Genomic DNA, 143281 nt, shown 5'->3' on the forward strand with positions numbered 1-143281 from the left:
GTTACAGACAAGCAACTGGTCAGGTTTGTTTTTCCTCCAGGAAGAGAAGAATGAACTGTTTATACCCAAACCAAGCAAAACAATCTCATGTGATCTGACCTAAATATTGACTCACACACACATGATCATTAAGTCATCCACATGTCTATGCCAGGGACTCAGCCAGGATCAGTCCCGGCTATGAATGCACCCCACAAAACACATTGTTTTATCAGAAAGGCAACATAGCAGCTGCAGCATTGTGGACTGTGGATAATCTGGCAGCAAGAGCCATCGTGGATTTGTGCTTGTGAGCTTTCCTGCTGTGTGGATGAGTGTGAAGAGCAGGGTGCATTAGAGGATCACCGCTGTAATGGTGTAATTCAGGATTTCTGTTTAACGGGATGTATGTTTATTTTAAAGAGTGGGTGGGCATGAGTGGTTCCTTTACTGGAGTGACCATTAACACAGGAAGATGCACAGGGATTACCCATGAAGGGAGGAATTAGGAAAGAGATGGAGGGAAAAGGCAAGAGCTTGAAGAGGAATTAAGAAGAGAGTTTAAAAGACAGAGTAAGGGGGGAGGAAATGAAATAAAAGAACTTCTAAGGCAAACACAAACCTTTTACAAGCTAGTTTAAGATTGCAAATATTGTTTAAAACGTATTCTGTGCATTTTTATTTAAAGGAATTATTCAAAATTTGAAAAAAGTTTAAAAAAAATACACCTGTTGACACCTCTAAAGCTCAATAATTAACATAACACATAATACCTCATTTGTTTAATCTATACATAATCCGAAACGTTACGATCTTAGGAAGTTGTAGTTCAACAGGAAATTATACGCTATATTTCATTAATCTGGATAAAGTGTGACCCCATGATCAACCCCACCTACCCTTTTGCAACATCTGTTTTTGAGAAAAAGACTTTTGGAGGATAGAAAACATTCTAGCATTTGACCTTTCGGGAGCATTTCCCCAAGACATCAAGCCAAGGAGAAGAGAGTGCTCATCTACTGGAGCAATTTCTAGTAGATGAAAGATGAGAACAGCTCATCTGTGAGAGCACTAATTTCTTAGTATTTTAAACATTTCTCTACACTTTTACTGATGATTAATTCATCAGTACGCCACCCATAAAACATAAAACCTAGATTACAAAAAGCTCATAATGCAGCAGTCTGTAGAAGACCTTGTTTCACTGGTAACTGGTATAGAGGAACCGCAGGCAGGCGCAGCAACTTCTTGTAAGTCAGGAAATTCTTAAGGTGTGTTCAGAAGCAGAAGCTAATTTTAACCTTGTAGCATTCATGCAAATTGGAGCACTCGTAGCTTTAAGCTACCTAGCAATGAACACAGCCACTTCACATGTAGGAGCGTGCCTGATTATGTGTGACAACTCAACCCCAGTTGAGTTTTTTCCCTCATGTTTCTCTAGTTGTACTCCTTTCCTATCAGTTCTGTGATTCACTTTATTAAATATATGAATAATGCCACAGGATTAGCGAAAGGTTTCAAAAGAAAATCCACATTGAGTCACACCACCTGCAAAATCTGCCTTGTTTCTGTCCAACTCTAAACTGGGGATGTGATAAGTAGTAACTACCAAACCCGAAGATGACACCCACTCAATACAGTGAAATTGCTCTCCTGGGAAGTGAGCCAAAAAAAAGTTTTCCTTCACACCACTACATATGCACATTTCCTTCCCCTCCTGGCCCAGCTGTGGGTTCATGCTCAGCTCAAAGAGTTTTATATTTTACAGAAATACAGCTGATTATTGTAAGCTCTGTGGAGGTTATACAAATGTGATTAAAGCTTCATAATAGAGGGGAAAAAACAACCTTGTTTAGAAATCTCTAGCTGTTTTTTATCATCCTGGTGTGTGGAAAAATAGTTTTTTGGCCATCAGGGAAATTTTGTGGTTGTTGTTGACCACTGTGAAAAACTGGCAGCAAAGACGAGTGGCAGCTGCTTATATTGCCAAATAGATGATAATTTTAACCTCTCCACAATGTTCAAACAGCGGTGCTAAAATTCCCATAATGTTTAAAAACTGATTTATTTATTTATTTATTTCTGTTTTGTAACACTCTGTAGCTGTTGATAGGACATGCTCTGTTTCATTAGAGGATAGCAAATCCTTCACCTGTATTTTTTACAGCCCATTATAACAAAAAAAAAAAAACATTATGAGCCAGCAGCAGTATTGAAACTGACTGCATAATTTCAGATTTCCTTAAAAAATAATTAATTTCTCTCAATAAATGTGTTTTCTGCAATTGCATAATTCCTCTGGAATCCCCCAGAACAATATTTTAACGTTTCACTTTCTTAAATATTGCATTTGAATCACATACATCAATAGTCTCCTGACAGATATATATAGAAAATTACATTTTTATAGTAGTTTAATTTTAATGAAGAGAGACAGAATATGAACCAACAATCCAGAAAAAAATGAGTGAAATAAGTATTTGATTTCGAAGCAAAACAAGCCTTAGTATTTGGTGGAGAAACTCTTGTTGGCAACTAGACATTTCTACAAACTCAGAAGGGATTTTGGCCCATTCATCATTACAGAAACTTTCTAAATCCTTTAGGTTTCTTGGCTGCTGCTTAGCAGCTCGAAGTTTCAGCTCCCTACACAGACTTTCTAGGCCTGAGCTGGATACTGGCTAGGCCACTCCATGACCTCAATGTGCTTCTTCTTTAGCCTCTCCTTGGTTGCCTTGGTGGTATGTTTTGGGATATTGTCATGTTGTAATAACCATCCATGACCCATCTTCAGTGTTCTGGCTGAGGGAAAAAGCTCTCAAGATTTTATAGCCTCATCCATTCTGTCATTCTGTACCCTTAACAGAAAAACTGCCCCAAAGCATAGTGTTTCCACCTCTGTGCTTGACTGTGGGGATGGTGTTCTTTGGGTCAAATTCAGTGTTTCTGTTCTTCCAAATACAGTGGGTTGAGCTGATGCCGTAGAGCTCAATTTTGGCTTCATCTGACCATAGCACTTTCTGACAAACCTTCTCTGAATCATATACTGGCAAACTTACATGTGCTTCCTTCGGGGGAGGGGGGGGGGGGGGGGCTGCAGGTGCCACAAAATTTCAATTCATTACTGTGTGGTGTCTTACCTATGGTGTTCTTGGTGACTGTGGCTCCAACAGCCTTCAGATCATTAACAAGCTCCTCACATGTAGTTCTGGGCTGATCCAACACCTTTCATATTTTTTCCATTACTGAATAATCACACCAACAGTTTTCACCTTCTCACAAAGCTTCTTGCTGATGGTCTTGTAGACCATTCCAACCCCGTGCAGGTCTACAGGCTTGTCCCTGATGTATGCCAAGACTTGACAGCTCTTTGGTCTTTCCCATTGTGGTGGAGAGTTGAATGGAAGAAATCAGATCAGAAAGTAGATCAGCAGTTTCTGAAATACCCAGACCAGTTGGCTTGGCACCACCAACCATGCCACACCCAAAGTCACTTAAATCACCTTTCTTCCCAATTCTGATGCTCACTTTAAGCTGTCTGGACCGTGTCTATGTGCCTAAATGCCCTGAGTTGCCACCATGTGATTGGCTGATTAGAGTTTTTAACAGCTGAACAGATGTACATGATAATGTTTCCTATGGGTGTATTTATGTCACAAGTTCTTACCAAAAAAAAATACAAAATTTTAAATGTCCTGAATCTGGTAATGTCTTTATCTTAGAGTCTTAGAGTATAGGTACAAAGGTGCATAAAATTTTTCCAAATCTTTCAGATGTCTAGTTTTAGCCATGATTGCTGGTTATTTAGAACCCATGCTTAATCTCAAAACCAGTAGAATGTCATCACAATGTCCATTTGGGCTGAGTGACAGTTCCATTTTTAGAGCAGGATATCATGGGATTTTTGTGCCTTATGTTATGTTTGAATATTGTGTGGTTTCATAGAAATTTGTCCCCGTTTCACATTATTACATTGATGTCATTGGCATTAAGTGGTCTGCTTAGTGAAGAGACCAGGAATTCAAAAGGGATTAAATTCATTCATCCTCCGATCCACACAGATGAATGGGTATGCACGACCAAGATGCTTGTTTTTTGAGTGCAGTTTGGTGCCAGTGACTACAGCGTGAAAGGCACAGGGGTGGTCAACCTGGGTATGGGTTCATGATATGACATCAACCGGCAGATTGGAGGTGCATGTTGAGTGGAAAGCAGCTCTCTTAGTGGCCTCCAGAGGGCAGAGCGGCCTCTCTGCCCCTGGGCGATTCTGCCCTGTGCTCTGGGCTTAGCTGCTCGTTACATTAAAACAGGGGCTTCTGTGACAGAGTCAGCATTATGAAAGCTAAGAGGATTAGCTGATGGACATTTCTGGCGTTGCCGGTCAATTATCAAAATGAAAAGCAGTGACTGGGCAAGGCCTGGCATGCTCTATGGCACAGAAGAGCTCCTCTCTCTCTCCTTCTCATCTCCACTCTAGCTCTCCATCTCCCACTCAGCTTCTGTCTGTCACAGGTTACTGAGGTTTAGGCAGGGAGGCGGAGAAATAAATAAAGGCGTCATTGATGCCTTTCTGAACATGACATGGTTATCTGTGTGAGCCACGGATTAAAAAAGAGCATTTAAAATTTAATGTTTCTAAAGTGCAAAACTGTATGTTATGCAACTGTGTAAAAACAGGCCTGCATGTCAGCCAGCCATCCATGCTCCTCCAACCATGTGCATGATCATCCATCCCCACATACACTCCCTCACACTGCGTGCTTCGCTACTGTGTATGTGTGGGCATGTGTGTGACTGTGTAGCCCCCTGTGATTGTTTAGCACGCTATGATAATAGGAGGAGTCTCCACCACTGTGATGTCACGCTGCCAACACGTGTGATGCTGGAGTGTTGGGGGTGATTTGTGGGGAGGCAGGATGGGGAGAAGGTTTGTTTTGGTATATCCAGAAAAGTGACATTCCACAGCTGCCCGTGTTAAGGATCTACCCCGGGGATTCACACAACACTGCGAATGTAATCAGCCGAGTCAGTGTGCCACCACGGCTGCAGCGGACACATCACGCCGGCAGTGACACCGTGCCTCCCCTTCCATCCTCAGCACTCGCTTTTATCGCCCAGCTTTAATACAAGCAGTCACACCTCACTGGGGCACGGCAGAGGTGAGGCTGTATATCCACGTGTGCCAGAAAAAGATAAGAAAGCAAACTGATCAAGTGTTTCTCTTATTATTATTTTAAAGCCAGGAAGGCAACATTTATATTTACTTCTATAACTGTGAGACAGTTACTTAACATATAAAAAGAGCAGTAATCCTGGCTTACTACAAGCAGGCTGAATTATATTCAATCCCAATTATCACTTGCGGGGACAATGTCATCTCGGCGCTGTATTACAAATGGTCCTGCTGCATGGGCAGATTTGATATGGGTATTCAGAGGCTGCTTACATACAGCTGAAAAATGTCTCCATCTGGTGTCACTACACAACTAGCTAAACTAATAGGTAGCAAAGTATTTGTAGTGATAGACCGATCAGCATATGTGACACATCATATGCTTATTTTTTTGTGTTATCAGTCTGCAGTTAGTTTTGCTTATTGGCTTATTTTCATTTTTGCACTAGTTAGGTTTATCATTGTCTGGATTTCTGTTTGGTTGTGTGTTTATTCCTCAATATCAGTTGATCTGAATTCATCTCAAAGTGTAGATTCTGAGAGAACTAATATGAAGCTCTGGAGCTTTGTCAAGCCCAAACTGCTGGAACCCTGTTCTCTTTCCTTGCCAGTGTGCCTCTGCCGTGCGCAGTGAAAACATACAGAGGTGGAAGAGAAGATTATCGAATTAAATCGGCCACATTTTGGATTCGAATCTCCAGGTAGGCCGGGGCCTTTCTGTGTGGAGTTTGCGTGCTCTCCCTGTGCCTGTGTGGGCTTCCTCTGGCTTCCTCCCACAGCCCAAAGAAGTGCAGTGGTGAATCTAAAGTGGCCGTAGGTGTGAATGGAAGGTAGATAAAGAGCTTAAGTGCACAGCATAAAGTCCTGTATGAGTATATGTGAAATACGAATGTGGGCTTGTAGTATAAAGTGCTCTGAGTGGTCAATAACACTGAAAAAGCACAATATACATGCCAGCCCAGTAAGGATTCTGAGAAGTTTTCGATTTTACCTTATATAAGCAGTAATGAATGCGTGAATAGGCAAGTAACGCAACATAACTGTAGGACTGAATAGCCAGCATTTGAAGTTATGGACATTTAAGACAAACAGAAATACATCTTGGAAAAAAAAGATTTTTAATGACAGATCTGGAGGCCCAAAACATTTACTTGGATGTGATTGTAAAGAGGGAGGACTTCAGAATCTGTTCACACAAAGATGTCAGTCCATGGAAGCATCTGCCTTTGCCATTATTGAGGTAAACTACCAATAAAAAAAAATTACCTGGAAAAGAAATTATAAAAGGTACAGGAAAAGGAAAATGTTCAACACGGTTTGCAGTGAAACAGTCGGAACTGCTCATCGGGAAGAGGTACACGCATCTTCTCTGGGTAAAGTCCTTGTAAAGGCTTGTCTCTGTATTTCCATGGTGTGCTCTGCTGCAGCTATACAACAGCGTACTGCTGATACAGGAGCTCCCGGATCTTATAGTAGTCGTCACACAGGCAGCCTTCCAGGCCAATGCGTCCGGCCTCCGTCTGGACAAAGAGAGCGCAAACATGCACAGGTCATCCACCAGGTCCTCACACAGCAAGCCTTCACCAGCCTTGTACATCACACCAGACCTTAAAAACAAGTGTGTTCCCCATTCCTTCCTACAAACTTGGATGAAAGCGTCTAATGAATCTGCATCAAGATTTTACAGTTAAACACCGCACTCCTTTACGAGTCTCGGCTCTCTTTGATTTCCTTTTCTGGGTTGCATCTATTTTAAGTTCTTGTCAATTATGCAGGTTGTTGTTAGTATCCTGGCTCACTCCTACTTTCTCTGTAGCTCTGAAGCTTTGCCTGTGTTTCTTATTTGCATCTTTTGGCTGAGGTGAGATGTTTTAATTTGCTGCTGGGGCTTTGGTAGCCTACTTACGCACGCTGTATTTGTTTCTCTTTGTGTGTAAACTACCATTTGGGGTATTTGTGCTTAAGTAAAGAAACGTTAAAGTACTCAATTTTTCAAGTCTGTCTTAGAAAAACAGTCAGGTACCTACAGAGTATCAACATTAAAACCAGTTTTCTTCCTCCTGTTCATGCAAATACACTTTAAGAGAAAACAGGAAGCAGATTTACAGCCTATTGCTTCCACCTGTTTTTCTCTACACCCCAGACTTTCCCATGACATATGAAATGACGTGCTCAGTGCACCGTAAGGAACTGCTCGGGATCCACAATCTATAATCAAACAAATGGACAAGCACAGTTTGTTGTCATTTTTTGTTAGTGTGTCTCATGCGATTAATTTTCAACTGTGCATCGCTGCATCCGATGGCTCAGAGTCTCATGTCACTATAGCCAAGAGTGTAAAGAGAAACGGTCTTTCAAACAGCATTTAAAACACAATTATTTGAAACACTGGCAGGTTTAATATGACTAATTGACTGGTTTTCTATCTATCTAGTATTCTTTCATGGGAAGGAAGGACACTTACTCTGCGGACGGCCACCATGTTGTTGCATACCAGCACTCCTCCCACAAACTCGGCCTGGATGCCCTCTCTCAGCAAGACTTGCTTGAAGTCAGACAGACGAGGTTCGTTGATAAACACAGACTGATGCCCTGAAATCTGAAGAGAGAGTGAAACAGGGTCAAACTTTTCCTACAAAGACTCCTTATTCACTCTTTTGGACGCAGACTATCACAATCACATTACGAGCCTTGGGAAAAGTTTTCTTTCAGGGATCATTTCTGCATCGTACGTTGGTCAAATGACATTAAAATGCCAAAATAAGTTTTATGCACTAATTGTAGCAGCTATTTGGGCCTAAAAGTCACATGCTGCTCATGTTGTTTCATTTGCCAAAACAATTTGCATTACTGCAAGGAAATGAGGCTACCTGTCAAAATGAGCAGCAGCAAAAACAAGCCTTACGATCACATATTCTCTCTGAGCTGAATCGAAACAAAGCGCCCTATTTAGCATTCGTTCCACCCTCTTTAGCTTTCTTCGCACTCAGAGGTGGGACCACTCACTCGTACAACATCACTGACCCATCTAAATGTTTGGGGCACACTGGGAAAAACAGACTGTGTTTGATCTCTCATTCAAAAATATCTAACAACTCTACAGCAGCAAAATAAACTTGAAAGTGAATATTTGAAAGTCCTCCACTCAAACACGTGTTTAGAACATGTGCAGAGCCTGACACTGGGAGACGAAGAGAAAAAGTTTAGAGCTGGAAGATATAAGCAGAATTTTGTGAGCTCACAATTAGGAGACTATCTCAGAGCAGCTAAAGATGGTTCATGAGAGTTGGCTGTAGCCCCTAGGCTTGAAAAGTAAAGTCAATGAAAACATGCCTTAAATGGCTATTGATCGACAGGGGGTTGAGAACTCTGTGTGAAAATTTGTCCACTCTTTTCTTTGATTTATGAGATCATAAATGTTTTTCTACTTGTTTATATGTTGTAAATTTCAAGTGTTCTTCAATAGAATGCGACAGTATTGCGACAGTTATTTTGCAGGCCAAAAAGTTCAGCATATTGGTGCGGCCGTGCATAGTCCTGATTTTTATGTGGCCCCTTGGGGGAAACCCCCTTCCAAAAAAACGATGAATAGATTAGAGTAGGGCTACTCTATGAGTCACATGTAACAATCAGTCTTAATCTAAGTATAATTTCTGTACAGCAAAACAGCTGTACAGAAATTTGCTGTTTTGCACAAGCCAAAATTAACATCTCATTTCACATCACTAGAAAACACAATAGCACATTGCTAACCAAGCTAGCTTGTGATATCTTGTCCAAATATGGGCATGGTTGGAGATGGAAAGAAAGTCAAACTTAAAGTTTTAAAAAGAAAAGTTAGAAATACATGGAAGATTGTCCAGCTTTTAAATACAGTGTGTGGATGCATTATGCAACATAAACCATCAAAAAGAACTGCAAAATCATTCAAGACAGCAAGATTTCTGCTCCCCACCTCGTTTGGTGGCAGTGGTTCCAGCGTGGGAATGACATCACTCTCTTCGGAAAACTCCTTCTCATCCTCTCCGAACAAGTTCTTCATGGCTCGCTGTGCCGTGACTGCTATGTTGATGGGGTCAATGTCAAGATCGGGGGCGATGTCCATAGCCAGCTCGCTTTCTTCCGCCTCGTCTTTCACACCCTCCTCCAGTATCACGCCGGTATCCACCTTCACTACACGCATGTCCAGCACACCGTCAATCCACGCTAGCTCCGTGTCTTTGGCCTTGCAGAACTGCAGAGAGCTCACCAAGGAGTCTTTTAACCGCACCTTTACCAGGACAGAAAACAAGATAGTATGAAGACCCTGACGAGTCTTGGAAGGATTGCAACACAATACTTCATATATAAGGTCATAAAACACATTTAAGCTATAAGATCAAATGCACCCATTACTAAATTTTGGGGGAAAAAGACAAATAAACACACTTTATTAAAAATATAATTACACAGGCCTTAAATGAAGCTAACCTGGTAGATGTGGGTTTCACTAGTGGCATCCACAGTTTCCTGCAGTTTAGGCGTGTAGACTTTGATGTCCTTGCTAAAAGCCTTGCAGGACTCTGCCAGGTCCAGACTGGCTTCTGGTGGCCCACGAACAATCACCAGCTGTCTGGGCTTCATCTGATTGATAATCTTCTTTATGGAGTCCCCGTCAGAGCGACCCTCGTAGTCTATGTACATGACCCTTGCTCTGTGAAGAAACAGAGATGAGGTCAAGCCTTTCAACACTACCCTTGCTAGGACAAGAACTGCGCCAGAGACACCAGAGACTTGTTGACTACACATAACAATTTTCAGCATCATACAGGTTGATATTCAATCACGTGGAGGTGGATTCTACTGTACTGTTTGCCAATGGCCAGTTAAAATGGCTGAGAAAACACAGCCAAATTATCACAATGATCACTGACCTTATTTCAAGACTTTCTATGCTTGAGATGCATTTTGTGGGGACTACAGACAGATCCTGGTCCATAGGTTCATCTCCATTGGTCAAACCAGATTCTAATTTGCTCTTCTCCTCCTCTGTGGTTTGCAATTCAGGAACCAGAAACTCCTCTAGCCTTTAAAAGGTAACATTGGTTTTTATTATTATATTATCATTGATAAAAGTCAGAGTTTCACATTAGTGGCCTCCTGCATTCATCAGTCATCTGATGTTTTTGTGCATTAGTATCGAGTACCTGATGATTTCTCCATACTCGTCCCATTTGATTCTCTCCTCGTGTGTGGGGAACATTGGATATGACTTTTTGGCCTGTTTGAAGAAACTGCCTTTACGGCTGCCCTCGCCCTTCATCATCAAATCGTGGTGTTTGGTTTTTACTACAGCCGACTGATCCAGATCATCATCCATATCGCTCTCATCGCTGGAGTCCACATCCACCCTGCAAACCCATAAAATAAATATTAATTCTATACTTAAAAGTTTAATTTATCTAAGAGCAGACAACGTATTTTTGCTCGGTAGTAGAATATAAATGTTTGTCATAAACGTGTTATGACTCATCTCGCAGTTACAGATTTCCTTTTAAACAGCATGTTTGAGATTTGCAGTCTAGACCACAGTTTGCATTTGTGATGGCATTTTTTCCAAACCTAATTTGCTGTCGTACTCGTGAACTGACTGATGAAACGTTTTGTAACACCAAAAGCGTCACAGAGAAAATACATGCAACCCTTAAGCTACGAGTCATCTCATGTCTTTTTCTGTAGAAACTTACTCTTTTGCTTGTTCAAGTTTTTTAGCAGTTTCTTTCTTAAGTTTCTCCTTTTCCAGGTATTCTTCCAGCTCCTTGCCTTCGAGTTTTACTCTCTTCTTGACCTGTTGTAACAAGAAAAAGTGGCAAATGGATACGGTGTAAATGACAAACTGACACGTTTTGTTTCTTCCTAAGCCGGGTCTGCATATTAGCATCAGGAGCTTCCCATGGGGCAGATATCAACCCTCTGGTACAGCAAATCAACATTATGACTGCAGGCCTCACCTCCAGATCCAGCATCATTTCTCCAGGGTTGTCGATGAGGTAGCGAGCTAAGGTTCCAGGTGTGGTGCGGTACGTCAGGATGATGGAATTTTTTGCATTTTGACACCACTGGATAAAAAGTTCTCGAGAAAACCCTGACTCAAGGTCCGGTTGGCTGCAGAGCACCACCTTGGGGCTGGGTACTCGGGCCAGGTCTGCCAGACTGTGGCACAGGGTCAAATGTCGGAATTGGAACGGGTTGTTCCTCTTGTCCTCAAAACACCTCATGAGCTTGTCACTCATCCACTCCACCTAGAAAGGATCAGTGATTAATGAATTCAAGAATTATAACAAATATGTATTATTTGCTGTGCTCTCTCTGTAACAAAATGAAAGTTTTGACTGGAAAAATCTGAATATTTCAATAGTTTCGCCGATGTGAAAAAAAACAAACAGTTAACAGTACCTGGGACTTTGAGAACTCCACTACATTGTAGCTAACATTGTTAAGCAGAGCGAGTGGGTAAGCTCCGAGCCCAGCATCCTTTGTCCTCCAAATCTGGTCCAGGAGCTGAGCCAGTTCCAGCACACGCCCAGCTGTATCTACGGCAATAAGGACATTGCCATCACCACGCAAGGTCTCCATCACATTGGCTGTGGAAGAACGGAAAAAGAGAATTACAAATGTACATAATAAAATCTGTAACCGTTAGAATATGGCAGTATGAACTCGCATATTATTGATGTAATAGTGTTAGTGTTAAAGCGCCCAGTGGCTATTAATACGTACTAAGTAGCTGCTCATCTCTTTGCTTACGACGTGGTTGTACATACGCCGCATTGAAGGAGTCTGTAATAAGTAAGGATGGACGGCTGAGGCTCTCCAGTGAGCAGCCATTGAGGTGGCTGGAGTACACAGAGAAAAAGAATGCATTAACAATGAGCCAAACTAAAGCAATAAAATTTCATTTCACATTAACGTTTTCTTTGCTTACATTTCTCTCTTGTGGTTAAAGTCCACGGCGTAAACAATCTCCTCCTCCCCATCCTTCACAATTTTCCAAATAGTGCCTCCAATCATGTGACCGGCTGGAAGAGGAGTAATGGAAAGACCGTGCCCTTTTCCTGTCAGGTAAAAAAAAAATACATAAACAATCACATTGTTATATGTGGTGCATAAACAGGGAATAACACCTATTCTGCAAATAAAACACACCTTTCAAATTGACAATCTGAGAGTATTTCAGCTGCTGGATCTTATCAAAAGCAGCATCCACATCATCAAGTGTGAACAGTGTAAAATCTTCACTGTTGTTTCGGGACTACATGGAAAGAAAGAGAGAATTTAATAAAGTAATGGTAATCAAGCCAAAAAGAACCTCTGTTAATTAAATCATGCATTACCCATATCCCCTTCTTACCTGATACAGATCGTACATAAACATTTGCCCCATCTTGTAGACAGGAATTGTGGCATAGATAGTACAGTTCAGCCCCAGTTTGCCCACAGCGTATGGCAGGGCTCCCAAGTGTATGGGGTCGGGATGGGAGAGCAGCACAGCGTCGACCTGATGAACATGTCTGGAGAGGGGGAAAAAGAGCATTGCAGCAGGTTCAAGTCCCAGAAAAGTGGAGTGGTTTAATTCAAATCTTTATTCAATCGCACAGTCTCGTCTCACAAGATCAAAATTTCTTCTTTAAAGGAGAACAATACGCATTCACAAGGAGTTCAAACAGATAATAAAGCTTTACATTTTACAAGGGAAATATAGGCTTCTAGTGGCCTCTACTTTGAGGACAGTTTGCGATTCATTCAAGATTAGAAGGTGCACAGTTCCAGAAACAAAGCCAACTAACATGTGCACATGGGAAATATTTAAAGTTGTGTTTAATGCTTTCCCCCTCAACAAAGATGACATTTCATGAACTGCCCTGTACCCTTAATGATGAGTTTTGATACCTCAATACATATCAATAAAGACGTGACAACCACTGAAATAGTTTTGGGGTTTTTTCCAAGGGTAACTGAATAGGCAGAGACCACCCTCACCAATTTCTGATACAAACCCAGTCATTTTGCTCTATAAGCAAGAGCTTCAAGGGTTACTTCTGATACTCCTGGTGTTAAGATAGCTATTGTGTAAAAATCAATTTAGAGGTTTCCTGAGTTTGCACTAAAATAAGACTTTAAAAAACATTTTTTCTCTGCAAGTTACAATTCAACCACTGTCTCTGTAGCTGTTGTTATTAGATGTGAGAAGAGAGGAGAGTTTAGGTAGTTTGGAAGCCTCAAGAGTAGAGCTGTGCCTTTTATTTTTGACTCTATAGATGTTCATCCAACCGATACAGTTAGAAATGAGTATGAAATTCCTCATTGGTGATAAAGCACTATAATACACAGGGTTTTACAACTGGAGTGCTGATAGGGCAGTATGACTGTGTGTGTGTGTGTGTGTGTATATATATATATATATATATATACACACACACACACACACATACACACACATACATACATACACACGCATTTTGTCTCCAAACTGTTCAACTGGAACTGTCCTTCTAATCTAATTCTTTCGCCCAGTGAAAATCTTAACGTCTACAAAATTGCCATTAGAGTATTAATTAGATAATTCATGTTGTATATATGTATAGGAAACAGCAATAGAGCAAGAATTAGAAGACATACATTTATCCATGCTAATGAAAGCATAAACAAGCAAAGGACTAAATTTGGAAATCTCTCCATATATGTTAAACCATCTCCTTGTGCCTGATATTCTTCTACTACAAGATGAGACAGAAGAAGTACAAATTCAACATACATGTAAGTGAGGTACATTGGGTTTTTGATGTTAAGATTTCTTCGCAGATGACTTTCAGACTCAAACAAAACCTACATCCATCGTCTAATATGTGGTATGACAGAAACCAACAAACAGAACCATATAATCTGTGGACTAGAAGCTTTTTACTATAGTATTATAAATGATGGGCTACACCTGGACCCATCTAGAAAGAATGGCCAGGACAGAAATCTCTGGAGATCTACCTTTGGCAGCCCATACCCTGGGAGGGGTGACGGGCAGTAGTAGTATTATAAACTTTTTTTTATGTCAGTAAAAAAGTCGGCACAAGCTTTCTTTCCCCTACTTCACGGTGGGGAGGTCAGTCATCAATAAACCAGACTGCTGTGGGTGTACTGTTTAGTGAGTTCATAAAGGCACATTTACTTTTTGCTAAGAGTTTAAAAAAAATAGAAACATCAACTGTTTTTGAAAGACTGGCGGTATACCGACCTCTTCATAGCATCTATGATTTCCGTGGAGAAGTTCTCATCCCACCCGCAGTCCAAGAGGAAGCGGAATTCATCCACCTGCAGCAGGTAACAAAGGGCAGACTCCTCCAGAACCCCTGACACGGCTGTCAGCTTGATAATGGACGTCATGGTTCTTCAGTTGTCGAGCTGAAATATAAGATTTGTGCTTGCATGTTATCCTCACCACGAAACCTTTCCTACTAACTCTAAGGCCCGTGGCTCTTTATGTGTGAGTGCGACTCTGCGAAAAGTCATTCAATTTAATCAACAAAGAAAACAAACACAACCATGGTTGGAGTTTGCCATTAAAATCTGTGTGAGGCTAATAGCGTAATGTTGCACAATTTTAACCAGTGATGTATGCAGCTTACAGGCTGTAAGTAAATATAATGTAAACATAGTTTTGTCGCTAGCCACAGCTAGCTTAGAGTTGTTAGCAGATTGCCCAGCAAAGTGTATTTACAGTGCTAGCTAATGAGTGTAAATGAACTAACAAAGGAGCGTGCACCATACCATTAATTGTAAAATAATGGATTAGTCTTCTGGAATAAAAAACAACTTTTTTTCTGTTATTCCCAAATTAAACCATTTTGGCTCGCGTTTTTGATAGCGGCAGACATACTTGCCGCTGCATCATGTGTGAGAGGGCAAAGGAGCATACCACAAATGGTGGTGTCGTTACTAAATAATTCTAAATCTCTTCTAAAACACTACATTTAGATTTTTTTCGAAAGGTATCTGAACACATCACCTTTAACATCATAGTTTCAGTGTTGGATCGTATCTAATATTCCACTACTTGTGCTTTGACATTAAAATGTATTATTTAAAAATATGAAACCACCTCGTCGTAAGTTTACAGTTGGTAGAATCCGATGTCCTTCGCTTGCTGAATGAGGAACTGAAGGCCGCGGCTGGTGTAAACAGAAGGTATTATTTTAGATATTAATATTACATTCATTATTCTTTTTTGGTCGAGCCAGTGCGTTTTAATGTGTTTGTTGTACTGACAATACAGTAACCAGTGCATCTTAGAAATAATCCTTATCTACATCTTAAAACATATTGCTAAGGCTAACTAGCTGACAGGCTAGCTAGCCAAGTGCCTCTCTCTAGGATACCAAAAGTTTGTGATGAACGATCTGCAGACTTACCGGATATTTAGTATTCAGCTTCATATATATATATATATATATATATATATATATATATATATATAAGCTGTAATGTAATGTAATGCATGGCTACCATATGATAACTGAAGTGACCGTGGTCTGATGTGCATTTAATGAGGTTTGCCTGTCAAACCTCATTGAAGTGCATAAAGAAGTGTTGTAAATCATTGTCAAGGTGTACACATTCTTAGAATCTAAAGTAGGCGTTTAAAGACACTCGGTTGTTGTGCTTATTGTGCAAGAAAATGTCTGTCATTTTTAGTTGACAACATTAGCTAATTTTGTTTTCTAGAAGTTTTTTGCAGGTCCTCTAAATCTATGAACATGGGCTACCCCCAGAATACTACATGTTGCTAAACATTACAACGTCTCTTTTAATGGTTGGGACTCGCAGCATGATCAAAATAATGATGGTGGCACAATATAAAAAGCATTCTCCCTTTCCTGATCTTAGTTTAAAAAAAAAAAAATTTGTTTCACTGAAATGTTTGAGATCAAACAAATTTTAACATTAGACAAAGATAACCCGAGTACATGCAAAATCTAAATCTGTGTAACTAAATGGAAAGAAATGGAATTAAAAGCAGAAAGCTGTCGTTGCGTTCATTATTACTTTTAATAAGTCACTTCAGTTGTAAGTGATCTGATTTCCTACACTTTTAACAGTATTTCCCTTAATTTTATTTTAGTTAACTTTTACCCTTATTCATTTGAGAGCCTCATTTAAAATCATGATTTAATAACTGATTTGTTTATTTAACAGGGGTATCTATGTGGTGCCAGTGTATCAATGGTGTATCTTAAAAGAAAGCAATAAGATATTGCTATATTAGTATTTAGCCTTTCAAATAGCTTAAACAGAGATTAGGCTGTTCAGCAATAGTGGTAAATGTTCTTGTATCATTTATGCTTGTGCTTTCCTGTATCCATTCTTCTTATTATACAAATATGAATGCACAACTGCAATCATAAGTTTAATTTGGGAGTATAAAACCCATGCTCTTTTTCTTTTTAGGTAGGAACCATGGTGAACTTGGCAGCCTTTGCCCGCCAGTACTGGGCGCACATATTTGTCCCCACAGGCTTTGTCATTGGATGGTACCTTGACAAGCAACAGGACCAGAAGTTGACAGCTTTCAGAAACAAGAGTGCTTTGTACGGAAGGTAAGAACGAGTGACTGTTCACCAAATAAAAACAAAACAAACCCCTCAGGTTATTCTTGAATTTAAAGACAAGCTACTATGTTGACTTCATGGTGATGTTTGTCACTGTGTACACAATAGCCCATGGCCTGGAGTTATTAGTTTAGTGCATGGATATTTTCAATTGGGCAAAGTTATAAATACATGAAATCTGCAATTTCATAAAAAATCCACCTGTAAATTTTCCTAAAAAGCTAGTGCTATAAATCCTTAAGGTTACTTTGACTCCTATCTCCTTTTTTTTTCCTAAAAAAGGCTCAATTAATAACCAACTGCCTTCTATATCTATGCAAATCCACTTTAATAGATTACCATATAACACTTTTTGTTTCTACACTTTTCCACTTTCAGCCGATAACTCCAGTAGTGATCTTCTGGTGTAAAACTGTACTCATCCATCATTCTGTTCTGCGAAAGCCAAACATCTTACAAAACTTCAAATTTTTCTTCTTTTTATAGGGAACTGAAGCCTGGAGAGGAGGTGACCTGGAGGTAGACTGCTCTCTACTTGAAAGCCTGTGTGGTGTGAACGAATGGGTGTCCTCAAATCACAATATTTAAGAAGACTCCTGTACCTCTGTTTTTGAGTTGTATCAACCAATAATAAAGACGCCATTAATTGAAATCATTTGGTACTTGTTAATGATTCTGGTTGTACAAGACAAAAACGATATAAAAATTTTTATTTTTAGTTGAACAGCAAAATCACAAATGCATTATCCATTTCCAGTCGAGCTAATGAAGGCTACTTGGAGCAGACATGGTCTCCACTGAAGATCTTATTTTGTATAAAGTGATTTGATCTCTTCATGCAGTCACCATGATGGAAGAATCTAGTGCTACAGTGGTTCTGCAGTGTGGATAATCCCCTTCTCAAAAAGTAGTTCAGCCAAAGCAATCTGGGAAAAAGTAAAGGGAAAAACATGAGGATCAACCACTAATGAGAAACACAGGACTAAATAAGTGATTTCACTGTGCAGAAACCCCGTTTATACAGGTACCCATCTAAAACACTGAAGATAAGCCGCCACATACGAGACACCTTCTGCCAAAAACAAAACTAAACATAACAGAGTGTGTGAAGGTAATAATTACCCTGTCCTGCGCAGATTCACATGGGAGGCTTCCTACTGTCACAAAGCCGGGATATGAATGGATCAAAAACTCGACAGTATCTGTGTACTAAGAGGAAAAACAAGTCAACCCCATCATTAGCACAGTTTACGAGACCTGACATTTGATGACAAACACATCTACCAATCTTTACCTCTGGTTTTATTTCAAAACTCTTGAGCTGCTCTTTGTGGTAAACTCTGGAGTTGTCAGTGGTGTAGTAAAGATGAACCGCATCTCCGTCATTGCATAACCTGGCGATAAAGATTTACAAGACAAATGACAATGACACTTTTCTGCTTTAATTGGTAGCCTTAACATATAGTCAAAAAAATCTGTGTTACCGGGCACACTGAGCACGTAGAATTCTGATTTGAGTCTGGGTAGTGATGTGTACACCCACATCCTTTACTTGTCCACCTTCCCACCTTGTAGGTGCTCCTTTCACACTGGTGACCAGTTCATCTGTGGGTGATGGTATGAATTAGAATTAAAAGCAATATCGTGACATGCATCTCATTAAAAAAAAAAAACTATTGCAACAATTACAGCTCTCTCCATCACATACCTGGAGTGAGAGTGGGAGGAAGGCAGTCATGAATGAAATCTTTAGCCTTCTGATCAACAGCAGCATCCAGTGGTGCGTAATTTGTTAGCCTCTTCATCAGATTATCGATACGAGAGAAGAACTTTGCCCTGCGCGGGTCTTCCTACACAAGGATAAGTTTTGTCTTTAGCTAGTAATTGGGAGTAAATGAGGACAACACCTGAAAAGTTGGTAAAAATCACTTCATTTAAATACCTTGTCGGAGTTCTGTACTCCCATGTACGTCAGGTAGTCCAGAGGTAAACCCCGTCTAAACTCCACGTCCTCCTCCATTGCTACTTCCAATGCTGCTGGGACCAGCTGAAAAAAAAAGAGCAGTAAATTATGAATACCCCTTTGTAAGTATAACTGTCTTAGGCAATCCTTAGGTTAAGAAAGACAGGTGATGTATGAACCGTCAGCGAAATACTCTCCACCAGAAATCATTAGTATCATCTGTCAGCAGGAAAGACTGCTTTGATTATTACTCTTCACCTGCAATGCAAAACCACTTCATGCTGGATGCAAGATTTATACCCTTTTGCTCACTACTGGCACTGGTACTGGTTTCAGAGTCCGGCCGTTGTCTTCATCTGCATGCATCACAGGGGGAAACAGGGAGGTTTTTTTTTACCTTTTGCAGCAGATCTCCCCAGCTGTTCTTCTGGTAAGAGGAGATGGTGATGTGCAGAGAGTGTGCATCTGGTAGGCAGTTGCCTTGATGGATAAAACCTCGAGGGAAGTAGATGAGATCTCCGGCTTCTACCACCACATCTAGGATCGGCTTACCAATGTCTGCCTGGTCGAAGTTTGCTGAAGAGAAATCACAAAGCAGACACCCCTGAGCATTAATTATATTTATTTATAATTCTGTTTTCCAAGCAAGAGAGACCATTTTATTTCCACAAATCAGTAATTTATCAATCAATCAATCAAGCTTTATTTGTCACAAGCAGGTTGCCCTGCAGTGAAAATGGGACCCCCCCCCCCCCCGACCTTACACACATAACACAGACATCACATGGGGTTACAAGTTGAGTGATGAGTTGAGGGATGAGTGAGTGCTTATCAGTGTAAGTGTATGTGTGTGCGTGTCCATAGTTCAGCTGAGACAGTGTCCTTTGCCCTATCAGGCTAAGTAAACAGTCCTCCAGCCAATCCAGGTGGCCTTGCATGGGATGGGAAGAATAGTCATCACACAGTCGTTATCAGGGAGTGATTATTCGGGTCCAGCCTTGGGCCTGCAGCTGGCACCATGGTGGTGTCTGCATTACTATGTTGATTTTGTTGATTTTCCATGCGAGCAGCCCAGGATAATTTCAAGCTGTTCTTTAACACTCCGACACTGGTCTCTCAATCTCCTGTTGGAGAGCCGCGAGCCTCCCCATGATGGTATCAAACTTCGGTTAGGTGGTGTTGTCATTCTTTTGATTCTGAGACCCCACAACTGCAGTGATCCGTTCCGCAATGTGTTCCAACTGTCGCTCAAGGGTCTCATTTTGAGCAGGCCTCTCTCTGATGTATCCCCCCCATACGCTCAGTGGTGTTGTTTTGAGCCTTCACAGCAGCTGTAAGCGTCTCCAAGGTGTTAACCATGCTGCGTTCGTTGTGAGAGGTCGCGCCTCGTCCCATCGCTTCAATTCCAGCGGGCAGCCTTGGGGGGGTTTGAACAGCCGGTTCCGCTCTCTTATTTCTCCGATAAACCAGGGCCAAGCCAGCTCCGATCAGCAAGAACCCTGTTATCATGGTTCCGAATAGGTAGATATCTTCAGCGTCCTCGATTGACAGTCCCGCCAGGCACATGACCCTCCAGTTCTGCCACCCGTCCATCGTGTATCCGGCAGGGAAAGTCCCTCCAGGGCACTCGGGCTCTCCCGAGCCCAGACTTTTCGTTGAGAAAAGGGTGTCAATAGCATTCAGAGACCATTTGATCAAATCCATAATTCTCTTTTAGGTTTTAGAGAACGACAGTGAGAGACTGTTCCAGGGAAAGTAATGCACACAAGACAAGACAAGGACATAGAGGCTAAGCAGGGAAGATAAGGGGAAGGAGGAAGGAGGAGAGGAGGAAAAGTGCGACCGCCTTCGCTGAGAGCCAAAGTCTGTTTCAGGGCTAGCAAATCTTTACATATTCATGCATTTTCTCCATGTATAATAATGTTTACATATTATGATTAGAAACTGTTTGTAATTTTTTTAAATTTATTTGTAAGTGACACCACAAGACATGAAATATTTCTTTTTCTGCCCTCCTTTATCAAACCCACTCCACCATCATTCTCTTACTTTTAATTACAAGTGCTTTTTACAAAGTACCCATTCCCCTGCTGCCCCAGGATCCCATGAGGTTCAGACCCAAAGGCATCAAATAATTATGCTAATAAAACGCAACCGTTAAAAACTACTAAGACGATTAGTTTTGTTTTTACTCACGACTCGAAAGCACGGGCAAGACCTCATCGTCTGATCTAAAAAAAAAAAAAAAGACAAAAATGAAAGAGTTAAAATTTTATATATATATATATATATATATATATATATATATATATATAATAAACAAATTAAAAACCACATATGCAAACTGACTTAATTTATTATTGTTTTAATTGGTCTGAAGGTTCAATAAACACCCCAGTTTCACAAAAATGAGAATTTTCTGCCAATTATTTTATGGTTCAGGCTTTGCTGGGTTCAATCAACACTGATTTGGATGCTTAAGTAGTTTTGTATAAAACTTTAGTCCATCATGACCCACATACTATAAATAAGTCTGTTATGCAAGTTTGCTGATTTAAAACATTTGCAGAGGTTTACTAATGTAATGACATCACATAATGTGCACTTTAAAATTGTGGTGCTCTTTTTTGAAAGTTTCCCTGCCGTTTTTCACCTTGGGCTGTACACTCGCCAGTGTTTCTTCCCCTCCAGCTGAACCACAAAGGCTTCAATGTCATCATAATGTGGAGCAAATCCTTGTGTGCCAGGTGGTGTCAGGTATCTGGTTGAAGAAAAGGCATACACAGATCAAGACCAAAACAAATGGAGTATTCCCCAATGTGACCGATTTTTGCCCCAAATACTTACATATTGGCTCCCGCCATGCTGCCAAACTGCTCTTGGAGGATGGACAGCACGTTCCACACCGTGGAGGAGAAAGCCTGAGGATTCAGCATGCGGAGGGAGCAGCCACTCTGGGAATTGAGACACCAAGATGACTACTAATCTGCAGCACAGAGCAGATGGCGCACTGATGCAGCTAATGGAATGACTTCTATCATGCGGCAATGAAAAATATTCAAATTAAAATATTACTTAGTACATAAATATACATCTGATTTTTCTCTTAATGAAGGTGGTCCCAGAAAATATGAAAATGAGGATAAGCTTTAATGATCCCCACAGAGAAAGTGAATGCAGCTAATTTGCATCAAAGGGCCCAATTATTAGGAAAGTAATCAGGACATTAAAAATGCAGAAATCACTGAAATCTTGCTTTAGACATAATCATAAATCAGCAGCCTGCAGCACTGTGTCCCCACCTCATAGAAGTCCCACGCAGTGTATGGGAGCACTCTCCCTGGAGGATTGTGAGTCTCTCTCTTGCCATTAGTGTAACTTGTGACATCCAGGTTCACTCCATACTGAACATCTTCCTTAAATATTAAAAAAGTCAACAAATATTCAGGACCTTTATTCCTTATTTATACTAACAAATATGACCAAACTGCTCTGGACGATTATTAGTCTGCACAATTAGAGCAGGGTTGTCTCTAATTTTACATGGCGGCTACATACAGTCGACCAGTGAAACGCCCCTTTCTATCAGTGTAAAGAAGTTTAACTAGACACTTAATCCCTGAGATATCTTAATTACTTTGGTAATGTGAATGGCTGTGGCGGAGGTCTTCATCAATAGGAAAAGCTGTAAAACTTCAGAAAAATACAGTTAAAAGCCCAAAATTTATGTCCGACTTCACGTGTTCCAAAACTGTCCAGTGGGCCAGATTTGCCTTTGACGGGCCAAATTGACATCCCCGAATTAGAGGTTTAAAAAAGGTGCCAGTTTGGTTAAAACATTTGTGAGACTTCCAGTAACAGATTACAATCCTTAAAAGTGCCAATAAAGCCTGCCATCCATCATGTCCCCTGATAAACACAGATGGGGAGATTATGTCTTCTGTTTATCCACCCATTCTCCAAACATTTCAAGTACTTGGTTCCACTTGCACCTTCCCTTGACTCACCTGGTGCTAATTCAATGTTTTGAAAAAGAAAAAGCGCAGTATCCATTTTTAACTAAGTTTAAGACTTAGTTTCAGGTTTCTTACCTCTCTGAAAATGCGATCGAGCTCTGCTGTGGAGAACAGTCCCTTGTAGTAATCAGGATTCTTACGTTGGACAAAGATGGGCTTTTTTTCCCATATTTCCCTGAGGAAAGAGGGAAATGTATCAATACCCAAGACCTGTACTAAGGAGCATGATTTAAGTTAGTTGGTTAACCCTGGGGTTTGAGTATTGCTGCAGCAGTTCATTTCTCAGACAGGTCACTTATGCTGCAGACCTAACCTGCTCCAGAGCAGTTTATGTTCAAGATTAAAGATCAACATGTATAAAAATCACTGGCTAATGGCCAATCAGGTCTCTGGAAAATGATATCACCACTCCCAGAAGATCCCCCAGACTACTGAGCATGAATAATAACGTTTTAACAGTGTCTAAAGTCTTTGGACTTTCCCTGATGAGCATCAGAAAGAAATAGATTCTCAGGCACAGCTTTCCTCCTTTCCTCCCCTATTAGCTTCAAACTGTTTTATTGTTTTGTGAGCATTAATACATGGTCCTAAAACAAGGCCCCTGTTTGTGCTTGTGGACCTTATCACATGTAAATGACGTAAATGAAAAGTGAGGTAAAGTAACTGAAGGAGCAGAATATTAAAGTGTGTACTAAAAGAGAGAGAGAGAGAGAGAGAGAGAGAGAGAGAGAGAGAGAGAGAGAGAGAGAGAGAGAGAGAGAGAGAGAGAGATAGATAGATAGATAGATAGATAGATAGATAGATAGATAGATAGATAGATAGATAGATAGATAGAGCTTCGAAATAAGGAGTGCCAGCTGTTTGTACCTGAAAAACATCTTGTCAGGAATGGGGGTGATGAGCCACTGGAACAGCTTGCTCGCTCTCTCCCTGCTGTTGTTGACTTTTGCCAGGTCTGCCAGCAGAGTCTCGAGAGGCTCAGCGCTCACACACTCCACCGTCACCTGATTCTGACAAACACACACTCTATTAGGCCTTACACGTTTTTGAAATTCAGAAGACATTAAACCTCTATATTTACACTAGCAGGTAAACACACTCACGTGCGGAACTTCCTTCTGATTCTCCTCTTTTTGTGACGGCTTGTGAAGCTTCTTTCGCATCTTCTTCCTCTCAGCTTTTGCTTGAACTTTGACTTTGAGCTTAAAGGCTGCATTGTCCTTTTTCTTTTTCTTCTTAACTTCCGCCTATAAAAACAGAGAGGTTAAAACAATGCCCAGAAGACAGACGTGTGGAGATAAAGAGGAGAGGGCTGGAGTCAGTGCTGCTCCTCGTGCAGCAGTCAGACACTCAGTCTTTGGTTTTACGTGTGTGTACCTGCATTGGAGGCTTCTTAGCCGGAGGAGGCTGGTCCGGTTTTACATTTTGATACAAGGCAAAAGCTGACATGTGTTTGCTCTCCATTTCACACCCGATGTACCACCAACCCACGACTTCTACACATGCTCCTGCGCGCCACTCCTTCTTCTACGAATGTTGTGTCGATTTGTTCTCTAATGGACTCTTTACCGCCACCTACAGACGTGTGCTTGATTTGACCTGATTCAATTTATTTCAATTTCTCCTCTTCTCCTTGTTCTTCGTCTTCTCAAGTAAACCAGTGTGAATTTAAAAATAATTAAAACTGTTTATTGTAAAAAAAAATTTGTTGTACAGCAATATGATGGCAGGAAAATAATCAAAAAAATTACCAAAAACAAAAAGGTTTTTCCCAAAAGATAATGAAGCAACAGAGAAAGGCTAATGTTTTTTCTTTATTTTTTATTTTTTATAACGTTCTACATTGTTGATAGATACTGAAGACATCAAATATATGAAGCAAAATATATGGAATTATGCAGCAAATACAAAATAGATTAGTAACTCAAATATGTCTTATATTTTTGACTCCTCAAAGTAGCCATCCTTTGCTTTGTTGCCTTGGTCTTCTCTCATTGAGCTTCATGATGTAGTCACCTAAAATGGTTTTCACTTCATAGGTGGGCCTTTTCACCCACTTTGGATGTTATCATTCTATTCAGTGGGCGTTATTAGGAAAAATCAGTCCCATAGATATGGGCCAGTAGGGGCCTTCTACACCTGCTAGTTTGTTCAGAAGTGTTCTCAGGGTTCATTTGTGGAATTTCTTGCCTTTTTAATGGGGTTGGGACCATCAGTTCTGTTGTGCAGAAGTCAGATTGGTACACAGCTGACAGTCCTTATTTGACTTTATGATACCTAAATAGACCCACATTGAAGGCTCAATAGGTAATGGACAAAGTCACATACAACAGTGATAAAATAGCTTAATAAAAAAATTAAACAAGAAAAAGAATGAAGGCAAATAATTGCTAATTAATGAACTCGTCAGTTGAACAATTAATTAACTATAGGCCAACTATAGCCAACTATAAGCCACTTCACCGTTCACCTGTTAGAAGACATCTGTTTTTTATGGTCCATAATGCCGGCACCAGGTGGCGCAGTTTCACTGCATTTCCAGCGTTTGACGGCACCGTAGCATCGACACAGTTTCCCATAATGCTTTGCTGCGTGCGGTCGGCGCTGTTTGTCCAGCCGTCGTTCCAACAGTGCAGCTTTTAATGGTGCTGGAAGCGGTGCGAGATGAAAATGCTGCAACACCGCAGGCTTGTCTTGAGACTGTAGACCTGCAGATTCAGCACACGGAGATTTCTGCGGTGTGTCAGATATTCCTGGCGCCTTTCACTCAGTTTTTTAGGACATCTTGGACTCCTCTATCCCGGTGAGTTGTAGCCGCTGAAGCTAACATCAGTCTGCCAGTGTAGTACAGAGCAAATGCGTTTTGTTGTGACCACTGCTGGCTAGCACGCTAGCTAGTTGGAGAGATGAGATTTGTAGCCCCTTGTGTGGTTCCCTGCAATCCCCTGGCCATCTTTAATATGTCCTCCCGTCCTCGTTGGTTCCTAGATGTGAATTTTCAAAGTCCCGAAAGGTAGTTGAGTGGATTTCTGTAGCCCCTGCTAGTCGTGAGTATGTTTTGCTTTGATCTCGGCACACAGCCGGTGTATTCGAGGCTTTGCTGTAATGTTGTCTGAATATGACCCACCTGGGCTGCCCCGAAAAAATTTCGATCTTTAATATTTGAATCCCCGTTTTTTTTTTTTTATTGTCACCTGCAAAACCTGCGCCACTTTTATGGCGTGTAGATTGTCACAAATGTCGCTGTCAGTTCAACATCGAGCTGCTTGTCAGTCGTGATAATTTATATTCATGTTTCATGTTAATATACTGACGACAGTTTCAGCATCTCACCGGTCATCGTTTACACACCAATAATAAATAATAATTTGCTTTTATAATAGGCAGTCAATTATAATGACATTTTTTAGTTTTAACACAACGATTGGAAAAGTTTAAAAATGGCTTTAAGTCATGGACTGCATCTTAACCACTTAATCAGTTGGCTTTTTTCTCCTTTTTAGATATTATTTTCAGTGACTTTATCTCCTGGCTGTTCCACCCCATTAACTAGTATTGATTCCCATAATATGAGTAAATTCAAATTCTAATTCAAATTTTATTTGTCACGTACACAGTCATACACAGTACGATATGTAGTGAAATGCTTGGACAACTGCTCGTGACCTAAAGAAAACAAAAAAGGAAAAGGCTATGAATAAGATAGGAAATAAATATGAAAAATTAATGTGCTGCCTAAACTCAGCATTCGTTACTCAGTTGCCATCTATCATCTCGTTTATATAAACGAGGGTAGACCGAAAATTACGTAAACTCGCCAGATAACCACAAAATTAAACTGAGCTCAAACAAAAAACTGGACTTGATTGTTTAAGACTGAGTGCATGAAACTTTTTAAAAGCAGTGAGGGAGTTTTCCAGAGTATTGTCTTACACTCAGTGGCATCTTCTTTTGTTACACCTTTCTAGTACCAGGTTGGACCCGCCTTTGCTTTCTGAACGATTAATTCTTTGTGGCATGGATTTAACAAGATGAGGAAAACATTCGGGAGTAATTTCGGTCCTTATTGAAGTAATAGCATCACACAGTTACTGCAGATTTGTCGACTGCACATGTGGGGGTTATTTGAGTACAGTAAATTCATTGTTGTGTTTAAGCACTTTGATGATTTGATCTATGTAGGAAGACTGTTATCCTGCCGGAGGGCAGGGATGGACACTGTGAGCAACAATACTCTGGTACACTGTGGCATGTAAACGATGATCTGTTGGTACTAAGGCAACCAGAGTGTGACAGTGTTCCATTATACAACCAGCAGCATCAACCATTGATAAAAGGCAGAAAAGATCCAAGCTTTCATGTTGTTTACTCCAAATTTTGTCTCTATCACCTGAAAATCACAGCAGAAATGGAGACCAGGACCAGGTAATGTTTTCCCAGTCAGAGAATTGCAAAAAAAGTGAAGTTATTTACATGCTTGGTTTGACCTTCAGCGTGCCTAAATGTCTGAATGCAACGAGGTGCTGTCATGTAATTAACTAATTAGATATTTGCATTTATGAGTGGTTGTACCTAACGAAGTGGCCAGTGAGTGTAAGCCCACTCTGAGTGAGCTCTTTGCAGATGTGGAATATAAAGCCCTGTAGCTGATATTAAGGCAAGGCTTGGCATGTTTTTGGGAAGCCTTAGGTTTCTGCCTGGGGCAGTGCTTTTAAAGCATGTTTCTATAACCAGCGAACCAGTTTTCACTCACATGTCTTTGCCCAAGGTCTCCACTTAATAGCTGCTGTATCAGAGTTGTAGAGCTGTAGCTGTGAGGTTAATTCATTTGTGCCTTTAATGAATTGCATTATCAGATTATACCTTTTGTTTACTTTTACGTTTAAGTCAGTAGATCATATTTAAAAGACAAATGAGTTTGAGTACATGTCATATTTGTCCTTGACGCTTGGTGAAAGCTGCTGAATACACTCTGATTCTGAAAGAAGAGTGCAGGGAAATTGGCTTCTGTGAACACTGCACCTGGAGCTTATGTACTTTCCCCTATCTTAAAACCAATATTGATAATCGTGTCTGTATTTGTCATGTGTTATTAGAGTTCTGTCTGAGACTGGGCAGCAGTTTCTTCCTATCCGGTTAGTGCCGGTGTCTTATGTTATCACAGGAAGTGTTTTTATTTGAAGGAATTCTTCCATCTCTTGATGTTTTTCTTGCTGTGCTGAGATATGAACAAGAGCAGGTTGTTAAAGTGTTTGCATCATGATAATAAACAAAAGAGACATGTGTTTTTGTGATGATGCAGCACAAAATCTATCATAGAGAATGCCAATAAAGATCTCTCCAAAAGCTGAAATCTCACCAAACAGCTGTTTGTGTGGTTAGAAATTTCCACACTTACACGGTTAGATTGGACTACAGTGTGGATGAATATGGGCATTACAGGGCAGCGTGTGTTCTTCTGTGGATAAGGATATTTATCTAGTTTTTGGAGGTGTCACTGCCACGTGTTGTTTTTATTTATTTTTTGAGGGGTTGGGTGATTTCTTATTCTTGTGGTCACACACAGTAGCAATCAACATCTTTCACAAGACACACCAGTGTTAAAACTAGCATTTCCCAAAAGGTACAATATGCTTGCTAATATCCTTTGCTTGTTAAACACATACCTGAGGTGCACATTATTAAATTTGATCATGTCTAGTGGCCATTCAAGTGAAAAATTAGCTGTGTTACATCAGTATATTATATGCTATAGGATTAATAGTTATATAGGAGCTTCAGGGAAGTACTTGCTGCTTATGAACGGTGGGAGTCACCTTGTAGATGAAAATATGAGGCTCTGGATTTGAAGTCAGTTTTTTTTTTTTGGCATGGGATCCTGTTTGGGTTAGAAGTGAATATGCTTGATTTAAACCAAATGCATCTGGCAGAATCCTACTGTATGAGAACCAGTATAACCAGGTTCCAGACTGGTCAGTAGTGAAATATTGATAAGCACCTGAACAACCACAGTCGTTATCGGTGTTTATGCTAATGCTGGTCAGCTAGTCATAATGAAGCTGTTTACATTCTGTGCACTCTATTCAGGGCTGGCAGGGCAAAATATTCATTAATGTTATATTACTTCACATTTTAATGAAAGTACACCTGAGTGCAATACACTGTGTGCAAATAGGTAGTCGTATGTAGGCAGGGTAACTCCAGCAACCTCAGGAAACGCACATGTGGCCTTCCTTAAAGCAGTGCAGTGTGTTTGGTTGCTCTAAAAGCAGCAAAGTGGTTGCACTACCAGAGTGAGGTTTCCTGGCCCTGATGCTGATGGGATTTTCCAAACTAACAATGTAACACTTGTTATTTTTTTAAAATAAGTCTGTAGTTACTCACTTGGGACATAGTGTTTGTAATTATTAGTACTTAGATGCGCAGCAGCCTCGGCTTTGTCACTGGAAGAGGTCAGACACCCAAATTGGGCAGCAAGGTGCTGCATTGGTTTGCAGTCATTTCACAGCAAGGAGGCCCATGGCTCAAATCATCTGATCTCGATAGAGTTTGCAGGTTCTCCCTGTGGCTGCATGGGTTTTGTCCAGATACTCATGCTTCCATCCATATCCAAAGATATTGATGTTAAATTAATTTTGTACTGGCCAAGGATGTGAGGTAGATGAAGGGCTTAAGTACAAAGAGTAAAGTGCTGTATGACTGTAGACTGATATGTGGTCAGTAAGACTAGAAAGCACTGTATGAATGAGCATCCAACCCATTCTCCACTGGCCTGTCTCCAAGTTTGTTGTAAAAGCCTGAAGTTCATTTTGGTACAGTATCCTCTTCCTGGTGGGAGCTGCACTGACAGTGAGGAGTAACTCGTTTTGGTTTGCTCATGAATGTTCAGATGTTTATTATTATGATGCCGCCTGTGTAGGCAGCTGGACTTATTTTATAAGTTCAATACTCCCCATCAGCTGTTAGAACTGAAGAAGCTTATTGGATGAGAGGTGAAACATCTTCAGGAATAAAAAAAAAAAAAAGGAATCCATTTGCCTTCAGCTCAGCCACTTGAGACCACCCCCATGTTAGACAGCTAATTAAATCACATGAATAATTCTTGAATTCTGTTTAGGTGTCTCTGTTTCTCAGCTTCAGACTGCTAGGTATGTCCTTGCCAGCTCACTGAGATTCTGACACCTGTGCTTTTCTGATTGCTATCGCAGGCCAAAATATCTAAATATCTGCTGTGAAATGGCCCAGTTGTTATTTTCTCACTGACTGTGATGAAGAGAAAAGTGGTCAGAATTTGGCTTGATTGCTCGCGATGATAATTATACCGTGGAAGGAGATGGAGGTGCTTCTTTATGGCAGTCCTGATTTGTTTTTTACCACACTAGAGTGAGAGGGTTCGGCTGTGGTTTTCAAACACTGAAGACATTAATTGCCTTGTATTTTGTGATGAGGGCCTGGATGAATCATCAAATAGAGCTTGTGCCTCTTGACTTGGATTCTATCAAACTATTCTGCTCTTGTCAGAGAAAATGCAGAGGTTTAGAGCTACTTGAATAGCTGACTGGTCACACTATGGAGGAGTGAGCTCTGCTACTCTGCATCATCCTCTAAATCTTCTTTAAACGGCAGGAAAAGTTAGGCAACATAAACCATGGACAGCTTGTTCCATTTGTTTATTGAAACACAGAAGAATGGTTTCTTTGCACTAGAAGACAGAAGTAAATGTTTTGAGTGAAGCTTCTGACAAAAACAGATGCAGCGGCTCAGAAAATGAGAAAAGAGCAGAATGACAGTCCTGCTTTTACTTAGCAAACAGCAGCTCTTCATGCACTGCCTGCAAGCAGTAGGATTTCTCGGCTCACTCATCTCCAATAATACTACAGTCACACTAGGGAAAACAGTAGTTTGGGACTTTGACATGATTAAAATTACTGCAACAAATAAAGCACAATAAACTTGTGATCCTTTTGCCTTTTAAATGGTTGTTTTGAAGACGGGTAGGGTAAGGCTGTGACTACTTGCAGTCAGTTCCCGTCCTTAGAGCGACTATGAGGCTTCAGGATGGAGATTAAACTGAGTCGGTGTGTTGGAGAGGATTCGTAGCAGCTTTTGGAAATTGGAAATAGTTTTATAGAAACGAGTTATAATTGAATTTGAACAAATATAAATGTTTAAAATATTATTTAAATTTGTTTAGATCTGTGTTATACTGATTGTCATTTTCTTTTCATGTTGTCTGTCCAAACATGGATGGAATGAGTTCTGTTGACGTTATATTGACCATGTTTCAAGACACTAATTAGGAGAGTTTTGTATGATAATTGATTTAAGTATTTTATCGCCCTGCTCCATAAAAATCGTTATTTCAAACATTTATATAAACTTATAAAATCCCCAATTAGGATCATTAATGATGTAGGATTTAGAGACCACACGATATTTTGTTTTCAGGTAAAAAATTGTGAAGGTCATGGATTTCAAAAAATGTAAAACTGCACAAGTTTTGTATAAAGTCAGATATAATCTGCAACTAGGAAATGTACAGAGGATTTTTATTTATTTATTTATTTATTTATTTATTTTGACAGAGAGGGAGACTATAACCCGAAGGCTAAGCTAAACTTCAAGACACCTAATGCACAAACAATAGTGAAAACCTCTTTTTCATTTGTGGAGAGAATAGTTTCCCATCTGTTTCTGTCTATGTCTCTGTCTATCTATCTACTGAATATAAATTTTGAGGTGAAGTCGAGGTGACGATTGTAAGTTGCTAGACTGTGGCGCATTGGGTAAGGATTATGAAGTGATTTATAAGCGTGCATAATTGAATGGGTCAGGTTTGCAATTACATGCAATTAGGGCTGCCACGATTAGTCGACTAGTCACGATTATGTCGACTATTAAAATCGTCGACGACTAATTTAATAGTCGACGCATCGTTTGAAGCTTTGTAAGATCACAAAGGACGCAGGAATGCGTAGTAGGATTTAAGAGTGTAATAACGGACTGAAACAGAAGATGGCAGCACTGCATGTACAAGGATGCCAGCTGCCGTTAAACCCCGAAGAAGAAGAAGCTGTGTCCCAGAATTCATAGCGCAGCTGTCAACAATGGCGGCAGCTAGTTAGTTTTAACTTTACTCTTATTATTCTTTCTGGGTCACAAAATAAACGTTTAACATATTTTCAGGCAGGAATGTAGCTGTGTAAACCTCAAATATCTGCTCAGTTTATCAAGACACCACATATTTTCAAAAGCGCTCCGACGTTTTCGGAGACGTCTGTTACCCACTAGCTTGTTAGCTAGGCGGGGGCAAGGCTAACTAGAGCCGTGAGAACACCGGACTCCCGGCAAATCGTTTTCAAACCCACCGCCGTCTTTCGCTAGTCAGGTTAAACATGATATATGAGTCACTTAGATAACTTAAAAATGTTATTGTTTGGCTTTCTTTAGTATTTTATTTGTTCCTGAGTAAATCGGTTTGGCTGAGATTAAAGTTATAGTTTTTACACAGCTAAATAAACTTCAAGCAGACAGCTGATTATCAGAAGTGTGAGATGCTCCAGAATTTACTCCGGTGTCCTGTTATATTTTAGATAGCAAGGAGTTTATTAAACTTCACCGAAACAATCTGCAAATTTCATTAAAAATTAATAAACTATCATCTTGTCTTTATTTTTAGTTAGCACAGACCTTAAACACTTAAAGCTGTAAGCTAATGATAGTTATATAAGAGCAGATGCTGCTGGTGCAATAAGCTGTACGTCCAATGGATGATGATCTGATTAGTCGACTAATCGCAAAAATAATGGGTGACTAATCGACTATCAAAATAATCGTTTGTGGCAGCCCTACATGCAATCTCTTTGTGGTAATACGATGATAATTTGAAAATGGTTCCTATCTGCATACACAGAAATTCACACGAACTACTTGCCTTTAGAGTTCAGGCAGATCCTCATAGATTTGAAACAGAAATGATGAAATTCTGCCACACATGGTTACAAAGTTGCTGCAAGATTGCGAATTACCTGCAAATTCACCTTGCCAGTTGGCAACTAGCGATCTGAGTCCTCTATTGTAAAGTGTTGTGGTGTTGATGAGTTGATTGCCAACACGTTGCAATCAGTCTGTCTGTTTAGAAATTAAATGGTAGTTATTTGCAAACCTTCACCGAGAGTGTTTGAGAGTGATTGTTGTTGCTCCAAGTTATTCTCTACAAGATATGCAGAGATGTCACCAAACTGGAGCTCTGGGAGAGATGTCACCACTTTCAGGGATTAAATGAAGCTGCCAGGGCAAACTGTGGATCACAAGTCCCCAAAATTCCTAGTTTCAGTGAGCGTTTGGTTGCTGCAACTATTGTCAGTTGGTTGGCAAATGTGAAAAATTTCATTGTGCGAATCCGTTGTCCAAGTTGCTTGGAGGTTGCCTTGCTATATTGTACTTTAGCTTGACGGAGCAATAAGCAACGTATTTTAAATGGGAAAAACAGTTTTGTGCACACCTAGTGGACCTTAGTCATTTCATTGTTACCCTTAAGGTACTGTAAGAGCCACTCGTGACTGAAGCAGTTGAAAATAACTGCTTTATTGCAAAAGTTGATTGTCAGTCTGGAAGACATTTCCTTCACTTTTTAATACACGTGGTAAGATTTTTCCTTTTTTTGATCAGTGTAGCTTTAGAGTTCAGCCCATTGTGAGGCTGAGTAGTCATTAACAGCATGACTTAAAGTAGTGTGAAAGCTCTACATTGACGCTCAGGTGCAGTCTCTTTTGGGGTGGTACACTGCAATAATTTAGCCTTGTCAAGGGGCTAATCACCCTGGCTCCCCTCCCACAATCCATCAGTGTCTGGAGGATGAGGCTTGCGGGCTTCTGGCAGCTGTTGTCAGGCTGAGTCAATCTGTTATGGTCTACGCCAGCCTGCACGGGAAGGGGGAGAGAAAGAGCTCTCGGGAGGACACGGCAAGCCACTGCTATGGCAAGATAACAGGAGGAGTTATATGTTGAGAGGGCAGGATTTTACTATTTGTGTGCTAAATTTTGCTGTGTTATCTGCTGACTGTTCTGTCTGGAAAGTATTCATAGGGGGGGAGTCAGGTTTGAGCATGTATGACTTCGTGAGGACCTGCCTTGACATTAGGTTTAGCTGTTTGTATGTATAGCCCTTTATTGCTGGGGTTGTGTTTTAACTGTTGACCTTCAGTTCAGACATGTCTTTGATTAAACACTTAATTGATAATTAATGATATAATAGTAAAAACTAGAGATGGCACGATACCACTTTTTTATGTCCGATACCGATACCGATATCATAAATTTGGATATCTGCCGATACCGATATGAATCCGATATAGTGTTTTTTAATCAACAAAACTGTTTTTTAAATATCTTGCTGCATTTTGTATAAGTTCATACTCAAGTTTAAAACAACAACTACACTAAAGCTATTCTGTTATACCTGTATGCAAAAAAAAATATTTCATATTTCAGCAATACTGATCAATCTAATAAACTTAAACCTACACCATCCTCCCTATTCTGGTATTTTAAAGAGTACTTAGCATAAATATTAAGCAACCTAACTAATAGGGTTCCAACTCCCAGCAACAACAAAAATAAATAAATAAAAAATAGGGAACCACCCCTCACGCTCCACCTCATGATGCTTAATCGCCGTAATCAACCTTAATTTGATGCAGTGTGAAAAAAAATGCACAGAAATCAATTATTTTTCAAGAAATATTAAATAGATTCAACATCTTTCTTCAACAGAATTGCAGACTGCACAGATGGTACCTTCCCAAAGGAAAAAGTACTATAGCTTACTAGGGTATATATATTAGACTTAATAGTTACTATATACAGTAATGGACTTCTATTCATTTTGCATCAAATTAAAACTTTGGGTGTCAGATAATTATTTATTAAAAGCTAGACATTTTAAATGAGAATAAGAAAGAAAAGTATGTCTTTGTGCCCCCTTTTCCCTGTTAATGCCCTATCGGCCCCCCTGGCTAAACTTTGCTAGATCCGCCCCTGCACAGTTACCAGCGTCAGCTACGTAGATAAAGATCCTGGTGTAGAAAGTAATATTAAATACATTCTAACAACAGCTGATCAAGCTTAAACGTGCTGCTGTTGTTCAGCCGCTGGTTTCCTCTTTCTGGTGCAAAGTGGGCCAAAAGCAAACCAGAGAGACGGACTCGCGACAGAAAAGCTGATCAGCTGATCGTTAAGCAGTTTCATGATTGAAGTAGCAGCAAGAAGAGGCAGTCGTTTGTTAAGCTTAACGCAGGAATGCTTTACAAACATTCAGAGATGGACTTACACACTTGCTTTACTTCTCTCGGGATAACTTTGTCGGAGATGAAATGCCGGGTTGCTAGCGAAGCTCCAAATGCTATCCAGACCACCGACAGGTCCGGCATGCCACAGCCACTCTATCACGTGATGCATACTGCTCCGAGTGCTAACGTTCTGAGGTGAGTTACGGCGTGTTGCAAGTTTTGTGAGCTGCTTTCGTGATATTTAATGGATCGGATTACATTTTTTATTTTTCTCCGATATCCGATCCAGTAATTTAGGTCAGTATCGGACCGATACCGATACGTAATATCGGATCGGCCCATCTCTAGTAAAAACGGTTGGTAGCTGGTGCCTGTGTTATGTAAGTGCATCTGTCCCTGGTTCGTTGCAATGTTAAGCTATTCTGCTGGTGTGAAATTTATCAGTTGAAAAATAATATACTTCTTGTAACTTTAGCATAGTGCATCACAAAAAGACAGCACCAGTCTCTGTTTAAGAACAAAGAACATCCCTAATTTACAGTCTGACAGTGCCAATAATTTCCAGGGTTTAACTCAAAGCTGCAGCTGTTTTGACATAAACAGCTTCTATGTCTTAAAATGAATTGTCAGTGGCGTAATATATTTACGCCAACACTGTCAAAGAGAAATGTGCTGAAATTGGTTATATTCATGGAGCAAAGACAGTGCTCAGTGGATTTAAATCACTTTTGAGTTCCAGCCAGACATAGGCTATTTTTCTATGTGATTATTGAGGCTTACAAACTAGTCCTATTTATGGCTTTAGCCCAATTGTTGATATTGCAGCCCTGGCAAAGAGTGGTGTTGATGCTGGGAGAGAGAACTGGCAGAGACCTCACAATAAGACTCAGTCGTCAAGCAAATATTTGGAGGCATACTTCCATTTGTAGTCTGTTCAGAGTGGATGGCTGTCCGCAACTTTGCGAGGGCAGACTGAGAGGGAGAAATCTTTCAAATCGTGTTGGTGGATGTAACACTACATTTATAAAATAGCCAAAGGTCACAATCAAATGATGCAGCAGGGGCTTGCAGGCATCAATGAAAACTAAATGAGGGTTAAAGAATGGCCTTCTTTAAGGTAGATGTTAAAGAAGCAGAGGTGTGATTACTACTGCAGTAATGATTTTGTTTTATCTATGTTTGCCACAAACCAGGACGCCTGCATAGATTTTTGTTAGTGCATGATAAATTCTAATTTTGCAGTGAAAAAGATTTAAAAAAAATATCTGATTATGGCAGAACTTTAAACGCATGTAGCACGTGATAATGTAAGAGCAACTTTTGGTCAAAGGAATAACAGATGATCTGCAGATCCTCTGCTGACAGCTGTCCATCGCCACATGGAGATCCCTCAGATTAAGTCGATGATATTGATCTCTCTCTGTGACTTAGTCACTATGCAGCTTAAAAAATATTGTCACAACATTTTTGCTCATTTTGATCAGTATTGATAATTTTTACTGGGAATGCACCCATTGGATATTTGTACAGGATATTGGCCTGATGCTGACAACGTGCTGATCTGTTCAATTCAGTTCTATTTTTTTTTTTTTTCCATTTAATTTATTTGTGCCTGATTGTTTTCTCAGTTCTCCAGCCTGTAGCTCAGAAATCAATCTCAGAATGCTATGTTCCCTAAAGGGCATAACGAGGCGCGGCACACATGGCAAACCACGGCAGGAGAAGGACTCATCAAATAACTATTCCAATTATTTAGGATGATACATTTTTTTGCCCTTAACTGTTTCTGTGATCATTATAATTTTTTTTTTAAATGATAATGTTTTATCTGATTATGCCATATTGTGTTGTATAATGAAAAGTCTTCCTAAGTATAAAACATGATATTAGTACAGTTAAATCTGAGATCATAAAATACAGCTGTAGTTGCAGCTATAACAAAGTTATTTATGATGCACTTGGGTTGTTCTAAAGTGACTGCTCCAAGGAGAGGATATATTATTTAGTTAAGTGCATGTTGCCTCGACCCCTCTCTCCTTGTGTCTCTACCACGCCTCCTCCACTTGCATCTCTGGTGGGAGGTGCTAAGGCGAGAAGAGGAATTGAGGATGGGCGGTTTGGGAAATTGAAGCGGGTGGTTTATTGTTCTGTGTTTACTTTGCCGCATGACAGCAGCAGCTAGCAGGACAGCTAATGTAGCATGAAGGAAGCTAATGGCAAAGACGCAGCAACTGGGGAGTTATTCAGTGATTGAAGGACTTCAACGAGATGATGCTTTAGCTTCTCTCTCTCTCTCTTGCGCTAAGAGTAACATAAAGGTTTATTAGTCAGTGCAATCTCTTACCGTGTTTGTGTGAGAGAGAAGGTGCAGAAAAAGGAGAAACCTGCATCTGCAAAAAACAATAGTAAGCATAAACCTATGGACTCTCCTTGATTTAAGAATTTGAGAGAATTAGTCCAAAAAATTAGGCATATTAAGTAAATTTGTCAAAAATGTGTAATATTTTATATTACTTAAACTTAAAGGATGGATTTCAAGTGTATTAGTTGAATACTGTTATCAGATTTGTGCTCGATATCAGTAGTAATCAAAGCGTCTGTGTTGGTTTGGAAATGGAAAAACTTGGATTGGTGCAGCAATTATAATTACTGCTTGCATTTGTTACTATGAATGATGCAGGAGCTGCGCTGATAATAATGTAAACATAATGTGTTTGTGTGGTGTCAGCTCACAACGGTGTTGTTGACTTCTGTAAGCTTAACAGAGAATTGGATGGTATTCTGCTTGGGTTTATAAAGATATCTATCTGTTGTTTGACGTTAGCATTGCAAAAGCCTAATATTAACTCATTCACTGCCAGCCATTGGCAGTGAATGAGTTAAACCCATTGACTCACTCCATGATTTTAAATATCAATGTAACAACTACAAACCTGCTACAATTGGCATCAGTTTGGGTTTACGTTTATTGGACAAATTAACTGAAAGGAAGTTCAAGCAATATCATCTCCCCTTCTTCACCTACTTTCTCTACTTGTTAACAGGATAAAAGTAGGTCTGCTGTATCTGTGTTGAGACAAACTAATTAAAAAGTAACAAAGTTGAAGCCAACTGTGAATAATTGCATTCGGTTATATATACATAACCACAAAGTCTTAAAAGATGCAAGGCTATGGAAAAGGAATACCAAATGGAATGCTATAATTTAATAAGGAAAGTAATTTTTAAGGTTGTCAGACATCTCTCCTTAAGGTTAGCATAAAGACCCCACCTCCTAGACACAATCAGTCATTCACGTCAGCAGCCGAACTTTTCACCAGTCGGTGCCAGACTTGTCTAAATGTAAAAATAAAATAAAATAAGCTAGCTCCCAGCATTAATTAACTCATTCAGCCGCATTTGTTGCTTCATGTTTAATCCGCTGACATTAATGGTGTCGGTCTTATAAGTCAGTTTAACTTCAGTAAGAAAGAAAGCATAATCCACAAAATGCTTCTTTTTTTTTTTTGTCCTATAATATATTCAGCATACATAGAGAAAATCGGGATTTGGAACTCCCTGTGCTTTGGTGTATGTTACACAGCTTTACTTTAGATGTTGCTTCTTTGAGGAAAAAGAGGGTTTTTTGACACACCAGAGCCTCTGCGGCAGTGAACTTGACATGTGTTCAATCAGAGAAGCAGTTTCCACTCTGGAATACAGAAAAACTCTTTCATTTTCTCTGCCCTCATTCTTCTTCCTGCCTCGGACGAACCGTTGTAACACAGAGAGACTGAACTTTGTGTAGTTGTGACGGCTGGATTCACTTTGCTCCAGATAAAGTGTGATAAGAGCCAAAGCGACTAATTGGGGTCGACCATGCCTTTTTCAAAATTGTGACATCTGGGCTTGTGAAATGTTCTAAGATGGTGATTAATGAGATGAATACTTATTTTATTATAAATCTGCGTGGCTTTAACAGGAAATGGATAATGAAGCACCTGGACCCCCCAAAAAACCCACAAACTGAGAGATTCTGTACTATTTTGGCTGAAGATAAGAGTATAAATGTGAAGTGAACAGTATAAATACAAAGGTGAGAAATATACAGAGGCCACATATAATGAGTTAAAGTTATTTTTAGTAGTTTCCATTTAGGGTGAGATTTTACTAGATTCTGCCAGGAGGAAGAGTGCATGAGAGGCTTGTTTGTGGCCTCAGACTCTTCTGTCCTATTTCATCTCTGACTAAAGTAATTATGCAGACTCAAATGTTTAAATGAGTACCATGTGGCAGCCTGTAATTAGATTTTTGGTAATGAATGGGTGAAATACCAGTTGCAGGCATTCAAGCACAGAACTTCCCTGTAAAGACGAGGTTTGACAGTGTAGCTTGACAAGGGACAGGGATGTGTCATTTAGACGCGTCGTTACTTAGAGGATGAAAAGACGGTTTGAACTTTGGTTTCCCGAAAGTTTCTTTTCTTAGAACCGACTTTGCTCATCACTCGAGAGACTGACAGAAGTTCTCATTATTCTGGGTCTAACAAAAAAATTATTGATGAATCAGCGCTACTCATTTGTAATATTACAGAAGTGAATTTTAAAAGAAAATACCAGTGAGAGTCCTCCACATTTTTTGTGCGCAAAGAAGAAAATTCAACACACCTAGGTAGGGCTGCCACAAACGATTATTTTGATAGTCGACTAGTCACCGATTATGTTTGCGATTAGTCGACTAATCAGATCATGCATCCATTGGACGTAAAACGTACAGCTTATTGCACCAGCAGCATCTGCTCTTATATAACTATCATTAGCTTACAGCTTTAAGTGTTTAAGGTATGTGCTAACTAAAAATAAAGACAAGATCATAGTTTATTAAATTTTAATGAAATTTGCAGATTGTTTCGGTGAAGTTTAATAAACTCCTTGCTATCTAAAATATGACGGGACACCGGAGTGTATTCTCGAGCATCTCACACTTCTGATAATCAGCTGTCTTCTTGATGTTTATTCAGCTGTGTAAAAACTATAACTTTAATCTCAGCCAAACCAATTTACTCAGGAACAAATAAAACACTAAAAAAAGACAATAACATTTTGAAGTTATCTAAGTGACTTATATATATTTAACCTGGTGGTTTTGAAAACGATTTGCAGGGAGTCCGGTGTTCTCAGCGGCTCTAGTGAGCCTTGCCCCCGGCTAGCTATCGAGCTAGTGGGTAACAGAAAACGAAAACGTCGGAGCGCTTTTGAAAATATGTGGTGTCTTGATAAACTGAGCAGATATTTGAGGTTTACACAGCTACATTCTCGCCTGAAAATATGTTAAACGTTTATTTTGTGACCCAGAAAGAATAATAAGAGTAATATTAAAACTAACTAGCTGCCGCCATTGTTGACAACTGCGCTGGGCTGCGCTATGAATTCTGGGACACAGCTTCTTCTTCTTCGGGGTTTAATGGCAGCTGGCATCCTTATACATGCAGTGCTGCCATCTTCTGTTTCAGTCCGTTATTACACTCTTAAATCCTACTACTTATTCCTGCGTCTTTTGTGATCTTACAAAGCTTCAAACGACACGTCGACTATTAAATCAGTCGTCGACGATTTTGATAGTCGACGTAATCGTGACTAGTCGACTAATCGTGGCAGCCCTACACCTAGGGTATCTTCTCGTTATCTAGATTTACGTCCCTTACTAATGTCATCAGCATACGCAGTCACGCGAAGCTGGTTATCAACTCATTAAGTTAACCTAGAGTTTCTTCTGTGCATTCACATGCAAGGGATGGCATTGTCATCCTCTGACCAATCACAAACATGGATATATGTAAGGCAGTAATGCGGCTGGTTTTCCAAAGGAAGTTAAAATTATACAGCAGCTGCTGCTGCAGTCAAAGCACAAGCAGGAGTGCGTGTATGAGTGGAAGAGCAGTGTGGATAATATAGTATTTAAAGTGTGCGTTTTAAGTGCTTTGGTCAGTAAGACTGAAAAAGAGCTACTATTGAGGTATTGGTTATGATTAAGGTTTTATTAAATTCATGTTTAAAGGATAGTTTTAGTTTTTATTCTTTCTGCTGCAGCCTCTGTGAGTGTAAAGATAAAAGAAAAACTAAATTCAGTTCAAATGTAGGCTTAGTCTATGTGCAATATAGGTGCAGGGACATGCAAAGACATTGGAAAATATTCAAAAACATTAAATCCTCATACCATCTGCGTACAGATTGTTTAAGGTATTCCCAGAATGCTAAGGCTGTTTTCCAGAGCATTGATTGGTCAGTAGGTGGTGATTTCATTCTTGTTGATCTTAAATCTGGAGTCTAGCCTGCTCCAGAGCAAATTGTATTTGCATGATATGTTATCATGGTGATGTACCCTGGTAAGAAAGGAATCACCTTCACAGTAAAGAAAACCAAGCGTTAAGCCTGAAGTTACTTAGATAAGCTCAAATCCTGCTTTGTTGTTCAGACCTCTGGCAGCACTAGAAGCTCAAAAAACATTGATTAATCCATGCAACCAGTAAGCCCCAGTAAGGCTGTACAGTGGCAAAAGTCATAATCACAATTCCTGCTTATTTAAGTCACACACAGCTAGAGACTGGTTGTAGACCACCTGAGAACCACTGGTCTTAAGAAAAAAAAAAGTGGATTCCTCGATTGGTTGACGAACAGTTGTAGCATTTGGTCACAAAGACGTATACAATTCCTTTGGTTGTAAGCAGATTACACTGGTTACCAGCTTGTCTGCAAACACTTGCAAACCATTCACCAAGTCATAGTGAACCTATGAAAAGTGCAACACAAACCAGAAACAAGAGCATAATAATAATAATGGATTGGATTTATATAGCGCTTTTCTAGGCACCCAAAGCATGTTTGCCTTCAAAGTAAAACTTGTGCCAAATGTGCAATTTCACTTGTATTTTTATTTTTATTTTTTATTCCTATTTATTCTATTTATCCCCTTTGTATATTTTATTTATATATGTCTCTTTATTTATATATGTGTGTGTATATATAATATTCTGTAACTCTGTAACTTCTGTCGGTGCTGTGCTTTTTTGGAAACCGAATTTCCCAGAGGAACCCACCCGAGGGATTAATAAAGTTTTATCTTATCTTATCTGAAGCGTGTTGGTTGTAGCAGTATGGCACAGTTTTTACTTTAAAGGCAAAAATTCTCTGTTGTCGGTGTATGTCACAATTTTCATAATTCAAATGCCGCTCAGAGAGTAAATTACAAGTGTTTGAAAACAAATATGTGACTTCCATGCAAACTACAGGTGACCGTGCAACCAATTTCATCCAGCAGCAGCCAACAACCTCCAGCAACCACTCTCCAGACCGTTTCAAAATATATATTTTTCCATAGAGATCGCAGGTTGCCAGATCTGACATGATTACTCTTCAAAGTCTTTTTAAAAGTTTTATAAATACATGGGCTTGGCATGAGCTTCAAATGCATTTCCAATGGAAAAACAAAGAAGTGCAATTAAAGACTCGCAGGTGGTTGCGGACAAAAGTTTGTCGTTTTGGGATTTGAGCCCAGACCGGCTTGTGATTTTTGGACAATGGAGCCTGTCTGGCACAGGCAACAAACTGACACCTCCATCACGCTGCTGAAAGCCGACCGGGTGAGAGACCTTTGGCAATCCGGAGGCAACTGACAGCAAATTATAGTTTATCTTTTATCTCTGTAGATGTAATTTTCTCCCTTAGCTTGTCTCCTCTCTGTCACAGTCAGATATTGTCTGCACTGTGGATAAAGCAATAACTGTGAAAAACCCAGTCAATTCTGTATGTCACAGTCAGTCTAAGCTTTTAGTTTCACAACAATTCTCGATACAAAACAATATCTGGGAAACTCTTTGTGCAAAGAGACCGCAGAAGGACGCTGGAGTATGTGAACCAATAGATGCTCTAGATAACACTCAGCTCCTAAGTAAATACAATTTTAACATAAAAAGCATGACCGTGCTGTTGGGGAAGAGGAAATGCCAAAGGAAAATTGTCAAATACTGCTTTTCATACCACTTCAAGAAGAATTAGTTGCGCATCTCGCCTGAATTTTGCTCAGCAGGCACCTCATCTCATGCATCTGTTTGAATGTGGATTCAGTGTAACTTGAGCGCATTCACTTCTCCTTCCTGTCCTCTGTAGCAAACTCTAATTCTTTGTTGTATTTTTAAAATCTTTTTCTCTACATTAAATTGGACGTTATTTTGTCTGAGTTTGTGTACAAAGAGAGTCTGTCCAGCATCATGAATACGTGTTTTCAAAAAGCAATAAAACTGGAACCTTAATTAAAGGAAAGCGACAAAAACCAGCTTCATGTTTTTCTGCCAACTCTGCCCTTTGTTTTCAGGAAGGAGCAAAGTAACAAAGCTAACTAACCAGTTTTGGGAAACCGAAGAATACATGATTATATTTTTGCCTACTGTGCGAATTTCTGGCAGGAAAAAAAAGGCCAAATAAAAATTAAAGATGTCAGAGGATCTCTTTGGAGGCTTTTTGGAAGCTGAAACTCATTAGACAAAAAATGTGTGAGCTATTGTGTGGTGAAAAATGGAGGAGTCCTCTGTGTCTCTATGTCTGCTTTGACTTTAATTGGCTCTCACATTCGCAATTCTCACCACCACGGCGAGAGACTCTCCGTGCCTCACCCCTGCGGGGCAGCTCGTGCCACAGCAGTTAAACAGCAGAGGCTTCACTGACAGATTAGCACCTCCTGCAAAGGCAGAACGATTCATTTTGTTTATCGCTCTCCGAGCGCTAGGTCACCGAAGATGTTCGCAGATGTTGGTCTACATTACCGGTGTAGGGTCTTTCGATCATGTGGGTGATATTTGCATCTGTGCATGCATTTTATGTGAGATTTACTCTAGGTTGTCTCTTAAATGATAAATATGTGCACTCCAGAAAGGACACAGGACTTTTATTTATTTATTTATTTATTTATTTTTAAGGCTCGTGTGTAATCGTTGTCATACTGCAGGAGCTTTGGAGGTTGGAAGTTACCCAGGCCCATCTGTCATGAACTCATTCCTCCTCTCCCGCCCCTTCCCCGGTCATCACTCTCTGTCTCTTTCTGTTTATCTGCATCTCTGTCTGTGTCTGTCTGCGCAAAATGGTATTCAGCAGAGTTATAAATACTCATGATTAGACCTAGTGATATTCGCTTGCAAACAAGAGGGCAGTTTAGTGTGGATTTTCTGTCTGCCTCTGTTTGTCTCCGTCTCTTTTAATGCACACACGGATATATAAAGGTCATCGCACCCATACATTATGTACGGAGTAGGAGGTGATCCACACGGAGGGCGAAATTAATTGGTCCTTCTCTGGGCGATCATCGCACCGATACCCCTCATAGTGATAACGGCCTCATTGTCATTTCCTCAGCATTATTTGATAATGAAAGAGGGAAGAAATGAGCATCCACTGAACCGTTTTCAGTTCATAGAGCAGTGTGGAAAAGTATTTCATCCTTAAGTTGGTGTACAGTCAGAAATGTTTCTGCATGGTTTTTGGTGTGGAAGAGGTGCATATTCCAAAAAATAGCTTCTCTGTTTATGATATGTATGTTAAACACACTCAGTAACTGGTGGGGGTTTTTGTTTTGTTTTGTGTTTTTGATGAGAATACCTTGGTAAAATCACTGCAGTCTCTCTGCAACACAAACTGAAGATTGTAAAACTCATAAAGTAAGGATTTATTGCAGGAATCCTGCCAGTGAGAGGCAATTTTTTTTCAACTGTAAGATCATCTTGGAGGGTGTCGCTTGTGGTGGTGTTGAACTGCGTTGCATAATTTAGCAGTGTTTAGCCTACCCCTACAGTGCTTTTCAACAGATTTAGATTGATTTGTGACAGTTGCGGTTGGTAAGAAATGTGTCCATGAGTGTGGCTCTCTTAAATGAAATATTAAGCAGAAATATTTTTGTTTCTCATCTTCAGATATTTTATTTGTCAAGTACTCTATGACAAACAAACAACAATATAATCAGTTCCAGATGAACTTCAGCTCCATTGTCTTGGATGAAGTTGATGGCTAGCATTCTTGTCCTTGATCTGCAGCATCTGGGCTTTCATTGTGCTTAGTGTGATCCTCTGCTAGCAACAGACCTGTCTAAAACTGAGATAAAGTACATCTGACTACCGTATGAAATCAAACACAATGAATTAGGGGAAGCATCAGGGCTCACTTTGGGGTGAAAAAAGAATGTGAGGATTGTTTACTAGATTGTAGATGACAGGATAATAAGAATGATGATGATGATGATGATGATAATAATAAAATATGTTAGACATTTGGCAAATATACCCCGGAATTTCACCCAAACCATTTGTGGAAAGACACTACTAATATAAAAGAGAAAAGTCTGATCATTTTTCATTTGCATGCACAGTATATGAGTAATGCCTTATGATATGCATTTGGAACATGAAGAAGTCATTAATAGGCTTTCATATATATATTATATAGTCTGGTATGTAAGATTGCTCAGGTTAAGCAGTTTGGAAACAAAGCCAAAGAAGAGAGGCTGAGATGGTTTGGACATGTGCAGAGGAGGGATGGTGGCATTATTAGGAAAGGATGCTGAATGTGAAACTGCCAGGCAAGAGGAGAAAAGGACAACCACAGAGACAAGTCATGGATGTAGTAAAGGAGACATGCAGAGGGTTGGTGGGACAGAGGTGATAGGGTGAGATGGAGGCAGATGATCCATTGTGGTGTCCCCTAAAGGGAAAAGCTGAAAGAAGAAGACGAAGATAATAGTCAGAGGTAGGTGGAGTATGAACTAGTTTGGGATCGGTGTGATTTTTATAATTGTTAAACCACATAAAGTTGCAACATCATTCACTGTTATGTGCTTATTCTGGAAGCATATTTACAACCACAAAATGAAACAGCAAACATCACAAATGAAATAAAATGAAATATTTCAAGCAAGGTTTAATGCTACTCATCAAGTAGCTTCAGCAATTTAAATAGGACCATCAATTGCTAGCTTTAATCAAGTACTCTTGTCTTGTCATAACTCCTATGAGTGCCTTACAGTTATTTCTGTAACATGCTAGTGATAAAAGTCCTTGAGATGCCTCTGTCAGCTGTCTGCAGATGAGCTGTGATCCATGGCTACAACAGCTGCTCCCCTCACACAGCCCTACCACTGTGCCTTTCCTGCAGCTGCCTCCACCTCCCCACCACCCCATCACCTCCACAGGGAATGCCATGCTTCGAACTCCTCGATGAAATTACAATTAATTATGGGAAAGGTAGTATGCAAGCACAATGAGCCCAAAGCCCCTTAAGGAGAGAGTAATGCATCAGGGTAACCTGGAGTCCCAGCAGGCATTAAGCTTTTCTCAAGTGCAGAAGTGTGTTCTTCGAAGACCTGTTCTTACTGGCCCAGTAAGCTAGAACTGCGTACATTTAAATTAAGGTTTCGGTTTTGCCTAGTATTTAACTACAGTGGTATGTTAGCGATGCATTAAAGTGACAAGAAACACTGTTTGACCTTTTACATATTCTCCCCAGCTAGGAAAATAACAAGTAGTAAAATGAAATGCAAATATGATAAACTCGATTCCCCCCTCAGAGCTCTACTGTAAGGTAAGGTGTTTAGATAATTTTTACAATAAGTGGTCCCGGTCCTACAGTGCATATAAGCTTCACACTGTGCTAAGTGGCTGAAACTAGAGAGATACTGTAGCCTACTGTATTGTGTGATGCATTGCAACTTTGTCCTTGAGCGGTGTTATTTTTGAACATTGTCTTTTAAGTATACTGCAAGCTGTGGAAACAACAGGCTCAGCTATTTCACGTCATTGACAGTGGTGTAACCGGGCGTTTTTCTACAGGAGTGACCAGGTTTATTACTTATTCCTTTAATATAAGGATTCATAATGGAATAATAAGTAATTCATTGGATTTATACTTTTTTCATGAACTAGATTTGATTTTTAACATTTAACTGAATAAAAATCCCACATTGGAACATTTACTTGTGCAAAACTTGTGCAACATAACTGCTAAACAACTTGTTTTCTTTAGATTTGAAAAAATAATCCAAACTCCTTTTGCAAGAGAATACAGGCAGTTAAATATTTCCTTCTGCCCTTGAATCTATGACTTCTTCTCGCTGTCTGTCAGACTCGTCATCTGCTGGCAGAAAAAAAAACCCTCGCTCTCGACTTTGTTGCAGGATATGTCATTCCTCAGAAACTTCAGCTTTTACTCATTCACCAGCTGCTCCAGCAGCAGCCTTCCTCCGTGTCACCCCCCCCACTCATGAGATGTGGTCCTTGAGTCGGACCGATTGTAGCCAAGTAAAAACCTGTTATAGCCGAATGTCACTGCTGTCTGTGTTCTGTGTTTCTTAAAGGAATTTCCGGACCGTCTCAAAAAGCACTGCCAGGTTGCAGAGACTGTTCAAACATTTATACAAGCTCTTGCCCTCAAATGCCAGCAGCACCCCCACTTCTTCATTCAGGCTCTGAGCCGAGCACCTGCTGCTGTCATTCTTTTCACCTCACATGAATACGTTTGTTAATTCCACACGATGAATTGCAGAATGTTTGCAAGCATCACAACATAGATTCTGTCCCACTTTTTTTTTTTTTTTAAGGTTTTGTTTCCTGATTTGTCTCAAGCTGTGAAATTGATCTGGATTAATATAAAAACCAGTCCTGCATCAAACCAGTTTTTATTCCTCTAAATCAAATTAACTCTCCTGGACTCCCACATTCTGTGTTATTCATAGGACTGACCAGCAATTTGCTGACTGAGTCGTTGGTTGCTCATTGCACACCATGTTGAGCAAGAGTGTTTTTTTTTTTATCTGGGTCATCAGCTGTGCTTGAGCTTCTCCTTTCCCTTGAGAAGACTACAGAACTCCTGGTTTAACTGCATCAGAGGATTTCATCCTCTGAAAAATGAATGGATTGCATATCAAATGCATATTGATTTTCTACTTGAGTAATGTTATATTTGTACTATAATATACAGTGATTAGCCATCATAATGGAAAATCAATGTGAATAATTATGACATTTGCTGCCTGCGGCCATTCAGTTAGAGTTGCAAAGTGGCTTTGTGTAACATTGTAAGTGCGCACCGTGATGTATAAGGTGAAGGCAAGGACAGGCATGCCGCTATCGCTGCGTCTCAGTGTTTTATGTGGCGCACTGTTACATCTCTTCTGCAAAAACCCACAAATGGAAATGGCTACAATAACAGCTCTTTAGGTGCTTCACACCAAACCAGCTTGCAGCTCAGCTGTAGGTAATGATGGCATTATCATTGATCCCCCACAAAGTAAGTCCACAGTGATCAATGCTCTCCCATGTGTTTTCCATGCAGACAGCAGTGAGATTAAGCCGCCTGTAGCAGGAGGCCAGACAGTCTGCAGATTAGAAAGTTACAACTGAAGGGACTGAGATTTGGTTTTATCTATGTGTGTGTTGCTCTGTCTCCCAGAAGCAGCTATAGGAAGAGTTTTAGGCCAGCATGTTTTTGGCTTTGGATTAGACCCGGCAGTAGTGTTTGCCAACATCTGCCGGCCATTACCCGGGTGACACTGGCAGTCATGCAGTGATTAATCGGACTGTTGTGATAGTTCCCGTTCGGTCACTCTGCACCTCAGGCACATCACTTAGCAGCAGGATGGGGGTCAGCGTTCACAGGGTCATATGTCCTGGGAGCTTTCTGTGTGTACCTTCCTAACTAAAGCAGAATGCAGGCCTTTAGTTACTGTGCAGGACTATCTCATATTAACCTGTCATGCTCTGCATTCCTGTGTGCAGTTCCACATTTGTAGCCTGCAATGTATCTATTGCACACTGATACCCCGAGACTAAAACGTGTAGAAAATTAAAATCAGTTACAGATGGTAAAGTTATTTTAATCGTGTAAGTATGTGTGTTGCTGTATTACAGCTCTGATTTGCACTAGTTAATGAATGCTTTTGGCAATCTACGTTTGGTTATTAAATTATTGTTTTTAAATAACTATAAATATCTTTGACAAACGAAGCGATTAATGGTTCATAAAAACAAACAAAACATCACTGCTTGCTTTTATGTATTTAGTGTTTATCTGGTCGTTTCAGTGGTTTTTCAAGCAGAACTTTTTGAGATTTCACTCCTGGTGATGTGAAGATTTTCCCATTTGGGGTGGCTGTAGCTCAGAAGGTAAAACAGGTCATCCACTAATTGGAAGGTTGGTGGTTTGATCGCTGGCTGCTGCAGTCTGCATGCCAAAGTATCCTTGGGCAAAATACTTTCTTCAAGTTTCTCTCTGATACATCCTTTGGAGTGTGAGTAAAGAAAAGAGATGAAGCGCTGCCATGTTTTTACAAATATTCTAAACAGGTGCTCATCAGTAGGGTGAAATGACTAAAAAACTTGCTGAGATTTAAAAATATCTAATAAAAAACTAGAAGCAAGGAAATGCACGACCTACGCGTATCGACTAAAAAGTCTTCATCAGGGAAAGATAGAAAGCACTTAGAAAATTGCTTGTATGAATGGGTGAATGAGGCATGTTGTATAGAGGTGGTTTGAGTGCTCAAGTAGAGTAGAAAAGCGCTCCAAAAGAACCAGTTAACTAAAACGTTGCAGACAAAATGGTTAGTTTATTCAAAATTGTTGGCAAAAAAACCTCGTTACTTTCCTGTGTTGTAAACCTATTTTTGAGGGATCAAAAGGAAAAAAAACCCAAAACATTTACACAAAGCTGCACACAAGTTATGAAGAAAAGATGTCTTGTCATCACAAAAACAAATCTTTTACAGATTTCCCTTATTGATATTATGCAACGTTTTCAGACTTGCGGCTTTCAAATTTGCAGATCTATGGCGGTCATTCTAGGCAAGACGGGATCACATGCCTGTTGTGTGATTGGCCGGCCCTTTTTCCTCATTCCTCTCCTTGACAGGCACGCTCACAGACAGATGCACAGCAGCTGTATTGCAGGATGCAGTTTTTCAGGGCGCAGTAATCTCTAAACATCAGAAATGCCAGCCACATGGATGCAGCAAGGCGACGTGATCACTTGAAGCAGACAGAATGAAAAATGGCTTTTCCCTCAGTTTGTTTTAAGATCTTATCTGCGTGCGCTGTGATCAAACCAGGCTGCAATGAAAGCGTTACATCCACAGATGTTTGAATCTACCAGTAGCCCGGGGAATAACATCCTTATCAAGAGGAGCTGTTATGTTGGAAAAAGGTAAACATCACCTGCATTCATCTGGTCTCTGCGACTGTGTCAGTCGGACCCGCTTTATCGAGGCTCGCTCTCAGTGTTGTGGGTTTGGTAACGTATTTGATAAGGTCTGTTTGGCGCTTGGCCTCTCGCTCGACATCCTCAGGGCTTGTGGTGTGATGGATTTGTGGCATGCTGCTTCTAGAAGGAAACAGTCTGTAGTGAAATTTAGATTATGCTTATGATGTAAGAGTCTTTAAGAGACATTCAGGGCTGTGGAAGAAGAGGTGCTGTGACTTTCAGTATTGCTGGTTTTGCCCTAGAGCTATCTTTTCCCAACATCTGCACACTGAAAATGCAGCTCCTGGGGTCTTTTTTCCCCCCCTCTACTTTCTTTTTATTTTTTAACCAGTTCTGAGCTGTAAGGTACGCAAGGTTATTCTTGCACATACCTCCACTGGCCTCAGGAACTGAAATAAAACCAGCAACCCTACAGCTGGTGTCCTTTGTGTGTGCCTGAGCCTTTTTCTTTCCTGAGCTAGTGGAGATAATTCAGCATCACTCTCTGGGATAAACTGTTATCAAGGATGCTGAGTAATTTGAGGCAGTGATGAGGCTGGGATGCAGGCGGAGGCCTTTAATGAGATTTGCTCGAGGTACTCTTGGTGTTGGCTCGCTGTACGTTTGTAGTTTCGCAGTGATGGCTCTCCCTGGTTTTCTGCTCTTTCTGTGTGACTTTAAAAAGAAAGAAAAAGATACCTACCCCCTGGTATTTTGCAGCATACGGATGTTTTTTTTTCTCCAGGCAGTCATGCACAGAATGCAGCAAAAAAAACAAAACAAAAAAACCAACTGGATAAGCTGCAGAGTCTTGCTCTATACAGAAATATTTATTGTGGATGTGGAAAGCTTAGCTGTAAATATTCCATATACACAGTTATTAACTGTATTTATATTTCTGGGCTTTTTACCTCTTGCATATCTAAGTAAACAAACTAGGCCGCCCTTATTAATGGGAAAGTGACAAGTGACCAATCCTGCTGTGGCTAATGAGTTTGCTTTACTAACTGCACCCAGCCTTCATCAAACAGAATTATACATCTAGCTCAGCTTTAAGTTTTGAGGTGCATAAAAAAAGTAAATATTTTGCCATATTAAAGCTTAATGCCAAACAGCTTTTCTTGCAGTTAAACAGAAATTCTTTTTTTTTTTTTCTTGCTGCAGATAATTAGTGTCATTCATTAGTTCTTTTTCCTGCTATTCTCCCTCTCAGGTTTCTGAATCAAGGAGGAGGAGGAAGAGTGGATTTCTGAGGCACAGTCTCTGGAGATATTTCTCATGAGGGGTGGATGAAAGATGGATGGAAGCGGCCCCTCTCAGCTGTCACACTCTGACCTCTGAGTAGCTATGTATTCCCTGCACCCAACGAGGAGGAACCCCTCCCCAGATGTGGGGCTGTCTTCTCACCCAGAGTTGGATTAATAGCCAGAGCTCACAAAAACAGAATGGCATTAGCTTGTGCAGACTATGACTCATCAGAGTTCATATCAGAGTACAGGTGAGACTGAGTCTCTAGCCGATACCTGCAGGACTCTTAAGGAGAAGTAATCAGCCTTGGATGACCTTCACAGAAGGATAGAGTTATACCCCAGGTTTGATGAATTAGTGTCTATTCCACTGCCTTGTTGACAAGGTCGGCCATGGCTGCTGCTGATCGCCAGAGCAATGGTTCCCTGAAGGGACGAAGAACAGACTGAGAGAGTCAACAATGCAGCGTAACGGTGGCGGCGTGGGCGTCGGAGGCCAGCCGTGGATGTTTCGCCGCGTGCGTCTCACGTGGCTCAGTTTCATGCTCTTCTTCATCCTGGTCTTCTTCCCGCTTATTGCCCACTACTACCTCACTACCATTGATGAAGCTGGGGATCGCGACAAGCACATCTTTGGGCCCCGGCCTGGTGGCGAGCTGTGCGAGGCCAAACATGTGCAGGACTTGTGCCGTATCCGCGAGTCGGTCAGTGAGGAGCTGTTGCAGCTGGAGGCAAAGAGGCAGGAGCTCAATGGGGAGATCGCCCGACTTAACCTGCGCATCGAGGCTTGCAAGCGCAGCATCGACAGTGCCAAGCAAGATCTACTACAGCTGAAAAATGTTATCAGCCAAACGGAGCATTCTTATAAAGAACTGATGGCCCAGAACCAGCCCAAGCTGTCGTTGCCCGTCAGGTTACTTCCCGACAAGGAGGATCCGGGGCTGCCACCACCCAAGTCTCCACGCTCCTGCCGCCTGCGCTCCTGCTTCGACTATGCGCGCTGTCCCCTTACATCTGGGTTCCCTGTATATGTCTATGACACAGACTCCTACCTATGGGGGAGCTATATTGACCCTCTGGTAAAGCAGGCTTTTGTTGCATCAGTTAAGAGCAACATTTATGTAACTAATAACCCCAACATTGCCTGTCTGTATTTGGTTCTGGTAGGAGAGCTGCAGGAGTCCCCTTCCTTCCCACTGCCATCTCCTTCAGAGCTGGAAAAGCAACTGAAAGCTCTTCCTTACTGGAGGTCTGATGGACACAACCATGTACTGGTGCATCTCTCTAGAAAGTCTATGACACAGAACTTCCTGTATAATGTGAGCACAGGGCGAGCAGCAGTTGCTCAGTCCACTTTCCTAGAGCAGCAGTACCGTGAGGGTTTTGACCTAGTTGTGTCCCCGCTAGTTCATGCCCTCTCTGAACCCAACTTTTTAGAAGTCCCACCTCAAGTTCCCGTGAAGAGGAAATACCTTTTCACATTCCAGGGGGAGAGGGTGGAGTCCCTGAGGAGCAGCTTACAGGAGGCACCGCCCCAGTCTTTCGAGGAGGAAATGGAAGGAGATCCACCAGCCGATTATGACGATCGCATAATCGGCACCTTAAAGGCAGTGCAGGACAGCCACTTGGATCAGGTCCTGGTGGAATTCACCTGCAAGAACCCGAGGCCAAGTTTGCCAACAGAGTGGGCTCTTTGTGGAGAGAGAGAAGACAGACTGGAGGTCCTCAAGGTTTCTACCTTTGCCCTGGTGATTGCTGCAGGAGATGGACAACTTGTAGCATCAGCAGGCTTTGGGATGAGGCTGTTTGAGGCTTTAGAAGTGGGGGCTATCCCTGTTGTTCTGGGGGACCACTCCCGACTGCCTTACCACCAGTTTATTCGCTGGAGTGAAGCTGCCATTTTGGTCCCCAAGCCCCGTGTAACAGAGCTACATTTCCTCTTGAGGAGCCTGTCAGACAATGACATGTTGGCTATGAGGCGACAGGGCCGCTTTCTGTGGGAAACGTACTTCTCAACCTCAGAAAATGTTCTCAACACCATTCTGGCCAGTATCAGAACCAGCATCCAAGTTCCTGCTGCACCCATCAAAGAAGAGCCAGTTCATGAGATTCCTCACAAAGCCGGGAAGTTGGCTGGGACAGATGCCAACCTGGCTGACAATGGTGATCTGGATTTGGGTCCCGTCGAGACGGAGCCTCCTTATGCCTCTCCACGCTTTCTCCGCAACTTCACATATACAGCTGCAGACACTTACAGATCATGGAACCGGGCCCCGGGGCCCTTCCACCTGTTTCCTCACACTCCTCTTGACCCGGTACTGCCCTCTGAAGCCAAATTCCTTGGCTCAGGTACTGGTTTCAGGCCTATTGGAGGAGGTACAGGAGGCTCTGGAAAGGAGTTCCAGGCTGCTCTGGGTGGGAATGTTCCCCGAGAGCAGTTCACTGTAGTCATGCTGACTTATGAGAGGGAGGAGGTCCTGATGAACTCTCTCGAGAGGCTGAATGGACTGCCATACCTTAACAAGGTAGTGGTAGTGTGGAATTCTCCCAAGCCTCCTTCAGATGACCTGCTGTGGCCAGACATCGGCCTGCCCATTGTGGTGAGTGTAGAAAGATTGATCTTTTTTACGTGCAACAATTTATCTAAATACCGTTGTTATAGTAAGTTTTTTTTAAGTAAGGAAATCATCTCGTGCTCATCCTTTCTCTCTGAAATGCAAAAAGGTAACCTGCGATGTTTGATGTGTCAGATGAAAAGTTTCTTTGAGTACATCAGGATCAGTCTCTTTGAAAATCTGTTGGAGTCCATACAAATTACCAGCAGCTTTACTAAAAGGATTGAAGAAGCTTGACACCCATGAATAATAAAATCTGTGCCTTTGAACTAAGGATGAAAAATCAAATATTCATGTGGTTCACATCCACACCATTAGGTTGTCACACTGACTTTCTTCACATGTGGTGAGCTGATGGGGAGGTACTAAAGAATTTGGTGGTGCCAGACTGAAACTGAACACAATCTTTGTCAGTGAATTATTTATATTATTCATTTGGTTAAATTCATCAACTAAATTAACCGATTAATGTGAGTCTTGATAGCAAAAAACAAGTTACATCCTTGTAACAAGCATTTTTTCCTTACAAATCGTAGATGACGATTAAGCATCATGCCCTCATGCTCCCATCACTCTGAAGTAATGGAAAAAGGTCCTGTGGTCTAATGAGTCCTCTATTACAGAGTCCAGTCTTTATGCTCCTTGGCAAATTGAACTTTTTTTCCCTTAGCCACTTAATCCCTTGAGTTGTCTTTGCTTTGTGCACGTGAGAATCCTTTTACTTTAACTGTTTAACACAGTTGTGACGTCTACTTTCAATTTAAGATTTGATTTCACTACATTTTAAGCCATTTGCAGTTAAGGTTTCAGTTCACCACTATCCCTATTGCAAGTCGAAACACATTAATCGCAGCACTAATTATCCAATTATTCGTTCTTACCTATTTACTTGGTTAAATGCAGATGGGAATGTCTCTTTCCTCTCAGCAGGGCAGAGCTTTTATAAATGCAGAGTGTTACTGTTAGCTGCCCCCTTATTCACCGGGGATCACCACAACAGGTAGCTCCACATGTTTGATTCGACAGTGTTTTTGTACCCAGTGCCCTTCCTGATGTAACCCCGAATGGATTTCTCTCTTCCTGGGATTGCACCAGGGATCTGTTGGTTGGAAGAATGTGTTAATGACTACACTGCAGAGCTGCTGTGTTAGAGCTGCATTAAAAAGGAAGAATGACGTTTAACGTGAAGACTCCACACCTCAGCTAAGACGTTACCGTGTTGTATGTGCTACATACAGTTCTGAGATTGTAATGGAGACACAGCCCTGTGTTGATCAATCTATTTGATCAACACATTATTTCTGCATTACATTCCTGAAAAGGTTTTCACATGATGCACCAAACACAGATACCAATATGCATCTGTCATCAGCATCATTACAGGCTGACTGATATGGACTTGGGCTCTAACTGGTCTCTAAAATGCAAATTTTTGGCACCGTTTTAGAATAAAGTGCACTTAAAGCACTTCAGCTTAACAGCTTGCATCTAACAGCGATTTGCAGTAAGATACAGGAAACAGCGTTTTTAGAAGCAGTCACTACATAAGCAGGTACTACTAGATCTCATCTAGACTACTACTACTTCTCTAAAACGTGCCTTTTATTAAAGCTCTTGCTGCCTCTCCTCTCCTGCCTGCAGGTGGTCCGCACAGAAAAGAACAGCCTCAACAATCGCTTCCTACCCTGGGATGCCGTGGAAACCGAGGCAATCCTGTCTATCGACGACGACGCTCACCTTCGCCACGATGAGATCATGTTTGGTTTCAGGTGAAGAAAAATGTTTTTGCTATCGCCTGGTGCACACTTGTCATTTCATTTGGTGTTTCGGCGTGCTTATTAAAAGCGTATTAACCCACCGTGGAAATTTTGCTGCAACATTGAAGATGAAAAGTTGATTTAATTAGAATTTTGCGACAAAGATCAACAGAAAAAAAGTCCCTCCTAATTCTAATGTGATAGCGGAGCTCTAAAAAGGGAGCTAATTACAACTGCTAAGCACAGTACTTGTTTAATTATTTTCATTTTTATTGGTGTTGTTTTGTCTTGCAAGTCATTAACTGGAACAACAATTCATAGATAAATTAAAGATGATACGTTGTGAGCGGTGCTTTTCTCAAGAAAAGTGCTTCTGAAGAAAACTGAACGTAAACATTGAGCTAAATAAAAAGGAAGGAAGGGAAAATGCTCAAAATAATGTCGAAACATCACGTTCCTAAAAAACACTGGATCCGACAGAGAGACTGAACCTCCTGCTAGAGACCAAAGTATAGAAAATAAAAGGGAAATGTGCTGTCAGCGTCTTGCCCATACAGCACTCAGATGAGCTGAATATGAAGGCCGTGCTTAAACCAATTAAATGATCAAGCGCGCCGTTAAGTTATTTTGGTTTACAACCTCTCCCCTCTGTCAGACTTGTCTACGACTCGGTGCTGCAGCAGCTTGTCGAGGCAGGCAAAAACTCACTTGCCGAGCACGAGTACGGCGGGGTCATTTGTCACGAATTATCTCAAACTCCCCCAGAATTACACAGGAATGTTTCCCAATCTCCGCTCTCGCCAAAGAGGAGAAGCCATTCGGCAGCCGAGTGCGTTAGACATTTTAAGTGGTCTCACATGAACTCATTCGAGACTTTAATTTGCGCTTTGAGATTTCTTAGCTCTGTGAGTCCGAAGTAGGAATTTCAAGCATCCAATTTGAGGTATCGAAACACTTTTTGTGCACATTCCTGCAGTGAATCATAAGAAAAAAAAGGCTATATACTAATGGAAAAGAAAATAATTAATGCTTGACAGGAAAATGGACACATTGCTTACTTGGCTAACAAGTTGAAACAGATGGATTTGAAAGGACAGCATATGCACAGACTCTTGAAATCCAAACACAGAAATTTGTTTTTAACTCTAAAATAAAAGGGAACCATCACACAGTGTCTACATGTTGCTTAAGAAGTCTTCAAATATGTCAAATGCTTATTTATGAATAAAAGCCATTAAATTATTTAATAAAATTCAGTTTCTCTTTGGTCACAAATTTCAAGCGCGCAGTGCTGCTGTTCTTGCATATTTTGTGCATCTAGGTCACTCAGTGCAACTGCATAGTTGAGGCCAAGCTTTAGAGTTTACTGACTGGGAGTGCAATGACCAAATATTATTATTGGCTGGCGTTTTCCCCGTTATCTGATTTTAAGCAAATCAAACGGCATTTATTGGTGTTTGATAGCTGAATTTTGCAAAATGTTACAAAATTGCATAAGAGATGAAAAGGTAACAGGTAAAGAGGTAAAAATTATGTCAATAAAGATACATTAGCTGTCTTACCTGTTGTAGCTTATACCTATAAACCTCCCTAATGCAAAAATCTTCTATCCGCAGGCCCGGTGTTTACTTCTGAAAAAGTGTGTCGCTTTTGATTTGTACACTGCTCAAAGAAATTAAGCGAACACTCGATCATCACAGTGGAACACAAAACCAGTTAAACTTCAGGGATAACAATCTGTCCCGTTACGAAGCATAAACCAGAACTGGCAGGTCAGCCACTGGCACCCGCTGTCTTGACAAACGTAGCTGGATCACACCGAGCACATGTGACAGGCGCGATGGAGTCTGGAGACACTGACAAATATTATGCCTGGAACATGATGTTTGAAGAGATTGGGCACAAGTGGCTGACCTGGCGCTTGTGGTTTTCTCTGGCAGTGGAACTACGTGATGCTGGTCTGTGAGCACAGGTCCCACAAAAGGATGTCAGGCTGTCATGCCGCCCTCACAGAGTCTGATCGGTCAGTCAGAAAACTGAGTAGCCTAATGGAGGTCATTTCAGCTTTTCCTCATGCAAGGGATGTTTTAAGTTATGGTCCTGCTGCTGTAGCTGTGTCCAGCTCTCCTTGTATGGTCATCCATCTTCTGGCAAAACCTACTCATGCACAAGCACATATGGATGTTCCAGCCTGGAGGAGCTGGACTATCTGTGCAGTCTGAATGGACCAGTAGTGACGATAACAATAACAAAAATTAAAACTAGAGAAATATCACTTAGTAGGAAAAGGAGAGAGCAATGGCCTGTGGGCCACCATCTGCAAAACCACTCCGCTTTTGGTTGGGTTGTCTTGTTTTTGCCACAGTGCACATCCATCCATCCATCCATTCGCTTCCACTTATCCTTTTCAGGGTCGCGGGGGGCGCTGGAGCCTATCCCAGCTGTCATAGGGCGAGAGGCGGGGTACACCCTGGACAGGTCGGCAGTCTGTCACAGGGCCAACACACAGGGACAGACAACCATTCACACTCACATTCATTCACACATTCACACCTAGTGACAATTTGGATTATCCAATTAACCTATCCCCACAAGCTGCATGTCTTTGGACGGTGGGAGGAAGCCGGAGTACCCGGAGGGAACCCACGCAAACACGGGGAGAACATGCAAACTCCACACAGAAAGACCCCGGCCTGATGGTGGAATTGAACTCAGGACCTTCTTGCTGTGCGGCAACAGTGCTAACCACCGTGCCACCGTGCAGTTTTATTTATATAGCAGCAAATCACAACAACAGTCACCTCAAGGTGCTTTATATTGAAAGGTAAGGACACCACAATAGTTGAGAGAAAATGTCTAAAATCAAAAAAACAGGTATGAGACAGCACCTGGCTAAAATGGGAAGGAAGAACTCCCTTTTAACAGGAAGAAACCTGGCAGACATTTGCCATGACTGTTTGGGGTTGATTGTTCTCACTTTAATTTACACCATAGGGGCTGAAATGGATTCACAGTGATATATGCTTTCTAACTGGACAGATTTTTAACCCTAAAGTTTAACAGACCTGTTTATTAGACCTGTGTTATACTCTGATGATCAACTGTTTCTCTAATTTATTATTTTTTCTTTAGGATTGTATTTCCACTGCTCAATAGTTACGTTTTAAATTGGTTTAAAGTGGTTTATTAGGAGGCTATCAAAAGCTATTAATGTATGTAGTTTTTGATTCAGAGTAGCAGCGAGTAGGTGAAAGGATACAGAACAGTAAACAGATTTTGATGTGTTCTGACACATAGCATTATATTTGGTTCTAAACACTTAATTAGAAAGAATCCAGCTTTAAATGTTTCCATTATGTTGTTGAGAGAGCCTGTGAGACCAAGCTCCTCGACAAAACATATCAGTATCATAGTTTCTAACAGGGAAACTGTATTTCTGGTGTTAAAAGATGTGTAAACCTAAATCAGTCAGACGATTTATCATGGCTTTGATATTGTCTCTTTGTGATTACTATCCAGTATGCTGTAGTGGCACAATGTGATTAAAGAAGTGCAAGTGTTAGAAAATAGAGAGGCATGTGTCGTCCTTTGTATTTGTATTCATGATAAATATTATTGTTACAAAGACTAATTATTTTGTAAAACAAATTTACCATATCAGTGAAGACGAGATTATTCTATCAGGCGGCCTACAGGAGGACATTTTTTATTAGGCATAGCACGACACAGTTCAATTAAAAGAACATGTTTATACAACTGATGGAACTGAATTCATTGGCAAAACAGATAATACAAAAAAACCCCAGTAAAAGTGGGTTTAAAACAATCTCTCTATTTGATTGAATTAGTGCGTGCGCTGTAATAATTGGTGATTCATTAAAATATTATGTTCTATTATGTCTCACAATGCTTTTCCTAATATGGGCCACAATTTATGTTGTAAGCCGCTGAGTGTTTGTATGTCGTTTGTTTGTTTAGGATGTTATAGTGCGCTATGAAAGATTTGTGACCCCAGGAGCTGAAGCTGCTGTATTGCTTCAGCTAACAGCAATCGTGCTAAACTAAACTGCACATGTAAACACCCTGCATCTTAATTAACTGATTTAAATTGGAATATTTTGTGGACTTCTCTGGGTGGCTCAGAGTGTGGCGTGAGGCCAGAGATCGCATCGTAGGTTTTCCTGGGAGGTATCACGCGTGGGACGTCAACCACCAGTCCTGGCTCTACAACTCCAACTACTCCTGTGAGCTCTCCATGGTCCTGACAGGAGCTGCCTTCTTCCATAAGGTCAGAAAATGAAAACGGCTACACGGTAGGTTCACATCTGGCTGTGTTGGAGCATATCATTTACATATTTCCCCTTGTCCTTGTCTTCTCGCAGTACTACGCGTACCTGTACTCCTATGTGATGCCCCAAGCTATTAGGGATATGGTGGACGAATACATTAACTGCGAGGACATCGCCATGAACTTCCTCGTCTCTCACATCACCCGCAAACCACCCATCAAGGTCAGTGACAGAGCATGCAGTCTGGCTCTGGGGGCTTTGCACCTCCTTCAGGACGTGGGTATTTATATTTCTGCCTGCTTAGCCTTGCCATTACTCAAACTGGCATATCCAATATTCCGCACAAATTATACTTTTTAAAAACACAAGATCGAATCCGTGCGTTACGGCAGATTTCTTTTCTTCTCTCTTTTCTCCAGGATTTTTATTGGAAGAACATTTATTGCCGCCGAGCACACTTATGGCTAGGCAAATAATTATAGCAATCAAGCTAGGGAAGCTGTTAGAAGAGAAATGTCATTGCAGCCCTCACTTTAAGTTCTTTTTGATTTAGTGGGGTGTTAATATTCAGGGGCGTTTCAGAGGGGAATTAAGGACGTCTTTGATGGAGTGTGTTGCATGACAGTGTTTTCGCTGCTAGGAATAAGTCTTGTGAATAATGAATTTGGGGCAACTTTGAACGAGTCCTAAGCGGTGAGGGAATCTATTTTTCTTTAAAATAAGACAAATAAAGAAGAAAATAAATGGATTTTGTTGTGCCACTGGTGAGGAATTGATATCTTGTGCAGATTTTTCAAGCTTGTTTCTTCTCCTCTTCCTACAATAATAAAAACAGCTGCTAGAGTTTGCTTTGGTTTGTTGTCAGATTCAGTAGCTTGCTGCAATCTAGCTGATTGCGCTAAAGTTGACATCAACTGTTTGCTTGTAATGTTTCAAGCTAACATTTTTTTTAAACAACTAAAATATGATAAAAAGGTTTGACATTGATGGCGTGAGAAATTATACAATGCTAGAAACAAACGATGGACATGTTTGTCAGGAAAGTCAGCATGGGCGTGGTTAAAAAGATGCACTGTTTTTGCAGCACATAGTCATGTTTCAAACAGTGTTGTTTTAATAGTTTCAAAATAAAAGCAGACCACTTCACTGCTGCAATAACCTGATAAAAATGAGAGCAAATTGTAAATCAACTGGTATTTGTAGCACCTTTCTACTACAAGACTCAATCAAGTGCTTACGAAGAGTCACACACACTCACGCTTTGATGGATGCATCCCTGGAGGAGTCAGGGTTCGATCCACCAACGTTGGTTTTATATTAATTTCCCTGTTCGCCTTCCGTGCTCCCTCCGACTCTTTTTCTTTTCCCGTGCAGAGTTTTCAAAAGTTGCTTCAGTTTTTCCAGCATCAACCATTTCAGCTGCTTTGGAAAATCTATCAACTGCTGCTGTAGGAAAACAGAAACGTTATCCTCTTTCTGCTTTGGCTACGTGATCAAGCCTTTGTTTACCCCTTTGTTTAGAGTAGATGTCCTACCACATTTGGTACAGGGCATCAGTGAGCTACTGGATCTTCCACAGTTCACTTCCATACATTAACATCTCAGCGGTTCACAGCTGGATTCAGGTGTGGGGAATGTGGGGTCCAGTCGGTGGCATCAGTGTCCTCATGATCCAGGTAGTGCTTACAAACCCTGACTACGTTAACCTGGGCGTTGTCCTGCACCAGGAGGAATGCAGGGCCCACTGCACCAGTATTAGGTCTGAGGGTTTCATCCCTGTACTGATGGCTAGAATCTCGAGGTCTGTGTGACTCACATGATCACTGATTCACTGCCAAACTGGTCACGCTGGATAATTTTGCAGGCAGCACAAAGTTTGCCACGACATCTCCAGACGTTTTCACATCTGTCACATATGCTCAACATAAAGCTGCTCATCTCTGCAAAGAGAACAGGACATAGGTGGGAGACTTTCCCGTTCTGGTGTTCTCTGGCGTTTGCCGATCAAGCTACGGGGTTTAGCATGTATTAAATCATGGTGCATTTAATGATGATTAATGGCTGTCTATTAATGATAAACTTCTTCCCTCTCACAGCAATGTTGTGAAGCACCACTTGCTGAAACTACATATAATTACATTTCAGTAATGCAAACTCGAGTTTCTTACATTTTAAGCACTAACCCCCTGCTGTCTATTTTAGGTGACGTCTCGTTGGACTTTCCGCTGTCCGGGCTGCCCTCAGGCCCTTTCGCACGACGACTCGCATTTCCACGAGCGACACAAGTGCATCAACTTCTTCGTCAAAGTCTACGGCTACATGCCGCTGCTGTACACGCAGTTTCGTGTGGACTCGGTGCTGTTTAAGACTCGATTGCCCCACGATAAGACCAAGTGCTTCAAGTTCATTTAGCGTCTGGGCGAGCGTCAGCAAAGAGCCAAAAGCAGGGTGAACTGAAGGAGTGAAAAACAGCACCTTCCACTGCAAGCAGTAATAAAGATGGATGGGTGGGCTGCAGGGCAAATGGAAAGTAAGCCCAGAAAGACAAGTTAAAAGCTGTTGGCTGGCGGTCTAATCAGCAACACTACTGAAAATGTGAGGAGTGGAAGCTGGAAGGGACCACTGCCAACAAAAAGAAGCCTTTTCAGTGGATGTCACTCTTTTTCCCCGTGTTCTCTAATCATGCTCAGTCATCAAACCACTAGCTGCAGATGTCATTTGCACCTCTTAACCGCCTGCTGAGGAGCGAGGGCGGGGTGTACACAGTGTACAGAAATTCTCCCAGGTTAGCAACACCTGATAATGGGGTTGGCGAGTAACTGACAGATGCCAGGCTGCGTTTGACCCAGCAGACTTTTAACGGTTTCAGCTGAGAGATCAAACAGCACACGGCCGCCACTACGATTTTGTTTTACGGTTACAAACTGTACGTCTTGTACATGTATATGAGCGAAGCACTGAAGGTCAGAAGTATTTTATTGATCTTTTTTTTTTAATGATGTCGTTTAAGTGTAAATCTTTATGTGGAGTGAACCTTTTCCACAGCCCCTGCCTGTGGGAGATCAGGCAGGACCTCGATTGAAAGTCAGCCCAATCATGTTTTAAGTATCGTCGAGTGCTCAAGGGGGAAAATTCACTTCAGCGGTCACCATAATGCCTCAAATTTGTCATGAAAACCAGCCACCATGTTGTCATTTCATATTGCTTACACGATCTGGACTCGGTGGAAGTGTTTGAAACAGCTTGATTTTTTTTTTTTATACTATGATGTTTGTAAAATTAGACGTTAAAAAGTAGTATCGGCTAATCAATGTTCGCAGGTAAAGTGCAACAAAGTCAAGAATAACAGCTGCCAAAATCAACAAAACATTGACTTTATTATTGCTGAAAGTTTTCAGTGACGGTCAGAATTATGGGAAAATCTTAAAGAGAACAATGATGTTTTGTTTAAAAACACTTACTTTGTTTCTGGTGGAGAAGTGGAGCAGGATATCAATCCCTTTCTCCAAACAGGCTCTTAAATATTAAATCAAAGCCAACAGCTGATGACCCTAACGTAGCATAAAATAAAGACTGGAAACTACCGTGGCTCTGCTTAATGGTACCAAATACTGCCCAATTGCACCTGTAAAGCACACTAAATAATCCAATGGTTCTCAAACTGTGGGGCCAGCCCCACTCTTGGGGCATAGACCCCCTGAAGGCGGGGCTTGGAGGACAAGGAAAGAACTCCGAGCTAAAGTGAATGGAGATGGGTTTTGTATTGTAAATAAATTGACGCTATGACGCTGACATTTATTTTACTTTAACATTAAACTTGTTATTGTCACAGACAAGTGGGAGTGATTGAATTGCGTTTGATTCGTGTATTGCTTTCCACCTGCTTTAATACTGATGATTATGTCGGCGGGCTTGTGTATGTTCTCTACAGAGGAAATAAAAAGAGGAGGATGATGGGGAGAAAATGTGTAGTCAGGTCCACAGTAGTGTATATATACCACCAAGGAGAGCAGCCAATCATATTCAACCTTGCTAACACAGCAGCGAATGAGCTTATCAGCAGAAGGGGTAAACGGTATTGAGTCATAACATTTGCCTGGCTCTTTAATCCCCTTCTTACAGTTAATAGGAACCGTACACCAACAAGATGACATTAGCAAACTTGACGGTTGTAAATTCCTGGTCTGATGGGCGGCTGGGTTTGTATACAGTAGTGTAAAACCCTGGGTGTTGGGTCATGTTATAAAAGCTTTGAGAACCATTGAATGAACCCTTTTTGATTCATTTTATGGGGAGATTTGCTAAGATGTTTATACCGTTTCCAGTCTTTGCATTAAGCTAACAGCTGCTGGTTGTAGTTTGTTCAGTCACAGTAAGGAAAACAGGTGTTGGAAACTATCGCAGACAAGTTGCACTCATCAGCCCTGACTGACTCAGATTGATTGCAGTCAGTTACCACAATCTGTCTTCATTTGTAACTTAGGCAGCACTTCTGTGCAAGCCTTTGCCAATCTGTCAGAGTGATTGCATTCGGTTGAAGTCACACCACGACTGTTTGGAGACGGGTTGGGTTCTAATAGGCAACTGGTGCAGTCTCCTCTGAATCAAAAGTGCCCAGAGTTTGAGGGTGCTGCTTACTCAACCTGTAGGCAACCAGTTGCAAAAATGCAACAACAAAAAAAAAACTTCAATGTTTTTTTTTTTTTTTCATAGTCACAAGCAGGTTGCCATCCTATTTTTACTCCAGTGTGACCGAGCCATAACAAATATGAGCTTGCTTTCCAACAGCTGGCAAGCCTGTTTTCTAAACTGTACAACTTGTCTTTAAACACTTCTGACTTTTCAGTACAGGTATTCAGTATGTTCCACCATAATCACGTCATCCCTCTGCAGAGAACTCTCCCACCTCGGACAGAAAAGTCACTTTACAGTGTCGCCATATTGGTTTCACTTCATCTTCGACTGTTGCTTGATGAATGTTTTCTTTGCCAAATAGGTACGTTGTCTGCTGCTTTCCAGCGTAGTTTGCAGGTGCAGATACTAGGTGGTACACCCTGGTACACCCACTTCCACTCTGCATGGTACTTGACCAGGAGTCAGTCCACTGGAACCCAATCCATCATGTACGAGTGCTTTATTTGACCTTGTCAAGACTTAATTCATGCAATCTAAATAAAAAGCATAAGATTCTTATAAATGTCATTCAGATTATGTTCTGTGAGGATGTTTTTATCAAACAAAATGTCATAAGGCCAGGGTTCCTGTGTATTTATTGAATATATTACTGAAAAAGATTTGTTTTTTAAACCGATACTGAAACATGCAATAAACTGTCAAGATATTGTAGTTTAATAGACCTGAAAACAAAGAAATCTCAACCTGACTGTCAAACTTGTCATTGCCAAAGAAAACTAGCTGGTGCCACTGACTGAGAGCTAACGGATGACTTGTTTTTAAAAAGATTAACTTGCAAACAGATAGTGAGGGGACAATAGTGGAGTTTCTTTAAATCCAAATCGCCTGCTCCATATTGCTACTCTTGCTCCGTAATCCCTCCAAGTGAAACATAAAAATGTTGGATCAGGCCTTTTTACCCAAGAGGGATAAACACGGAGCCAGATTTCTAATTAGTGTGGGCGAAAATGGCTGCGCAGAGTCCAAATTTCCACTTTGTGTTGCTGCACTGAACTAGAAAAACCCGCCTGGCTCCTAACCTCATCACGTCTGAACACTTTTATTGGCACTCCAGGGGCCTCATAATTACCTGGCTGACTCTAAAACAGTCCTCGGGGCTCTGTTGGGGTCAGCTGGTGTTCCTCCGGTCCCTGTAGTTCCCACCCTCAAGGATCTGTGGCACAGCTGGTTTTCTGTGGCTCGGAGCAGGATGCATTTGCCTGGAAGGCTGCAGTCACTCTGCTAGGTGTAGAGTTGTGAAAAAGGAAAAAAAAAAAGTGCTCCTGGGTCTGATCCCCAGCTGTGGGCGACCTGCAGCGTTGTACCAGACTGATGACTGATGACAGCGTCAAACATACCATTGAAGGCCAGATGAATGGAAATAAAAGCTCTCAACGTTGTTAAAAAAAATATGACTCTTGTCCTTATTCAGGTGTCTGTTGGAAATCTGCTCCTTAGACTTGGATCAGGACATTTTGGGAAGTAATTATTTGCTCTTTAGTGGAGTTCTGTCAAGGGGGGAGGTGCTGCATATATTGGCAACCTACTACTTCCCAGAAATTTCCCATTTCTGACCACAATGCACTAATAGTTGGAGTTCCTACTTGGTAAACTTTGGTGGGGCTTCTCAGCTTTGACGTTAATATTTTCCATCATTCCCCGAAATGACAGCTTTTTTTCCAGGTAATAAAACTAACCACCTACCTTCAGGTGACCTTTTTAGCTCTTTGGTGTCTTCGGTTAAGTGAACAACACTTACCTGTTTAACTTCTTACTAATGCAAATATCTCATCGGCTCAAAATAGTCTCACTGTTTTTACGGTTTTCTTAACAAGTCAGAGTGCTCGGTCCTAAAAAGGCCTCCAACGTCACAACCTAACCTCAACCTAATAGAGCACTTTTGGAATGTGGTGGAACGAGAGATCCGCATCATGGATGTGCAGCTGCGTGACGCTATCATGTCAATATGGACCAAAAATATCTGAGGAATGTTTCCTGCACTTTGCTGAATCTACGCTATGAAGAACTGTGCCTAATAAAGTGTCCAGTGAGTCATTTTTCTCAGAAATAAAACACTGTTTGTTCCACTTTGTGCGCAGATCAAAAATTTGTAAATGACTTTTCCCCCCTTTGTGGTTTTTTTGAAAATTAAGGCAGAAACCTTAAGAGATGTGAAACATATATCATGTAGTTACCAGTTGTTCATAACCTGCTACACAAAAATTTGATTTGTCGGGCAGACCTTTATATCTTTAGTCACAGCCACTTCCAGGGCTGCCTGCTGTGTGTGTGTCACAAAACTAACTCAGTGGCCAGAGTTGGGAATGAGAGGCAGGTGTTTGAAGGAGGAGAGCATTACAGCACCATGTGCTGATCTGGAGTCTGGATCTAAGTAAATATTTTAACTATATTTTTACAATGTACTTTAGTAATATTTTTTTTAATGTAATTTTTATGCGAAATGCAGAATGATCCATCTATCCAGCCAGCCCATGAATATTTCATCCCACACTTCGAAAGCAGCTCATTTAAGCAGGAAAACCACAGACCTGGCAACCCTGGATGTTTTCCTCCATTTCCAGTCTTTAGTCTACATTAAGCTGGCTCGGACTGCACATTTGCCATTAAAGCTAACTCTCCAAGAATGCGAACAGGCCTGTTCCCCGATATTGTGTCAATGGTTATCAGTGCTGGCTAAACACAACCTGCACTTTAAAACTTAAGTGCACACCAAACTAAAAATTTTCTGTTATTCCTGATTGTGAAAAAAATGATCATCTATTAGAAAATCTAGATAACATCTGTTTTTTATTAAAACCTGCAAAAACCTCTTTTGAAAACTTAGAAATTGAAATTGGCCCAACAGAAGCTCTAAAGGGACGAGGAGTGGTTGCAGTATTCATAAGTGAGAAGAAGGGTTCAAATCTGACATCACTGGGACAGAGAAAGAAGAATGCGCCCCACACCTCTCGGTTTCAACCAGCAGAAGCAGGGGAAAGGGTTTCATTCACTAATACAAGGGTGTGGCTGTGCAGTCTTCAGCATTCTTATCGGGGGATTTTCTGACTCATAGCTGCTCTTTCAGAGGAGTTTAAAATGGCCTTTGTTCCAGATGAACCCCTCGCCTGGATAATAAGATTTCTCAGTTCTGAACATTTTTTTCCCCATTTTATTTTAGCCTTTATTTAATAATGAAAATGAGAAAATATGATCATCTCCTTCTTGTGATTTGTTTCGCCACTCAAACTCAAATTACAGCGTACACAGTCGAGGCAGAAACGGCCAGCTTTACTTGGCCTGTGCAGGCTTTTGCATATTCCTCCTCAGCGGGAAGCACCATGTTTCTACATGAATGAACATGGCTGAGTTGTTAGAAGGCTGAATAGTGAAACAGGCTCGATCTGCATTACACAGGAAAGGAAGCTGCTCTTTGATACCGGTGGCATGCAGAGCTGTGTCCAATTCTGTAAGAGACTCGGCAAGCACAAGAAAGAATTGCATTCCTCTCGTCTAAAGTGGCGTCAGATGCATAGTGCACTGAGTTATGCAAGACCACGAGATAAAAAAGAAAATCTGTCTTTGTTTAACGCACAGCCCACAGAAACGACCATAAAACTGGTAGACTAGGAAGAATAACCCAAGAACCTAAAAGGAAAAACCAATGAATGGATCTTGCATAATGTCATGTGCGTGTAAACAAACTGTATAAAGCATAGCTTGTAAGTATAGCTGCAGCATGTTATAGGCCCTTTGTAACAGTCTTCTTCATTCATTGTCTTTTGTCGGTGGCTACGACTGATTGAGTAATGTCTGGTATGCTGGTGGCAGCTGAAATCCAGAAAAGGAAAGAAGGAAGGAGCCTGCTAGTACTGGACCGAGCTCTTTGGTCCAAGATTCAGAGGCGGAAAAATGTCTGGAAGTGTCTTAACATGGTCCTGTAAACAAGGCGGAAGCAGGAGTCAGCCCATCTGTCTCAGAGAAAGGTGGCAGATTAAAGGGTATTCATGCAGTCTGGCAGTTAAGACGAGGAACCCATGCTCACCTCTCACACCTCTATGCAACACACACAACACACATCCCACAGGGAGTTTTCTTGCGTTCCGAAAATGTAGAGGGAATGCTCTTTCTGGAAGTTCGGTCTTGGAAAATCGTCATCCTATGTGTCGGTGAGGGTGTGCCAGTGGCAGACCTGCTGTCCCTCAGCCTCCTTCATCTCTGTCCAGTGGGCCTGCTGCTCCTCGCTGGTGCTGTTGAGGCCCAGGGAGACCCAGCCCAGCCTCTCCCTGGGCCTCATGCTGCTCCGGCGGCAGAACACCGACACCACTAGTGACACCTCGGACAGCTGGAAGAGCGCCACCTGGAACACGAATGTCTCCTTGTAGATCGGATTGGGCTGGCCACGGCAAACGGCCGTCTTACACTTGGACATCTCCTTTCCCTTTGAGTCCAGCATGGTCAGCTTCACATAGGTGTCTGAAAGGAAGCATTGGAGGAGAGAAGTGAGACATTGCCATCAAGTGGTCGGACATGTGTACTACAGCAGGAGGTACGGAGTGTCTTTTAATAATAGCTCTCAACACCAAGAACGCTATAATTGCCTCACTCCTAAAACTCATGCTGCTGGTGGATTTTTTTTAAACTGTGGAACTCTTTGAAAACTGCAAATGAAGTCCCATTAATCTATTTCATATTTGCTGGCAGCAGATTTCTGAAATATTCTGCACATAAATTATAAATGATGCCAAAGGAAAGTGACCTTTAGAACATGCAAGCAAGTCAGTGCAGGGTAGAAAACTAAAAACTTTGTGGCTTGCGAAGGACTACTGACTGACATGACTGACATTTCTGGGAAGCTACTTTCTTGCCAAGATACTGATCTCTATCAGCTTAGTAAATATGGAGTTAGAGCCTGGAGAAAGTTGGATTATCTCAGAGTAACAACAGGAGAAAACAGCAAACCAGCCAAGGGCTGACCTAATTTAACTAATTCTGTAGAGTCAGTCTAATGCTCCTCTGACTGTGCCACTTCTCATGTTAGCAAGCTGTTCCCTCGATGCTTACATTTGGAAACAGCAAACTTGGTTTACTGAGGTTACTACTAAAAAAACAACTGTGTCTGTTAAACTAAAAACACATTAAACGTTAATAAAAAAAAAACCTAAATGAAATGCACTACATGGATCTGCACTATTAGCCAAAAGTTTCCTACCAATCAAATCTTTAATCCAACAAATGTTTTTGTAACTGACATTCGTTCACCACATTAATGCACAACTAGCTGAGCTCCCAGCTCTAGATTTATATATATATATAACATAAAGAAGTGAGAGCTGAATTCACCCTGTCTGACAAGAAAGCAAAATGCTGAAGTCTGGCCTCAGAGGACCAAACCTAAGAATGCTACAAACTGGTACCTACGGTGCGTAATGTAGTGCACAAAAGTCTTGATCTACCTCCCATTTCTTTATATTTTGCAAGAAAGAATGAATGAAATGTGCAAATAAATACATGGAAACATGCAGTAAATAAGGGAAATAAAACAAAGTTTGTAAAATTCTAACAAACTTGGTATGACCACCTTTGTTCTTCAGCGAAGTCTGAACTCTCATAGCCAAGCTTTCTTGTAATTTCTCCAAGTAGTCTTCTCCAGGCTTCTTAACAGACGTTTAAAGCTCTTCTTTGGATGTTGCCTGCCTTTTGTTCTGTTCTCTGTCAACATGATCCTACACTGCTTCAATAATGTTGAGGTCTGGACACTGGGGAGGCCATTCCCCATTAAATTAGACCTGCTTGCACTGATTTTCAGTTCGGTTCTTGCGTAATTTGGCATACCTCATCCTTTTCTCCTCGTTTCCCTTCCTTAAGAGTGGTTTCTTGACAGCAACATTTCCACTGAGACCACTTCTGCTGAGGCTTCAGTGAACAGTAGATGAATCAACTCAAGTTTCAGATGCATCTCCTGCAAACGCGGTGCTAGATTTTTTCTTAGTTTGCAAGGATGGGACTCATAGCATTCCTCTGAAAATGGTCAGGTACAAGGACTGGACTGAAAATGAGTGAAAAAGCCTCCAATGCCCAACAAAAAGCTCTGAAGGTCCTTCAAAACGCCTGGAGAACATTGCTCAAGATCACTTTTAAAAATTACAATACAGCCTGGCAATATAAAGAGAAAAATGTAAAGGAATGGGAGATGGGGCAATACTTTTACACAGTTCTACACATCTGTACAACCCTCACCAAATCTACAAACGTACAGAAAGCTTACATTTAGTTTACTTTTGTCTTACCTCTCATGATATAAAGCTGTCCCCCTACGAAGTGTTTTACACAACAAAACAGACCATCTGTGGCAGACACACACCATAGCACACACACCATTGGAAAGAAGAAAGAGGGGAAGCAGTTTAAAGATTTCAATATACAGCAGAAGGTCAGCTTTCACGGGAAGCACGGCGAGCATGACAAGCAGCAGGTCCTTCAGCATTTTGGCTTTAATAGCTTAGGTTATTAAAAAGCTGGTGTTCGTGCCAGGAAACGTTCAAATGTAATGATCCCCTATTTGCTTCTGTTGCATGCTGTTGGAAGTCCTGCCCATCTGCTCGGCCCAAACAATAGCCTGACATATCAGCACCCATTGGGGGAAGAGAAGTTTAACTGAACAATTTACAGCGTCATTCCACACTTCAACCCACGCTGGCACAAAAGCCCAAAGTTAAATATATGTACTTACTGACGGGTTTATCAGATGCTGTCGTTTTGAAGTGATTTCCCTTGATTACCTCAGCTGAGAGCTGCCCTGTGGCAGAGTTGTAGATGAGACCCAGGAGGATCTCGGGTGTGGATGAGTCTTCAGTGGAGCGATAGGACAGAGCCCCCGCACTGCGAGACACGCTCACCACAGAGCCACAACCCTGGCGAGGCAAAACCCAGAGGCACTTTATTTGAGTCAATTACCACTTAATCATCAATTAAAACAATAAGAAGCCAATAATTCATTAATCAACCTAGGAGTTAGGAGGGGCAGTTTGAGAGTGTGACAAAGACAGATTTCTGAATCTGTAGAGAATGATGGTAGAAATGTAACTTTCAGTGGAAAAAAGCATCAAAACTTATTCACCAAAACTTTTAAATGTTTTTTAAACCAATTTAAATGGTGACACTATACATGCAGTTTTTATGTCCTAGATGCCCACAGTTGCTTCTTAATAACTGCTCAAATAAAAAATAAAATAACTGCTTCTACAAGGATGTGTAGATGAAGGAATGCTGAAGATACTGATAAATAAAGTAGAAATGGTGTACAGCTGATATTTGAGATGTAAAGTATATTTAAAAAGTGTTCTCACTGTAAGTTCAGAGCCAGGCTCCAGGGTGACAGGTAGAGCAATTTTGCCCTGCAGGTTGAGCTTCGTCAGGTAGAACACCTTCTCTCCCAGGACCTTCTCTTTTTTCATCCGTCTGATGCTGTACAGGCGGAAGCGAACAGCATAGTCTCCCAGGGCCTCCTGCTCCACCCTGGAAAACTTGAATGTTTCTGTGAAGATGGGACACGGGCCCTTCTGAACGCCGGTCTTAGCACGTTGCTTCTTGGTGGGCAGCAGGACCAAGTGGACCTGCCACGAGATGTTGCCGGTCTGTTTGAGAGCAGGAATGTCAGTTGCAGCTGTGACAGTGACGGCCAGCCACTGCTCACTGGAATCGTACTCAAAGGCGACATCCAGGGTGCCGTATTTGGCGAGGGGCTCTGGCTCGTAGGCAGTGGGAAGCGGAGGACCAGAACCATCCTGAATGTACAGAAAAGAAAAAACAATTTCCCCCTCCTTTATGAATTTTACTTTAATTTCTGGAATGTTATTAATTTTTCCCCATTCTGACATAATATTAGAACACTCAAATAATTAAGTCAGTTCAGAGTGTATTTCCACATTTTTACAGAAAATACACAACAAAAAAATGAAACTGTTGTCAGCGAACGTATCACCCAGCCCTTCCTGTAAGTGTTGATGAAGTGTTGCTCCCAACTTTGATCATTCCATCAAACTACAGGGCATCCAAAACAAACTGCTTACACACAGAAAAGACAACAAACAGTAGGTCTGATCTCCCACCTCTGGCCCTAGAACAGCAGTGCTGTCACTGGGTATGTCCTCATCACAGGCTTTGTTGAGGTAACTCTCTGTGTCCTGGTCCCCGCTGGCCTCGCTGGAGCAGTGGGGGCTGTCACAGTGCTGTGTGGACAGCGCCCTCCTGACCCCTCGCTCTGAGCGGGATCGAGAACCCACGCAGGCCCCTGAGCCCTCGTCTTGGTACGGTGGAGGCTGAGGTTCACCGAGCGAGGAATCTTTCTTTATCCTCTGGATGCTGCTGGCTGCTCTCACGACAATGACAAAGAGGGATGCAGAAGGAGTGTTACTGGAGTCGTACTGTGCTCTGCATGGAAACTCACTAGGTATGCAACATACAGTCTAGCGACATACAGTGTCTCCTCAGTCTTTGCAAACCTATATTGTCATTTTAAATTCTTGTTAAATCTTGGAAAAACAATATTTCATGTACTAATATAGTGGTGTCAACCATAAGGTCTGGGGGCCATAATCGGCCTAGCAAAGACTCTAGTCTGGCCCACTAGATGGAAAATTATAAGACGTGCAAATATATTTAGACTTTTATTGTATTTTCATACATTTTACACCTTTTCCTACTGATAAAGCCACCCCCACCCCCAACCACTGTGCTTTATACTACTACTCCTGTTTTTGTGCTATTTAATGTAGAAATGTGTTTTTGTTTTTAACAGTGAGTCCACTTTTTTTAAGGGAATAAATGGAAAACTAAGTTTTATAATTTTATAATTCCAGGGTAGTCTGGGAAATGAACTACCAGAACTTTTGTCATTTTATACATTTATCATGTAGTTTAACTGTTCAGGCCCACTTATGGCCAAAATATACAAAGAAAACATTCCCTGTAAGCCAAAAGAGAAAGTAAAGAAACACATTCTCACTCATTATGTGTTTATACAGCTCTCTGCACTGAATCATACTTGGCTCTCTTCCACAGCATGTCTTTTGTCCTGTTTTCCTCCTCCTACCCCAACCAGTCGCGGCAGACGGCCGCCCCTCCTTGACCCTGGTTCCGCTATAAGCTTCTTCCTGTTAAAAGGGAGTTTTTCCTTCCCACTGTCACCAAAGTGCTTGCTAACAGGGGGTCATATGATTGTTGGGTTTTTCTCTGTATGTACTATTTTACGGTATACCTTACAATATAAAACGCCTCAAGATGACCGTTGTTGTGGTTTGGTGCTGTATAAATAAAACTGAATTGGACTGAATTGTAAAGAAAGCTCTTAGAACATTAGTTAGTTATCCCAACTGGCAAAGACGCACAGTAAACAAGGTCAGACAACAATAAGGGAGAAACAAAATGACAAACAGAACAACGCTGTCATCCCTTATGTAGCAGGTTTATGGGATAAACTCAGGAAACTCTTCTCCAAGCACGACATCCCAATGCACTTCACACACAGCCATACACTCAGACAAAAACTGGTTCATCCCAAGGACAAAACTCCCAAACACGAACTGAACATCGTAGTGTATGCAGTGCAGTGAGGAGTGCTCAGACCTCTACATTGGAGAAACCAAAAAGCCACTTCATAAACACAACATAGAAGAGCCACCTCGACAGGACAAGACTGAGCCGTACATCTGGATCTAAAGGACAAAGGTCACTCTTTCGAGGATGTCAATGTCCACATTTTGGACAGAGAAGACAGATGGTTTGAAAGAGGATGAAATAAGCCATCTTTGAACAGAGGGTGTGGCTTACAACACCAACTGTCTGCCACCTAAAATGTAGTTTTGAGATCCCTTTCCAGGTGCCTTTAATTCCCATTAATACCTTGCAATGGTTTCACATGAAACCTCTGCTGATAATAACCCACACCCTTTTTCACACTTTGGCTCGTGTGATGAGGCACATGATCAATACTGGCTCCTTATTCATATTCATATTAAATCTATTCATTAAATATGCATCCTGTGATTTTTTTTCCTCATCACAATATTTGACAAAAGCAGCTTTAATTAAAACATTTAAAAGATCATTTTACAACAATAAAGATCAACACCACATTATGTTTGTGCAGTAAAAAATGAAGATACAGCCAGTTAGGTTAGATTGGCCTGGCATCTGAAACCTGGCAGGTGAACACAACACAATCAAAACATATCACTGCATAAAGATAGAAATAGTGGCTTTTAGAGATTGTAGCATGAGAATATTTGTTACTTCTGGATCAATCTGGGTGAGTTTTTCCCCATTAGTCCTGAGGGTAGTGTCATTATTGAATTATAACCAGATTCATGTATTTGGGTGTTAGACTGCTATCAATTTTCTATTCCAAGTCTGGGAAAGAAACCAAATAAATTTTACTTCCTTCTAGTAACAGACATTTAGCACTAACCCAAGATGTTTAGAGAAAAGGACACTCGCCAGAAACTCTCCATATGATCCACCAAAGAGACATTGGGGCTCAATGAAACGAAACCCAAAATATGTAGCTATTTCTATTAATTTTTTTAAAAAAAACAGAATAGACACTACAATTACAGATAAATAAACACAAAAAGATGTTATGCATTTGATGTTCCGAGTTTAGTATTTATGCAATCTTAGATGATTCTTGTATGCATTGTGTTTTATGATTCTTATCATATTGTATCTGATTTTGTGGGGTTTTATGTTCAGCGATGTACCGTGTACGTACTTTTCCACTGCATGTGCTCTCACCCTGTTCACTGGAGGCCTCGCTGCTGTATCCTCCGTGCTCAGATGACTGTTTGCGTGTGCTGCTCCATGCAGAGGTTGTGTTCTGCTGGGCCTCGCCCTCTGGAATTCTGTCCTCCTCACTGTCTGATAAAACTCCCTCTGCACGTCACACATGGGCATTAATTCTAGTAACCCACAGATTATAACGTGTGCAATATTTAACGAAGTAAGAAACTCAACCAGTTAAACATGCAGCTGCTGAAACTGGCACACAACAGGTCAAAATTGTGAATTTTAGTGCAAGAACTTGAAAACATGAGCAGAAGAGAAGATCCAAAGGGCAGTGAGGAGAGAGAAGCAGCACACTCTCTAACCTTGGTTTCCTTTCTTTTTCCCCTTTTTGCTCTTCTTGCCTTTGTCCCTCTTTTTTTCCACATCCGAAGCCTGTTCAGTTTTTTTCGAACCCTCTTTTGCGACTTTCCCCTTTTTCTTATCCGACGTTTTCACTCTGGAAGACGATCTATAAAGCTCAGATTCTTCCTCATCGTCTCCCTCTCGCTCAGTGCCATCCTCTACCTTCTCTCCCTCCTCCTCATGATCTTTTTGCTCTTCCTGCTTTGACACCCTGCTTTCACTCTCACAACCAGATGAATGAGGAGTTTTATCATTGTCACCACTTTTTTGCTGAACAGCTGATTGGTCATTTGACTTCTTTTCTGTGTTTTCTAAATCATCAGCCTTCTCCTCTTGAGAGTCTTCTTCATTTCTCGGAGACTTGGCTTCTTTCTCCAGCTGCTTCTGTCTCCTTTCTCTTCTCCTCTGTTCTCTCCTCTCCTGTAGGTCCTTCTCCTCTTTCTTCCTCCTCTCTTCCTCTGCTAACTCGGCTTCTGTCTTTTTAACTCGCCAACATCCGTCCCTCCATTCCCACTCCAGCTGGCTCTGAGTGTTCTCTGCCTCGGTTGTATCACTAGTTTGGCTGTTCTTTGAGCCTGTGTTCCCCCCCTCTGAGTCTCTGGGCATTTGCCACATGCTTTTACTCCCGGACTTGCTTTCTTGCAGGGTGGAATTCTGACCCGATTCCTGGCTGCCGTTTTCTCCATCTTCCTTTTCCTGCACCTTGTCGATGATAGTAGTGACCTGTTCGGTCAGCTGGTCACTGACAGCATAGGTGACATCGCTGACGGCATTGGCGAGATCGTCCACACGACTGGTGACTGAGTCCAAGATGGAGGAAATGTTGACAGATGGGAGGTTCTGCTGGAAACTCTTGAAGAAGGCCATCTCTCAGCCGGGGTTCCTCCTGTCACCGTGCTGATCACTAGATTAGCTCATCAGAGGCACTGACACAACATGTGTTTGTTAGCATGGTGTGCTGGCAGTGTTACAGTGAGTGCTGACATGTACATACGCACCAATATGGTGGTAATAAGAATTATACTCGTTACAGGTCTCATGCTTAGACATTATCGGTCAGTGTCACGGATGTAGAGTAAGCCTAGTCATACACTAAAAGAAAAATACAATTAAGACCACAAAAATAGCTTTCAGTTCAAAACTTAGACAAGACTATGTGTGTCACAGCAAAAGCAATAAAATGTGTATTATTCTGCCTTCAAAATAAGAAAATACAAAAACTGCAGTGTTACACATTTAATGGTTTAAGCCAACTGTGCTAACTCTTACTTCCTCTACTCTGACACTGTGCTGGTTTTGTCTTGGTGCTTTTTGCAAACAGCACACATTATGACTCGTTTGCAAACCGAACATTCAATAATCATAACAGCCTGAATCCACGGTGGATGAACTGTGGTAATTGTTGGGTCAAGCTTTTTGGCATCAGCGCTAATACATGCAACCAATTCTACACTGAACAACACATCACCACAATTCACCATCAGCCTTTTATGGCTGAGGGATAACAAGAGTTGGATGCACAAGTTTGAATTTAGTTTGGATTTTCCCTATTCAACCCAGGTTCAAAAAATATACAGTGGGGCAAAAAAGTATTTAGTCAGCCACCGATTGTGCAAGTTCCCCCACCTAAAATGATGACAGAGGTCAGTAATTTGCACCAGAGGTACACTTCAGCTGTGAGAGACAGAATGTGAAAAAAAAATCCATGAATCCACATGGTAGGATTTGTAAAGAATTTATTCGTAAATTAGGGTGGAAAATAAGTATTTGGTCACCTCAAACAAGGAAAATCTCTGGCTCTCACAGACCTGTAACGTCTTCTGTAAGAAGCTTTTCTGTCCCCCACTCGTTACCTGTATGAATGGCACCTGTTTGAACTCATCATCTGTATAAAAGACACCTGTCCACAGCCTCAAACAGTCAGACTCCAAACTCCGCCATGGCCAAGACCAAAGAGCTTTCGAAGGACACCAGGAAAAGTATTGTAGACCTGCACCAGACTGGGAAGAGTGAATCTACAATAGGCAAGCAGCTTGGTGTGAAAAAATCAACTGTGGGAGCAATCATCAGAAAATGGAAGACATACAAGACCACTGATAATCTCCCTCGATCTGGGGCTCCACGCAAGATCTCATCCCGTGGGGTCAAAATGATCATGAGAACGGTGAGCAAAGATCCCAGTACCACACGGGGGGACCTGGTGAATGACCTGCAGAGAGCTGGGACCAAAGTAACAAAGGTCACCATCAGTAACACACTACAACGGCAGGGAATCAAATCCCGCAGTGCCAGACGTGTTCCGCTGCTGAAGCCAGTGCATGTCCAGGCCCGTCTGAAGTTTGCCAGAGAGCACATGGATGATACAGCAGAGGATTGGGAGAATGTCATGTGGTCGGATGAAACCAAAGTAGAACTTTTTGGTATAAACTCAACTCGTCGTGTTTGGAGGAAGAAGAATACTGAGTTGCATCCCAAGAACACCATACCTACTGTAAAGCATGGGGGTGGAAACATCATGCTATGGGGCTGTTTTTCTGCCAAGGGGACAGGACGACTGATCAGTGTTAAGGACAGAATGAATGGGGCCATGTATCGTGAGATTTTGAGCCAAAACCTCCTTCCATCAGTGAGAACTTTGAAGATGAAAGGAGGCTGGGTCTTCCAACATGACAATGATCCAAAACACACCGCCCGGGCAACAAAGGAGTGGCTCCGTAAGAAGCATTTGAAAGTCCTGGAGTGGCCTAGCCAGTCTCCAGACCTCAACCCCATAGAAAATCTGTGGCGGGAGTTGAAAGTCCGTGTTGCTCGGCGACAGCCCCAAAACATCACTGCTCTCGAGAAGATCTGCATGGAGGAATGGGCCAAAATACCAGCTACTGTGTGTGCAAACCTGGTAAAGACCTATAGTAAACGTTTGACCTCTGTTATTGCCAACAAAGGTTATGTTACAAAGTATTGAGTTGTATTTTTGTTATTGACCAAATACTTATTTTCCACCCTGATTTACGAATAAATTCTTTACAAATCCTACCATGTGAATTCATGGATTTTTTTTTCACATTCTGTCTCTCACAGTTGAAGTGTACCTCTGGTGCAAATTACTGACCTCTGTCATCATTTTAAGTGGGGGAACTTGCACAATCGGTGGCTGACTAAATACTTTTTTGCCCCACTGTACATGCAGGCTAAAATGTGCTTACTTAAGCCTTCTAATAAGTGGTGCTTAAGGTTCTACAATGTCTTAACTTGACAAGGCCAAGGCCTAATTACTTCTCCTTAGTGATCATGATTGACTACAGAAAAATCATTTATTTGACAGAACTCAATGGACTGACCAATACTGAGAACAACAGGAAAGTCCAAGGAACCTTGGTGAAGACCTAAGAAGGACATAAGTAGACTTAGACAAGTTGAGAAGGTTTTAATTCTTAATCAGAGAGCAAATTCTGTACAAGTGTACAAATTAAGAAACAAAACAGTAAGCCGAGGTAATAGAATGACATCGTTTTGACTTGGAGAAATGTTGTCTCAGTTCATATGCCGTTGTATTTTTTTTAACAGAACACAGCTAAGAGGATGCAAAGCTGCCATTAATATCATAATGCAGCAGGTACAATGTTCAGTTTAAGCATGGCTCATAAAGATGTGGACGCGCTGTCATTACAGTGATGCCCACACGATAAAGCCAAGAGCAATCCAAACGTCTGCATAAATTTCTACAGATTTAATAGCGTAATAAATCTTTGAGTGTGTTCAGTACCTGGCTGGTTGTTCTTATAGTCACTGAGATGTGACAGATTGTCAGGACTCTCCATTGACAATTTGTTGTTGAGGTAAAGAAAAAACAGAGCCATCAATGCCATGAAAGCTGCAATGGAAGACAGGACACCCAGGAGCTCGGGAGAGACTGAGGAGAAGAAGAAGAAGAGGAGGAGCCATGAGGAACAAGCAAAGCAAGAACTGACAGAAAAAAAGAAATCCAAATGTTAGACTTAAACAGAAGTAATACCAAACCAAGGTATTTGATTAAGTAAGAAAAAAAGAGCCCCATGTTTTTCTAATAAAAATACACAAGGTGGTTACAAGCTAAAAAAAAAAAAAAAAAAGTCTTTTGATCAGGACTCCTGAAAAGCCGCAAACAACCCCAGTCAAATAATTTGTTTTGTGATAATATCTTAAAGTTGCAATAAAACTCCTGCCATTTTGGCTTGTCAGAGGAGAGTTAGATATTTTTCATTTTAACAGATCCACTTCAAAGGCACACGAGATAAAATCTACAGCACTGTATGTAGGCCAACCATACTTCATGTAACCATGCAGCCCTGTGCTATTTTTATAAGAGCCTCAAAGGGACTGTATCTAACTGAAACCTAGACTCAGCAAACCCAGGGAAAAAAACAGACCGGGCCTTGGTTTAATAGGCTACAACACAGACACAGCACAGTGTAATAGCCAGGAAACGGGGAAGAGAAGGTGGACAGTGAAGCATGAACTGCATTTCTAAAGATCACTTGAAAGGGCAGATTGCTAAATAAGAGACACTGAAACTGAGCGAGTTATAGGCACATATTACTGCCTTAACAAAATTTAATCCCAATAAAAAACTATGGGCATATTCATGAATTAATCCCTCTGCATTTCCATTTTTAAGGATTAGGTTGTTTTATACCCCTAATCCAAATTGTCCAATCACGGCTCATCGATTGTAACTAAGCAAAATACCAGAGCAATAGTATAAAAGAGTTTCGAGGGTTATGTTGAGTTGTTGTGTTATAATGTAACATAGCAGAATTAGATCGTACGTATCTCACAGCAGCAAACAACCAACTTTACACTGCAGTTACTCATTTAAATACTGTCTAAAAACGGCCACAGGCAGCTTTAAGATGCTGCTTCACGTCCCTTTAAGGTGAAATCTTACACTGCTTACTGAAACCTCATTCACAATATTGCCGTGTTGTTCCATTTTCATTTGTGACACATTATATTTGGTGGTATGAGTTTGGTGAAATTGAAGATGACTGTTTGTTTCAACATTAAAACAAAACAAAGACATAAACCTGAGGTATATTTGGGACAACTTGACGGAGCTTGACAGTTGTTACACGTCTGCATTGCAGCAGGTGGTCACATCCTGAGGACCAATCACCCGTCATTGATCAAATTGGTGTAAAAATCTGGTCTCAGATGAGAAAACGAGAGAGGAAAAACAGAGGTATACTTTTGCAAACCTTGTTACTGAACTTATTATGGACCGACTTGTCTCACCATGGCAACAGGCAGAGATGACTATAGCCTGACAACTAGCTGCTGCCTGCTGCAGACTGCCAAAATGGTGAATGCTAAATTCCCAAGAACGGCAAAAGAAGTAGGAGGGAGATAAGAGAGCAATGTGACAACAGAGGCTTACCTCGTCTAAATGAATATCCTCTTTAAAGCCAGCTGTTCCCAAAAAGCACTGCTTCTTAAAGCACTGATAGTAAATGATCTAAGAAGAGGGAGGGAAATAACAAAGTTGTCCAGCTCAAAAGTAATCCTACATGTAACAAATCCCTGACACTTAGTCTGGTCCAGCACTCGCCAGGCTTACGTATCAACTCTCACTCCCGACAGCAGTGTTGATTGAGGCAGAATGACCTCTGAGGCTACGAGAGCAGCAGCCATCTGTCGAAAACGAACAGCTTATGGTCCTGAGCTGCGGCAAGCGATGACACTTCATACATGGCCATATTCTGTAAATGTCAACAGCAGCTGAATAATTCAGACACCTGGGGTAGGTAACCTGAGCCCCCCCCCCCCCAAAACGATATACACTGGAAAGTGGAGCGGAGCAGCAAAGAGGCCTTTGAAACAGTTCGCCCTCCTGTTTTTACATAATACCTAGGAAAGTGTGATATCTCTCTTAAGAGCAGAGCAGATTAAGGTGGATTTTTTAAAAACTCCGCTCTTTCATCTCATTTTATCCTCCCTGAGTGTGTGTGCATGTGCAATCTGTGTGTGCAAACTGAATAAACAAGATAAAAATAACAGAATAAATCTGTTTCTCACAGCATGTGAACTCAGGCTGAACTCCGGATTCTGAAATGAGCCTCAGGATTCAATCTACCTTTTTTCTCCAGGTAATGACTCCAGCAAGCTAACAAACAAACATGAAAGCACAGCCACCGAAGCATTCATTGAGAAAATAAATAACAGCCTGAGAGAAATGTGAGCTAGTTTGAATGAAGTGTCTGTGTCAAATAAAACAAGGGAAGCAAATTACTCTTTCATGTTCCTAATCTGCTAAGACACAGAATGACTAAAATTTCGACATTGCGAGTGCTTGATTAATTTACTTTGTTTAAAGCTTTAAAACTCAGTGGCGTTTCTGGGACATGCTCGTTATGCAATCTGGAATTGTTGCTTACACATGGACCTCTGATACGAAACAAAACCTCCACTCTGAATAAATCATGAACACACAGCTGCCTTCTTTTGCTGAAGTGAACCTAAACTTGATACGCTGTGCATAATTCACACATGAACCGTGTGCTTACTGAGAAAGCTATAGAAAAGCATTCTATACATCATATTTCAGTAAAAATTCACAAGCAAAAGAGAGGGCCTGGGGGTGGGGGGATGAGCCAGTCTTCTCCAGTCATGCAACAGAAAGGCTTAAAAATGCACGCACAAAGGCCTGCTTAAGAAATGGCATTATATCAAAATTTTATAATCTGCTTACATCAGAAAACTCACAAAATAAAGCTGAAACAAAGATCTGGAAACTTAAATCTTAGCAGAGGATTGAAAATCAGCTTGTGCTGTAATGCATAACAGATGGTGAATACACGTGTCAGATTAACTCGTAACTGGTTAATGCGCACATATGTAGCACCTGCCAAGTGGTAAATTGGTAAGATAAAAAATATATGCACTAAATTCACAGCCGCTAAAGGAATACTTATATTCCCTGTATTTGTTTTAATTGCTGTTATGTTTGCCCTTTTCGTTCATTTCTTCTTGATCTTTTTGCCAGGAGGGATAAAGAGTTCACACATCTACATGTCAAATGATTATTTTATACCTGATGAGGGTAAAGCTTTTACATCTTGAAACAGGACTGGGTAATTAATTTTTCCCCAAGGGTCCATATTAGAAATTGGGGTTGCTGTAGATGGCCTCTACCTATAGCTCAACTCACTTTTGCTCATTTTATAAGCTTATTGGTCCGTCCCTCCACAACAGTCCTAATTTCCCATGTGGCCCCTTGGTAAATATTAATTACTAATCCCTCATCTACTGTGCAAACAACAATAAAACTAACAAAAACAAAACACTGTCATAGCTTCCATGTTGGAAAAATGAAGCCAATGCATAAGTGCCTTAAAGCTGAATCGTGGTATTGCCTACTCATTCAATGACTAACAACTTGCCAATCGCAAATCATTAGCAAGTTAGCAAGTGGTTCTCAGTCAGACCCATCTTTTCAAATCACATCCGTTTTCTGCAACCAAGATGGTGACAGTGAAAAGGTTTCAAAATGGAACTTCAAAAGCCAATGAAATTTTCACAGCAACCACTAGGGCTGTTTGATATAACGATATATACCGGATGACGATATAAAAACGTCTATCGTTTAATTTTACGCTATCGTTTGTTTCGTGGTGTCGCAAAATAAACTGTTTAGGGCAATATTTTTTCATCGTTTTGATGGTCACTGTAGTGGCTATATTAATTTCTTAAAGTTCTCTCTTTCTCTTATATTTAATATAACCACACCACGGACGGAAAAGCGCATGTATTTATACGACAACGACGGTAAAACCATTGCGTCACGTGTCCGCTTGTTTATGTTCCACATAAACCTTTCACAATAAAGCTCAAGATCCTGTTGAGACTTTTCAAAATAAACTGAATCGCGTGAAAGAGCAGATTATTTACGGATGAGAAGCAAAAAAAGAGCCGCCAGGTGCTAAAAAATAAACCTTAGACTCAAACGTTAGAACAGGCTTTTCCCCGCAGAACGCTGTGTAATAAATACTCGCAAAGAAAACGGCGGCCGTTAAAACTTATGTCTAAAAATGTATCGTTTCATGCATCGGCACCCTTGACTCCAGGTACATGACGCCCAGCTGGAAACAGTCCACGCAAGTCGAGCTGCCCGAGATTCACAGAATTTACAAAAAAAATGTAAATTTTTTGTGATTTATATCGATAGATGTCTTATATCGGGATATGAGATTTTGGTCATATCGCACAGCCCTAGCAGCCACAGCCATCTTTAATACTGTCTATGGTTACAACATGAAAACGGAGCATCACAAAATCTTAGAGACAATCCTACTGCGTGCCAACCGCTTGCCTCATTATCAGAATTTAATACAGAGGTGAATTCTACAACTTCTTATTTCAGTTTCTGGATTTGCAGTTATTCATCAGGGCTGATGTCTGTGACATTCAGCATTCAGGAACTCCTTTTTTTGAAGGGAACCCTGTCGGGAGGGCTGATAGACAGGAACAGCTACACTCCTGTGTGGAAAGATCATCCCTGACCTGACCGTTATTCACTGCATCATTCAGAAGTCCATAATCAGTCCAAGATGCTGTAGAACACTTTACCTAGCTGAGTCATTTTCAAATATTTCTTGATATTTAAACTCCAAAGCCTGCTGTTGATCTTAATGTTGATCTAAAACATGATGCCGCCCTTCCTGTCTGGAGATGCAGATGTGGGAAAGAGACCAACGCACCGCAGATGACACTACACAAGAAATCAGAATCATCAGTACATCATCCAAGCAGGATGTTTAAACAGGAATTTACTGCAATAGGATATTTATTATTTCTCTGAACTAACTGCATTTTGTGCTGTTGCATTTTCACATTATTACATATTAAATATTAAATGGCACAGCTAGTCAAAGTGGAAGAAGTGGAAGTGGGATTTAATTATGTCATGTTAAACCCATTTGTATTCTTTAAGTTTTATTGTCTAAAAAAGGAAATCATAAGACTTTTAATATTATGAATATTAAATTAATTAAATATAAATGCAATATTATTGTAAATACCCTGGTTAATTTCTTTTCTTGTTGTTTAACAAAATATACTCTTGAAAATGCACACACGCACGGTTTTAAATGTGTGGTTGCAATGTGGTCTTACCTCGTCTGGCACAGATGAGCTCATGAACACCACAGTTCCTCCCCCCTCCTGTGAGAAAGACGATGTAAAGCTGGGAGTCAGAGTTTTAAATATGACTTTATGCAATGTAGAAACATATGGTCTGTCCTCAGGTTAAATGAGACAGATGAACATGTCAGCAAACATAAAACCAATAGGCTTGAATGACCTTGTTTGCTTTTCGTGGTCTCTGTTTCTCTGTCTTTAATATATTGATGGGTATATTAGCCTATAGAGCAGTGTAGGCTATCATTAATCATCTCTATACCAGTAATAACCACGGGCCACTACAAAGGAACACTTTTAAAAATGCACTCTGCCACAGCTACTCTGAGGCTCAATGATGTCAAGAAGTCATGCATATTAAAGGCAGTAATTATAGCTCCATGCATTTTTTATAAGGCAACTAATAACTCATTGCTGTGATGACTGGCATGGATTCTACAAAGTAATTTCCTGTTTTATTTTGTAATTCCACTTAGCTATGATGCCTTGTCAGTTTTACTCTGTGTCTCTGTTTGTTTTCCGGATATTTTTTTTAATAACGCCTCTTTTTAATTAGCTGTCATTGTCCCTTGTTTATGCATCTCCTGTAAAGCTCTTGCCACTGGCCTTCAGTTCCCAGTCGAGCATTTTTTATTATTGCTTCTCCGTATCCTTTCCTGTAAGTTTTGAGCACAGGGTGGGTTTTGTATTCTAGTTTGATTTTTCTGGAGACATTTACTGCACTGTTTGCTTTGAACTGCCTTCCTGTGTAATCCCTTATTACTCGCCTAGTCACCAAAAAAACAAACAAACAATTAAAAAGGTAGGGTTCATTGATAGGCGCATTTTAGCCTTATGCTAAACAAGAAAATAGAATATTTCATCTTTCAAATAAATGCTCTTACATCTATTTTAGCCTTGTAGTTCTGTGGTTGTAAGGCTTTCCTTTTCGGTATGTTAAATAGAGGAAAAAGTCCATGTACAGTGACAGATGTGAACCCAACCCTTCAACAAGTCACTAAAAGTTCCTCTGTCAAATTGCTATATTTGGGTCGGCTCCTACAACTATAAGCAACAGCGTAGAAATTTGAAAAATAAAATTACATGAACTATTTCCTCGACAGATGCAAAAGCCCAGGCATGAGTTGCTTTGCTGGAAAATTATCAACATGATTTTGTAACGCAATGCAATGCAATGCAATACGCTGCTCTGTTTGGGTTATGGAGAAATAAGTTTTAGGATTTAGTATTTTCACTGGAATACAATTTCATAATGTGTCAACTGGTTGTTTTACATAATCGCTATGAGGCTTAAGTTAACAGTGCTTCCTCTCCTTCACATCCCCAAGTTTTTACAGTGACACATAATCTCTCTTTGGCTGAACAGTTCAGTATTGAGGCTCCAGTATCACCATTAATTAAGGTGTCTCTACTTAAGAGTTTGGCAAGGTCACGTCTTGGCTCTGAATTTAGGTTTATTATTAAATTAAAAATAGCGGCAATGTGTTTTATACATTCTGAAATTTGTTGCTGAGTTGTCTCAAACCAAGAAACAAAATTTTAGTGCATTAAGAATCCCTTCATAACGTTAAAAAAGGTGTATTAGTTTCTTCACATCCAGGACTGCACAAGATAGTAGAAGTGGCATGAGGTCTTGACTTTAGTGCCAGAGCAAAGAGAAAACTGTGACTGAGGTAGCAGACAGACCTTGAGCGACTCAATTCATTCTATTAATTCATTAGCAGAAATTCTCTGTTGTCTATTCTCACCAAACTTTAGTAATTCTTAGTGTACAACAAGTACTTGCCTTAAAAGCTCAAAAAGAGATGGATTTTTACAATAATAGAAGTAAATGTTGTCACTGTCTGTCTGTGTACAGTTGTGACTCATATTCTGCTTTCACTGAGCCAGACTTTAGGTTATATTTCTCCATATTTTCTGAAGGTCCTACAGAGACTTTCTATGGAAACTGCCTGTTTTTCCACTCATTTTTAGTCTAGTTCTCATATCTGACCATTTCCAGAGAATTGCTTTTTTTGTTAAGCCACTTAACACCGACCTATTAGTTAATATAACAATGCCTCCACATCAGTGCTGATACAGAAGGAGAAGAAGTCAAAACAGTAGGCAAAGAAATTGTTTTTTTCCACAGTATTTCAAACTGTTTCAACAAGTCCTGTGTATAATCTGCGAATCTCTGAACTTCTGTTCGCCAGCCACTGCATAGTAGGTGTGGTGAAGCCCTTACATTTCAACACTGGACCTCTCCACACCCTCATCCAATGATGTTCTAACATCAAGGTTTAAGACCAGCTTCTGGACCAGTGATTCCCAAAATGTGCCCCGGGAAGGTACTGCAGGTGGGCCGTGGTAATAACAGAACTTCAGTTTGAAATTACTCACAAGTATGTACAGTTACAAATTTATATAAATGTATTTATTCATATGAAAAGTATTAAAACTGGTAATATTTATAGACAACAGCATTTTGAATAAAATTTTCAAGGAAACATATCACCCTCTCTTATATTTGAATGGAGTAACGGTTTAAGATTCGTTGAGCCCCACAGATTTGCTGGTTTTTAAGTGGGCCGCAGCACTCTTGACTTTAGGAATGGCTATTCTAGACCAGTGGCATTACTGGAAAGGTCCCCAGGATGGGAATTTGGGGCAAGTGCCACCCATTGCTACCCTTCTGTACACGCCCCTGCTCAGTGACGCCAAGCTGCTGCAAATTTCATTAAAAATTTGCAATAAAACATCTAATTTAAAAAAATTACACTAAAATTCTTCTGGAGCTGTCTATCTTTAATTAAACCACACCACCTCTCTCAAGTGACACTGCGCAGGAACAAGCGCCCGTGAAACAATAAGACCCGTATCCGTGACAGCACGGGACAAGGCACGAGCCTACTTTTTGTCGCTGCCTGGTGATGTGTCCCGGTCACTCTCACTAAAGCCTGTAGGAGACACTTTTCCCTCAGCATGAAGGCTGTTAGATCCGCTGCACATGTTAGCTATGAAGGTATCTACAGCACGTGCAGCCATCAAATAAAGTTTGACAGCAGCGGAGTGTTCTTCAAATATTACAACCCTATTCTTCCGCCAAGTTATATAGTTCTTTAACGGAAGAAAAACAAAAAGTCATGTGACGCCAAGCAGCGGCATGCTAAGACTTTGTGTTAAAATATTCAAATTAATCGCTACGTGCTCACAGGTGTCCCATAACTGACGCTTTTTCTGCCGTCTAAAAACATCCCTAGTTTAAAATCAAAGCACCGGGACTGCCTGCTTGTCTCGGTTTACTCGCGAATCACTTCACGTGCACATCCCGAGAAGATAATGAGACCTCAGCGGTCCTGCATCAGTGCGGGTGTCCGCACTTCAGCATCAGCCCCGCGCCCCCGGAGCACTGCGGTATACTCGCCGCGTGAGTTACAGAGAAACTGGACCAGAAATTACACACTCGGTGAATACCGCGTGAGATTATGGAAAGACGTCCTCCTTCAGCCCCGTGCAAAGTTTCCCACGAGTCCCGCAGGACACCTGAGAGCGAGTACCTACCGTCAATCGCCATGATGCTCCGTCCCGGACTCTACCAACTGTAGGGGGGTGTGGGGGTGTGATGGAGGCGGCCGGTCATTCATTTGTGTGTGTGTGTGTGTCACAGAGAGAGCGAGAGAGGTTGTGTAACAGTTCTATATGTATATAATAATAATAATAATAATAATGGATACTTTATTGATCCCCATGGGGAAATTACTTGTTTTTCTCTGCATTTGACCCATTCACTCAGTGAAGCAGTGGGCAGCCCACTAAGCAGGCGCCCGGGGAGCAGTGTGTAGGGACGGTACCTTGCTCAGGGGTACCTCAGGGTAGCCGTTCGAACCGCCGACCTTCCGATCATGGGGCGACCACTTTACCTACTGAGCTATCCCTGCCCCAATATATATATGTGTATATATTTAATTATATAAAACAGGCTACAAATAATAATATGTGCAGTATAACTGTATTATTGATGTAGGTTGGTTATTTTTGTTCTCCGTGGTAACATTCATTTGGATTTCATTCATTTGTCCAGTTGTAGTAACCTACACTTTAGAAGTCTGCTGTTATGCTACATTATTCCAGTTATTCCACCTCATTTCTGGGGCAAATATTGTGCGTTTAACTGCAGTCCAATTGCACTCTCTTTCCAAAAAATTGTAATTGTTGAATAAAAAATACCTAAGACCCGATATTGATAAGATAATGATAAATGCTTCTGTTTCTTCTGGAGGAGGGACCCTCCTGCTTCCTCAGTTGATCATGAGAAGGCGTAGCCCATCTTCCTCCACCGCTTTTTATCTCCTCAAACCTCTACCTCCCCCTCTCCTTCCACCTCTCCATCACTCTCCATTTTTTTCTTTCTCCCCTCCCTTCTTCATCCTTTTTCTTTTCTTTTTTCACCCTCGCTTAACTTATTCTTAACTAACAATAAATATAATCAACCATATTTTTACTTGTGCCAAATCAATGTCTTCATTCAAGAAAAATTCATCTTAAGAATAAAAACAACAAATGTGTGATGTGTGTGTTGATGGACCGGCACACATATGTTTTACATTTTAGCAGTATCTGTTGTGATACGTCTGAGAGTGAAGTTAAGTAACGTGGGTTACTAGTGGTTCCGAGAATATTTAAAAGTGGAATGGGAGCCAGAGCCTTCGGCTTTCTCTGCCTTCACGATTAAGCTTAAAACTTTCCATGTTGATAAATGTAACTCTATACACCACACCCTGTCCAAGTATTGTTGCTGACTATGTCCTTCCCTTTACGACCACAGTGTACCCATCTTCTCATGGCTGCTTCCAGCAGGACAGCATGCTGTCTCACTGCGCTCAAATGGCCTTCACACGCACCACATCTCAATCCAACAGTGCACCTTCGGGGTGTTTTGGACCCGTAGATTCACACCATGAATGTGCAGCTGACAAATTTGCAGCAACCGCATAAGGCTTTCATGCCAGTATGAACATGTCTGAAGAATGTTTCTAGCACTGTGTTGAATCTGTGACATGAATGATTAAGACAGTTACGAAAGCAATAAAAGAGTCCAGCAACTGGATCTAATATTGCCTGTGAGCTCAATAAAATAAAATATAGCAGGAAAACAACGCCAGATCAGTTTCTCCTCGTCGTTAAAATAATTTCCCCCAGGGATCAATAAAGTATTCTGATTCTGATTAACAAACAATCAAGCGTTACCCCACACTGCTGACGTCACTACGGGAAGTCACGCCCATTAGACTTCCCCTTACTTTACATTTCCGCAAAGTTTTGGAGTTGTGGCAGGCTTCCCTTAATCGGGTTTATTACAGTTTTGTTTATAGACATTTATAAGCTAAAAGAAAAGATGAGTGAAATTAAGCCCAATGATAAAGGGTCGAGTGAAGAGAGCGCCGAGGAACAAGACTGGGCAGCGGCTAAGGCTGCTTTCGACAACCTCAAATCTAACAAACCCAGACCTGTGAGTGTTTTAATGCTATTTTCCTTTTCGTTAGCATGTTTGCTGTGTTATATACTTTCACGAAGAGTTGTTTGGGTAACAAACCCCTGAACATGTCTTGCATTTCTTTTTTCTCATTGTTCATGCACCCCCAGCCCAAACCCAAGAATGCAGTCACCATCGCCGTCTCCTCTCGCACTCTCTTCAACATGAAGGCCGAGAGGAAGATATTTGAGGAAGAGGGCTTAGAGAAGTATGTCGCTTTCCAGCAGGAACATGAAAACGAGCCCCTAAAACCAGGACCTGCTTTTCCCTTCGTCAAGGTAGGCCTGGGCCCCTGTACTGTCAAACCTGCTGTGCAGGGCGTGTCCCCTCAGAAGTGTTCATTCACTATTACAACTGTCTGTGATCACATAGTTAAAGCCAGGGAATACTTATTGATAAACAGTAATAGCTAACAAGGGGCTGCATGTCTATCCCTACACCTAAGAGGAGGTGGTGTAAATGCAAGTGTTTGGCTGTTGTCACTGCTAGAGCAAACATGGCTAAAATAAGAGAAATACCTAACACCGCACCAATTGCTTAATATTTAACTTCTTCATTGCTTTAAAACCGGTTTTACTACTTGTTACAATGACATGGTACAAGCTAGGAAATCAAATCATTTTCAACAAAGAAGACTGAGAAGTTATTCCTGTAAAGCCTGATAGGTGCTGAGAGCTGATGTTTGCACATGTTTATCAGGTTCATTGTCTCACAGAGAGTTATTTTAAAACACTTCTGGTTTTCTCGTTTGACAGTCACTGTCCCTGTGGTTCATAATGAGTGCTTCAACTTTGCTGGCACAGCTGGTACCATAGCCACTCCTGCCATTCATAACAGCCAAACTGTCCAAACACAGAGCATTACAACATTAATGAATTTGGTACTAAATGCAAGGTTAATGTATTAGGTTGAAGTCATTTTACATAATAAATTATCAGCACAGTGTGTTTTTGTGCAATAATATACAAAGGGCCCTATCATCATTAATACATATATACTTTCTATTCCAACAGTTGACTGTCGGATAATAACACATGGATGAAAATATACTGGTAGTGCCCACAGCATGGAATAATAAATGTGACTTTTTTAATAGTAATTTCTCATATGCATGCAGCCCCGAAAGTCTACTCTACCTAGAGGGTATTTTAGATGTAGGTGTCAGATGGGTTCAAGGTGGGGGTGGGACTACATTAGAGATCTGCTGGTGATGGATAAGTTGACAGAAGAGGTCAGCCAGGAGTCTCCATGGACTATGATGTTTGCAGACATTGTGATGTAGTGGGAGTAGGGAGCAGGTCAAGGAGAGTCTGGAGAGGCGGAGTTATGCACTGGAGAGAAGAGGAATGAAAGTATGTAGAAGCAAGACAGAATACCTGTGTGTGAATAAGTGTAAGAGTGAAGCTGTAAGGAGGAGAGTTAGTGAAGGTAGATGTGTCTGAACCATCCAAATCAACAGACAGTTCACAAGAGAGGTGCAGGAGAGTGCAGGCAGGGTGGAGTGAGTGGAGACGAGTGTCAGGGGTGATTTGAGACAGAAGGATCGCAGCAAGAATGAAAGGGAGGGTTTACAAGATGGTAGTAATACCTGCTATGATTTGGAGATGATGGCACTAATAAAATGGTAGGAGGAGGACCTCAGAGAAGGTTCCTGGATGCAGTGTGAAAGAGCTGGCGTGAAAGAGGAGGTGGCTAGGGATAGGGTGAGACGAAGGTGAATGATCCACTGTGCCAACGCCTAAAGGGAGCAGCTGAAGGATGATGCATTGCTTTAAAAGTATGATTTAACCAAAAGAATAGTGGTTACTTCTGTTGAGCACTCATGCAATATCCTTGCTTTGGGTGTATAACATGGTTTGTTTTCTTGTGCCTTCTTAAGGCGCTGATGAACGTCAACACTCAACTGAGGGAGCTCTATCCAGACAACGAGGAGCTGTTTGATATCGTCTTAATGACCAACAACCATGCCCAAGTGGGAGTGCGCCTCATTAACAGCATTAATCACTATGGTATGCTGCGTCGAGGTCTGAGCGTGGAGTGTGATGTTGGATCAAGTCTAGCAATTGCGCGTCTAAAATGAGGAAGTCTTTCTTTTTCTGCACATCTTACTTGTTTTTTCTCCTTGCTTCAGATTTGACCATAGAGAGATTCTGCATGACAGGAGGGAAGAGTCCTATTGGTTACCTGAAGGCCTACCTGACAAATCTTTACCTCTCCAAAAGTGCAGACAAAGTCATACAGGCCATAGATGAAGGTAAGTGATGTTGGTCTAATATTTTAATCAGTACTTTGCAGAGTCTTGGACTTCCTTCACCACCTTCTAGATGTTTAAGTACTTCTTATATTTACAAGCCTCAATGTTGACTTTGTGACTCATTCACGCTTCAGAGGGAAATCTCGACTTCATACTAAACTGCAAGAAATAGCTGGTTGAAGGCAGCATGAGATTTACAGCCCGCCCACCATTCAAATGAACACAGAATAAGCTTGTGTGTTAACCATGATATTTATTTAAAACAAGGTGAATTAAGGGCTCTTGATAGGCTCAATTTATTGTGTACATACTATATACTGTTTAGAGGTTTTAATCCTTGCTTCGCTTACCTTTCATCAGGAATTGCTGCTGCCACAATGTTCACGCCGGACACAGAGCAGGAGCTAAGCAACACTCAGTTGAGAGTGGCGTTTGATGGTGACGCTGTTCTCTTCTCCGACGAGTCAGAGATCATCGTGAAGCAGCATGGCCTGGACACTTTCTTTGAGCACGAGAAACATTTTGAGAACAAACCTCTCGCTCAGGTAACATATGGTTGTTTCCATCTTCTCCTACATCGCTGATGATTTTTTTCTTCCTTTTTATTTTGTTCTTCAGGAAACAAGAAGTGAGCATTTTCAAAAAGTTTAAGGACACACATAGAGTGCATAGTTATAGCTTACATAAAATAGAAGATGGGCTTTGCCCATGCCCCTCCAAACCTGTCTCAGGCATGCCTTTACCCACACCTCACCATGTGGGATCATTTCAGCCCAGGCGACACCTGAAGACTTTGCACTGCCACTGCAAAGACAATAGTGGTGTAACAACATACACAGAAATTTACATTAACTGCTTACATTTAGAATCTAGATTCTAGATTTTTGTTCTGTGAGGTTCTATCTAGAGTCTAGATAGAACCTCACAGAACAAAAATCCCTCCACAAATACTGACCTAGTTGGTGCAGGATGTGGCAACATAATCAAAATACAACAAGTTGGAATATGGCTACGTCCCCTATTGCAGATATATATATTCTGTCCATCTGTGCAGACTGACTCAGATCCATTGCAACATGTTGGAGACAGGTTGCAACCTGTGCAATTACCTTGCAATCAAAAGTGGTCACCCAGAGGCTGAGAGTGTTCCATGCTACTTGTAATTGAACGCCATATCCCCCCAAAAAAGCAATGCTATCACCGGGGCAACTGCTGATGATCCTTATGTTATTAGGATGTTGTCCTGTATTTACTGTTGCATGACTGAGCCACTAGTCAAATACTATAAGTGTAGCCATTCACACTTTTTAACAAGTGTTTTGCTCTTTGTTTTTGTAGATAGTTTCACTGTGCAGTCATGGTGAACTGTTGTTTCAGAAGCTGACTCGGTATCAGTAGACAGTACTGGCTGTCACCGCATACTAATGCACCCCACTAGATTCCTCATTAATTACAGTGCAAGCTGCTGATATGAGCATATATCACGCTCTGAGAATTATCTGTGGGGTTTACGCACCCCCTTGTGAGTTTGTAAATATGTTTCACATTATCTGAAGCATTTATTTTCCTTGTGTGTGCTTGTGGTTGTGTATATACTATCTGTATTATCCGTCCAGATTACAAGTAGTAGCAGTTTTTCAGTAACTGTGATGTTCTCCACCCAGTGCAACCATCCATCGAATGGAAAGATGATTTAAAAGAGAGGCTCTATGTAAATAAAAGCAAACACATTGCAGTGGATTTCTTCAAATCTAACCTATCACACACAGCTTTTTATTTTCACAGTCCTCATTTTAAATTCAATTTACTTTTATTCTTTGACTCTTTCAGGGACCATTAAAGTGTTTCCTGGAGGCCCTGGGAAAGCTCCAGAGAAAATTCTATGCCAAGAACGAGCGTTTGAACTGCCCCATCCGAACCTTCCTGGTCACGGCCCGCAGCGCTGCCAGCTCTGGAGCTCGTGTCTTGAAGACCCTCCGCAGCTGGGGCCTGGAGATCGACGAGGCTCTCTTCCTGGCGGGGGCTCCGAAAGGGCCCCTGCTTCAGAAGATCAGGCCGCACATCTTCTTTGACGACCAGATGTTCCATATTGAAGGGGCCACGGAACTGGGAACCATATCCGCACACGTCCCCTATGGAATCGGACAAAAGTACCACAAGGGAAAACTCATCGAGCAGCCTAAAAAAAAGGAATAACCTAAGAAAGGTTAAAAAAATAATATTACACTCGCACTACTTTTGCTCCAGATTAAATATTTATATTCATAAAAAAATGTCCATTAAAGGAATCCTAATTTTTAAAGGATTTTGCTCATGAATTGGCAATAAGCATTTTCCTCATGAGAGGGAATAACTGCTGAACAGGAGAATGTATTTTCACACCAGAGTTACACTAGGTGCTTTACTTTCACTTACTGCTGTCGAGGAAAAGCAACCTTTTGGTTGGTTTTAACGTTTGTGCTTACCACTTGAAAGATCTGCAGAATAAGTTTTTTGCTGTTTTTTTTTATTATGTTCATAAAAAAGGTTTATCCCTTTTATCTGTGAGGTTTTTGGCAAATACATATATAAATATATACATATAAAAGTACTGGTACAGATCACCAATTCCATTATTTTCGGTGTTTGGCAAAATCCTCACCCATTTCATATTTTGAAAGGGATTTTAGGAGGTAGAATAACCTCAGCTTACAAGGAGCGCTGATGCTGTCTCTGTGTGTTACTGTACTCATTTATTTTTGAAGTGCCACAAAACTTGATCTTGTTCTGTAGGCTGTTTACGCTGAGTCTGTGTGTCAGCCAACAAGCTGTAACCAGACTTTCTAGGATGGACTGACTACATCTACGTATGCCTTTGTATATGTTTGCAGATATTTATGAAATTTATATTGCATAAATATGTACCTTAATGGTCTGCATAACTAAATGTCAGGAAGAAGTTGCACAGATACACTCGCATGTTTTTATATGCTGGTATATTTAATCTTTTTCATTTTTGTACTCACATTGTGGTAACACAATGATAGCTTGTCTACACCATTTGACTTTTCTACCAGCGAGTAGTTAGATAAATAAAGGAATGCGATGAAACCCCAGTTGTTGTGTTTTGACAGTGTTGGGTAGTACCTAACTGCACGTACTGTAATTATTTGGAGGCACTTTATCCTGCTTTTTTCTTCATTTGACATAAAAATATACTAAAGATTCTCTCAGATTGTTGTGTTTAGGCAGAGTTTGCCTAGTGAGAGCAACATCTTTTTATAAAAGAGCTACAGAGCTGCTGTTTTCTTTTCTTTCCTTATGTCAGGATGCTTCTGATTTATCTCAAGGCCTTTTGAGAAGGCCTGACTGACTCACACACAAACAGATTAATGGCACTTAGTGTAATACTGCAGTTTATACTAATATTTCATATTTTTGGCACACAGGTTATTTGCTTTAAAAAATGACACATTATGTATATAATACCTCGGTATTTATAGTTTAATAGGATTTTGGTTGCAGAGCTTTTACATTTAAAGGTATTTTTGTCCACCGCTAGGTGGTGCTATTTACCTGTAAGTGCTCCTCTTTACATTCAGGGCCTCTGGGATAGTCTTTCTTTTTTTTTTTTCTTTTTTGTTTAATTGAAAGAAATTTTCATATACAAAACAAGTCAAGGAAACATTTCAAAAGGGGTGTGTGCGTGTGCACTTTAGTTTTTAACAATATATAGTATTTAAAGGAACACACTCCACTTTTTTTTGGAAATAGGCTCATTCTCCATCTCCCTCAGAGTTAACAATGCAGCGTCTTCTTTCTAAATCTGTAGGTTAATAGGACTTTGGAGCGGGATCTTAAGGGATGGGGCGTGGCCAGGATTTTTGCTCGAGGCGCCATATCAGCAGGCCAAACAAATGCTTGCTGTGTGTGGACACACAGACGCGCATACACGTTTACACACACAAACCATCATATAGAAGAGAGATTTCTGAATAGGGATTTTGTTTCTGTTTTTTGTTAAAGAGACATGAAAGACCTCAACTTAGGGTTAAGTGTATAAACTTGAACTTGAATCATCTTTATGATGCAACCGAAAGAATCATGAATCTGAAAAGCTACATGATTTTTCTGGATTTTATTTTTGTCGACTTATGAAGTTATATATATTGTTTTGTATATTTTTGAAATTTCTTAAGGAGAAGATTGCTGATTGGTCCTAACCAATTACTGTATAAAAGATGAACGACACGACAGCACTTCCTCCCATTGTGCAAAAATGAAGCCAAAATATCCAGCTTGTGGGAGCTGCCATGTTCCACTTTTGGAGCCAGAGTCTGCTCAGTAGTAACTCGTGGTGGAGCGTCTCTGCCCACACACCCACTGGACGTGACCGTGAACACGCCCCCTTACACTTTTTACATAGCCCGGCTGCTCTGTCTCTCATTCTGCAGGGTATGGGTAAAATTTATCATACAAAACATGCACTCTGTGTAATATGGATTAACGTTACTGCTGAAGATGTGAGGACATCTGATCTCTGAAAAAACAACTGTTAATGAAGCTGGAAAAACACACCCACGTCTTGATCCTTAAAAAAGCATATTAATATATAGTAAAAGCCAATCAGAAATAAGTAGAAGTAAAAGGCTTCAGCCTACTAATATTAGTCAATAAAATACATTCTCTGCGTCAAAAGTGATGAGTTAAGGTGCCCATGGAGGCATTTGGCCCCGGGGTAGACCCAAGTCAGGCTGGAGAGATTATATCTCTTGGCTGGCCTGGAAACGCCTTGGTGTTCATATTCATATTAATATTCTTATTCTTCTATGACAAAAAAGTACAAGTGTTCATTTAAAGAAATAAACAGAGCAGTAAGAGATGTTTTTTTTATTTTATTTTTTTTCTTTATTTTCCTTAGCCGAAGGCCGTGTCGTTTGTTTTCTGACCTGGGAGTTGGATAGTCCTGGCTCAGGGACTTTTTTGGACGCCCTGTGTCACTACTGTTTCTGGCCTCTTGTTGTCTTTTGGTGTGTTTTCAGAGGTTCCACTCAAGGTCATATTGTTCATTTTCTTAACTAGGAGTCGGATAGTGCTTGGCGAACAACTTTTTTGGCTGCTCTGTGTCACTGGTGCTTGTCCTGGCCTCTTGTTGTATTTCAGTGTGATTTCAGAGCTTTTGGTATCGCTCGAGGTCGTAACATCCATTTTCTCAACTTGGTCTTGGATAGACCTTGACAAAGAACTTTTTTGGATGTTCTGTGTCACTGGTGCTTGTCCTGGCCTTTTTTCCTTGGTGGAGAGCAGCTGTCGTCACTTCTGCAATTCTGTGCAACATAATTCGGGCCGTGCTTCCTCTTGAGTGGAAGCTGGAAATGTGTTTCCACAGAATTTGGCTCTGGGTTTTGGTGGTCCATTGTAGTAAAACCAGCGTAAGCTTGTTGGCTTTTGTATAGTAAGCATGTTCTTATTAGTAAATACTTTAAAGTATTTACGATAAGATTTAACAATAGTGTGGGTACTGCTTTACAAACCTTATTATAATTATTAAATGAAACGTCTATTTTACACTTATCATTAAATTATTCATAAGATAGCAAGTTTCCGTTTTTATCAAGCAGATCAACAACAAAACATACACCGCTATCATACCAGTCTGATTTAGATAAGGACTTCTTATTGATGACTATAACCCTATTATTCTTTTACCATTTTTTTTCCTATTTTTCTATTTTACCATCTTGGTAAATCATTTTTAAGGCAAGCTATGGCATTTTCTTCCCAGACTTGATCCTTGATCCATGATTATTACGACAGCACTTGAATGCACATCTTCAGTTACCTGTTTGACTTACAGCTTTAAAATTTTTCATAAGGAGTCACTTTCTTGCAAAAATAAATATGTTAAGGGCCGCTACAGAATATTTCTGCCTTCCATGTTCAATCGTCTTAGATGTGCATGACGGAGGGAACCACTAGGGGGCGCTCCAGCTTAACTAGATTAGGTTAGCCGTTACATTTCCTGCATATAGACTCAGCTGTATAGAGAAAAAATATAGTAACACACGCATAGTTTAGAGAAGCCCATTAAAAGCCTTAAAATCATCCTACCAATGCCATCATAAGAATGCTGAACCGTACAAACCTACAATAAGTCCTCTTTTTAGAATACCAAGTTCCCTTTCAGCACATTTCCAGGTATCAAAATATCACTGCCAAGCACAGAAAGAACAGCGAAATGCAAATCACCGTGTTCGCACTGAACATTAAATCTAATTAGAAGTTAATGAACTATATCCTGCAGCTTCAGATATATTAGAATATCTGAGGTTTACCATTCTTGGACTGAGATTGCAGAGATAATATGTGGTATATGAAATAAGAACACATTTTATACACACTGACAGTGAACCCTCTCGCTGCCGAAAAGCCAGTCAGGCCATTAAAAAAAGGTCGTCTGTGGTGGGAAGGTGTAATTAATTCTGAAATTGGTTGCAGCGAAAAATGACGACACGGAAAAGGAAAGATGATTTTCAAGGTTTAAGTCCGCTAGATGATGTGAGTTGATGATGATGATGATGATGAATGAAGACAGAAGAGCGGACATAAATTTAATCTATACCGTGTATGGACTGATATAACTAGATTTGGAGGTACATGCAAACATATATGATATATACGTTGTAGCTGATTCCACACGATTTTTCTTCTTTTTCTTCTTCTCAAAACCTAGTTCTTATATCAAAATTTGGTGCTTTTATCAAAACCTGGTTCTTATATAACCCAGAATGGCAACAGGTGGCTCGAAGATTATGGTGCGTAATGCAAATATCACTTAATGCAATCTCAGGTTGTTTGTCAGAAGTAGATTTAAGAAAATGGTTACAGATGTCTGAACATGATTCTTTGTAACTCTAAACTTCAACCTCAACTCGTGCATCATTTGAGGCCTTCATCACCCAAATGAGTCTTTACACAGCTTTTTCCACCTGTGCACTCTTACTCACTGAGACCTTGAAACCAGTAAAGATGTTAAAATAAATGAATAAAGATAACATTGAAAAACAGAAAACGATTTACATTTATGGAACAAAATGTAAGTAGCATGTCATGTTGTATTAAGCCAAGGCTAAGGTGGAGTAAAGGATTTTTAGAGTTACTATAACAGGAAAAGTGAAAAATGTGGCTATGAAAGATAGTGAAGATTAAATATAAAGTGACTTATATGAGTAAAATAAATTTCACTAAGTACACTTAGCAGATTTTTACAGATTTTTTGTGTCCCTCTTTCTGTTTTTGTAGAGCTTGAATTACTGCCAGCATCGCTGCCAATGTGAGGTTTTTTTTGGGGGGGGGATGCTCACTCGGCAGAAGATATTTTTTTAATTTGATCATATAGTTGAGTTATTCATCTTGTCAGGGGAGTAGCTTTGCAACGAAGCAAGGTTTTGTCAGGCAGAAGAAGTGTGTGCATCCCTGAGAGCTGGGACCAACTGGCTGTTGCCATGGATACTTGGTGCTGACACCACAAGAACTGTGTAGGTTTGTTGAAGATATAATTAATAACAAAGGATTAGAGGCAAAGGTAGCATGGGGCTCAGTATGAGAAACCTCATCACACAGTTTCTATAATTGGCACTCTTTCCGTGTGTGTGTGTGTCTGTCCGTGTAATTGTGTGGACACCGCAACAAAAGTTCTTGAAAAAAACAGTAGCACCCTCATTCTCTGCTGTCGCATTTATCTTCTTGACAAGCAATTTGCTCTAAATATGTTCCCTTGGTTTGAGTTTCAGAATGTTTTTTGGAAAGTAATTTATTTGTACCTGCATTACCGTGATTGGCCCATTGATGCATATCCTGGAGATCTTGGGAACATTTATTAGACATAATTAGATAATTGATATGTTTTTATGATACCGTGGCTTTCACGTCGCTGTGCAGAATCTTAAATATGGAACATGTTTACAAGGAGTAATGTACAGACTTAATGAAGGCAAAAGGCTTTATAACAATATGAATCAATGGATACTGGATGTGCAAAGAAAGAAAGAAAGAATTTGTTAATCTGTAATTTTTCTGTTGTGTTGGCTGCAGCGTTTTTAATTGCATTTTTCAGAAACTACAGTCATCCTAATATCCTAATCATGTCTTTTCTTTTTAGATAGGCTTATTTAATATAAAAGATTTACAGACCACAGGAGTGTGTCTAAAGTTACGGCTTGGAGTGGCCATGATTTTCCCTATCATATATACCACTGGACTAGTGCTTCTTGAGATTCAACACATTTCATACTTTAGTTTTAATAAAACAGGTGCAGGTTGCACAGCACGTTCAAAAACTATGAGAAATCACTTGGTTAACTGACTGTCATAAGTTCAACCAATGGTTTTGCTAATGCAACACTTTCATTTTTCAGTGAAATTTCAAAGTCTTCAGTTGTCTCCAGCATTTCAGTAAAAGTCTCCATGAAACCACTGGCTTACCCATCCTAGCTACTTTTCCATTTATCATTTTTGAGCACTTTACTTAATTTATTTGTTATGTTTAGCTTATACGTAAAACCGTTTGACCCTTTTTTCTTGCAGTTTCAGTAGTTAATATATTAGCCAACAGTCCACAATTTCACAAATTTATTAATTATATAATTAATTATATATAACCCTATTATATAACTATTTCAGTGATTTACCTATGCTGTTATCTTGCAGTTTTAGAAAGCAGTTTAACTCCTAGCCATATTTTATAGCTTCTGTAGCTTCTTAAAGTGTTTACCCCAATGATTGTATGCAGTGTATGATTTATCAAGTTTAGTTATCAATTCCGTTTGTTTATTTATACTATTAGCTAATAGTTTTGTTTTTTGTTTTTTTTTTACTATTAGCTAAACCTTAGCTGGTGATTTTAGCCATATATTATATATTCCCTTTTTGACCTTTCCTATTACTGTTTTTTGAGGCTTTTGGTCTTTCCTGTGACTTATTTCTACAATCTTCAACCGAATAAGCAGATGAATAAACAGAAATGACAGCAGTGAGTTGTCCCTACTATTTTAATTGAAGAAAAAAGTCAAATTAATAGTCTAAACAAGAGAGACTTATATAGCAAGCACTGAAGTGACTTGTTGTAAAACACTGTGTGATATAATTTCCTTGTGCAGTAATGAGCTACAAATATATTATGTCCAAACAAATCCTGTATATTTTGGTACTAGAGTGAGGACACTTTCAAACTGCAGGAATCAATTTTTTTAACAGCCATTACAAGAAAGCTAAAAAAAAATCCCCTTGGTGTTTAAAGATGCTATGCATAGATAAGCCATTTAAAAGAAAAGCAGATATGGTCGTAGGATGTGCTACACATAAGAGTTTGGATAATTTTAGAGCTTCTTCTAACCAGAAATATGGCAAAGGCAGGAAATCCCACACCATATCAATAAAAATGTCAGAGGCCTTTAAAGAGCAAAGGGTGCACATAGGGGGTCAGTAAACTTGCACATCAGGTGCATCATAGGAGGTGTTAAGTAGGTTCTTTTCAGTGATATAAGCATTCAGAAAGTGTAAAAGAAATCTGCAACAAAAGTAGCTATTAGCAGATATATTATTTTACTGATTTTTTTCAGTGATTCTTTCAACCATTTGGCTAGCAAAAGTTGCAAAAACGGTGAGAAATGTGATCACAGTAATTCCTTAATATTCTGTGAATCTGCAAAATGGTAAAATTGTTAAAAGGAAAAAGCAGCTTATCTTCACATTTGAGAAATGCAATTATGGAATGTTTGACATTTTTACATGAAAAATGACTCAACAATTGTGCGCACTCCTTTCGGCTTTACTCACGCTCATTGTTAGGTAACTACTGGCAAAGCAGAGCCTTTTTGTTTTCATTTACTTTTCAAAGCTGTCATATCATTGTAACAGGCCGAAACATATAGTGTTATCTGCTAAAATGTACTTAGACAAAAGTATTGTGCCATGAAACTAAAGTAGTTAAAAATGGTACTCAAGTGGAGTACTGTGAATGTACTTTCACCACTTTTTCTGTAAATACAATTATAGTGTGAGTTTGTGGTGATGAAGTTTGGATTTCTGCAGGTGGCGCTCACTTCTTCGTCTGTTCACCCGTGAAGATGGTCAGCACTTGCGATAACAGCTCAGTGAATCTGCTGCACGATGCCATGCTCACCATTTGCTGTGTGACTGAGTTTGTGGAACACATTAAGTTTTGTGGCATTATTTGTTGAAAGAGGACTATTGTTAATCTACAGTATTCACATGAGGAATGTAGCTTTGCTGAACAAACTTTGATCAGGTGCAGAACTTTTGGTAGGTACCTTTTAAAGATTGCTGTTGTCTATGCTAACACACTGCCTGTTTGAAACAGATGCTCATCACCCTTGTGATATGCATTATGTGTTTCTGTAATTGCTGCCTGACTAGTGTTATTGCAGACCTAACTGTGTGTTCTGCAGGGATCCCAGGAAACCTATTTCTACACCTCCAGAATGAGCTGGCTCTTATTCAATTTAGCCTATTCTCATTTGATTGCACAGTGTGGTTCTCTAAAAGCGACCCCACAGGTCCGGAGGCATTGACAAGTGTCTCTGCATGAGATGGATAACTGAAGCCACATCGGCACACTGTTTCCTCCTTTTGGCCTTTCATGAGTGCACCTGTTAGATATTATCGACAGGCTCACCTAAGATACAAAACACAGTTAGGAAGCTCTAGGCCTGAGCATCTAATACACATATCTAATGATGGGAAGAGTTTAAACGGTTCTCTGAAAATGATTTGAATGATTTGAAATCAATCACTCATCACTTTTGCTCTGAAAATCCAAGGGGGAAAGAGAGGGAGTGAGCTTGGTGATAGCATGTTGCTGGTCCTTTTCTCAGGAGCTATTAATTCATTGGCACATTATATCATTTTGTAGGGTAAAAACATTAAATAGTGCAGAGTGGAAATAAAAGATTTGTTTTTCTTCTAGTATTTTAGATTTATCTGGCCCGAGTGAATGGCCCGCTCTTCGTCACTGACATCTTTGATGCATGTACCCTGCATTTCTTTTTCATGTAATTGAGTTACGAGTTAAACTGGCTTTTGTCATCTTGAGAAGCATCACACTCGCTTCTCGTCCAACCAGTGTTTAGCGTGAGGTTGCGTGGGCAGAAGGGAGAGCAGTATTAGATCAGCCATAGTAACAGATGAACGCCGTACAGTCATAGTACTTCATGGTCAGTGCTGATCAGCTGTGGCATTTAGACTGCTCTCCGGGCTTAGTAGAGGACACAGAGTGTGGTCCCGGCAGGGGCTCAACCCAGCCAGGCAGCAACACAACTAGCCGGCAAGGGAAAGCAGAGTGCAACTAGTGAGGAAGAAAGCATCACCAATTATCTCCACCTCTGCGCTTGTAGCAGGAATCCATTTCAGCACCATTACCTCTGGGCAGCCATGGGCTGACAGTCTCTCCCATCAGGGCAATAGTTCTAAATTGGCTCCCACCCCTCTCCTCCTCCAGAGATTGAAAAGAGATTATTAAAGACATTTATCATAGAAGAAGCCTGAGCCTGTCTGGAAAGTCTGAAAATGGTGAGAAATGGCAGCACAATGGAGAAGGCCTGAAGAAAGAGGGGAAAAGAGGGATGGAGCAGGAAGAAAATGATGAGGAGGTATGTCTTTGCTGAAGGCTTGGTGCTCCTAGGAGACAGGGTGGTCCCATGGGTAAATCCAATGGGATGCAGCAGTAGACGGGGTGTGGGGCCCAAGTCTGAGGGAAAACATGTGAACAGCAGGCCACCCAGTCATGGCTAAAACCCTACATATCGGATGCAGCACTAATGACACCCCTTGAGACCGTAACAGTCTGGCTACAGCACAACAAGATGCTCCATAACAATCTGGCTACAGCACAGTGTATTATTTCTGTCTGACCCAAGTTGAAATCTTGGAGAAAGACTTTGCAAGCTGGACAAGCTGAAGGTCTGCTGTTGTTGTAAGCGCAGACATTAATTTACACCATAATGCCTTTGACTATTCCAGCCAAGAAGACAACCGCATGTTAAAAATGCCGTGTCCTGCCCTGGGTCCTAGCTTTGAACATGTATTGTAAGACTAATTTTCAGAACAACTTTGTACACTTTAATGCAGTGTTTTATACCTGTCAAACACTCACTTGCCAGTCTTTACACTCCACCCATGCACAGACTAATAGAGGTGTTATTGATGTAGTTATATAACCACCTGAATATTGATGAACATTACAGCTACAGTATACCCATAAGAATACATGCTCCAATATTGGAAAGCTGTCCTCATGACATAGATTGCATGCATATCAGAAAATGATTAACCTGAGAGTTAGAAGACAATGAAGTGCAACAACAAAATGTGAAGAAGTTTAAAGAGGAATTCTGACAGCAGCAGTGTGACAGCACACGAATGTGCATATTTTACTGTATATACATGTGCGGACAATTTTAAAATCGCATTTGGTAATAAAAAAAAAAAGAATCTCCTTTTTTGGATTTATTCAGTACAAGTACAGGTGAGGAAGAGGGTGCAGGCAGGGTTGAGATGAGTGTTAGGGGAGATTTGTGACTCAAGATACAAGAAAGAGTGTGAGGGAGGGTTTACAAGAGGGTAGTGAGACCTGCTGTGAGGAATGATTTAGAGATGGGGGCACTAACAAAAAAAAGGGGTGGAACTTGAGGTGAAAGAGTCGAAGATGCTAAGATTTGGACAGGATGGGAAATGAGCATATCAGGGGGCCTGTTTTATGCTGAGGGTACAGAACAACTCCACTGCACTGAGGGGGTCAATGATCGGGCCCAGGTACCACAGAATATTGGATATAATTTTGATTTGAGTAACTTTTATTTGATGTACTTTGGTTGATCTTCTGTCTCTCTCCATTAAATGAAAATTACCATAAATATTAGACATTGCTTATTTCTTTCGATGCGAGCAAACATAAAAATTCAACAGGGTATCAAATAACTATTTCCCCCACTCCAAATAATCTTTGTAATAGAAAGGACTTTCAGCTGCTCCTTTGTCACATATTTGATTCTGCAGAGTTTTACACCAGAGTACAAACCCTCAAATTTCTGCAGTCTGCTTTTGATGTAGTAGAGTTCTATTTAACATGACTTGAGTTGATATTAAATACAGGCAAATCCAAGTTAATGATTTTCTTAAATAACAAAAAGTTGTTGTCAAAAAGTTCCTAAGATTAAAATCGTTTAAGGGTTTAAAACTGAAATAGTTAAGTATTTAGGGATCGTAGATCAGAATTTCTCATTTAAAACTGACATTAAAAGTATTGACATTTAAATTTCTTTTTTAGAAATAAAACTTTTTTCCCCTCTACAGTTGAGAAAAGACTTGGATACTGTCTATTACTGTGCCTGTAACTACATTTTTATTAATGACTGTGGAAACTGCGTCCATGATATACCCTGCCTTTCTCACTATGACAGCTGGTAAACTGGAGTTTAGGTTAGCTTAGCATAAAGACAGCATCTAGCTCTGTTTACAGTTTAACACTATGAATATCTCAGAGCATTTGGCTTGGCTCAATTGGATAATTAACAGGCTACATCTGGCCACTGAGAAGTAGAGAAGACAAGAAACGCCTGTAAAACAACAAATTAGTATATTTATTAAGCTAAAGCTTGTTACGCTAATAAGGTAAGCTAATTCCTTAGTTTTGGTTTCTGTCTTTGTAGCTACTTCATCCCTTTGTAAGACTTTATACTCCATTCCACTCTGCTAGCAACTTTTATTAACACTTAAAATTTGCATCATTACTATTTTCAGGGACCACAGGCAGGTATGGGTATGGGTATGGTATGGGCTCAAATTGTGGTCATAAATATTTTGTAGTTGTAAATCAGGATTTGTATGTGTAAAAAGAATTTGTGTGTGCGTAAAAAAGATTTGTGTGTGGACTTAGCCAAAAAATAAGTGTGAAACTCTGCACTCAAGTACGAATTTTGACCCCATTTTTCTTCCTTTCATGTGATTGGTCAATGTCATGTAAATCACAAATTTAACTATCCAATCAGAGAACAGATGGGTTTGGCTGTCGGAGGGGGCTTTTTTGAACTGCAGGTCCTTGAAGGGTAATACAGTTTGAAGCTGGAGGATCTCTATATAACTATCCGATAGAAGCTAGGTCACCTAACTTACAGTACAGTTGTTGAAAGGATAAAGTTGTGGTATATCAGTGGTTAGAAATACCATTATTACTTTAGGATTAGTTTAACACAAAGTCAGGGCTGACCCAGGACCATGGCTGTGAGTCCCAGTACGCAGCATAAAGGTCCTTTCACATCGGACGCAGGATGTGCTGCTAATGCTAACTGCTAACTAAAAGCCAAAGATCCAGAATTTGTCGCGCTGGCAGCTGAGCTCTGTGGGTTTTTGCAGTAGCTCTACCTGTACTAGATGCACCTGCTTCTTGCCGTTTCTATCACTGACTTTATGTCCTCTACAAGAATTTCTGTTTTTGTTGCTGGTTCTTTAAATGTTCAATAAAAACATGTATCGCTAATTCATAACGAAGAAAGCTTTGTAACTATCCCCACTAGTGAAGACTGTGTCATTTCCACAACACTGCCCCCCCCTCCCGAGGTCCGCAGCGCTGTTGAAAAGGCTCTGGAGGTCCCTGTATTAAGCACGTAAACCTGTGGAAACAAAAATCACCAAACTCGAACCACCACAGACTGTTTTCCTTCCTGGTGATGAAGGAAAATGCTGGGCTGGCATGTAAAAGGGCATTTATTCCCTTCAAGGACCTGAAGCTCCATAAAGCACCCCTCCGACAGCCAAACCCATCTGTGCTCTGATTGGATAGTTAAATTTGTGATTGACATGACATTGACCAATCACATGAAAGGAAGAAAAATAGGGTCAAAATTCGTACTTGTAACTTGAAACTTGAGTGCAGAGTTTCACACTTATTTTTTGGCCACACACAAATCTTTTTTACGCACACACAAATTCTGTTTACACATACAAATCTTTTTTAGGCACACACAAATTCTTTTTACACATACAAATCCTGATTTACAAGTACAAAATATTTATGACCACAATTTGAACCCATACAGATGCAGTAAAGCTGTAGGAGCCAACAGCTGTGTGGTAGCTAACTAAACCGATTCTCGTGTGTTTTTTGGTACATTTTTATTATAGTTAGATTCCTCTTCATTTATCTTTAGTAAAAGCCTGCTGCAGTTTTGATGATGGAAAGTCTTGCATGTTATTTCCTGTTAGTTACCAGTAACTAGCAGGCATTTGAATCTATGTTATATGGATGCTTTGCTAATGTTAATTGATGGTAAAAGCCATAAAGCTAAAATCAGGACTTTGGAATGCAGGTCCTTCTTCTAACATACACTATGGGATATACACATAACACAGAGACATTTGAGAGGAATAGATTGAATAAAGCAGTGTAATTGCACACTGCAAAACAATTTCTAAAATTCACTTTTTTACTTTTGGCATTATTCTGTAACAGACAACTCAAATTCCAACTTACTATTATTTCTCTTAGAATTTCTTAATGATTACGACTATTCTTTTAATGAGATATTAATGAGATCCCAGCAATCAGTTACTCGGCAAGCCCATCTAGTCTGTGTGTCTGTGTGTGTGTGTGTGTCAGCTGCCATGTGCTCAGTTGGATCAATTCTCTTCTACAACCACTGACCTGGAAAAAGCTGAAAAAGCTTTGCCTGCTCTGCTATCAATAGACAGTCTAATTAAGACCAGCACTGTCTGCTCAAATAGTAAAGACACTGGCTAGGATTTTATGAAAATTCCCTGTCAGTAAACCTAAACCTGGAGCTTCTGCAGATTAACTGTGACTCTCAGTGTATTTGACTGTGGCCTCAGACTATGGATGCCCTTGCCTGTGATAGCAGGGAGTTCGCCTGGCACTGAAGGAGGCCATCTGTTCAGCCTAGAGTGAAATGTATTGGATCGCTGTGAGGTTGCTTACACAATAGTGAGACAGGATTGGGTTAGAACTCTTTAAAATTGGAGCTATCCATTGGACCATGGATCATCTGCCATTTAAAACAATTAGAGAGAGGACACATCTGTGTAGACTGGACTTAAGCCGATGGATGGGACAGGCAGCAAAGCCTGCTCCCTCTCTCAGAGAGGCACAGCAAATAAGGGCCAGCATTTCTCAAAGTCATGGGCCCCCTTGAGTCCGGCTACCCCCATGTTCAATGGTGATCAAGTCTGGCTGGAGGAGCTGATAGACCCTGCTTCTAACCAGTCCTCTCCCAGTCAGCCATCTAGCCCCAGCGATCCAAGCAGCAGTCCAGGAGGCAGCAGGAGTAGCAGTGACGGCACTGACAGCCTGCACAGCTGGAACTCTGGGGTGACCTGCATCCTGCACAAGTCTATCAAGAAGCAGAGCCAGGAAGCTTTTCAGACTCGACTCAGAGGAGACAGAGAGTCTGAAAAGCTTGGACCAGTTCCTTCTAGCAGGCCTCATGGCAGAGGACATCCACAGGCAGAGCAGGGAGGAGACAGCCACAGCAGAAATCTGCATCAAGGGAGGGGCTCTGTACTTTCACACACCAGCTCTAAAAGCGGCAAACCACAGTGTGTACTGGAGGAAAAGATTGAAGCCAAACTGAAGTTTTCCCAGTTCCTGGATGAGGTGACATCTAATGTGCTTGACCCAAACAGCCTGCAGGCATTTGGAAAACCAGCATCTCCCTCTGGCTTCACCAATACAAATGCTGATCAGCCTCAAGCAGAGATCCACGTGGTGAGCCCCAGGCTACCCTGCTCAATGGCCCAGCAGCAAGGCCCTTTAGCCGAGCAGAAGACTCCAGAAGAGCGGACTTCTCCTGACCTGGTAGAAAAAAAGTATCTGGAGACGGACATCGACACTGTAAGGAAGGGCGATGAGCTGCATGACCTGGAGATAAAAGCAGACACACCAGAACAAATAGATGAGAAATATGTGATTCCACCTCCTCCAGAGTTCAGTCAAGGATTTAAGATGAAGAGTCACTTTCCTGAGTTTCACTATGACTTCCCCAGATACCCCTACAGATCTATCTCTCTGCCCAGGGGCATCAACATGGTGAGTGATGAAAGTCTTCCCAGTCTTTAATCAAGGCCAGGCCTCTGAACATATGTTGTGATTGGAACGGAAATTGTTCCTCTCAGTTTTTGAAGAGACGTCTGAGTAAATCAAGCCTTTGTATGATTTGAGTGAGCCATTCCTGATTTTTCTGCTCTATTATTAAGAGCGTAAAGAGCTCAAGTAAGCACGGGCATGTCACAGAGTTACAATGTCTTTGTCTAGTGCAGTCTGTGGAGTTTTGTTTGAATAATCCAAGAAGCAGTTGCATATACAATGAATGCTATAAAAATAAATAAAACAATAAATTATTAAAGCAAGAGTTATAGGGAGAAAATTTAAAAAGAAACTTTTATAGCCCCACTACAGAACTTTGTTATCGCTATCTGAACCAGAAAAACATTCATATACTTGACATTCCTGCCTTTATCCCATTTTACAGTCTGTATGTTATATAGAGGCCTACTTGCATACACATATAAGACAAAACGAAAGATACAAAACATAATAGTCATTCCAGCATTTTGCCCACTTGAGGGCAGTAGAAATGAACTGCAAACACCACACAGACACCTTAAATGTAATTGAGTTTCTGACCTCCAACCTATGCGCTAATTTTAGCTCTGATTTGCTCTCCACCATCTGTTAGTTATTCAGTGTGTTGATTTGACTCATATGCAGTTGTTTTTCAGGCTTTTTATTATTTTGCTGAAAAGAACACTGGGATAAAAGCAAAACATTTAAAGTTATGACCACTGAAACGCCTCTAGGTCTAGAAGAAGTTCGAGCTTTGGGGCGATGAGTCTCTCAGAGTCTTACACAGAGTCATTCAGTTTACTGCTAATTATAAAAATATGGCTTGCAATTGACTTGGGTTCGCCCAAGTCAAGCTCTTTAAAGTTGTCACCTCACTGGTGATTATTGAACCTAGAATATGTAGTCAGAGAGCAGACAAAGCATGTCATCCTGGTGATGACATTATGAGTGTTCCATGCAAGTTCTGCTGTGCTAAAGCTTCCAATTAATAGTAAATCATTTGGAGCAAGAATGAGCTGTGGGTGTACGATTTCTCCTGCTGACCCACATAGACATCCTCAGCTGATTCAATAGACTGGGTATACTGATGTGTCTGTAAGTTTGCACAGGAGCGCTGCTTCATGCTGACCAATAAGCAGACTTTTATGGGACTCCTCATTAGCATTCTACCCATTAGCAACTCCTCCACACAAACAATTTGAACTGAACAATGCTGTCATTTACTGACTCAGCCCACTCGCATTTATTTTTTGACATCCATCATTTACTCAGTTTGAAACATAACCTTGCTAAAATGGCTGTGAAAGCAGCGAACCTTGTTGCACAACTGTTTCCTTCTCGAGTAGCAACCAGTGTTTCCACTGGCTTACACCACTAGAGTGCATTACACGGGAGGACAAGCCTGAGGGCTCAATCAGCAATTACTACAACCAGCGAGGGTATTTTTGCAGTCTCAGCATGACATCCATGTCAGTGGTGGATGATGAGGATGATGAAGCACTTGGCTGAGGTTACCTAGTTGCTAAATGTGCACCGCTTTGCTGACTAGAAAGCGTGCAAGCTTATTGTTTTACATCTCCGGGTTTGGGGTCTGTTTTTTTTAGCATTTCTCACCCCCCAAAAAACAAAACATACTTGACAGATCTTCAAACTCTGTGTCGCTCCCATTTAATAATAAAGGAGAAGATCACATTGCCTTAATTTATTGTCTGATTAAAATTCAGCCTTTGCCGTCACCTTAGCAACTGCTTGAAAAAAGGTGGGTGGTGTGTGGGGGCTGAGAGGCAGGCATGTGAGCCTGTTGGCGTTCATCTCAGTGTGAGTGTCTGTGTGTCGCTGCAAAGTTTCATCTCCTCACACAAGTCCTTGTACTTGTAATGAAACATTCTTTGCACTTGACCTTCTGCTGTGCACACACACACACACACACACACACACACACACACACACACACTGAACACGCATTCCCCCCACCCCCCGCTTTAAGGTGTGTTTTGTTGGTAATCTGACTCAAATAATCTCTTCGCAACGACTGCTTCCTTCATTAATTACAGGAGATAAATATGGATGAACGTCTCCCCTAAGTGCAGATGGTAAAATCTGCTTTCTAGCATTCGTCAAATTATGAAACATGATAACATAACAGCGTGGATACCACCCTCGATCGGGCCTAAATTTGAACGGAGATGGGGGAATATTCTCAAATCGATGCATAATTCATCGCTTTCTGAAAAAAAGAAAAATGGAAAAAAAGCAGCCGATTCATATAAAACCTATTCTCCTTAACAGCCAAGGACTTGAGATGTAAGATTCAACAGATTGAACCACCTGTTCTCCCCACTCTCCACCCCCCCCCCCCACCTCCCCCTTGTTTCCCCTTCTTTCTATGTCTCTCTCCACATCCTCCTCCCTCTCTTTCCCTCTGTGCTCCTTCTCTCTGATTCAGCACCTCGACAGAGATACTGAGTCGCTGCCAGTATCCCTCATGGGGGGGCTTGCCATGTATCTGCAGTCTGGCTGCAATGGAGGTTTTCACTCTCCCTCCCTCCCTTTCTTCCCCCTTTCCTTTGCCTCGCTTTCTCACTCTCTCCCCTCGCACTCCCGGTATGGTACGATTGTTCTCTTCTCACCTCAAGTGAGCGCAGATGTACACATCCGGCCGCAGTCTGATGAGCGTTGCATGGGATTTCTCACTAGTAAGGGAAAAAGGGAAGAGGAGCAGATGAGGGAGCACGGATGTGAGTGGGGGGGAGTGTGGGGACATAAACAAACACATAGGGAAACACAGAGTGTGCTTGCTGAATATGTATGTTTCTTTTCTCGTTCTTTCTTTTTCTTTTCTTTTTTTTGTGGAGGGTGTTTGTGCTGCAACGGTGCTCCACTTGGCAGCTTCTGGGCCAGTTTGATGGGTCCGCTCCACTAACATGCTGTCATTTCCTTTAGATGCCTGACGAAGTGATGAACAACATAGACACCATCAGGTAAGCTTCACCCTCTCCCTCTCTCACTCTCCCTCCTTTTCTGCACATATCTTTCAGCACTCCATCATCACGCCCCCACGTTCTCCCTGTCTTCTTCCTTTAAGCTCCTTCCCTCCCACTCTTCCTGTCTCTCTCTCTCTCTGTCTTTCTACTCTTGCACAGTCTCTCCCTCACTCCCTCTTGTCTTTCCTCCTGGCTCAGCTGCTGCCGCTGCTGCTGCTACTGCTGGAGTGGCGTGGTGCTAGTGGCAGCGACAGTTTTAGTGGTGGAGGAGGAGGTGGTGGGGTGGGTGCATGTGTTGGGGGTTTTCTCCGAGCTTTAAGGGAAAGCTGGGTAAACCAATCCAGATAGCATATAGAGAGGGGGTTTTCTCCATCCCCGGCGAGGCTCCGGCAGCAGGATTTTTATCTCTCGGTCTTCAGGATGAAGCTCTGCGCGAGCGGAAGGTACTGCTTCACTGTTTGCATCTTTGATTTGGATTACAAAGCTGCTTTTGGTTGCGTGTGAATATGTGTGTTTATGTGCTCATCTGTACGTGATGTGGCTGCACTTGCCGTGCTCTCTGTTTACTGATGCAGCGCTGTTAGGAATGATGCCTCTTCTCTGATACTTTGTCAAAGATAAAAGGGTGTATTTTGCAGAAGAAGGCTGACACGGTTCCATGCGGGGAACCTCTTGGCTGGAAATCCGCTGCAGTGACTATGGCGTTACTGTAAAAGCTTTTTTCCAAACAGATCAATCAGGAGTTTTTTTTAATTTATTTTTTTTATTTGAAATAATCTTGAATCTTTTCAGGTTCCCAAAATGTCCATCCACGACTGTTACACATTGGTTTCTGTGTGATTTTTGGACTGTCACCTGTCGGAATGCACCTGTAACACTGATTAATTACTCTGCATGATAACGCTGTTTTTCCACCACGAATACTTAAGCAAGAGCAGCTCTGATCTGTATGTTTTTCAACATGACAGTCAAAAAAACACAAACGTGAGCGCGTGCTGGTGTAGACGGATTTTAATGAGCTCATTACAAAATTGCAGGTGCTCGCCCACTTTTCTGATTTAAGTATTTCAGAGAAATAGAGCAGCAGCGGAAACATGACGAGATGCAGGGGCCACCCCCCCTCCCTCTACCTCCCACTCTCTGTTTTGCACCTCACTGGCCTACAGTAGACATGTTTTAATTAATACCAGTACTAATGAACCATTATTAATCCGGCTCAGATGAAAACAGATCCCAAGCTTTTCCTTTTGTGTTAGATTACCGATGGTGTTATTACGATTTCAGGAAGATTACAGTTTAAAAGCCATTTAACCAGTCGACGAGGGGTAATTAATCTTGACGGGGTGTTTCTTTAATAGGAGGCATCAATTGTCCTCACCTCTGTGTCACAGCTTTAATTGAATTATAGCAGCTGTGCCGAAATAAGAGGGGGGTAGCCCCGTGTCTATTCTGCTCGCTTTTTGCATAGGAAACCAGGTCACCTGTAGCCTATAAGCAAGCTGTGATGGGGTTAAAGAGAAATCAGGACCCACCTGAGAGTCTGACCCTACCTCTTCATCCCCCCCACCCCACCATATCTGCGAGATGCCTTCGAGTCTAAATGATGAAATGTCCTGAAATCTCTCACACTCCGTTGCTCCTGCTCTCTCGCTCACTCTCTCTTCCTCTTTCGCAATCCCTGTCCCTCTCTTGTCCGGGCTCATGTGTCAGGGCCCTGGAGATGGAGATGTAAATTTTGCATAGCGACACATTGGAGCTCCAACGCAGAGGAGACCTCGGGTGGATTAAACAGATTTAAAGTTTCAAGGAGTTTTAAAAAAATCGTTGTCAGAATACTCTAGCGGATGAATAACAGTGTGAAGGGTTTTATTTTAAATATAAGATTGATACCGCTTTTTAAAAAGCATGATTGACAGCCAAAGATTGAGCAAAATTATTATGCCGCTGTCTCGGTGAGCGGTGATGGAAATGACGTCCTTGAGAGGCAGTAAAACAAAAGTCTGGGTTAGTTTTTAGATTTTTAGGATGATTGATGACATTTTTTTTCTTCCATCAAACCCACTGCGACTGGATATAATTTCAGAATAATATATGCACATTAAGAACCCTCATTATACAGGAAGAGAAGGCGATTAAAAGGTGCTTCATACTGTTAAGTTTCAGAATGTATCCTGCACTTTATATCTTGGTCTTTTTAAGCCTGTTTTTAAGTAGATCTTTTTAGATATATACAGATTAAAGAAAGAACAACATAAAGTGTCATGAAGAGGCCAGATATGAGCTTAAATGCTCACTGGGATATGAGCTATAAATAGGCACTCACTCATTTGATGTGTTAATGATGGTGGTGGAGAGAGTTATCCAACACGTGACCTGCCAGGTGTTCACTTGGCTTGAACTCTGGTGACTTTGAAGACCACAGATCTTTTTCTTTTAGTCATTAAGTCATTCAGTGACCCTTTGTGCCCTAAAGGGAGGGATCTGTATTCATTATGTTTCTGCACTTTTGTTTTTTGTTTTCTTTTAAAAAAGCTCAGTTAGTCCGCGATAATGTCTCGGCCTCGATCTGAAGGTAAACCGAATCTTCCTATTCCTCTGAAGCTCACTAATTAACATGTCCTGTCTTCTTCATTTAATCTGCACAAAAGCAGCTTGTAGTTTTTATAGCTTGGTTATTCCACAGCTCAAATGAACACGATACATGTCAATTATTGAGTTTCATTCGTGCTGCTTTGTGGACTTTGTTCCTTGCGACAGAGCCACGCTGCCTGTTTCCTAATCCAGACTGGCTGCCAGTGGTATGAGAGTGATATCAGTTTTCTCATCTAATTCTTGGCAAGAACACAAATAAAAGGCTCTCCTGAAGTCTTCCAGTGCCGTTTAATTTGAACTTAAATTTGCCAACTGGAAGGTTTTTCTCTGCTCGTTCGTGTGGTAGTCGCTGTTTGTGCTGTGTTTCAGTTATTATTGTTTCTATTTGATGCTAATAATACATATAGAACACTGGGCAGCTGCTCTATTATAAATGAGTCAAACGGCCATGTTTATGTTATAGCAAAGGCACCTGTCAGCGTCTGGGATGTTGTCGCAGGTTAGTGAACAGTTTTCAAAGTCAACATGGTGGATAAATGGTGCCGAAATGGGGCAAGGTGGACACCAGAGTGACTCCGACAAGGGCAAGATTGTTTGCGTTGAAACATTTCCAGAACAGTGATGGCAGGTTGTGGGAGTCAGAGGATTGACAAAAAGATCTGCTGCTTGTGATCATATTCATACGTGTATTCATAGTTTTCACGCAATATTACATCGCTATAGGAACGCCTACCTAGAGGACAAACAGGGGCTTTCCCCGTTTGTTCTGCCAGCTGTTAACTTGGATGCACTTGGAAGTCCCTCAGTCCAGTTTCTTTGGCCATTTTGTACCAATCCATCCTTTTCCATAGCAACTCTGGTTTCTTTTAAACTGGTTTATTTCATAGAGATGTCGCCCGTTAATGGACATTAGTCTCAAAATACTGCATGAGACAGAAACATTACAGATTTTAGCAAAATGGCTAGTTTATATTTTTAGTCCCAAGGTAGATAACAAAAAATATAGCCTACTATATGCAAGACATCAATGGCATTCAGAGTGAGTCATTTAAACTCACAATTATGAGACAAACCTCAAGCTGTTCAAAAATATTACTACTAATACCCATAAACTGGATCAGCATGAGATGGATACAATCTCTTGTCCATATAGGAGCAACATCTTTTAATCGTTGAATTCAGGTTTTCAGTCTCATGTTTATAAAATCAACCATGTGGTCACGTAGTCTGCCTTTACAGCCATTTGTGAATGAATGGGTTTAATTTGTGAAAGAGCTCACTGAATTCAAGCGTAGTACTGTAGTAGGATGCCACCACCATTGTGGCATATTCCATGATCAACTCTCAGTTGATCTACTGTTAATGCAAAGTTGAACCACAAAGCAGTAGACCACGATCATTATCAAACTCCTTAGGTAGCTCCTTTAGGTTTATTGTATATGTGCACTTTTTTCCATATAGTGTTCCTCCTTCCCCCTCCAAACAGCAACATTATTGACCCATCCAGCTCCAAAATAAACAGAACTGTCTGTACTTTTGTGCAATTCCATCCTGTTGGCAGTCTGAGGAATTCTCCACAATAAACACGTGTAAAATGCTGCCAAAATGAAGCTCTGGCTGGGACCTCACTGTGGTGGGTGCTGTTTATCGATTGCAGATACATAAAACTTGCAGTATATTTACATAACTTTGTTTTTCTCCTTCTGAGAAATGACTATTTGTGGCTTGAAACAGCTGGAAAATTAACAGACTTTTGTTGCAATTCTATGGAGTGTCCCCTAAGTCAGAATGATGAGAACTACGAAGACCTCAGGGCACCTTCAGATTCCCTGAGCTGTTCTGAAAGGGGAGTTTTGGCTGATCATTATAGATAGAGAGATGTTAGAGCAACAGAGAGGACGTGTTTGAAAGCGGCGTGGGAGAGAGGCTGCTCTGAAGAGGCGAGAACTTAGTTTTGACCTGCTGAAGTGGACAGTGTTGCTCTGACAGACTGATGCTCTCCACTGTCCTCTGTGGTCTGACCAGTCAGCCTCTCTCTCCCACACTGTCTGTAGGTCTCTCTATCCTGAAGCTCTGAGAGCTCCCCCAGGGGCCATTAAGCCTATCTTATTATCTTAACCCCATTATTTCTCCTCCCCTTTGCCTTCTTCAGCACCAGCGGTCAGGTTGTGCTGGTCCAGATTTATTCCTCATTGTGATGAAGCCTGCCTAATATGACAGCGGCTATAACTCAATTTTTTTGTAATTTGACTTGAATTGGACATTTACATAGTAATCAGCATTGTAGGTCAGTTTGTGGTCAATGGAAGTGACATCATTTTAATGAATTTTAAAGTGAGAGTTAGATTTTTTCTGAACAGAAGCCGCTGTGAAAGCCAATGACGAAGAATGGTAATGCTAAAATATAGCTGGTAAGTGAGCTAAAATAGTGTTTAGCACAGAACTATAATGCTAAACCGTCTTTTGTATACAGTCTATAAAAATACAGCAGTATTCACTAAATGGTTGCTAACCTTTGCATAACCCCTGCATAAGAGTGGTTTGGATAAAATTCTCAAACATGTGTTTTAGAAGGTTCAAGGTTCTTTATTTGTCACATGCATAGTTATACAAGTATAACACACAGTGAAATTTAGTCTGACACGCTCCTCGACATGTGCAAAAATTGGGGGGGGGGGGGTGTAGAGGAAGAACATTATATATATATATACATACATATAGTATATACACTGGGTGAATGTGCAGTAGTAGCAGCAAGCAGGTGAATTCTGTACATTAATATGAATAGACATCTGACTATTTTACAGGATAGACAATATAAACATATTTAAAGTTAAAGGAATTGAAATGTACATTGTGCCTTGGTTTAGAGTGTCTGGAAGAGAGTCCTGTCTCAGTCAATTATAGATGATGTGAGCGGGCGGGTGTGTGTGTTTAGGGCACGGATGGCTTGGGGATAGAAGCTCCTCTTGAGTCTCTCTGTCCTTGCCCGGAAGATGCGGAACCTTCTACCAGATTGCAGAAGTTGGAACAGTTTGTTGCCAGGATGGGACGGGTCCTTCAGTATCTGCGCTGCTCTAGTCCGGCATCTCCTGGTGTAGGTGTCCTGAAGCGGGGGGAGAGCAATCCTGCAGCAGCGTTCTGCTGTACGGATCACTCTCTGGAGAGCTTTTTGGTCCTTCACACAGAAGTTGCTGGTGTCACATAGATAAGTACAAGGTTTCTGCTCTTACTATAACAAAATCCAACAACACAAGCAGCTCTGAAGCTTAATATCAAGGGTAATTTGAAGGATTTCTAAAAAAAGGTGCATGTAAGATGAATCGCCAGGCTAAAAATGACACCAGTCATCGGGACATTGCACTGGATATTTTGGTTCCTCTGGGTTGTGATTTTGGGCTCTTTGGCTTGTTCTGTCAGATGTTTCTGGCATCACAGAGATACGTGCAAGCTTACTTTTCTTACAACTAGATGTAAGATGTAAAACCCGGCAGTGAGCACAAGTCATCAAGACGCTGAGGCAAAACAAATTATAAATCCCTTTTTTTGTTTTTTACCCTTTCCATAAAAATAGGGCAAGCGTACTTTACACTACATGAATACGAGACACCACTCTGAGACCTGTAGGGGTTTTCCGTCATGCCGGGCATCATATAAAATGAACGCAACATATAAAAAACATGTTTTTGTACTAATCGTAGGAATCATGCAAGATTTTAAGATACGCAGCTCCAGATGAGATGTCAGTTCAGTGGCTGTGGGCTAAATCTCTAGTTAGCATGCCTGTGAAAATAGCAGACGCCATGTAAAATCCCAATCTGTTAAAAGTCTGACACAAACTCATGCCTGCACAAGAGGTTACATTGCTGTTGGACAGATACAATTGTAGAACCCATCTTCTCAAATCAAATAAATGCATTTCTTAAAATGTTGAACTGTTATTCAAAACCTTCTTTTTTAACCAAGCCATAAAGCATTTAAAAGCCAAACTGCAGGGACCTTTGTAATAAAGAGTATCAACCTGTGAGAGTTTAGAAGAAAATTAAACAGATAAATTAAAGCTTTTCAAGCAAATGTCTGCAGCTTGTTTGCCTCGGTCAAGCCGGAGGTCACAGATTACCCTTGTTTTCTTTCCAAGCCGCTACATTAATGGGGCTATGCTGGAAAGTTATTAGTGCTATATTGCGTCTTCCCAATATAGTGCCTCTCTGTGTTTTTTTAAAGATCCTTTCATGCATCCCTGAGTTGAGGCTTTTTAGGCAGCCTCTTGAGAGTTATGGATGGACCAGTAAGTACATCTGTGTATAAGTGCACGAGGTAAATGCTGAGGAAACTCACACACACACATACACGCACAGAAACACAGAGCACTACACTGCAGGCTAGATATGCAGAGGTTGTTCCTTTGTTGCATCTAATCACTACCTGTCCATTCGAGCTCCACTCGTAAACAGCATGCTGCGATGGTGGGTGGCGTGCTGTGCATGCGTGTGTGCGTGTATGTGTGTATACACATGTGTGCACGTGCATCCATGTGTGTTTGTGTCTGTTCTATTTTTAATGAGCTGAACCCGTTTGAAAGCCGCTTGTGTTTTTCCATCCCGTCTGCTTTTGGTTGTGGTTGCAAACGTGGCAAACACTGGCCTTGTTTTTTTGCACCACAACAGCATTTTCACAGCTGTATTTCTTTTTCCTCTTTCCAACCAGCAAAATAAATAAATAAATGGATAAAAATGAAAAGACTGTGGACAGAAATGCTTTTATTTATTTATTTATTTATTTATTTTCTGCTCTCATCCTTTCTGGGAAAATTTAAATTGTGAAAGTAATTCAGAACCACTGAGATGGAACAAAGTAATCAGTGGGAAAACTTTGGTTTCAACTTGTGAAAGAGTTTAAAAGTTGGGGTTATTGTGAGAGGGTGTATTCTGGGTCGAGAAAGACGTGATCTCAGCGTCTTTGCTAGGACAGCTCTCGGAAGGCTTCGCTGGCACTATGAGTATCTTGTCTGAAGGATGAGCTTTTTTTTTGTAGAGCAGCATGTTTTTATGTTTTTAATGCGCTCAGTGTGCGGGTTTGTTCTTTTAGGAACGCATAGGTCATTGTTTTTGCCACTCTGAGGCTCCTAGCTTGAATTTTATCTTTGTTTTTTTATTAAATCAAATCACTTTTTATTGTCACATCACATGTGCAGGTACATTGGTACAGCACATGCGAGTGAAATTCTTGTGTGCGAGCTTCACAAGCAACAGAGTTGTGCAAAATACAATAACATAAACAGGCAAAATATGCGAATGGCTAAATCTGAAACTAATAAATATATGTACAATATATAATAGTATATGCAAAAAAAAAAAAATAATAATAATAATAATAAATAAATAAAATAAAAAATAAAAAATTCTGGATGTGTATACTAAATGTTTTTCTACGTGTGTGTGTGTGTGTGTGTGTGTGTGTGTGTATACACATATTTTACAAATTAAATAGAGTCAATAAATAAAATATATAAAAATATACAGAGTCTATTTGCAAATTTGAAAGCTATTTCTGTAGTTCCTCAAGGTGAAAGAAGTATTTGCAGAGTCATTTAAATGATCTGTGTCATGTATTGTGTTGTTTTCCAGCAGGATTCTGTAAAAACTGCAAAGCCATTAAATAAAACGTGATCAAGACTTGAAGCATGGGCAAGAATAGAAGCAGTTCAGTTCTGGAGTGGATTTGATCACGCTCTTTAAAATGGCAAAGTAGAAAAATGGCCGTGGCCAAGGATGTGGCTTCTGATTTTTTTTAAAAAAATTTTTGGCATTCAAATATCAAATTTTTGATTCGGACATGGAAAGCAAATTTCTTCCAGGGACTGCCCAAATGCACTCAGTCAAAAGCACAATAAGCCTCCATAAACCCAACATACCTACCTGACCATTTCATTAGGTACACCATTCAACTGCTCATTAACAGCCAATCACATGGCAGCAGCTCAAAGCATTTTTACGTTTGCAGGAATGGGGTGAAGCTGAAGTTCAAACAGAGAATCAGAAAGGGGAAGAAAGAGGGTTTCAATGTGACATGGTTGTTCGTATCAGCTGGACTTAGTATTTCAGAAGCTGCTGATCTACTAGGATCTACTGAGAATGGTCCAAAAATGAGAAACGCAATCACCATTACACCACCAGCAGCCTAAACCGTTGATACAAGTGAGGATGAATCCATGCTTTCATGGTGTTTACAACTAATTCTGACCCTACCATCATACAACAATTCCTAATCTTCTAATGGCCATGTCTACATGAATACATGCATTGAGTGGCCGACAAGATACTTGCATTAACAAGCAGCTGAACAGGTATACATAATGAAGTGACAGGCGAGGGTATTATGTGTTTATATATTCCCTGAACAAAAATGCCGTGAGGAGGCTTGAATAATTAGGGAATCACAAATGAGTGGTATGCTGAAAACAATACTCTGGTAGGGAAAGTGTTAATGTATTAAGTGGTAGAGGCACTCTTGGAAGATAAATAAACAGATAACATTCAAACCAGTTCTCTAGCTTTGCATTTCATCATTATACCGGTGCCTGTATCAAACCCTCTTTTTAACGCGGTGCCATTTTCTACGTCTAAATGTCTGCCTGCAGCTTATTCTGTGGTTGATGTTGGACTCTGTTCTCTGTGTTCACTCCTTCAGTTTTGGCAGAACAGAACTGTTTGTATTTGGGATCGGCGAGCCTCCATCACCTCTTCCGCTCATTCTAAAATCCTCTCGGGATGTTGTCGTGATTTCACACTCCCCAGTGCCGGGTGCCATCAGCAGCACGTGAAATCCGTTCAGCGGGTCATTATCCCCTGCTGCCGCTAATGATGTTGGTAGTTGCTGTGAAACTACTTAGGTGTCTGCTCCCGAGTTAATCAATGCAGGACCGAGAAACAGCTAAGACATAAACCCACACAGACTGACAGAATAGCACCCTAATTTGAAAGCTGATTTTTGTCTGTGAGGTGGTTGAGTCATACTGTACATGCCATTGGACTGAGTGACTACTGCAGGTTGTTAATCCGAAGGCACAGGGGCCAGAAAGAGCATCATCTCTGCCTTCTTTCCCTGCTGCTGGATGAGTCAGCCACTCGGGTTCCCCCGCTCTAATGCTGAGGTCTGGGCCTGTGATAAGGGTTTTTCCTGAGAGCCAATCTTGCTGAAAGGTAGATGCAATCAGGAAGCCAGGAAGGAAGAAAGAGATTGACGGAAGAGGCGAGGAAAAGGAGAGGAAGGAGGTAAAGAAATGATGACTTTTCAGCAGAGACTTCACACCCGCTCTATTTGCTTTTCCTTTGTAATTTGGCAAAGCTCGCTTCCTCTTTAATGTCTTTGGCTTTATTGTAAATACTCTGGCTAGCAACCCCCCCCCCCCCCCCCTCACAAACACACACACACCCTTCTACTTTCCATCTCCCTCATTCCACAACTTTAATGCCCTCCTCCTCTTTTACCACCTCCCTCTTCCTCTTCTTTTCAATGCTCTCGAATGTCAGCGTGGCACGAGTGGGTGGCAGGCACCGCCATCCGAACGAGCCCCTTGTAAGGTTTTGCTGCAGTGTGAGGATGGGCACAAGGAAGACGAAGAAGCAAGCAAGCGAGTGAATGAGCGAGGGTGTTGCGTGCGCGGTTGTGCGTTGGCGTTTTGACAGCGGACGCCTGATGGGGCCTGAGACGTGTCGCTAACAGCTGTCCTTTTTCACTTTTATGGCAGACAGCGTTACTTTAATTCAAGCCTGGGAGAAGGAGGTTGAATAGGCAGAGCTTGTGCCGCAGAGTAAACACAGGCACACACACACACGAACGCACAAGCAGGAACACACCTAGACTTATAGATACAAACAAATGTGTACATATGCATACGGACAATCAAGCGTACACCTGCATGGATAAACTCACACATTTCTGCCACTTTAATGCTCTCAAATACATGCTCGCACCTGCCAAATCTTAAACACACACACGCGCGCACACACATATTCGAAGCTGGTATGACTCAGAGGGGAGCAGCTGGAGTGAAGGCTCCAGTGGCGGTAGTGAGCTGTCACCATCTGGAGGAGTACATGTCTCCCTGCCTTCTCAGCCAGTAGCAGAAGTCACCTCCCAACAACTGGGCATTAGTAGATCAACATGTTTCTTTATTTCATAATACGTGCGTGTGTGTACACAATATCAGTGGGTACAACACCCCAAACATGAGCTGTAACTCGCTGCAGTCCCATCCACAGTCGGTCATTGCTTCCTTCCCGGATGGTCAGCCCGCTGCTCGGATCAGAGGAGCTTTGATCAAGCTTTGACAGCCTGTCTCATTTAATAACATGCGCCATTTGTCTGTGTGCTGAAGGCTGCACCTGTGCTGCGGACGCCACCAAGACGCAGAGGACTGGAGGGATGGAGGAAATATTTATACAAAAGACTTTCAGTCTTTCAGGCTTGTCAAACTCCTTCATTCACACTGCCTGGATGTGTCAGCTCCTCTTCTTTGTGTTTGGACATATACGAGATGAAGACACTGAGTCTGCAAGGGATGTTTGTTTTTACTGATAAGTCTGATATCCGCCTGTCACAGGAGACTTTCCCCCACCACTAGTGACATGAAACAAGTCTATGTCCTGCCAGGACCCAGAAGCAGTTTTTTTTAACCTCCAACAGATTTTGTCTAATGGCTCCTGACCACAAGCAAACAATTCAGCATTAAACACAATATTTAAGAACGTAGAAAAGTTTTGTGAACATTTATGTTTTTTTAAAAAGATATAGACAAATGTTTCAAACATTTCATTTTTTGTATGAAGGCAGTTGTGGGGGTTGTTTGCTTATGTTCCAGAGTGCTTTCAAAATTTCATCAAACCACACTCACAGCGTGTCAGTGATTAGGCAGCTTAGTGCTTCTTTGCGTGTTTTTCCATGTCAAACAATTAGCATTTTTTCTTTTAATATACAGCATTTGTGGTCACAAAAGAATACTTCTCATTCAAAATCAGGTTTTCAGTTCCCCAAATGTTCCCTAAACTGAGTGGGAGGAACTTAGATTTTAGAAGAAGATGCAGACAAGCTGTTTGTGGGAGCCTTTAATTTAAGAAATAAAAATATACACAGAATGTACTCACCGGGCGCTTTATTAGGTACATCTTAATATTAATTGGTTGGACGCTCTTAAATCTTTGAGGCACAGATTTAACAAGGTGCTGGAAACATTCCTTCACTGGTACTAAGGGGCCCAAAGTGTGCCAAGAAAACATTGTCTACACCATTACACCATCATGCAAGGCGGGATGGATCCATGCTGTATGCCAAAATCTGATCCTACCATCTGAATGTCACTTTAGTAATTGAGATTCATAGACCAGGGAATGTTTTTCCAAGGTTCTGTTGTCCAGTTTTAATGAGCATGTATGAATTGTAGCTTCAGTTTCCTGTTCTTAGTTGACAGGAGTGGCACCCAGTATGGTCTTCTGCTACTGTAGCACATCTGTGCAAAGGTTTGATCAGTAGCTTGTTTAGAGATGCTCTTCTGCATACCTTTGTTTCATGAGTGATTGCTGCTTTTGTATCACAGTCAACAGATGTTGTCAAATGCTTTCTCTTTAAACCCTAGAGATGGGTTTGTGGGAAAATCCCAGCAGATCAGCAGTTTCTGAAGTACTTTAACCCAGTATACTGACAAAGTGTGTAATAGACCCACTGGTCCATCCCGTGAATGTCATGCTTTGCTTCTCCTACGCATGAAATGGACAGGCATGCTTAAGTTGCAGTACCTTTCAGTGCCAGCAGAGGGCGATAATGTATTTAAAAGCAACATAAAAACAGTCATGGACGAACTTTTAATGAAACACATATACACGTAAACACATATCAGCCACGTAGCTTAATATTACGTGGAATAGAAGGAGCCTGGATTGTACTTCATTCCTACTTTGGTCAGTTTAACTTGTTGGCTTTAAATAAACTATCGCCCTCTACTGGTACTACAATTTAATTCCATTTCACACCTAGGAGAGGCAAAGCGTGGCATCCATAGGATGGTCCTGCAGGTCTATTACATGCTTTGCTGTGATATTGGGTTGATGACTCAGAAAACCCTGCCACGACAACAACTATCTCATGTTCAGGCCCTTAAATTACCTTTCGTCCTCATTCTGATGCTCAATTTGAACATCAGCAGGTCATCTTGACTGTATCTACATGCGTAACTACAATAATCTGCTGCCATGTGATTGATTGGATATTTGAGTTAATGAGTGTTCAAACCGTGAGCGTATATATTCCCTCTCGTTTAATGGATTCCCCTCATATGGTAGCTGAACTTTGCTAGAAAGCTGAAAGGAATCCCTTGCTCTTTATGTCTGAAGGACTGAGTCCAAAGCTTGACATTTACAGCTGATGTCTCAGACAGTTTTACTTCTCATTTTCGCTTCCGCTGTTTCTTTGCAGGAAACGTTGTGCACCGTCAGTGGAAGAAGTAAGACAAAAATGGTCTTTACTTTGAATTTAGTGCCTTGAATTTAAGGAAACGGGACAAAACTCGTGGGATATTTGCCATTAAACTGTCCACATTATGCTTAATGGGATTTCCATGTCATTTAGTCTTCTACACAGGGGTTTGCACAGTTAAAAAGACAAAGTCAACACCAAATAGAGTAATTCTCACCCACAAAGAAAAGCTATTGAAGTCCTTCTTATGCCTCATTTGTAGTCCAGACTTTTCCAGACTTTCTGTTACTCATCTACATAACAGTGGTATAAGAGTGGCTAGTTTTGGCACATATTCTCCAAAATATCTCAGCCATGAGCAAAGCACACCAAATGTTCTGGTGTCGGGTACTAAGACTAAGCGCATGAATCTTCACAGCATCTGAAGACCCAGTGAATTATTTTCAGTTTGATGCAATATCCGGAGGGGTAAGTTGCAAACGTTGCTATGTGTGCTCTGTGCTCAAAAGGGATTTTATGTAGAATGAGAGTTGGATCATAGCAAATTCGGGTTTTCAGGGGGAGAGGCCTTAAATAGACTGGAGCTAAAGAGCATTTCAGACAGAAGGTGAGAAGAGGTGCAGCATGTGAGAAAAATTATGAGAAAAGCATTTATTTTATTTGTTATTTTTAGTAGCAGATCCCCTACATACAACTACAGGCCCTTTAAAAAATAATATGGGTTCTTTCATATGAATATGACCAACAGAATCTGTCCATGGATCTTAACATCAGTTTTGTCCTGCTTGACTTGTCCTTACTAAAAGTTGCCATCCTGTCTGTTTGCTTTGTTTGGCAGGGTCAACACAGATAGATCACTCACTAATTCCAGACTTAGCTGGTCTCCTTTGGAAAACTAACATAAATGCTGTCTCCCTGTGGTCAAGCCCTTTAAACACATGAGAGGGAAGGAACACAGACAAACCATGAAAAAGATATACATTGGCAAAACCGCCTTAAAAGTCCCCCGAAATGGCGGCAAACATCCGAAAAAGAGGTAAGAGTGAACGTCTCAGACGCCATCTTTCCATCCATCCTCGTTTTTTATCTGTTTGTCCGTTCATCCGCCCACGAGGTGTCTCCTCTCGCCATCCAGAGGTGCTAAAGCAGCCTCATCCCGCCTCTCCAAGCCCAGAAGTCACGCTGCCTCGTCATCTCATCTCGCTGGAATGAAAACACTCATTATGTCTGACTCAGCTCCTGTTCACCGGGGAGGTCACTAATGGGGGATTTAACATCCCTGGAGCTACTTCACGTTAACTCATCCTCTACCAAACAACAAACACCTGTTTTCCCCTGATGATTCCAACCAATCACAGAGAGGCATGAGGCGAGGAGGTGGGGGCTGCTTGGATAATGCGGCACTCAAATGTCACTCAGTCATTTGAGACATTCATTGAATCACTCTGTGGGCAGGTTTTCTCTACTCACTGACACAGTTCCATAAAACATAAACACTATCCCACTTTCAGTCTGAAGTTAGACTGAAGCTAGAAGTTATTTAGTATTTAGCATTTTTGTATTTACAGTCGAGTAAATGGAGACTAGAGCTGTGCTTGAGGCAGGATACTCAATCTGAGTGCATAAAAAAAGGCTTAAAAAGAGAACGTAAACTACTTTTACAGAAGCACAACTTACCTAACATGAGAAAAAATAAGTTCTAAATTTGATAAGATATTATGTTGCTTTGCTAAAAAAAAAAAAAGTGGAAATGAAAAATTCAGATGCTCAGTTTTTCATAAAATAAAACTTAATTGGTTTAAAAATAGAAGCAATCCATATCTAATACAGAGGAATCAACCTGAGAGAATATGAGCACTGCATTATGTATCTTTTTGTTATTCTTTAAGAAAAACAAAACATTGTGAGTTTGTGCAAGGATCTAGCTGCATTTATGTGTGGCAGAGAAGACAAGAAAAGGTAGACGTGAGGTGATATTTATAGAGCCACAAAGTCTACATGCGGAGAAGATGGGGTGGGTGGATGGGTTGACAAAACACTGGACTTTAGGACAGTAAACTGTATTCAGCTTTTATTATTGTAACATTGGACAGTGGTGGAATTCAGTTTTAATCCACCAATGCTTCACTGACACAGGCCTTGAGCTCCTGGCAACCTCTGGTTACTAGGGCAAAATTAATATTCTCCAGCCAGTTGCTGAGTGCGTGTTGACCAGATGAAAGCTGCACCAAAGAGAGCGCTGCTCCACAAACCTTGCTGTGATTGCTGTGTTGACCACATGTAACATGCTGACTTGTCTGCAAACACCCTCCGAATACTCGGCAAGTGGTAGTGAAGCTAAAAACATGATACACAAACCAGAAAAAGACACCATTCCCCATCAAAATAAAACCACCGCCTTACTGCTCCAACCAACACATTTCAAAAAGTGCAACTTTGAGCAGCTTTTGTAAGCAAATGCAAGGAGGTTTTTGGTACAGCTGGCTAAGAATTACACATTTTTCTCTAGCGACCTGTAGTTGCCAGGGGTTACCAACTGGTCTATAGTACAGGATGGGCCATTTATATGGATACACCGTAATAAAATGGGAATGGTTGGTGATATTAAAGTCCTGTTTGTGGCACATTAGTAAATGTGAGGGGGCAAACTCCTCAAGATGGGTGGTGACCATGGTGGCCATTTAGAAGTCGGCCGTCTTGGATACAACTTTTGTTTTTTCAATAGGAAGAGGGCCATGTGACACATCAAACTTATTGGTAATGTCACAACAAAAACAATGGTGTGCTTGGTTTCAGCGTAATTTTATTCTTTCATGAGTTACTTACAAGTTTCTGACCAGTTATAAAATGTGTTCAATGTGCTGCCCATTGTGTTGGATTGTCAGTGCAACCCTCTTCTCCCACTCTTCCCACACTGATAGCAACACCGCATGAGAAATGCCAGCACAGGCGTCCAGTATCCGTAGTTTCAGGTGCTGCACATCTCGTATCTTCACAGCATAGACAATTGCCTTCAGATGACCCCAAAGATAAAAGTCTAAGGGGGTCAGATCGGGAGACCTTGGGGGCCATTCAACTAGCCCACGATGACCAATCCACTTTCCAGGAAACTGTTCATCTAAGAATGCTCGGACCTGGCACCCATAATGTGGTGGTGCACCATCTTGCTGGAAAAACTCAGGGAACGTGCCAGCTTCAGTGCATAAAGAGGGAAACACATCATCATGTAGCAATTTCAAATATCCAGTGGCCTTGAGGTTTCCATTGATGAAGAATGGACCCACTATCATTGTACCCCATATACCACACCAAACCATCACTTTTGTTGGTCCAACAGTCTTGGAGGGATCCATCCAATGTGGGTTAGTGTCAGACCATTCTTCATTAGTGACAGTTTTCTTGCGTCCACACTTTGGCAAATCCAACACTGAACCAGTTTCACGAAACTTAGCAAGCAGTTTGCTAACTGTAGCCTGGGAGATGGGTGGTCTTGTAGGGTGTCTTGCATTGAAATCTGCTGCAATGACCCGGTTACTGCGTTGACCAGATATCAACACAATTTCGATCCGCTCCTCACGTGTTAACCTCTTCGACATGTCAATGGCTGTGAACAAAGAGAAACTTGTAAATAACTCGTGAAAGAATAAAGTTACGTTGAAACCAAGCACACCATTGTTTTTCTTGTGACATTACCAATAAATTTGATGTGTCACATGGCCCTCTTCCTATTGAAAAAACAAAAGTTGTATCCAAGATGGCCGACTTCTAAATGGCCACCATGGTCACCACCCATCTTGAGGAGTTTGCCCCCTCACATATACTAATGTGCCACAAACAGGACTTTAATATCACCAACCATTCCCATTTTATTACGGTGTATCCATATAAATGGCCCACCCTGTACTGTGTGTCTGGGTTCTTATTTAGCATCCTTATCCTTATTCCCCTAAACTGAACAGCTGTTGTAACACTTCTATCTAGGTCAGAGGATAGGAACACAATATGGTCATTCAACCCTTTGAAATGAGATAGCTTCTAAAAAAAATGACACTAATGCACAAATAATGGTCTTTAACCATAAAAAACACTTTTCAGTACACAAATAGTGGTCCATAATAACAGGTGTAATAATAGTGGTCTATAGTGGCCTATAATAGTGCTCATGAGTCACCTTTTTTAGTTCAGCTCAATTTTGTTTTCTAAGCTTAGTGTGGATATACCAAACATAGCTACTTGAACCAAAGTCGTCCTCTGTGTCCATGTCTCCTGCACATATCTGGTGCATCTGTGTTGTAATTTGCCTTTAATGGGGAAATTAAAAGAGACATTTGGACAAAACTACTGAGAAATAATCGAGCAGAAATATTCATTTATACCCAATGAGGTTCTGTATGAAGTCTGGTTTGACCCGTTCTACTTTTCATCTTATCGATTGCAGAAAGATTATCATGCATGCTAATTAGATTAAACTGGGTGATACCTCATTTTAGTGTCCTGAAAAAACAAAATCCCTCAAAGGAACCTGTCCCTGTTCTTTTTTTTCGATGTCCCTCAGCCCTCGACTCCCTGAATCTATGATTTCGTTAAACAGTGAGAAAAAGAGACAAAGAGAGGAAGTGACAAGAACGTCGTGACCACATCTCCATCCAATCTGCTATCTGTTATCCGTCTCAGATAGAGTCATTACCCTCCTTCCTCCATCTGTCCGTCAATATGAGGTCCATTAAGCCCCACCGTGCACACTCAGATCCATCAAGGCAACAGACATTTCCTCCTTTCCCACTCACACTTGCCCTTTTATTAGATTGAAGCTCAGGTAATGCACATACTCTAAAAATACTCATCATTGTGCTGTCTTCCCATATTACATGTGGGGAATATCGTCGTTTTGTAAATCTGAGCCTTCGGGGTCTATTCGCATGACATATTAGATTTCATTGTCTCATGTTTCATCACTGATTAAAACCTCTTTTTTTCTCCATTGGGCCTGTATTACTTTCTGATGAGGTTTCTGTGATGTGCTGCAAAGCTTTGATACTGAAAAAGATTGACTAATGCTCTAAAGTCTTAAAAGCTCTGTATCCTTACTTACCCCAGCCTGGATTCTTAATTAGAGATCTGTGTTTTGATCCCATGTTTTGCTCGCACCATGCACTTTTGCAAACAAGTTTTCTACTTTTATCACCCTCTCATGATGCTCCCATCATAACTGCACAGCCATTCAGGGGTGCATTAAAAAGATCTGTAGACTACTTAGATAAGCATGCACTCAAGTTAGGAGCCTGTTTCCTCCATCATGTGCTCTGAACCCGTGTGTGTGTGTGTGTGTGTGTGTGTGTGTGTGTGTGTGTGTGTGTGTGTGTGTGTGTGTGTGTGTGTGTGTGTGTAGCTCATTGCTGGAGCAGAAGGAGGACTTACGGAAAAGACTTAACTACACAACACACAAGCTGGAGCTACTGCAGAGCGAATTTGACTCCACACGGCAGTACCTGGAGACGGAGCTGCGCAGAGCACAGGAGGAGTTGGACAAGTTTACTGATAAGCTGCGCAGGTAGGCCCCTCAGTACAAACTTTACAACACCCAGGGGGCGAAGATGGTGGCAGTGTGGCACAGAAGATTTCACAAATTGTTTGTGGACTCTGTTTGCAGTCAACATTTCTCAGTTTCAGAAAATTAAGATTCTCTTTTTTTCTCCACTCGTGAGAGCAAACATGAGCAGAGAGAGTAAAAGACAATAACAACACAGCTCTGTCACAGGAATGTAAACAGCAACAGCAAATGTTTTATATCCCATCTTTTTCACAAATGTTCTGTGGTGGATAGTGCTTGCACTGGACTTTCCACATTCAGCACTTACCCATGGGTATCTGCAGTTCTGGTCCACTGAACACAAGCTTAAAACTGAGGAAAGATAAAATATACTGAGGGAGCTGTAGGAGAAGCCCATTACAGCCCAAACAACACAAGAAGTACGTAGCAGTTGTTTTAGTGGACTTTTTATGAAGTCTGAGATAAAACTTTTAATTTTATTTATTGAGCAGGCCTGTTGACATTAAACTGGCCTGACTAAAACAGGGTTAGCACAGGTTTCTGTTCTGCAGAACAATAATAGGAATGATAATAATAATATACAAATGTATTCTTCAATCAAATACTGTTTATAAGTCTGTATAAATCAAGGATGTCAAACTCATTTTACATCGGTGGCCCACTTTGATCTTAAGCTGGCCTCCCTTTTTTGTCAGTGTAGGAAAGTTGAACTGTAATCTGTTTAATCCCTGTAAAATCTCAATACAAGAAAAAGAAGCATAATTTCTATAACACATCTTAGTTTTACTACATGATAATAAATGCTGCTCTATTTATTTAAAGAAATCTATCAGCATGACTCTTTGGGTTTAAACTGTGAAAGATAAATATTACATTTCAGAAGAAGCTCTGGATGCTCATGGTCTAGACTGTCCTGTAGTAATAAAGAGGAAAGTTGTTATTAATTCCCAGAAAATTCCCTGTTTTTTAATTTATTCTTTTTATTGTGGAAACATTGTAAAAAACTGAAATTGAAACTGACTAGTAGGTAGTAAAAAAACTGGGATTTTTTTCTGTTGTTCAATTGTGTAATTATTACTTTATTACACTGTTGTATGTGAATTGCTGTGGGGGAAGTCTTTATCAGTAGGACAACTTGTAAAATGTGAAAATACAGTTAGAAGTCCAAAATCTATGCACTCATCCACATTTTCCAAAGACATGTAGTGAGCTGGATTGTTGTCTTTGGCGGGTCGATTCTGGCCCCCGGGCCTTATGTTTGACACCCCTGATATAAAGCATAATACAGGACACGGACACAATGATAAACTGAATGCTAAACAAATAATATATCAGTTTTAAGCAGAGCATGGTTATTCTGTCACCTAAAGGGAAATAACAAAATAACAAAATAAAGAGATCAAATTAGACGCTGGCAGCAGATTATTAAACCCTTTCCAGAAAAGTGTCACCAAACTCACTGCTTCCTTTCCAAATTCAGTTTTATTTCTCTTTCAAGAAGAGAAATTTGGGTTCTTAAACATTTTGAGCTTATGTCAGCATTTGACAGATGCATTTAACGCCGCATCATTGGTGCTGTAACACAGTGCTACACAAAACAATGTTACTTTTGAAGATTAGTCATATTGAAATAGTCAGGGCCCAAGAATGGCACACTGCAGTGTGCCTTTAAGTACTGCTCAGCTCAAATGTGTTTTGCTTGGAGGTTTGACATTTACTGTACATGATGATGAACAATCAAACTACATGTCAGAAGTCTACAATATTACTTTAAAATTCCACTTCAGGGTGATTGCTTATACAAAAATATGGATGGGTGGATGAGCCTATGTTCAGCATCAGACTTCTATGCTGAAACACAGCTGTACCAGGTGTTAGGAGTAATTGGAAGAGCCACCCTATGAATAACAGAAGGTGCAGTGGCCACCCTCAGAAAATGGTGCCACTTGCGCTTCGCCGTTTCCAACTTGGCGCCAGGATAATAATATACGTTGCCAAAGAACATGAAAAGAAGCCTGATGAATATTGGCAGCACATTCTTTGGTCAAAAGAGACCAAAATAAATTTGTTTGGATCAGACGGGGTCCGGATTGTTTGGTGTGGACCCGGCCAAGACCAGTGACTGCACACAGTGCAGATCACGAGAAAGAGAAGTGGGAGGGTACTAATACGAGGCTACGAGACAGAAAGACTTCCAGGCAAGATGACCTGTATAGATGGTGCTATAAATTTCTCAAAAATCTAAGAAAGTGAGGATATTTCCAGAAATAGCTACAAAAGGCTTTTAACGTAAAAAGCTGAAAATGATTGAATACAAAGATTGACAAAATTCCTCTTTACACTTGTCTAAAACTACTAAAAAACAATCTGAATTCTGCTTTTGTTTTATCTAAAGCATGTGCAGGATTCGTCTCATCTTGACTGCTCTAAAGATAGCACTTCATTCATGTGCCTAAGGAAAAATGTTTAATACTGCATCACTGTTTAAGGAGTAGACATATGAGGTGATTTTCTGAAACCCCTTATGATCCACTACAGAAGGTATACCAATGTGATGTTAGCAGAAAATACCTGGAGACTCAAACATAGTGAAATAATAAAGATTATATGTCTACCACGAGCGTTCTAGATTTTATGTGAGAACCAAAGCGGGCTGAAGCTATTATTAATCTCTTTTCAATATCGTAAAGCACGTATCGAGGGAGTCTTTAAGTCATTATATTAGAGATCATCCTTCAATTAAGATCTAAGAATTTAATTGCACAAGTCAATTGTACCACAAGTGTTTGAGAGATCAGCAAATTATGCAGTGCTGCAGTGCAGTGTTTCTTATCTGGGTAACTCACAATACTGTATCATTTTAAATTACCTCCTGGAAAGTAATTTTTTCTGTTATCTTCACCTGCTGTTTACACAAGTTTTTACTTGTGGTATCAAAAACAAATACCAGTTTGTGTTTTAAATAGATTTCATAGATTTTATAGTCTGACACTTTAGAATGTGCATATACAAGATAGAGTGCATGGTTTCCTCTGTGAAAGGCCACACAAGTGTCTGAGTCTGCTGTTGAGGAATTGCTGTCCAATTCCTGGATGGGTGAAGGCTGCCGTTGTGCAGTGGTCATTGGTTGTAGCTGTTTCTGATGATCACGTCAACACGGCATGTCTCAGGCATCCTCAACAGGAGCCATACTGGGACTAAATGCTGGCCAACGAAGTGTCTGGATATACTACTGATACTCTGTGCAGTGTACAGGTTAGAGCACCTCATCTCGGTACATCTGTCCATTTAGATTTCCACCAAGAACCATCAGATCGGTGACGGTGCTGATGTCACTCAGTAAAAAACAAAAACAACAAAAAGCAATTATGGCGCTGACTCAAAACCAATTCCCAAAACTAATCACAGTATCTGCTTTGGTGGTGATTAGACAGATTTAAAACAAAGATAATAATAATTCGTTTCATGACATAAACCTTGCATTTACTAGTATTAAAATGAAAAAAGGAGTTGCATTTTTATATTTGAGGTACTTTTTAGAAACCCCGAGAGGTGTAATTATAAAATATAATCAAAACGTCACCTTTTCCCCTTCATTTTAATTACGTTGACATCCTCAGGCTGGGGTCCTCTGTCAGCCATAGTGGAGCTGCGGCTCAATATTTATTACTGGTGCCCAAAATCTTTCCATATATGTTACCATGCCTTGTGGGGGGAAAAATCCCTCTATTACGAGACATATGACGTGTTATTCAGCTTTGAATTGTGCAGTGCACTGCTGAGCCTGCCAATCTGCTTATTTCCAGTTGCAGAAGTCTTCGGCTGCTACTATTTATGTTCAATCTATTACCTGCAAGTGAGCGCTGTTGTTTATTGTGTCACTTAGAATACAAAGTAGCTACTCAGCACTGCAGAGGATCAACCAGGATCTGGAGGAGAAGATCCACAGAAATGTGAGTATCTTAACAGGTGTCTGTGTGTTTTAAACCCTGTGTACATGCTGTACAATAAGCTCTCAGGTTTGCGGTCAACTATTTGCAGTATTTGTAGACAGAAAAGAAGCAAGTAGGAAAGCCTTGAGATTTAGAGATGATACAGAGCACTTGGTGAGCTTGTTTGAATATGAATGCCCTTCTGTTGGTACCACTGACGTTAATTATGGCTTATTACAATTGGCTGTCCTCCTTCCAACAGCAGAGTGATAGCAAACCCATTGTTCCTCAGTGCTCTGCACCTCACTTCATTTGTCAGACATTGCTTTTTTTTTTGCTGGTGGAAAGATACAATTAACTAGTCTGCCGGAGAACACTGTATGACCATCAGGTGTCTTCGCTGTTGAATAGACAGCTGAAAATGCTCGTCGAATGGGTTTGTTACAGCACAAGATAATAATCATTGCTGTCGCCATCATTTTGATGACAATGTGAGATACCAAGTACAGGTAATAAAGAGCTGAAGGTCACCCAGCTTTTTGTGTAAAGAAAATTGGTGATTTTTAAAATAAAGGCTGGTAGCCTCTTTTTTTCTTTTTTTTTTGAAGTGTTCTCATCAGCTGTTATTGATTCATTTCACGTACACCCTCCACAAGGGTGAGAAAGGTGCTGAGTAAGTCTCTCTGTAATAGTAAAGCTTGTTTACTCCTGAGGTGCCGCAAACCCATCTGACCCCTTGGCCCTGCACAACTACAGAGAACGTAATTACAAGACTGATAAACACTGTGATATAGTTTGAGTCTGTTAAACTTTTCAAAGAGGCGGAACTACTGTACACTCAGGCATTTTAATTACAGCTTCCACAAACCCAAAGCTCTTGGCCAAAATACATTTTACTGACAGGTGATGAAGCTAACAGAAACTTTGCTTTTAAAAAAATGCAATAAAAAATTATTTAACTATATGGAAGCTCAGTTTACTGACATTAAAGTTTCCCATTCATCAACAGTAGCTAAGAAATATGTATGTAATAGGCTGCTGTCATATGCAATATGGATTAGGTGTGACAGCCCAAAAATAGGACGCAGGAGAGAAGTAGAAACCAAAGCAAGCATTTAATCTAAAAAGTCCAAATGAAAATATCCAGAAACACAAAGAAAAGCTACTGAGTTACATGGACAACACAACAAAGGACAAAGGAACACTCTGGGAATATATACATGTGAGGTGGAAATAGAAGGGGAACTAAAGACAGCTGAAGACAATCAAGAGGGCAACCATGAAAAGTAAAACTAAACAAGATAAAGTAAAAGGGAATTAAAACAGCAACACTCAGAACAGAAAGCACTTCCAACGGGCACCAAAACCCAAAAGAGTTAGGTGAAATATACATATACAGTTGCCAATATAAACAGTACTGACGACCTAGATATCAAAAGAAAATTAGAAAGATCTATCAAAAATTTTCTATTTATGTTTACCGGGTTCATATTTGAATTAAAAACATGCAAGAATCAATTTTGAAAGTTAGTCTGAAAGGTCTCTTATAAACAATCTATTCTATAAATTCTATAAATTTCATTCCTAAAAAACACACAAGAAAGAATTACACAGAGGAAAGTACTTTAAAGTAATCTTTAAATCCCTGCTCTGTCATTATCAGTCACAGCACCACGATGATGAAAAGCGTGCTCTGAGCAGAGAGATCATCGTCCTCAACAACCACCTGATGGAGGCAAAGCTCACCATCGAGAAGCTTCAAGAAGACAATGTAAGTAAAGCAGTGCCCAGCATTCAACTCTGCAGAGCCAGACGATGAGTATGAAGTTATTGTTTGAGGCAAATAGAAAATAGGCGCTTCCATACATTCTGTTTGGGGTTTTCATAGTCTTGCCCAGTGACACTATGATATGCAAACTGGAGCACCAGAAAGGAGCTGCAAATTCTCAGATTATTGGACAAACTTGTGAGTAAGACATGCAAGCTCAGTAGTAAGATGACCTTGTTGCATTAAAGTTCAAAATGGACTCGTGATTTTACTGTTCCATTATACATATAAAAAAATATGACCGGTAGGATCTAACTTTGATTTATAGGCAGCGGGAACATAAATGGATAAGTTAAAAGTTGTTGGGTTTTTTTAAATTTTGTTTTTATTATACATTTGGTCACTAGGGGTAGTTACCTCTTGAATTATGGCATTTGTAGAGGAAGTGGTTCATTCATTCAGGTATCCCATTGCGGAAACTCAACACTTTTTACCATGTTCTCTGTAGCAGAGACATTGTTAGGCTACATAAGTTATGCACAACTGGGACAAGAACTACGTGTTGTGTCTGACAAATAATAAAGAAGAAAATGTTTGGTGTGTTACTGGGTGTGTTACTGTAAATGCATAAACTTGTCGGCAGATATTAGCATATCAGCAAATAAGATGGCAGTGTGGGTGATGCAACTTTGCACTGACTAAAGGATAAAAGAAACAGCAATAAAGAGCTGAAGACTAAGTTCAGTGATGTTATATAATGAAGATTTCTTTGTCTCCAGGAACAAATGGCAGATAAACTACCAAAAACTAACATGCAAAATTAAAGCTACAAGGAGTGATGATAGGGCCCTAACACCTTTGGGGACACGGAGATGTGCTGCTATTGCTGCAGTTGACACTTTTCTTGCAGTCGTGACAGTATTAATCCCTTGACAAGCTAGTTTTTTTACAACAGCCTGTGGCCTCTAGTTGGTGTTAGATTACATCCACTAATAATATTTGACATTACATGTGTGGAACGCACAATGAAAACGTGATCATCCGATAATGCTTTCAAACAATGCTGATTTCCTATTGCCATAAGGTGGTGTACAGTGTGCATTAGAGTTGTGAGAATTTCTTGTGCTGTGGCGATTGATCAGAATTTTCCACATATCCTTAAATGTAAACTCAAAAGCTTTATAATTTAGCATGGCCAAGCTCTTTGGACTGAACTTTGGCTACCAAGGGCTTTGATTGCTAGCATTTTGCTATGGTTGCCTGTAGTTGCATGGAAGATGCTGACTTGTTTGCAAACACTTGCTCATTACATACCAGGCAGTAGTAAGACTTGAAAAATGAACTGCAAACCATAAAAGGTGAACATTCACCTTTTAAGTAAAAGTTGTACCTTTTCAAACATCTTGGCTGCAGCACTATGGAACTCTGTGCTGGGCTCTAAATTATTTATATTATATATAAATGACATATGTAGTGTTTCCAAACTGTTAAAATGTGTATTGTTTGCTGATGATACCACTCTGTACTGCTCAGGTAAAAACTTAGAACAGCTTCTGACTACAGCAGAAAAGGAGTTAAATATATTAAAAAACTGGTTTGATGTAAATAAGTTATCATTAAATATAAAGAAAACAAAATTGATTATTTTTGGCACTAGACAAATGAAAAATGTATCTAAAATAAGGGTTAATGGAATTGAAATTGAAAGAGTGTACGAAAATAAATTTCTTGGAGTGATAATTGATGATAAGCTGAGTTGGAAGTCTCATATAAACCACGTGAAAACAAAAATGTCAAAAACCATTGCTATTCTCTATAAAACAAAGCATGTCCTGAACAAAAAAACATTATACACACTTTATTGTTCTCTGTTGCTTCCATATATGACTTATTGTCTAGAGATATGGGGTAATGCATATAAAACGAACACTCTTCATATTTTCAAGTTACAAAAAAAAGCTATAAGAATTATAAACCAATCAAATTGTATAGAACCAACTAACATTTTGTTTATTAATCTGAATACCCTGAAATTTTATGATTTAGTTGAATATAAAATGGCACAGATAATGTATAAAGCACAAAATAACTTGCTTTGCCCCAGTACTCAGAAGCTGTTCAAAGTCAGAGAGAGTCAATATGACTTAAGGGGAACAGATTTCTTTAAAAAAAACAAGATAAGGACAAATATAAAGCAGAGATGTGTTTCTGTTAGAGGAGTTAACCCGTGGAATAGTTATGACAGTGATTTAAAAAGGTGTAGTTCATTTTCCTTGTTTAAAAACATGTTTAAAAATAGAGTATTAGAAAATATATAAATCAAGAATGAAAAGAGCAAAAAGGAGAAAAAAAAACAACCTCTTGATTCTTTTGCTTTGATGTAGTTACTTATCTAAGGTGGAAAGTTTTTTTTTTTTGTTTTTTTTTGTTTGTTTGGTTTTTGCTTTGTTTTATTATTTTCTTCAAGCCCTGTGTACAGGAGCTGCATACAAAAAGATATTTTGTGAAAAGGGTTGGCGTAATAAGCAAATGCTTCAGCCAATACCTTTTCATTAGCCTTGTCTCATGCTTTCTTTCTTTATGGTAGATTTTTGTTCTGTTTTCACTGTTTGTTTGTGTGTTTTTTTTCACTGTTTTCACTGAGATTTGAATTTGAATGCTAATCAATAAAATCAAAATAAAAAACAAACAAAAAACTTTGACTTTAAAAATGAAGGTTCGCATTTCTGGTTTGCTGGTCTGGTCAGCAACAGCTAGTCACTTCAAGCAAAACAAATTTTTCCTGGTCACCAGTTGGCCATTCTTTAGGCCTTTGTGACTGGAACTTTAGAAACTGATTTCACAATTAAACTACTCACCAGCTGTGGTTAATGAACATTTCACCTTTGCAACCTGGAGGTCACAAACTAGTCTTTAGGCGATTGTCACTGAGGACTTAAAACCAAAATTTTCTACGTCTTGTTATGCGTGTGCACAATTTAATGTTGTAATTTCAAAGGGGGGAGGGGCTCCGGAGTCATTTTGTACCCCCCATACGCAAGATCCATATAATTTGTACATTTACACCATGTGTAAAATGTGTTTGCAAATTGTAGTTTTTTTCCCAAGCATGTTTAGTGCTTCAAATAAGCAGTTAAATAAGAAGTTTTGTGTTTCTGAAGAAGGAAAGTAGGTTTGGGAGAATAGAGTTTAAGCAGTATTGATCCAAAAGAGACCAGAAATTTAGCTGGCAACGAAAGTTTTAATATTCATTCTCTGTTCTTTCATTTGATTGTGGCCATTTTGTGCCTCTGCAGGAAATGTACAGAAAGGACTGTAACCTGGCTGCTCAGCTTCTGCAGTGCAACAAGTCTCTTTACATGGCTCAACTCTCAGAGGTGAGCTGTGCACTCACTTTTACAGGCTTGATTTTTCCAGTGCTCTTTATCCTTTGTAAAAATGCATTTTGCATATGTTCCTCAGTTTTAGTGAGGCCTCAGTCTAATCCCTGGTAGCCTTTCTTCACAAAAGTCGCATACAACCAAGCTTAAGAACTGTATGAGCTTCAGGCTTTTTTGCGCTGACATTTGATGTGAACCCAGAAAGACAGAAAAATCTGTAATTTTTCAGTTCAGCGGTAGCCAGGTAAAAGAAAAAGCTTTGGTAAAAGCTAAGGGGGAGGAGAGGTCTGAATGAGGTGTATCTTGAGCAGCACTAAGCTGAATTTTCAGCTGATGACATGAGATGAGCGAAGAGAAATTTGCTGTCTTGACTGTAACATGAAGGTCATCTTGCCCTTTGTGAGCCAGAAAAGATAAGTCTTCCCGAAGCGATGAGTACTGTAGGTCACTGGAGGAAGGACAGAAAGTGAAGAATTAAAGCTTCATGGGGTTTTTTCTTTAAATAACCTTCACCTGAGAGAGATGAAAGAGGCAAGTTTTCAAAAAGTCGATGGCTCTGAGTTTAAAAGACTTTTTTAGCTAGAAGCAATCTGGATATATACTATAGAACTATGTATACTATACACAATGATTATGTGTTGAAGGACATGAACCACAGCTTGATTTACTAATTTTTCTTTTAAGTATAGCAAATCAGCATTAACATCTTCCTTTATAACAAATCAGATTTTTACCTTATTTCTATCCAAACTACAGTGATGTGCATTTACCATATATCATGTGAGAAATATTTAGTTTAGTAAACATAACAGATTTCTGCTTTTTCTCAAATGCAGATCATTTGAAGGCCTGACAATAAAAAGTTGCAATAGCATATACAATCAGATCCATAAGTATTTGGACAATGACAATGAATTCTTATAATTTTGCCTCTGTACAGCACCACAGTGAAAGCTAAATCAAACAAGCAAGATGTGAATAAAGTGCAGACCTTCAGCTTTAATTCAAGGGCTTTAACAAAAGTATTGCTTTAGCTTTTTTTCAGGTATTAGACACATTTTATGGATAATTGTCCAGTTTTATATGCTCATAAGTAGTTTGACAATTAACTGCATCTAGTTTTATGTCTAGATGACACTAATTTGCTTGTTCATTCATGACAATTAAGTAGATAAAAGGTCTGGAGTTGATTCCAGGTGTTATTTCATCTGAACTTGCTTTTTACTCAATATGAGCCCCAAAAATGTGTCAATTCAAGTGACAGAGGCCATCATTAGGCTGAAGAATCGAACTCGACCTATTGGAGAGTCAGCAGTAACTTAAGAGAATGAAGGCTCTTTCCAGCCTAAAAGACCACTGAAGACAACTAAAGTGCATGATGACCGAATTATTTCCATGATTAGGAAAAAGGAAACCTTTACAACAGCTGATCAAAAACCCTTTTGAGGTGGTAGACATCATGAGAAAGACCTAGAATCAAACCTGTGTCTATGGAACTGGGCCACTAGTGCGTACTGATGACGTGACTGCTGATAGAAACAGCAGGATAAATTTTGCAGTGTGCAGGGTTGTACTCTCTGCTCAGATTCAGCCAAATGCTCCAAAACTGATTGGACAGTGCTTCACAGTGCAAATAGATAATGGCCCAAAGCATGCTGGAAAAGCAATCAAAGCATTTGTCATGTTAAATAAAAGAGATATTCTTCAGTGGCCAAGTCAGTTATCTGATCTCAACCCAACAGGACATGCTTTTCAGTTATTTAATATGAAACTGAATGCAGAAAGACGTACAAACAAGCAGTGACTGAAGATGGCTGCAGTAAAGGCTTAATAGAGCATCTCAAAGAGGACACAGAGTACTTGGTGACGTCCATGGGTTCTAGACTTCAGGCAGTCAGTGTCCGGAAAGGATTTTCACCAAAGTGTTAAAAGCTATCATCTTATTTAAAATTGTGTTAATTTGTTAGGGATAATAGAGGGATAATAAGACACAGCTGAAGTCAACAAGAAGCATCGAAAAAGGCAGAAAGATGGAAGTAAACAGAAATGGGGACACAAAGCAAGCCCCACAAAAAGGGAAACATAGACTGGGGAAATGCAGAAAGCAGCCAGAAAGGAGAGGGCAACAGTGTTTGTTCTCTTAGTTTTATTATTTGTGGTTTGTGTTGGATGCAATGTTTTAAGGTTTTGGTGATGACTGTTTTCCTCCATGACTTGAAACTGTGACAATAACACCTACACCTCTACTCCATGCACACAGACTGGTGTTTCTGTTCTGGTCACTCAGTGTGCAGTTTAGCCAGAGTGCGGTCACACTGCACCGGTTTTGTTAATCACGTAAAACCACAAAGCAGCATGGGAACTACTTTAAGGCACATTGTGAGCAATTCTGAAGGACACTCAACAGAGGAGGTAAAACTACTGTATGTGGCAAAATATAAATGGAGAGCACGGTGCAGC

At 40.7% G+C, this 143281-nt stretch overlaps 7 protein-coding genes across 17 annotated transcripts in view; 4 read left to right on the plus strand and 3 right to left on the minus strand.

The window, feature by feature from the left end:
* Positions 1 to 6253: 6253 nt before the first annotated feature.
* Positions 6254 to 15087, minus strand: cpsf2 (cleavage and polyadenylation specific factor 2). The gene is made up of 15 exons (XM_085246649.1): positions 14954 to 15087; positions 14421 to 14587; positions 12543 to 12702; positions 12338 to 12443; positions 12117 to 12246; positions 11912 to 12027; positions 11588 to 11775; positions 11143 to 11433; positions 10879 to 10979; positions 10339 to 10542; positions 10066 to 10218; positions 9623 to 9845; positions 9108 to 9422; positions 7617 to 7751; positions 6254 to 6672 (listed from the first exon to the last, which is right to left on the minus strand). Exons 2-15 carry the CDS (start codon positions 14567 to 14569, stop codon positions 6580 to 6582), a joined length of 2364 nt encoding a protein of 787 aa, XP_085102775.1. The 5' UTR covers positions 14570 to 14587; positions 14954 to 15087; the 3' UTR covers positions 6254 to 6579.
* Positions 15088 to 15220: 133 nt separating this feature from the next.
* ndufb1 (NADH:ubiquinone oxidoreductase subunit B1) lies at positions 15221 to 17443 on the plus strand. Its single transcript, XM_085246653.1, has 3 exons — positions 15221 to 15370; positions 16631 to 16779; positions 17278 to 17443. The coding sequence occupies exons 2-3, from the start codon at positions 16640 to 16642 to the stop codon at positions 17312 to 17314; spliced, it is 177 nt and encodes a 58-aa protein (XP_085102779.1). The 5' UTR covers positions 15221 to 15370; positions 16631 to 16639; the 3' UTR covers positions 17315 to 17443.
* Positions 17444 to 17484: 41 nt separating this feature from the next.
* riox1 (ribosomal oxygenase 1) lies at positions 17485 to 24311 on the minus strand. 2 transcript variants are annotated; one of them, XM_085246651.1, is made up of 15 exons: positions 24148 to 24311; positions 23874 to 24017; positions 23638 to 23780; positions 22846 to 22945; positions 22057 to 22170; positions 21602 to 21708; positions 21408 to 21515; positions 20951 to 20985; positions 19152 to 19330; positions 18734 to 18838; positions 18500 to 18641; positions 18276 to 18396; positions 18086 to 18185; positions 17914 to 18000; positions 17485 to 17717 (listed from the first exon to the last, which is right to left on the minus strand). In XM_085246651.1, the coding sequence occupies exons 1-15, from the start codon at positions 24232 to 24234 to the stop codon at positions 17658 to 17660; spliced, it is 1632 nt and encodes a 543-aa protein (XP_085102777.1). In that variant the 5' UTR covers positions 24235 to 24311; the 3' UTR covers positions 17485 to 17657. The 2 variants fall into 2 exon arrangements, with proteins under 2 accessions (XP_085102777.1, XP_085102778.1); XM_085246652.1 differs by having other exon boundaries at positions 23638 to 23774; positions 24148 to 24310.
* Positions 24312 to 25376: 1065 nt separating this feature from the next.
* Positions 25377 to 66299, plus strand: extl3 (exostosin-like glycosyltransferase 3). 2 transcript variants are annotated; one of them, XM_085245814.1, is made up of 6 exons: positions 25377 to 25573; positions 51521 to 54154; positions 55811 to 55938; positions 60070 to 60214; positions 60309 to 60437; positions 62418 to 66299. In XM_085245814.1, exons 2-6 carry the CDS (start codon positions 52016 to 52018, stop codon positions 62625 to 62627), a joined length of 2751 nt encoding a protein of 916 aa, XP_085101940.1. In that variant the 5' UTR covers positions 25377 to 25573; positions 51521 to 52015; the 3' UTR covers positions 62628 to 66299. The 2 variants fall into 2 exon arrangements, with proteins under 2 accessions (XP_085101940.1, XP_085101941.1); XM_085245815.1 differs by lacking the exon at positions 25377 to 25573 and adding an exon at positions 50127 to 50271.
* Positions 66300 to 67145: 846 nt separating this feature from the next.
* On the minus strand, positions 67146 to 88829 carry syt14b (synaptotagmin XIVb). 5 transcript variants are annotated; one of them, XR_014888459.1, is made up of 9 exons: positions 79837 to 79950; positions 76034 to 76999; positions 75681 to 75818; positions 72998 to 73257; positions 72236 to 72673; positions 71620 to 71800; positions 71177 to 71233; positions 68932 to 69362; positions 67146 to 68824 (listed from the first exon to the last, which is right to left on the minus strand). XR_014888459.1 is itself a non-coding variant. In XM_085245818.1 (9 exons), exons 1-9 carry the CDS (start codon positions 88798 to 88800, stop codon positions 69046 to 69048), a joined length of 1599 nt encoding a protein of 532 aa, XP_085101944.1. In that variant the 5' UTR covers positions 88801 to 88829; the 3' UTR covers positions 67187 to 69045. The 5 variants fall into 5 exon arrangements, 3 of the variants coding, with proteins under 3 accessions (XP_085101943.1, XP_085101942.1, XP_085101944.1); XM_085245818.1 differs by lacking the exon at positions 76034 to 76999 and adding exons at positions 85221 to 85268; positions 88788 to 88829 and having other exon boundaries at positions 67187 to 69362; positions 79837 to 79983; XM_085245816.1 differs by having other exon boundaries at positions 67148 to 69362.
* Positions 88830 to 90510: 1681 nt separating this feature from the next.
* nt5c1bb (5'-nucleotidase, cytosolic IB b) lies at positions 90511 to 96225 on the plus strand. The gene is made up of 6 exons (XM_085247613.1): positions 90511 to 90735; positions 90870 to 91037; positions 92639 to 92768; positions 92891 to 93013; positions 93374 to 93558; positions 94844 to 96225. The coding sequence occupies exons 1-6, from the start codon at positions 90622 to 90624 to the stop codon at positions 95207 to 95209; spliced, it is 1086 nt and encodes a 361-aa protein (XP_085103739.1). The 5' UTR covers positions 90511 to 90621; the 3' UTR covers positions 95210 to 96225.
* A 12975-nt stretch (positions 96226 to 109200) lies between these two features.
* The window catches only part of LOC146558111 (brain-enriched guanylate kinase-associated protein), a 39399-nt gene continuing 5318 nt past the window's right edge, over positions 109201 to 143281 (plus strand). The window contains exons 1-7 of one of the 5 annotated variants that reach the window (XM_085247647.1): positions 110025 to 110108; positions 113088 to 113125; positions 127029 to 127226; positions 131580 to 131741; positions 135628 to 135694; positions 137337 to 137444; positions 140738 to 140818. In XM_085247647.1, coding sequence (XP_085103773.1) covers positions 127129 to 127226; positions 131580 to 131741; positions 135628 to 135694; positions 137337 to 137444; positions 140738 to 140818 — 516 coding nt within the window. In that variant the 5' untranslated portion in view covers positions 110025 to 110108; positions 113088 to 113125; positions 127029 to 127128. Of the gene's footprint in view, positions 110109 to 112825; positions 112883 to 113087; positions 113126 to 113428; positions 113572 to 127028; positions 127227 to 131579; positions 131742 to 135627; positions 135695 to 137336; positions 137445 to 140737; positions 140819 to 143281 lie in introns of those variants that run through there. The other 4 variants (XM_085247648.1, XM_085247645.1, XM_085247646.1 and 1 more) reach the window with 4 other exon arrangements.

The sequence above is a fragment of the Mchenga conophoros genome, linkage group LG15 (assembly GCF_057382185.1).
Source record: "Mchenga conophoros isolate Kocher_MC1m ecotype Shallow Benthic linkage group LG15, M_conophoros_male_GT1.1, whole genome shotgun sequence".
NCBI classification, from domain to species: Eukaryota; Metazoa; Chordata; class Actinopteri; order Cichliformes; family Cichlidae; genus Mchenga; species Mchenga conophoros.

Excerpts from the sequence above, each read along its gene's own strand:
- cpsf2 (XM_085246649.1), bottom strand. The coding sequence starts at position 14,569 with ATGACGTCCATTATCAAGCTGACAGCCGTGTCAGGGGTTCTGGAGGAG. Across the intron at positions 12,703-14,420 it reads ATCATAGATGCTATGAAGAG|ACATGTTCATCAGGTCGACG; the intron begins GTCGGTATACCG and ends CCCCCTCTCCAG. Across the intron at positions 7,752-9,107 it reads AACCACTGCCACCAAACGAG|ATTTCAGGGCATCAGTCTGT; the intron begins GTGGGGAGCAGA and ends CTCTCTCTTCAG.
- ndufb1 (XM_085246653.1), top strand. The coding sequence starts at position 16,640 with ATGGTGAACTTGGCAGCCTTTGCCCGCCAGTACTGGGCGCACATATTT. Across the intron at positions 16,780-17,277 it reads AAGAGTGCTTTGTACGGAAG|GGAACTGAAGCCTGGAGAGG; the intron begins GTAAGAACGAGT and ends TTCTTTTTATAG.
- riox1 (XM_085246651.1), bottom strand. The coding sequence starts at position 24,234 with ATGGAGAGCAAACACATGTCAGCTTTTGCCTTGTATCAAAATGTAAAA. Across the intron at positions 19,331-20,950 it reads CTTGCCCGTGCTTTCGAGTC|CAAACTTCGACCAGGCAGAC; the intron begins GTGAGTAAAAAC and ends ATTTCTCTTCAG. Across the intron at positions 18,397-18,499 it reads TCCTCCCACTCTCACTCCAG|ATGAACTGGTCACCAGTGTG; the intron begins GTATGTGATGGA and ends CATCACCCACAG.
- extl3 (XM_085245814.1), top strand. The coding sequence starts at position 52,016 with ATGCAGCGTAACGGTGGCGGCGTGGGCGTCGGAGGCCAGCCGTGGATG. Across the intron at positions 60,215-60,308 it reads GAGCTGCCTTCTTCCATAAG|TACTACGCGTACCTGTACTC; the intron begins GTCAGAAAATGA and ends GTCTTCTCGCAG. Across the intron at positions 60,438-62,417 it reads CCCGCAAACCACCCATCAAG|GTGACGTCTCGTTGGACTTT; the intron begins GTCAGTGACAGA and ends TGTCTATTTTAG.
- syt14b (XM_085245816.1), bottom strand. The coding sequence starts at position 76,940 with ATGGCCTTCTTCAAGAGTTTCCAGCAGAACCTCCCATCTGTCAACATT. Across the intron at positions 75,819-76,033 it reads GAAAAAGAAAGGAAACCAAG|AGGGAGTTTTATCAGACAGT; the intron begins GTTAGAGAGTGT and ends TGTGACGTGCAG. Across the intron at positions 73,258-75,680 it reads CGAGGCCTCCAGTGAACAGG|CCAGCAGCATCCAGAGGATA; the intron begins GTGAGAGCACAT and ends TCGTGAGAGCAG.
- nt5c1bb (XM_085247613.1), top strand. The coding sequence starts at position 90,622 with ATGAGTGAAATTAAGCCCAATGATAAAGGGTCGAGTGAAGAGAGCGCC. Across the intron at positions 92,769-92,890 it reads TAACAGCATTAATCACTATG|ATTTGACCATAGAGAGATTC; the intron begins GTATGCTGCGTC and ends TCCTTGCTTCAG. Across the intron at positions 93,014-93,373 it reads CATACAGGCCATAGATGAAG|GAATTGCTGCTGCCACAATG; the intron begins GTAAGTGATGTT and ends ACCTTTCATCAG.